At 44.1% G+C, this 119973-nt stretch overlaps 4 protein-coding genes and 1 long non-coding RNA gene across 15 annotated transcripts; 3 read left to right on the top strand and 2 right to left on the bottom strand.

The window, feature by feature from the left end:
* Positions 1 to 6617: 6617 nt before the first annotated feature.
* LOC128804402 (uncharacterized) lies at positions 6618 to 10236 on the bottom strand. Its single transcript, XM_053972148.1, has 3 exons — positions 10056 to 10236; positions 9250 to 9831; positions 6618 to 7874 (listed from the first exon to the last, which is right to left on the bottom strand). Exons 1-3 carry the CDS (start codon positions 10234 to 10236, stop codon positions 7369 to 7371), a joined length of 1269 nt encoding a protein of 422 aa, XP_053828123.1. The 3' UTR covers positions 6618 to 7368.
* Positions 10237 to 10509: 273 nt separating this feature from the next.
* Positions 10510 to 30544, top strand: ZBTB21 (zinc finger and BTB domain containing 21). Of its 6 annotated transcripts, none has more exons than XR_008435653.1 (3): positions 10657 to 10739; positions 21081 to 26416; positions 30353 to 30544. XR_008435653.1 is itself a non-coding variant. In XM_053969891.1 (2 exons), exon 2 carries the CDS (start codon positions 21094 to 21096, stop codon positions 24268 to 24270), a length of 3177 nt encoding a protein of 1058 aa, XP_053825866.1. In that variant the 5' UTR covers positions 10510 to 10743; positions 21081 to 21093; the 3' UTR covers positions 24271 to 29268. The 6 variants fall into 6 exon arrangements, 3 of the variants coding, with proteins under 3 accessions (XP_053825866.1, XP_053825864.1, XP_053825865.1); XR_008435655.1 differs by lacking the exon at positions 30353 to 30544 and having other exon boundaries at positions 21081 to 24432; positions 26146 to 29268; XR_008435654.1 differs by lacking the exon at positions 30353 to 30544 and having other exon boundaries at positions 21081 to 26236; positions 26336 to 29268.
* Positions 30545 to 30755: 211 nt separating this feature from the next.
* Positions 30756 to 38652, bottom strand: LOC128803119 (uncharacterized). Of its 2 annotated transcripts, none has more exons than XR_008435643.1 (3): positions 38568 to 38652; positions 32204 to 32360; positions 30756 to 31256 (listed from the first exon to the last, which is right to left on the bottom strand). It is a non-coding gene; the product is annotated as an uncharacterized LOC128803119 (long non-coding RNA). The 2 variants fall into 2 exon arrangements; XR_008435644.1 differs by lacking the exon at positions 38568 to 38652 and adding an exon at positions 38011 to 38098 and having other exon boundaries at positions 32204 to 32357.
* C2CD2 (C2 calcium dependent domain containing 2) lies at positions 38382 to 75775 on the top strand. Of its 2 annotated transcripts, none has more exons than XM_053969764.1 (14): positions 38382 to 38759; positions 40691 to 40789; positions 49260 to 49379; positions 49709 to 49810; positions 52858 to 52980; positions 53298 to 53388; positions 56625 to 56733; positions 58688 to 58749; positions 60331 to 60464; positions 61258 to 61429; positions 62172 to 62285; positions 64464 to 64591; positions 65359 to 65671; positions 70248 to 75775. In XM_053969764.1, exons 1-14 carry the CDS (start codon positions 38478 to 38480, stop codon positions 70472 to 70474), a joined length of 2076 nt encoding a protein of 691 aa, XP_053825739.1. In that variant the 5' UTR covers positions 38382 to 38477; the 3' UTR covers positions 70475 to 75775. The 2 variants fall into 2 exon arrangements, with proteins under 2 accessions (XP_053825739.1, XP_053825738.1); XM_053969763.1 differs by having other exon boundaries at positions 38383 to 38759; positions 53268 to 53388.
* Positions 75776 to 79398: 3623 nt separating this feature from the next.
* PRDM15 (PR/SET domain 15) lies at positions 79399 to 111570 on the top strand. Of its 4 annotated transcripts, none has more exons than XM_053971292.1 (25): positions 79399 to 79429; positions 83189 to 83235; positions 86415 to 86508; positions 88702 to 88855; positions 89566 to 89818; positions 90950 to 91075; positions 93409 to 93507; positions 94286 to 94513; positions 95151 to 95286; positions 96335 to 96516; positions 97139 to 97233; positions 98005 to 98092; positions 98798 to 98965; positions 100110 to 100204; positions 101330 to 101461; positions 101847 to 101981; positions 104330 to 104493; positions 105140 to 105219; positions 105800 to 105919; positions 106911 to 107042; positions 107522 to 107605; positions 107792 to 107967; positions 109079 to 109159; positions 109490 to 109702; positions 110152 to 111570. In XM_053971292.1, exons 2-25 carry the CDS (start codon positions 83199 to 83201, stop codon positions 110629 to 110631), a joined length of 3552 nt encoding a protein of 1183 aa, XP_053827267.1. In that variant the 5' UTR covers positions 79399 to 79429; positions 83189 to 83198; the 3' UTR covers positions 110632 to 111570. The 4 variants fall into 4 exon arrangements, with proteins under 4 accessions (XP_053827267.1, XP_053827269.1, XP_053827268.1 ...); XM_053971293.1 differs by lacking the exon at positions 79399 to 79429 and adding an exon at positions 80483 to 80496; XM_053971294.1 differs by lacking the exon at positions 93409 to 93507.
* The last annotated feature ends 8403 nt before the right edge of the window (positions 111571 to 119973 follow it).

The raw sequence follows: 119973 nt of genomic DNA, 5'->3' as shown, positions 1-119973 counted from the left end.
GGGGGAATCACAGTGGAAAACTGTAAACAAATTTTTCTGCACAGCATCATAAAATAAACTCCCAGCTCTGTATGCAGTGCCAAAGACATTGCCAGGCAACAGAAAATTATTGCTCTATCTTGAGAGAATGCCCTGAATTTATTATTTTTAGGTCATCCGTTAGTGACACAACTCAGTTTCAGGTTTTATTCCAGTGAGCCCAGTCTTGAAGCTAAACAGATGTCCAGAAATTTCAGCAGTTTAAGACACTCCAGTCCCTTTAGTTCACCAAACTCTGTAGCTACTGAGTGACAACAGTCAGTTGACAAGTCAGAGACAACAGGCAGCTTAGCAGGAATTAGGAGTTTGGCTCTGCCCACTCAATATTACCTGGAAATATTACCTGAAGGGCTGCCCCATTTGGAGCTCCAAGGGCATCTGTGGGGGAAAATTCCCTGCTGAGATTTTCCCACAGGCTCTGGACACACCACCACACCTGGGGAACACTCTGGGCACATGCAGCAGCTGTGGCACAACTCCCACAGGAACCCAGTCGTGGTGACAGGGAAGCTACCACATCCCTCAGCAGATTTTTCCAGTGCTTAATAATCCTTATGATTAAAATAACCCTCCTTTTCCTTCTTTCTTCAATTTATAGCTCCCAGTCCTGGAAACTTTAATATTAATTACCTTTCTTTTTTTCCTAAAAATATTTTGAGAGCAAATGCTCATTCTTTCCTAAGTTTTAATTGGAGAGGAGATGACTTTGGAAGGTTCAAGTCTTTCAAGCAAGCAGAGAAGGCACAACTCTACCAGAAGCTATAAATTTAGTGCAGGGTTAATGAGAATTATTTACATGCAAAGGTGTATTACATGATTGTAATTAATCATCCTCCTTAACTTCAGGATTTAAAAATCCCAAACAAAAAGTTTCTCTGTGAGTAACAATGACAAATATCTTCCTTTTCAAATGCTTTCTTTCAACTGTGAATGCACACAGCCCCTTTGAACACAAATCTAAGAACAATTAGGCCTCGTGGATGGCATTCTTAAATATTAAACTCTCTTCTTAGTATTTTATTTTGTTCACCACTGGCTAAAAGCATGCTTCCAGCCAGATTTTTCAGTTTAGGTGGCCAGTGATAATCTGATAAGCTGTGGTTAACTCCAGCACTTGCCGTGGTCTCTCCACCCAGCAGCTGCACCCTACTGACATATGGAGGTGCAATTAGGTTAAGCCCAGCTCTTAATCACTGTACACAGAAGCAAGTGCTGTCCTGTGCTGGGTGGGGGCTGTTCTTGGTGTCTGCAGGCACCTGGGTGGGAAAAGGTGAGAAGAAAAGCAACCATGACACCCCCCATGTGCTGGGACCTGCTGCTGAAAATGAGAATTACTGCTGCTGTAGTGTCTGAAATAATCAGTAAATGTGCTAGTCCAGGGCAACTCCTGACAGCCTTTGCCTGCAAGGATTTTTGTATGTACCTGGCTGTACCTTAGAACAGATGAAGAGTCACTTGTGGCTAAAGAAAAGGAGTCAGTTTTCAGCAGGAGAGTGAGTGAAACCCAGCTTGCTCACCAAAAAGCTGGGCTGCAGCAAAGACAGAAGGAAAAAAACCACCTGGACTGAGGAAGGTGAGGAGGGGGCACCAGGGAAAGCAGAGAAGAGAGAGGAGGGAGGAAGAGAAGAATCACAGAATGGTTTGGACGGGAAGGCAACTTAAAGGTCGTCTAATTCAAACATCCCCTGCCATGGAAGGGAGGAATGAAGGGAAGGAAGAAATCTGTGTGTTGTTAGAAATAGCATTGACAATTCTATACAGACTGCAATGACTCTGAAATCCCAATTAAGGCAATGGAAAGGCAGAACCAGTAATGCAGAGATGAATCATCTGACCTAAAATAGAGGGAATGATGAAACATAAGAGGGAACAAAGTGTGTCATTTTAGCTTTTACAGCAAAATAATTGCAGACATATTCTCTCAAAAATATTTGGCCAACAGAAACTATAAGACAGTGTTGGTTACTGCAGCTCTATGCAGGTGCAGTGGAGAATTTATCTCTTACAAGCTAACATGGACAGGTCTGCCCTTCTGCAGGTCTCAGACACAAAAGCCAGGCAACACCCAAAGTACCACACATGCCAGCCCATCTCCAAGACTGACACTGACAACTGAAGATATAAAATAAATCAAAAATCTGTTTATCATCTTTTTTAAAACAGGATGTCAAATACACCATGAATTACCAGGTCCCATTCTCACTTTCTCTCCTCCAGTGTAGTCCTAACAAATAAAATGAGACCAGAGCAGTTCTCAGGTCTGCAGTAGTTGGGAAGCAATGGGGGAAAAAGTTTCCAATGAAGAGACTTTCCATATTCACAGAACTTTTACAGTCCTAATTTGAATGAAAAAAACCCTCCTGCTTAAGGGAGGAAAACCCCACATCCAGGCAGCTGAGCAGGCTGTCAGAGGGCAGAGGAGAGAATTTCTGATGTACATCACAGATTTCTACAGATTCCTGGGAGAATACGTTCCTTCAGTAACTGTCCATTGACAGGACTGCAGGGGTCAGATTCCTCAGCTACTCTAGATTAGCCTGGAAAAAGCTAAACTCTCCTGTGGATGTGTCAGGTTCCAGCTGCAAGTCCCCTCTATGCCATCCTTGCAGCATGACACCCTCCCTCTGCCTTTTCCCACTTCCTCGTCCACATGCAACGGGAAATTTGCATTTTCACCAGGTCCTCTCCAACAGGGAACTTTGTATTTAAAGACAACTTTACTGATACTTTGTGCTGCTCTGGAAAGAGGAGGAGAGCTCAAGGAGAGCTTCTGTGCCACTTTGAGACTCTCAGTGTTTTCTGTGTTTTAATTAGGCATTAATTGGCCAGATAAGTGCCATAATCTTTTAGCCCAGCCCCAAAATATACCTGCATAACCCTGAAGGCAATTTCAACCCAAGGCCCAATGTCAACAAAAGTTTTTCCTAGTCCTGAGTCATCAGTACAGACAATAGTGCTTCAGACACACAAACATCACAAAGTGCAAAAATTAAAAAGCTTAAAGCCAGATTTGTCTGCATATCTTTATCCTTGTGCAATTACTTGATTAGCTCTTGGTAGATCTGGATAGTTCTGCCCACTAAAACCTTTTATTTTTCAAGTTTGTGGGTTTTTTCCCCCTCAAGAAGGTCCACAACAACAGCAAGGAAGATGTTGTAAGAAGTCACCAAGGGCCTGACAAACAAAACAGTGCAGCTCACGTGTGGGATTTTACCATCAGAGTTGTTTTCAGACAGAAACACTTGTGCTGTGGCTCTCCAGGACATATTCTTGTTGTAGTGGTCACATGTGACCCAGAGCTATGACCTCTGTGAACATAACTAAGAGAGAAAGACATTGGAGAGAAGTCATTTGTGTAACTGAGAGAGGGGAAGCCAACTGTGAAATGGCACGGACAAATTTTGTCTCTTCACATTCAGCGTTCAAAATTCGATGTACCACAGGGCTGTGTAAGCACACGTAGCTCCCAAATCCCTGGAATTTAACATGTTACAGCCAGTTTGGTCCCCAGCAGGATGCTGGTTCTGGAGAGGCAATCAGCTTCTCTCTTGCCCATGTATCACTGGTTCCTGTGTAATGAACTGCCACAGGGAACTGGGGGAAAGAGTTTTAAATTGACAGAAAAGCAGGTCAGGCGAAAAGGCCTCTTCCAGTGCACTGCTTCTGTCCTTCAGAACTGTAAAGCAACACCTAGTAAATAAATCCCCATTCTGTCTTGGGGGCTGAATTCATCATGCATAGAATGTAATTTTACAGTCCAGAATGGACAATAAATTCAGTCAGCGGCCTGAACATAACGACATCGATAATTCTGTATCTTGGCTATTTTTGCTCTGCCACTTGAGCCTTCCCCTCAGCAATGAACAAATCCATGTGGAGATGACATCAGTCAGAGTGCCCAGGCCATGGAAATGCAAAGCTGTCCCTCAGCTGTCACAGGGCAGAATTTCTGATCATGACCTGAAAGCAAGTGTGATTTCTTCATCTCACACCCTGGGCACGTCTTTATAGCGCACAGAAAGGTACAAGAATAAGTCTGAAGTTGTTATAAATTGCAAATTCTCCTTGAAATACACATTTTGTCATCTAAGAACCATCATGTTAACATCAGAAATTAAATTAAATTAGTGACACAGCAGCACCCTGGCACTATCTGATGAAACAAAGAAATGGAAACCTATTTTTCCAGCAAGCCAATACCTCTCCTTCCTAACTTTTGCACTTTTTACTTTATAAGAACTTACCACAAATCACCTCCAACACTTGGATACAACTGATGAAAAGAAAAATCATCTATTCAACATACATCACACTTTTCCAGCATCTCAGCAATGCACAAACACAAATGGGCTGGCTGAAATTCTGGAAATTGCTGTCCATCTCTGTGGAATCTCTGACCCCAGAAAATTGTCATTTGAGGCCAAACTGACTGATACTGAGGGGTGAAAGCATCAAGCTCACTTTTCCAGCGTACCACAGCCCTAATAGCTCTTTGGTGCTCTCTCTGATTCACTTATATGAACCTTCTCAAGAACTGAGGCTACAGCCACGCTGCTTTCTGCCAAGAAACTCGATCCCTAAAGCCACATTTACAGGAAAGCAGGACATTAACAGAATTACTGTACTAAAGCAAAATTTTGCACTATCATTCCGTTTGTTCTTCCTGGAAATTAACTTTGTTAAACATGAACCAGAACATAAGTCCTCCTATGTGTTGGGTTGTTTTCTTTTTCTTTTTTTTTAATAATAAGCACCAGAAAATTATTTTTTCTTGCTTTTCCTTGCTTGAACTTATTGTCTGGACAGAATTATAGAAAATGCTTGCCGTATCATCCATCTCTCCATTTGGTTTTTCCTGAATTTCTTTACATACACAATGAGCTGGGATGAACGCACTTGTAACTAGGAAACCAAAGCCACTTTTTAATATTCTTACACACTTCCACTGTAATCAGAATACTCAGGATTTTAATTTTAGAAGGCTCAGACACCAAACTCCAGCTGAAGTTATGCAGAGCTGGGAGAGCTGCTAACACAAAATTGCACCGTATCTGCTGTGCTGTGACAGATTTTCTATTTCAGTTGCTCCTGCAGCTTTTCATCAACGCATTTTTTAGAAATACCCACGAATTTGCAACCCCTTCCTAGCTGCAAATGAAGACTTCTTTATGCTTTAATCATAGTAACCCATGACTGTCTGCCCACTTAAGAAAAACATAAACCAGTACATGTGGCTTGTCTCTGAATCATTAGTCCAACCTGTGGAACAATCACCTTTTTAAATAGGAATGTGTTTCTTGCTGTTTAACAGCTTTCTAGGTTAATATTGCCACCCAGCTTGTCGCTGTCTGGCACCATTTATCTGAACCTGTCCGAGCTGCTGCATGTGGGCTCCAAGTGGAAAATATTAACTAGATTGTGCTATTTGCAGAAGAATGAAGCTGACAGCTAAAAAAGCTCAAGACTTGGCACTCAGAAGCAATATCAGGAATGAAGGCAGTTTTACATTATTCTGTATTATAGTTATTTTCCTGGTAAGAAATTTACATCTTCGGGAAGAGTCTTGTCTGTGTGCCTTGTATCACACCAGTAATGGAAATAGCAATTTTTTTTAATGTTCCCGTTGTGTATCTCACTGTCTGGTTTTCCCTCTGAATACTGGGAAGTGTCTCTACTTTCATGACAAGATAAGTGACAGGTTTTAACTAGAAAAAAGTAAGATTCCTTACTTTACCTGCTAGTATTTGTTATAGGAAGTGTCATCTGAACACATGAGAAGAAATCAATAAAAATCCAGGCACCCTTTACCGTGAACAGCTGTCAGCAATGAGAAACTGGTGGAAAATTCTGTGTTTGCATTTTGGCAAGTCATTAAGTTTTGGCAGAATATTTGAAATCAATAAAGCAGGACCTCTGATGTTCCCAGGAACATCTGCTGCATTCAAAGAAATGGGTTTATTCAAGTGTGTTCTGTGTGGATGTGCTCCACATCCCAGAAGTTCTGGGATAGGGGCTGCTGTCTGGAGGAATGGGGCAACAGCCACAGCATTTGCCCCACTGGTATTTTGCATTCCCACTTTTACAGTGGTTACAGAAGCTTGGAGCTGGAAAAGCCCCACTGCCAAGGGGGAAAGGCTGGTCCAGCAGGAAACACTCTCAAAGCCACCAAAGTACAGAACAGATCACTCTGCATGGACAGAAGACTCAAAGAAAATTTACCAAGATGAAAAATGTTAGCATCTCCATCTAGCGAAGGTTCGCCCACTGAAATGAAGCTGCTTCTTCTGCCCTTATCCTCTCTCCTCCCTCAAAACCAAACTCCTCTCTGCAAAACTCTTTCCCAGCTGCTAACAGAGGAGTGCCTCGGGGTATCTGAGCTACTTCTAGATCCTCTACAGGGAAAGAATCTGATGTCATTAGATTTAAATTAATCACACAAGGTCCAAATCTTCATTAAAGAAAATTGTAGGGTCTCTACATGTAAAAGAGCTGAAACTACAGATCTAAAAAAAAGACAATTAGATCCAGGATATGACTTTATTCCAACTATTTTTATATTGAAAATATTAGTGTCAAAACCACTGAACCATTCAAAGTACACAACTTGGCCCTTTAGTGCAATATTTACACTATGAAAACCAGCAATTCTCATACTTTCAACCAATGCAAGTGTTTTAGCTTTTACATGTTAATTTGCTCACAATGTCCATGTATAATCATCCTTTATTTCTTTATTTTCTTTAAAGTTTTCTTTAAAGTTTTTTCTTTAAAGTTTTTTTACATTCTACATTTTGCAGAGGTTCAGTCTTAAACAAAATTCCAGTGATAAAGCTTGTTGGCAAGTATGATCCAAAGTTAATCTGAGCAGTTATTGGATACTCCAAATGGAGAACAAACGTTATACTTAACAAACATGCACCTGGTAATAACAGCTGCAAGCACACATAAAGATGAAAAATATATCAAACTAAGCCCCCCATCAAAGCATCTAAAATTAGAAATGTTGGAAAATACATTCATAAACAAGCTAATCTTGAAGAACCAGAATACATTCAAATAATTGAGAATGGCACATTTGACACAATTAACCTACTTAGAGACAACTTAAAGCCCCAATAATTCTAGAGAATTCCTTTCCAAGATTTCATTAGGATCAAGAAAAATCTGATTTACAGGAATATAAGGCATCCATAAACTTTAACAACATCAGGTCAATCAGGCTCGATCATGAAATACAGCCAGATTGTCTTTTTGAATCACAGAATCTTGGAGGATTGCATTCAAAATTTTCTCAAATCATCTGTTTGTAAGAATGACAAAACTACAGAATCATAGAACAGTAAGGGTTGGAAGATCATCTCGTTCTACCCCTCCTTGCCATGGCAGGGACACCCTCCACTGTCCCAGGCTGCTCCAAGCCCCAGTGTCCAACCTGGCCTTGGGCACTGCCAGGGATCCAGGGGCAGCCCCAGCTGCTCTGGGCACCCCGTGCCAGGGCCTCACCACACTCAAAGTGAAAAATTTCTTCCTAATATCTAACCTAAATTTCCCCTTTTCCAGTTTGTACTGTCCCCCTTGTCCTGTCACTCCAGTCCCTGATGAAGAGTTTGTCTCCAGCTTCCTTGCAAGTCTCTTCAGGTTCTGAAAGGTGTTTTGAGGTCTCCACACATCCTTCTCTTCTCCAGGATAAACACCCCAGTTTTCCAGCCTGTCTCTGTAGGGGAGGTGCCCCAGTCCTCTTATCAATTTCGTGGCCTCTTCTGGACTCGCTCCAGCAGAATTGTACAAGCCTCTGCATGGGCTCTGTTCTACTGGCTGCACTTTCACTAGGGAACCTGACAAATCAAAAATACCGGTAATAAATACCTGCACAGCAAGACACACACACATGTGTAAGACCACCTTTCAGCAGGGTAATTCTGGGACAGAGATCCTCCATCTGTGCCACAGGCCCTTTTGGAGGAGCACAGATGAGAAATTATGCAAGACCACTTTCTGCTTGGCTGAGAAGTAACTGAGTACACATGAGGAGAAAAAAAAAAAAGAAGAAAGCTCAGGTTAGCTCCCCAATCCTCCCCTGGCAGCACAGGCAGCCTCGCTGTACAAACTGGTTTATGGGAACAGATGCAAGTGCTTTCCCAGTTGTTTGTTCCCATCACCACAGCAGCCCCCGTGCCAGAGCAGTTGTCTGCACAGCGAACCAGAGCAGGGAACTCTTCCAAAGAGCTTGCTGGGGTTTTGTGCTGGCTCACAAAGCCACACTCGCGTCAGGGCACCAGTCCCTGAGTGAAAAAAACCCACTCCTTTCACAAGCAGCTTCCAAAGTTTCCAAAGCTACCAAAAGAGCCAACAATGACAAAAAAAAACCCTCAAGATATGGAAAGAGGAAAAAGGAGCCAGACCCAGTAAGGTACATCTCCTTCCCTTACGTGGGTTTTAGCCCATTTGCAAAAAAACCTTGGCAAAAAAAGGCTCAAACACATCCCTAAAGAAATTCCAGGGATTCTACAGCTGCTTTGGAGTGTTTGTGACTTAGGTGGGATATCTGAAAGCACACTGAAAACATGTATGGGATTAGATGCTAATCTCTAGAGCTGTCCTTAATGAAAAGATAACACGCCAGATTAGCTTTCGACAAAAACAAGAGAAATCTTGTAATTCTTAATTTCTATTTTAATACTTGCATTTTGACACATAAAGCCCTATTCGGGTATTTAATTCAAAGCGGATAATCACAGTGAGAAGCCAGCCTAAAGCAATGATAATGGCCATTACAATTTTTTCAAATCAGCAGTTACAAAGGGCCTGAGCCAAAACCCCCCAGGATCTGGGCATGTGTGACCCTGATGGCAACAGAGGGTGGTGGGCTGGCTTGGGAGGGACAGTGGGTGGCTTGTGAGGGGAACGGGGGTGGCTTTTCAAGGTGGGTGTTTTTTGAGGGACACTGGGTGGCTTGGGAGGGGGTCAGTGGGTAGTGAATGGGACATTGGGTGGCTTGGGGGTGTCAGTGACTTTTGATGGGGACAGCGGTGGCTTTTGAGGGAGACAGAAACATGAGGGGTTGGGGGGTGGCTTGTGAGGGACACAGTGGGTGGCACTAGGCACGGTGCTTCTTCAGAGACCACACTGGGCCTTACCCCTACACTTTAAAAAAAAAAAACAAAAAAAACACAACATAAAAATAACAGTAATAATAATAATAATAATCACCACAATAAAAAGTCACGACGAAACAATTACAAATTTCGGTGAATCGCACACTAACGCCGCACGCGGGTTCCCCCTCACACCCGCAGCACACAGGTCCGGCGGGAGGGCGGGTGCGGGTTACCACAGCGGCACCTCCCAAACCCCGCTGTCCCCCGACACAGGGACCTGTCCCTCCGTGCGTGTCCCCCCCCGTGCCGGACCTGTCCCTCAGTGCGCGTCCCCACACGCGCGGCTGCTGCCTCAGTTTCCCTGCGGCGGGGCGGGCTGAGGGCGGCGGCCGGGGCGCTGCGGGCGGTGCTGCCCGCGCTGGAAGGCGGCCGGTCGGTGTGGCGGCCGCTCGGCCGGGGGATCCCCGCCGCCGTCCCCGCTCCGTTCCCCCGTTCCCCCCGCCGTCCCCGTCCCCCCCCCGTCCCCCCCCGCCGCGCCGCCCCCTCGCCCCCCGCTCCCCCCCGGCCCGGCCAATCGCGGCGCCGCGCACGTGACGAGCGCTCCCCGCGATGACCTCATCCCTCGGTTGTGGGATGACGTCAAATTCAAGATGGATGGAATCACGGCGGCGGCGGCGGCAGCGCGGGCTGAGCCCTGAGCGGAGGCGCCGAGGGGGGCGAGCAGGGGGGGGCGGCGGACAGGGTGAGTAGCGCCCGCGTGTCGCGCCCGTCCCGGGGGCTGCCCGCGCCGCGCGGGTCTCCCCGCGCACAAATCCGTCTTTTCCTGACGTAACTCTGAGGTGGTTTTTTTTTTTTTTTTTTCTCTCTTTTTTTTTTTTTTTCCCTCTTTCCTCCTTCCCCCCCCCACCCTTCCTCCACCGAGCGGGGATGCGGCTCCCGCGCGCATGCGCCGGTTACGAAACTCTTCCCCCCGTCCTTGGCGGGGCGCGGCGCAGGCGCCCGGAGCGGGCGGGAGGTGCCCGCGGCCGCCGCCACATCGCCCGCCCCGCCTGGGCCCGAGCCCCGAGGGGGCGGCGCGGGGGAAGCGCTCAGGGCGCATGAGCGCGGCCGGCAGCGATGGAAGGAAGGAAGGATGGATGGATAGACGGATGGACGGATGGATGGATGGATGGAAGGCGGGGGGAGGCGGGTCGGGTGCGGAGCGGGGGGAGCGAGAAGAGGCGCGCCGTCCTCCGGCTTCCCCGGGCTGCGGCGCCTCAGGAGCCCGTTACCCGCTGCTACGGGGCGTGAGGGCCGCGAGGGTCCGGCCGCCCCAGGGCGTGAGGGACCGGTAGTGTGAGGGACGCTGGGGACCGGTGGTGTGAGGGGTACCAGGCACCGGTGGTGAGAAGGACCGGCCGCCCGAGGGGTGTGAGGCACCGGCGGTCCGGCGCTTCACGCTCCGCCGGCGGCTCCAGGCTCTTGCCCCCGCTGCCATCCGAGCTCTAAAACAAGAGAGGCGCCGGGAGGGCCGTGAGTCGGTGACACGGCTCCTCCCTGGTGTGTCTGGACGGGAGAGCGCGCTTCATCTCCCCCCAGCGAGGTCCTCGCGTGTAAGTGCAGGCAGGTACCAAACCTCATCAATGTCTGTCAGTGTAGAAAGGGGAGGTGTCCGAGGATGGACCGGGCTCTGCTCGGTGGTGCCCGGCAATGGCCAGAACCTGATGCACAGACATTGCACCTGTCAACGTAAGAACTTTCCTGTGCGGTGACCGAGCACAGATTGTCCAGAGAGGCTGTGGAGTCTCCCTCACTGGAGATATTCCAGAACCATCTGGACGCAGTCCTGTGCCATGTGCTCTGGGATGACCCTGCTTGAGCAGGGAGATGGCAGCGGATCCCTTCCAACCTAACCCATTCTGTGGTTCTGTAAACAAAGTGTGGCTTTGCTGGTCCAAGCACTCTTGGGCTGGATTATTCATCAGAAGGATGAAGCACATTTCACAGCCAGGTGGGGAAATCCTCAGTGGTGGGCTGTGCCTGTGCAGAAAGTTGTGGAAGGTGTTTTACCTGGTCACAGGTAAAACAGAACTTTATAATCCTCTGTAAAGTCCAGGCTGCTGTTATGTTCAGATTGGGTGAGGCTCGTGTAAATAAACAGGAGAAAAACTTCAAGGAGTTACTATTAGACAGGAAATAATTGGGAATGTGTGTGAGCTGAGTAAGCTCATCCTAATTATTAAATAGCAATTGCTTTAGTAGCTCTTCCTACAAAAAAAAAAAGGGTAGTTGGACTCCCAGTGGAAGTAAGAGGTGGGTAGGCTGTACATACAAGAAGAGATTGTGATGAATTACACAATCACAGAGCTTTTTTTGAATACACTGAATATCTTGTAGTTAAATTAAAATTAATATTTTATCCTTAGATAAATTAATGTGAAACTAGATTTTTTTAAAGCATACTTTTGTACAGGAAGTCTTTTGATATTAAATCAGGAGTAGTAAATGCACACTACAGGTAAATCTAGTACTGTTTTATGTGTAGGTTTAGTGTTCTGTTGCTCAAACTGACAAAGTGCTCTGACTAAAATTTTCCACCAGCAGTATGCTGATCCTCTTGAGGGGAAGTTTGGAGCAAATTTAAGTAACTGTTTTTATAAACCTTGTTAGCAAAAAACCCCAAATTATGTAGCCATCTCTTGGGTGGAAAGGGATCCAACATCTCTTTCAGATGTGTGTTTCACCCGTATGCTGTAGAGTTGTAATTTCTTAAGAATATTTTGTTTACCTGTGGAAAATCCTCCCATGCTGACTGGATCGTGACCATTTCAAGAGCTGTCATTTACATGTTCTCAGCAGGAGCTTGCAGGGAGATGTCACAAATTAGAACCTCTGGAGTTTTCAGCTGCAGAGCCATACCAGGATTCCTTGGGGATTTCACCACGTGTGAGCTCCCCTGATTGTGCTTTAATGTTCAAGGTTACTTACCCTTTAGAACATCTTACCATTCTTACTGAATATAAAGCAGGCAGCAGCTTTTAAGAAGTTCCCAAAGTGCTTTTTGTGCTGTACATTCAGTGATAAATGTGAACTTTTGTGCCTCCTGTTTCCCCTGTGTAGGTTCCGAGTGCCAGGGTGATACTCTGCCACACGCATCTCACACTGAGAACCCTCTGCATCAGTAGAAGCTGGATATTACTGAAAAATTAGGTTTTCTGAGCTCATGGAGGTGTTTTTGTGTGTGATGCTAGAGAATACTTGCACACAGAAAATTTGAGTGCTCTGATCATCTTTGTAGTGATGGCTGATCACAAATCCCTCAAAATTAGGGGTAGATCAACCTTTGGATGTAAAAGGCCTTGAGCCTTGAGCTTTCTTACGGTATTTAAGTTGTTTTGTTTTGAACTTCAGGATCTGTGGAGCAGTTACTGTTAAAAACCAACCCTCTGTAGCTTTCAGGGTTTTGAAATTCACTTTATCTGCAAAATGGTGATAACTTCAGCGTGTGACCAAGTGTGGACTGGGAGGGGAGAGGAAGTTGCACTGTAATCAGCACAAGGTTTCTTCTGCACTGGGAGGGGCTGTGCTCTGAGTCACATGCTGCAGTTGCAACAATTTCAGCTCTCATTAAAATTTTGAGCAATTGAGCACCTTCATTTTGAAATCTGTCTCATGTAATGATCTGAGATCCTCAAAAAGCAGCAAAAGTTTTTAGAAGCAGCAAAGTCATGGAAAGACTGCAATATACTCTGCTTTAAAATAGATATTCTGTGCAGAGGTAGATTTCCTTCCCAAATATTTGTTGTAGTTTAATATTAGTCTTTGTACTGTAGTGTTTCCATTTTTTCCCCTACTGATAATATTAAAGACATCAGTTCTCTTATATTTTCTTTCAATCAGCAGTGAAATAAAAAGAAATTTCTTGTCTCTTCTTATTGACTACTTTACGTATTTTGCTGTTCTGGAACAGTTCCGGCATATTTTATGAACAAGGAAAGAAAGTGTTGGGTGAGTCTTCAATCTTCCTAAGCTCCTTCCATCTCCACCCCCATCAGTTCATCAGTCTTGCTGTCCATCACAAATACAAGTTTCAAAATCCCCTGGTCTTGATTGTTGAGGGGTTTTCCCTCTGAGACCTAGTGAAGCACCACATCCTTCTTGTGCAAATTCTCTCCATGCAGTCTGACGAAAAGACATGAAAAATCCTTTGTCCAAATATATATATATATATTTCTTAAATGCCACAAAACTTTTCCTTTGGTAGTAATTTTTATACAACTAAATTGCATTCTTTGGGAAAGGCAGAAATACTCTTCCCTTTTTTGTCTGGGAGCATTAATCTCCTTATCCAAGGTTTATCCTACCTCAGTACTGAACAGTGTGAGTAACATTTAGGTTGCAATTCATTCTTAACAACCTCTGACAAGTTGTGGTTACTGCAGGGACAGTTCTGACACAGGGCCCAGTGAGTGTCCCCTCCACCCCCTCACAGTCTGCTCTGCACACATTTGTGAGTATCTTCAGACACTTCCTAAAAACAGTGTACTTGGGATAGTAAATATGCCTGACAAAGCCCCTTTTAATGTAAATTAAGAGCCATGGAAGGAAAACCAGTGGAATTACAGTGATTTCTAATCACTGCCATGCTCAGTCTGTCATAACCAAAAGGAATTTGTTTATTCTGTACCAAGACATAACTCTGAGTACAGTCCTTCAGCTGTTGAGTTTAAGGGCCAAATTTCCTGGAATTCCAGTAAAAATATGACCATCTCAATTCTCATAAATACTTTTGAGGAGTAAAGAAAATACAGTGCTCTTGTTCATGGAGCTGGATTTTTTAATTAATTTTTTTTAACTATGTAAGACACAGTCTCCCTTCAGTTCCTTGTGGACTTAGAGTAAACTGAAAATCTTCCACATGCTATTCATGAGCTTGTAAATCTCTTAAGGTAAAATTCTGCTAAAATTGCTGTTGTCTTTCCTCTTTCCTGTGTCATCTTCTCAGTATCTTGGCCAGAATCAGTGATGGCTGAATGACATTTTCTTTGGATCCCTTCAGTGGGAGGAAGATACCTGCATTCCCTGAATCACAGCTTTCTCATTCGGAATTTTTTAGGCTCAGCTTTTATATTCTGCATTTTTCAGATTAAATGTATGATCTTTTCCCCCCCTCGTGTCTCATTTTTTAAAGAAACCTTAGTGTGAACACTATCCTGTTGATAAAATAGTACCTTACAGGGATGTGTGGCTTTTCTTCCCATCCAAAATACACTGTGCCTGTAAAAAGCACCATTATAGTATTAGAAATACAACCACAATTAGTGTTTGTCATTTTTGCTACACTAGCAAAATTAAGGGCTGTATGTAGACAACTTTTTAATGTGAATTAGGCCAGTTAATGTGTCTCATCTAGTAAAGCAGATGAGTGAGTATTACTCCATTTGATAAGTATATCTCAGCCTTGCCAATAAAACAATAAAATCAACGTGTAGAAGTAGTACAAGTGTACACATTTGGTCTACAATTCTTCAAATTTCATACATCTCTTACCAAAAAAATGACAAATATTTCTGGGAGTGAGATTTCTGTGGGTGTTTAAATTTGATGGCCATCAAGCCTTTCAGACTTGTCCCATCAGAGAGTGTGTACTGAGTAAGAGTACAAACATTACAAAGCAAACGTTGCCTTGTATTTTGCACTACAAAACAAATATTTCAAGGGAATGAAAGATTAAGAACTCCTATGGAAAGGTGTTTTTAAACTTTTCAATATTTTGATTTAGTTTACAGCAATTGGAGGCTGAGTTACACACCTTTTAGTCGAGTCATGGAGGCCAGGACAAATATCTTATCAAATTGTGTTTGATGTGATTTAATCTTCACTAAATGTTTCAGGAAGAACTTTGAGAGCTCCCAGCCAGCATTTCCCTGCTCTGTCCCTGTTCCATCCTGTGGCTGGATCCACTCCCTGCTCTGACACAAGGCAGCCCTTCCTCGGAGAGCGGGGAGGAGACACGGGCTGCTCCTTGCGGGAGCAACGCCTCGTTAGACTGCTCTGAGAGTAAGATGAAATTGCACCCTGAGCTGCTGCTGGGTTGTAAACAAGAATGGGAATGACAAGAGGAGCTTTGTGCTCTGACATTCTGTAGTTTGCTGCACGTCAGGGGGAGCTATTTTAAGTGTCAGAACGTGAAACTGAGGGTATGATCTGAATGTGAAAAGTAGCCTCTAATTTCTAAGTCAGTTTCATGTCTGTGTCAGGTTAACTGCTAATTATTTGTCTGGAGCGTAGGGCAAAATAGACTGCAGAATATTCAAACTGAAAGTAGGTTTAGATTAGATACTAGAAAAAAAAATCTTTACTGTGAGGGTGGTGAGGCACTGGCACAGATTGCCCCCATCCCTGGAAGCGTTCAAGGCCAGGTTGGATGGGGCTCTGAGCAACCTGGTCTAGTGAGAGGTGTCTCTGCCCATGGCAGGGGGGTTAGAACTGGATGATCCTTAGGGTCCCTTCCCAAACCATTCTGTAAATCTATGATGAAATATTTCTTCTTTTTCTCTCCCTAAATGTCTGCTTTTATATATGTGGAGGATAAATAGGTAGAAATTAGTCCATCAGTTTCACACACTAGCAAGCATGGTATTTATGTGATTTTATGCCTGTCTTCATACCAGTGAGTCTCTCTATGCTGCTGACTTATTGGAAATGAGAAACATTTGTCTTCATGGAGAAAGTTCACAGTGCTGTCTGCAGTGGGAAACAGCAACAGCAGTGAGATCTCATTTCATTAAATCCAGGAAGACAGAATCCCCAAACATGCAGCAAGAGATTATTTAAGTATTTAGGTAGAAAAAGATTATGGAAATGCAAACAATAATCCTATGTGGGTTTGCAGCTTTTACCTACAGGTTTTGGGGGTAAATAGGGAGATGTGTACATCTGTATGTACTGTGGGAGAGTATCTGTGTTGCAAAGGCTGTTAATGGGAGAAGAGATGTTTTATAAACTGTTGCCAAACTCAAATCATAAAAACCAGCAGAGGGTCCTTGAGTAGAAGCTTAAGCAGTCTAGGTTCCTTTTTCATCTGGATTTGTGACAGACAAGTAAGGGACATTTCTATTCTGGTGTCTGAAACAGCACCAGAATTGTCAGAGCCATCAGATCCTCAGGAAAGAACTCATATGAATGCAACATTCCTGCATTTTCCAGGGAATGCCCCAGGAAGTCACTTGTATTTTTTGGCTGAGTCTTATAATCCACATTTCTTTGCTGTCTTTAGTGGGTTTGTCCCTGCCATGCTTGTGTGCTTAAACCTGTTCAGTCTCTTTGTCTTTCCTCCTCCATCCTCGTATTCTCTGCTTCCACCTGCACTTTCTCACAGCCCTGGCACCTCCTTGCTGCAATATTGCATCTCATGGAGGGTTTCAGAACATCATCTTTCCCACTGCCCCCCCAGCACGCTGTTAATGGAGCTTCAGCTGACAGTGATTTCCTTACCATGGAAGTCAGAAAGCAACATCAACATCTCTTAGTTGCTCATGTATTTGAGGATGTAGCTTACACTGAAACCACACATAAGTATCTGTCCGATTCTGTCTGGAATGTTTCAGCTGTAAAGTCAGTGGCTCCGTTGTTTCTAAAGGTGAAATTTCAGATGGAGGAAGCTGATGGAACAACTTCCTGACAAAGAATGGGCAGGTGCCTGGCTTCTCCTGCTGGAATCCTGATGCTCATTTGACCTCTCAGTGAGCTCATTAAGCTCCCTATCCTAGAAAGTAGCAAACAGATCTAAAAATCTGGAATTATTTTATTTGTTCCCTGCTTAATTTTAAGGAGCTGAATCAACTCAGTGGGAGATCAAATGAGCAGCAGAGCTGGTGAAAGGAAGAGGAGAATAGCACACAGCTGGGAGGAGATGTGAGAGTAAGGAACAGCAAAGGAGGGGGAACTACCACTTCAAAGGGAAGTTGCTGTTGAAGATCAATAAACTGTTGTGCCTAAGATTAAGCTTTTTCACCCTTCCCTTGTAAAGAGTTTTCCTGAGATGTCTTTCATTTTGCAAAAGTTACTTTGAAATAGTAGAGGCATCTTTTTCTGTTCTTGTTCAAAATATAAAATAAAAACAATGTTATACCAAATATGGTACTTAGGCTTTTGAAATCTAGTTTTCTGAGATCAGTGGAGGGCTGTTGAAGGAGGGAATTAGAGGACTGGAACATCTCTCTTATGAGGAAAGGCTCAGGGAGCTGGGCCTGTTCAACCTGGAGAAGGATGACTGAGAGGGGACCTCATTAATGTGTATAAATATCTAAAGGGGGAGTGACAAGAGGGTGGACTTTGCTCTGCTCCATGGTGCCCAGAAACAGGACAGGAGGGAATGGGCAGAACTGATGCCCAGGAAGTTCCACCTGAACATGAGGAAGAACTTCCCTGTGCAGTGACAGAGAACTCTGGACAGATTGTCCAGAGAGGCTGTGGAGTCTCCCTCTCTAGTGATATTCCAGATTCATCTGGACACAATCCTGTGCCATGTGCTCTGGGGTGACCCTGCTGGAGCAGGGAGGTTGGACCAGCAGACCCACTGTGGTCCCTTCCAGCCTGACCCATCCTGTGATTCTGTGAAGGCTGACACAAAAATCTCTTCTTGGCCTCCTGAAGGTTCCTGCTGCACTGGCCCTTCCTGGGTCTGTTCCTCCTGAGGACCAGCAGCTGCTGTGGCATGAAGCACCTGCCACCAGACTGTGGGAGATTTTCTGATGTGCTCCTGCTGTTTCCATGATGCCACCTGAACATCATGGAAGAAAAGAAGAAAGCTTTATTTCCAGTCAGTAGTGAAGGTGGCTGGAAAAAAGGGTTAGAGAGAATAAAAGCAGATTATCTGGAGGAAAGATCTTAGGTAGCTAATCACAAAACAATCTACAGCTGAGAAGTAGGAGTACTCAAACACCTGGAACCAAATCTGGTGTTACAGGAGACTGCCAGAGTTGTGTATCTACACACGGTGCCAGGGAAGCTTTTGTGTGGGGCTAAGCACAGGCAGCCAAGCTCTGGCTTTGGGGAGCCAGTTCTTGTGTCCTGTGGCTGTTCCTATTGCTGCCTCTTCAGTTATGCCAATGCAATAGTTTATTGTCTGTTCTGCTACGTCATACAGGCCTGCAAATATTTGTACTGGCACAGCTGAAGGAGGAGTGACCTGCAGTGTGCAGGTAAGATGAACACAAGAGAGCAGGGATGACTTGGATCAACTTTGTTACGGAAAAGTATTCATGTAGTGAAATTTTAACACATCGTACTCTGACTTGGGTATTCTTTGGGTTATTTTTTTTTTTCTACTTCTAAATATTTCAGGCTTCCACATGATCTGGGTAAATGTCTTTAAATGGCTCTGCAAAACAGTTCTGATGTGTTTCTTGCTATTGTTTGTATAATTTCTGGCTGTTGTGTCTAAAGGCTATTAAGCTAAAAGTCAAGCCCTTGAATTAGGAAATACCAGGATTAAAGCTGCCTTTGCAGGATTGATTTGGTCCTTTGCCATTTGTGCACGTTGCAGCCTTGGTTACTGTTAAAGTGACAGAGTTGAATTGCACCGTGTGTGACTGGAGGGGTGTTTATGTCTGTGGTGTTTAATGTGATGAATTGAAGTTATAGGATGAAGAAGGAAACTGTGGCCTGTGAAGGGATGGGTGACTGTTGGATTCTGCTTTAGTCCTGCAGATTTTACACCACTCTCTACTGGTTACACTGCACTGCTGGGTTACGTGGGCAGAGGAACACAGTAATTACATGGTGTTTACTCTGTCAGTTTTAAAAACACAAGGCAAAGCAGATTAAAATGAAAGATCTTAAAATATTTCAAAACATTTGACTAATACACTCTATTTCCACCGTGTCCCTGAAGTGTGGGTTGTGCAGCAGCTTCTGTTGGGTGTCTCTACACCACAGTTAAAGTTTCCTAAGCTCTGTTGATCTGCTAGTTCCATTTACCTTCTACAACTTGTGTGTCCCAGAGGAATCACTTGAGTTTGCAAACTCACTTTATTCCAGGTGAAGGGAAAGATGCCCTCCTGGAGCACTTACAACTCTGTTAAGTGTTAATGGGTGCTCAGACCATGAAACTGGATTAAACTCTGCCACTTTAAATTGCAGTGGCATCCACAAAGGAGGAGGGTAATGAACCACCATCCTCACACCCCCACCTCCATCCTCCCAGTGTTCTTAAGTAAAATATAGAAAGCAAAACAAACCAGATTGCTTTCTCAAATTGAGATTGACTGCACTGCTTTTTATATATATATAGATGGAGGTGTGGGGGAATTATGCATTATATATAAGGTGAATTAAGGATAAATTAGTGTTTATGAAATGACACTGCAAGGCACTGAAATACACAGTAAAGAGTGATCTGGTGAGGAAACAGCATTCTGGTTTTGCTGTTGCCATGTCACTATGAACTCATTTGGTATTTTTAGGTGTAGGAGTGGTAGCTGAGTCCTTGCTATGATCAGTGCCCTGAGACACTGCACTGCATGCAGCATCCTTTAAGTCATTTCTCAGTAATATCAATTTAGACTTTGATCACTTATTTATACCCATTAGTTTTAAGATTTACCATCCTCATTTATTAACCATGGGGTTGTAGCTTCTCAGTACTGTTTTTTTATTTTGATACACTTTACAGTTTTGCTTGTAAGCTGATGAACAGTGAAACCTTTTGTTGTAGTTGCATATATCATGTACAAATGAAACTAAAAAGTAGTTTCTCAAATCAGCTGTAAAAGTCAGAGAATTGCTTTTAACAGACACATCATTGACTTGTTTTACAGCCACCATGGAGGTAGTGTAGACAGTGTCCATGAAAGAAATAAGATAATATTGTTGATTTCTCTGTGTGTGTTCTTGCGCACAGATATATAAATTGCAACTCCTGCCATTGAATTTCTTTGTTTAACTTAAAACCTGGTTATCTTCTTTTGTTAAGCTCTCATCAGGAGCAGTATATTGAGTTATCAAAACATATCAAGTATGGAATGGGCTGTGTTTTGAAGCACATGGATCATGGAGATTTCTGCACTGCAGCTTTATTTGTCCTTATTGTACTCTTGGATGCAGCCAAGGGTAACTGTTCCTCAGATAGATACATGGGTTGTGGGCATAAAGTGCTCTAATGCTAATGAATGAAATGGGGATTTCAGTTCTCTGATTGCTTTTCATCCTGACCAAAGCAATGCCAGGATACTTCAGTGAAAACTGACATTTCCCAGAAACCACATCCTGCCAGTGCAGTTTTAAGTGACACATACAGTTAGAAGTAGATATTAACAGCACTTATTAAGCATAAGTAAACATGATGAATTTCGATTCAGACAATAATGCTGTTTCCTTCTCCCTTCCCAATGTTAATGCCCTTTCCATCATCCTATTAAAAATGACAACAAAACCCCCTAATTTGTCTAGTCAGCAGGAGACTGTCAGGGTTGCTTAGCCTCAGAAAGGTGAGTTCCTATAACTAAACTTTATATACGTGATCCAAGAGTCCAGAGTTTATCAATCCAGTTGTCAAGACGGATCTTCATGAAGCTGAAGCAGAGAAAGAGATGATCAAAAGTGAAATCATTGACCTGTTCCTTCCTGTGGAGAGGTGTATTACAGGAAGAGAAAACAGCCCATCCATCCATCCATCCATCCATCCATCCATCCTCCAGTTTGTTAGGTGTAATATTCTTGGTGTAAGATTAGCAATTAAAAGGATATTTGAAAGTGGGCAGATAAGCTAGTCCTTCTCATGCCTGTGCTTTTTTGGAGCTACCAGTGGTGTTTCATTCCCAAACCTTTCCTCCACACAATCTGTTTCTTTAATTGCTGTTTGATGGTGGTTTAGCCAGTTTACAAAGTACAGGAGATGTGTTTGTCTCTAACAGTTCATATAAGATAATTTACAGCTTTGTTGTTGTTGTTCTTTTTCAGGGACATCAGAATCATGGAGGGGCTCTTGCATTACATAAATCCAGCACATGCCATTTCCCTCCTGAGCACCCTGAACGAGGAGCGTCTCAAGGGACAGCTGTGTGACGTTGTGCTGATCGTAGGAGACCAGAAATTCCGAGCTCATAAGAATGTTCTGGCTGCCAGCAGTGAATATTTCCAGACTCTGTTCACAAATAAGGAGAATGAATCTCAGTCAGTGTTTCAGCTCGACTTTTGTGAGCCAGATGCTTTTGATAATGTGTTGAACTACATTTATTCTTCATCCTTGTTCATTGAGAAAGGCAGCCTTGCAGCTGTGCAAGAGCTGGGCTACAGTCTTGGAATATCTTTTCTTACAAACATTGTTTCCAAGAGTCCTCAAGCTCCTTTTCCTTCTTGTCCTATGAAAAAAATACTCTACCAAGATGAAGATGAAAGTAGTTCTCAGAAAAGAAGTGTCATTGTCTGTCAGAACAGAATTGAAGCACAAGCAAAAAGCATAAATCAAACACAACACGACTTAAGCCATACTCCTAAACCTTCACCCTCTGTGGCTGTCAAAGCTAGCAGCAGACCACAGGTAACAAAACCAACTGAAACCCTTCACAACTTATCACTGACTGAAAGGAGGTGGCTGAAAGAAGGCCCTGTGAGCTATACAAAGGTTCATGAAACTTCTGGAACTGTGGAGGATCAGAGCAGAGGTGCTTTAGTGAAAAGGAACATGGTGCTGCCTCAGATGTCTTTAGCGGAGAAAGAAATGGCAGGTGGCGAGCCAGGAAGCAGTGCTCAGCTTCTGAGAGGAAAAGTTGCAGAGATGTCATTGAAAAGACCACGTCCGCCAGTCTTGTCTCTGCGTGGGGCAGCGGAATCAACATTTTCATTGCGAGAGGCAGGAAAAGGAAATGGTCAGGGGGAAGACAGGAATTTGCTCTATTACTCCAAGTTAGGGCTAGTAATCCCATCTAGTGGGTCTGGCCCAGAAAACCGAAGTATTGACAGAAGTGGGCCCCTTGTAAAAAGTATCCTTCGAAGGTCACTGTCCATGGACAGCCAGGTTCCTATTTACTCCCCTTCTGTTGACCTAAAACCTGCACAGGTATCCTCATGCTCCTCACCGGGAACTAAGGATTCCCAGAAGACATTTAATGTTGCATCCCAAAAGTCATCCTTGAAAGAGTCATCGGAGAAGTCGGCCTTGGATGAGAAGCCACAGGTAATACACCCACATCGCCTTAGGTCTTTCAGTGCCTCTCAGTCAACGGATCGGGAGGTCGCTTCCCCTCTCTCGGAGGTGCGGATCAAAACTGAGCCCAGCAGTCCCCTCTCAGATCCTGCTGAAATCATACGAGTCACAGTGGGTGATGCTTCAGCATCGGCAAACAAAGACTTTGCTTTTAAAACTGAGGATGACCGTAAGGAGCCAAGCAGACTTCCAGCCAAAAGGAGGTTCCAGGATGATAGGAGGCTACCATTCAAGAAGCTGAAGGCAGATGAGCAGGGTTCTCCTGAATCAGAAGAAAACTTTGAGGAAGGCTCAAGCCCCATGCACCTTGATGCTGATTTCCCTGACTCTGATGTCAGTAAAGATGAATACAGCGAGATGGAAGAAGCAAGACCAAATAAAAAATTTAAATGTAAACACTGCCTTAAAATTTTCAGATCTACAGCAGGTCTTCACCGCCATGTTAACATGTATCACAATCCAGAGAAGCCCTATGCTTGTGACATATGCCACAAGAGATTCCACACCAATTTCAAAGTGTGGACGCACTGCCAGACACAACATGGAATCGTGAAGAATCCCTCACCAGCTTCCAGTTCACACGCCCTTTTGGATGAAAAATTCCAAAGAAAACTGATCGATATAGTGAGGGAGAGAGAAATCAAAAAAGCTCTGATCGTGAAACTAAGACGTGGCAAGCAGAGCTTTCAGGGCCAGTCGGCTTCCCAAGCACAACAAGTCATTAAAAGGAATTTAAGGTCAAGAACCAAAGGAGCCTATATTTGTACCTACTGTGGGAAAGCTTATCGTTTCCTCTCCCAGTTCAAACAGCACATAAAAATGCACCCTGGGGAGAAACCCATTGGAGGGAATAAGGCTCCTAAGCAGAAAGATCACATTCATATTGAAAACCCAGTGGAAAACAAGGAGGTTTATCAGTGCCGTCTCTGCAATGCCAAGCTCTCCTCACTTATTGAACAGGGAAACCATGAGCGACTCTGTAGAAACGCCACTGTCTGTCCTTACTGCAGCCTTAGGTTTTCTTCCCCAGAGCTGAAGCACGAGCATGAAAGCAAGTGTGAGTACAAGAAGCTGACTTGCCTTGAGTGTATGCGCACCTTCAAATCATCCTTCAGTATCTGGCGTCATCAGGTTGAGGTTCACAATCAGAACACAATGGCTCCATCAGAGAACTTTTCTTTGCCTCTCATGGATCACAATGGAGAAGTCACCAGTTCGTCACGGCTGCCTCCGCAGTCGGAATCCAATAAAATGAACAATTTTCTTGCTGCAAAGGAGGACAGTGTGTTCAGTGATTCGTCAGAACAAATCAATTTTGATTCTGAAGACTCTTCATGCCTGCCTGAAGACTTAAGTGTTTCCAAGCAGTTTAAAATCCAGATCAAAGAGGAGCCTGCAGATGATATAGAGGACGACATCACCGAAATGAGCAGGGAACCTAAGGACGTAGTCTCCAAGAAAGATCCCAGTTTGTGGCCCTGTGAAAAGTGTGGGAAGATTTTCACCTTGCGCAAGCAGCTGGAGCGTCACCAGGAGCTCCTGTGCTCTGTGAAGCCCTTTATTTGCCACGTGTGCAACAAGGCCTTCCGAACGAATTTCCGGCTCTGGAGCCACTTCCAGTCTCACATGTCCCAGGCTGCAGAGGAATCCACAAATAAGGAGCCTGAGATATGTCCACCAGCTAATTCCCCATCACCCCCACCCTTACCCCCACCACCTCCACTCCCCAAAATCCAACCTTTGGAGCCCGACAGCCCCACGGGCTTGCCGGAAAGCTCCAGTACTACTGAGAAGCTGTTCGTGCCGCAGGAGTCGGACACGCTCTTCTACCACGCCCCGCCGCTCTCGGCAATCACCTTCAAGAGACAATACATGTGCAAACTCTGCCACAGGACTTTCAAGACGGCTTTCAGTCTCTGGAGCCACGAACAGACACACAATTAGCTTTAACAGAACCCTTGCAGAGCTGGTTTGGGGGGGCTGTGTTCAGGATCTCAGAGGCCTGCCACATAGACTACATTTTGAGGATCAAAACGATGATGATGATGGAAAACCTGGAATTTGTGATGCTGCTTGGATTTGAAGATTAGGGAAAACTATAACGTGGTTAGTAGGTAGAAAGCAGAGTAATTTAAAATAAATACTGTGGTCTGGGATCTAATAGTAACAGAATAAATTTTATTTCATTTGACACTGAAATACAATTGCATCTGGATTGTATGCATGGATCTTCATCCCGTGATGTTGGTGTGTGCGTGTGTATTATATATAAAGTTACATATTAAATGAAAGAGAAACAACAATTTGGATTCTAACTGTGAGCTTATAGTAGTGAAATACTGTAACCAATGTCATAATTTGTTTTTCAAAACGAAACCAACACACACAAGCTCCATGTAAGTGGTTGCCATGCACTGGCAGTTTGGGAGGAAGTGGATGGAGTGTCTTGCTGTATTGACTTAGGTCTTAGAAACCTTTAGCAATAACAAATAAACCTCAAGTTTGAGTAATCTTGATGTTATTGGATACGAATGTTTGCTATTTTAAGGGAACATAGAATTGTTTTGTTGTTGTATGGAACTTGTGCAAATTAAAATAGAATCTAAAGTCAGCAATATTATTACTAAGATTTTATATAAGAAGTAGCAGCAAGCCTGCTTTCAGCCATTAAATTATAACTTTGTAAGGAAAATTGAGAGAGGGGGTACTTTGCTTTATATAATGTCCCAAAGACTAATTTCCTATGGATACCTGGGTAGCTGAAGTCATTGTGTAACAGCCATCGTAATGCAAATGGTACTGTTTATAATATGAACTGAGGTTGAGTGGATGTCAGACAAGTTTCATAGTTTTGTTTCCACTATTTGTACAACTGTTTGTAATTTTAACTACAAAGGAATGTATAACTATTAAATCAACAAGAGAGAGCTCGTTAAGGGACAGAAGACGAGTTGTGTTTCTAAACACAAGTAATAAGCTCAGCCATGAAGTACAAAGATATGTTTTAACAAAACCTAAAAATGTAAATATTTATATAGACACCTGTATAAATGAAGAAATATGTATTTGAAATTTGTATTAAGCATACATATCCAGCTCAAAGCAGAGGAGAAAATCACACTACAATCACTGCATTTTATGGATACAATGCATATAGAGTAGTTCTTTCTGCTGCTTTAGTCATATGTGACTGTGTTGCAATTTTCCAATTTGTTGAAAATTGTGGTAATAATGGGCTGCAGATATTCTGTGTGCTTCCATTATTTTACCTCAAATGGCAACTGGAGCATTTAGTGTAAGTAGGATCACACATATTTACCAGGAGCTATAGTAAGGGTCCAATTTTTTCTGTAAGTCAAGGAAATATTTACCCAGAAGGAGGAGGTGAACCAGCAGTGAGAAATTATTTTGCTAGAATTTAAACTTAGTGGAGGGGTGGTGGGTTAGAGTGAATATAAATGATGCAAACTGTGTTTATGATCCTGACCAGCTTTCCCCCTGCAGGGCTGGGAGAAGGGGGATGTAATTCCACACTGCTGAGTCAGAGCCCAGTCTGTGTCCACTGAAACCAGCAGGACTTTGGTCACCAGTTTCAGGGGGAGCAGGAGTGAGGCTTGAATCCCCTGTGTAACCATGTGTGTAACTGGTTTTTCAGTATCCCAAGTTCAAAAGGTAGAATTGCAAGCTGATGCTGAGATTCAGCAAAATCAAGCACAAGTGTAACTCCTAAGAATCTGAGGATGGGCACCCTTAGGCACACACCAGATTTTTCTCAGTGAAAGCTAAGTGTGCCACCGTTTGTTTTTTTTTTCCCAACAGATATTTAACTATTTTTCCTGTAAATGAAGTTCGAAAGAATCAGCTCAGGATGGACCCCTGATTTTTTTCAGCTACCAAAAAAAATTGCAATGTTAGTTTCAAGCCTCTTCTGCTTCATTTTTCTTATGATCTAAAATTGCTACTAGACACCTCTGAAAGTAACATGTTGTTCTTTTTTGTCCTCTTTCAGGCAAACTGTGGCTGAGTATGATTAGGCTAATTTGCTTGAATATCAGTTAAACTCTTTCAGTGGCATTGCAGTTAAAACAAGGTACTTGCTTAATAGTGACATTTCCAGTTACTGACTTTTTTATTCCATCTAATAAAACTATAAATTTCTTTCTTACCAGTATAAAATGGTTATTGCACTTAAACCTGGTTTTAAAAATCAGAAAAACATAAAGCCTTGCTAAGTACCCTTTATATATGTTAAAAAGAATCTGTGTGTATAAAATATGAACGTGTTTTTGTAGAATGGTTCCTGAGTTTTCCTGGTGATTCCTCTGCACCACAGCCTGAAAGTTGAGTTATAGCCTTTTAAAATTCAGTGTGCTTTCTGAAGGAAGGTGGCAACCAGCTCAGCTGGGTCACAGCCATCTCACTTCCAGCTGGGATTCTGCTCTGTGCTATGATGATAAATTCTACACACTTTAAATCAAAACCTTGTGCAACATCTTTGAAGAAACCCTAACCTTTTTCCTAGTGTACTAGGTATTATAAAGAATCCATAAAATGTCTTTGGTCTAAGTAGCCTCCTAAGATTTTCTTCAGTTGCTTTGGTTTTGAGGGGGTATTTAAAGTTTTGTTTTCCACTTTGAGAGTGTTCTGTGTGATTTTTTTTTTTTTTTTTTTTTTTTTTACATTTGGTTCCTGTTGTTTAGTAAAGGAATTCAGGATCTCTAAAATTTAAATACGAGATGTTTATATAGCAGTTCTGGTTTTCTATTAGCTTTTATACAGTATCTTAAAAAGCCCTTGATAGAAGTGTTTATTTTGGAGGATACGGAATAAATATGCTTCCACTTATATAACTTTAATATATGTCTTAAAATTTAAATTATGGGAAAAAATGTTAGTTGCTTGTTTATAAATAAAGGTCTTTAGAAGAGTGTCTAGTTTGGCCACAGCCAAAATAAAAGGCAAATTTATTGATACAAAAGCCTGTTTTCATCATATTTTGTTTAATTTTATAGCTGTGTATTGAAGTGACAAAAAGTTTGAGGTCTTGTTAAATATAAAAAAGTGTTTTGCTTTTTTTTCTAAAATTTGTGACAGGAACGTGCAGATGTTTTAATATATAGATTAGAATCTATAATTCTGTCCTTTTTTGCTATTTTTATAACCTATCAGATAAATCTCAGAGAACTATCCTGCTTCAGTGGGAGTGGAAACTAGTGTTGCATTTCAGGGGAGCAGTGTTGAGCCATGAAATGTATTTTGGTTTGGGACTTTTGTTTCCTTTCAGGCACTGTGTTGGCAAAGCTTCTAAGCCTATCTTAAGTCCATTAAGATCGGTCTTTTTTTTTTTTTTTTTTTTTGTTAATTGTTCTGTGCAAGTTCTTTGCTAAATTGGGACCATGACCAACCTTGAAAGTGAGCAATGGCAGCAAAGCACATGAGCCAGTAACAGAACTGTCTCTAGTTGTGGGTTATTGGTGAGGCAGAGCGAAACACCCCGTGGCAGGTGATGGAGGAGATAACCTGGTGAAGAGGGTGAGCCCAGAGTTTCAAAAGTGAGATGCTGCATTATCTGTGACCCCAAACAGCTATAAGAGGCTTGGCCTGCATTTCCTGTTCAGACAGGGACATCCAGGAGGTTTTTTGCCTGATGTTGTTTGTTTTCCCCCAAGTGGGACACGTGGGTTTGCTCCAAAGCTCTGCATGGTTCTCTGTTGCTGTTCCAAGCTTCCAGTGTTAAAAAGAGTTCCTCCCATGGGATAAGGACAGACTATGCCTAATTTCTTGGCTCTAACAGTGAGGGTGCAAATATCTGGCATGAGCCTGTAATCTGGCATGTGCCTATACTGTTCTGTAAAATTGTTTACATTTTCCTACCAGAAGATTTAGATAAAAATCAAAACAAGCTTAGGGGGTTGTTTTTTGTTGGAGGTTTTTTTTTTTTGTCTGTTTGTTTTGGTTGGGAGGTTTTTTAGTGTTGCTGTTATTGAAACAGTGTTAAAATATTTTTTTCTGTTGTTGCTGAACACAGCCTGATAGTATTTTTAATGTTATTGATTCTTTTTTATTTAAAATGACTTGTGAAAAACTGTACTGTAACTGCTCTATGAAAAGGGACACTGTCAAGAGAAAGGCTGGATACAGAAAATGAACATACCTATATTAGAAATACTTTATATTAATAAATAATATTGAAGAATTTAAAAACAAGTTGAGTCATAACACTTGAGCTGCTTGGGCATGAAAATCCTATTATGGGCAGCCTCAGTTGTTGTGAGGATGTCTGAAAAATATAACTGAATTCTATGGGTTGAGCTGATTTTTCATGTTGCTTTTTCTCTCACTATTCCAGAATAAAGGACTCAACCTGTTTTTTTCCCCTTTTCCAGTCTCTCAGTGGTACACATTACCTTTTAAAGACACAAGCTTCCCACTATTGCAGCAGCTTTTAATTCAAAAATGTACAGAAAACCAGAACAAACCCTCTTCTGCAGCATTAAGTGCAAAATACACATAAAGTACATATTTTAAGGCTTATTCTTGACAGTGTCCCTTTTAAAAAAGCAGGAAAATGGGATCACTTTAAGTGCTTGGGTACAGGGGAATAGTTTCCTACTAAAAATTGGAATGATCCAATATATTTTCTAGAGAGTTTTCCAGTTAGTTACACAAAATCACTTGTCATTTTAAAGGATTATAGAAGTAAGACAAGCAACTCTGGGTTTATAATCCTGTATACCTTATACATTCTATATCTGTTCAATACACCAGGATGGGTTTTTACTTTTTTTAGGACTGAGACTTATAGCTTAAGGCAACTTTTTCTTTAATGTAATGTAAATCCATTGCTGCTTTGTACAACTTTTTCTACTGTGTGTTTTCTTTACTTAGATCTTGACTAAGAAATGTTGACGTCCAAATAAACTTACACTTTGTTTCTTTTGAGTCACTGTGTCTTCTGCTGGAATCTCTTGGCAGGGGGTGGTGTTATTGTACAAACCATTGTGTCTGCGGGGTAGGAAGTGAGTTTGTAAAAGAGCATCTTTTGTTCTGTTTGTTGGATGTAAGTGCTACTTGTACATTAAAATAATGGGGGGTTGTTTGTTTTAGTAAGTGTCTCACTGAACCTTTTACTGGAAAATACAGGAAAACCAACTGCTCCAGACAATCTCTTAAAATCTTGAGCACAGCCCAAATCCTGCTTCATGTGCAATCGGTGATTTGTGGGAGGAAGTGTCTCCATCTAAAACTGGACTGAGGCAGATGTTTGAGAAGACACAGAAATGTTTCTGGTGTTTTGCAGTGGTCTCATCCAAAGCAGTTTTGCTGCATGAATGTCCCTCCTCAAACCCCCCTGTGTGGGAATGTAGTGTGTGGATTCCCATAAAGCAGAGAATGAGCTTTTTATCTTTTGGGAATGGGGTTTACTCAGTTCCTCTCTTCACAGTAGGTGGGACCTGTCTTTGAGAACACTTAGGCCAGTTTTCTCAACTTCTTGGACTCCACATTTGCTGTCTTTTGCCATTTTTGCCTTGTGCAGTGTGGTTGCACTCACTGACCAGTTTCACCCACATTTAACAGAGGAGACAAGGGCTCAAGAATTAACGTCCCACAAGTTTCATGCAAATCCCTGCCTGGGTATTGAGGAATGGTGTCAGTGGGACACCACAAATCCAGTGGGAAGGGTAAGATTTGCACAGAGGATGTGCTGAGCACTCACCTGCACTTTTTACCCCGGCACTTGTCACTGTGTGTGTGCACTGACCTCTCAGAGGCTCAGGTGGAACACAGGGCAGAGCTGCAGGACCAGTTGGATCAAGGGTTAAAAGGGCACTCTGAGCTCAGGAGGATTTGGGCCTCTCCTTGAAAATGGGGACAAAGAGCTCGTGGTCTGTCCCTCTGTGGGGTATCCCTGCCCCTCACAGGTTAGGGGAGCTGTGGAAAAGACGAAGAGAGGGTGGAGGGCTCCTCTCTGACCCACTCACAGGCTTAAATCCCAGAAGATATGGTTTTCTCTTTCTCCTTTCAGATCAGAACAACTCCAGCTCTTCCTGCATCCAGTTAATATTGACAGACAGTCCTCTCTCCATCACTGTTTCAGCACAGATCGACCTCTGCTAGAATGGTTCACAGAAAATGCTCCAGAGAACAAAAAGCCTGTGTTTGACATAAAACTCAAGAAGCAGATTGAAATTATTAAAAGTTACTGATAATGCCATGAGCATTGCACCTGTTTTTGTGGTTATTTTTGTTCCAATTCCAGCTGTCCCCTTCTAAGACAGTTGGTGTGCAAACAAATCCAGTAATGTTTACTTATCCATATCCATTTTCCATAGGATATTTCCATCTATCATTCAATATACAAACACAGGAGCATCCTTACTATTAGACCAACAGGAATAATATTTCTGTTTCCAGTCCTGAAATACTCTGGCAATAAAAATTTTCAAGGTGTTGGCTGCAAAGGAGCAACATACACAACTTTCATTTCCCTTCCATTTTGCATGTGTTGAAAAAGTACCTTGAAAGTCAGTTTCTGCTGACAAAGAATTTGCTTTAAATTTCATCTGCAGTTTTGATATGCCCTTAAAAAATTATTAATGTCTTGTCAGTCCAGGATCTGGGATGGATTCAGCTCTTCAGTGTCATGGAGCCCTGGTTGTAGTCAGCAGCTTGAGCTGATAGTTGAGGGCTCAGGCTCTCACCCAGCCACGTGCATCTCTCCAGTGAAGTCCACTGGTATAAAAACCTGGGATTACTGACATCCATGTCAGGGATGCTTCTGCTGGAAGGAAGAGACCATGCTGGGGTTTGCAGGCTCTGCAGGCAGATGGCTGAAGGAACAAGGGGCAACGAGGCAGCAGAAGAGGTCAGAGAAAGTACGGTGACAACAGCAGGAGAGTGTAAGATAGAGAGGAGAGCACGCTGCAACCCTGCCAAAAGGAACAGCAAGAAAAAAAAAAAACAGCCTCTATTTTAAGGTGCCATTTGTGATTAATATGGCTCTTTTTGGTTCTCACTTATTCCTTTCTTCCCTAATGAATGAGGTGTTCTGGGGTGTGACACCTCTAACCCTTTTTGGCTGACAGAAACTGCATCTATTACTCTTGTCATCCATTAATTTATCCTATGAAGTCTATGAAAGAGTTTATGGGAAAAAACTTACCCAAAAGATATTTAATAATATTTTCTCTGCAGTCTTGCACCAGAGGAAGTTTTGGTGCTCTTGGAACAGTCTTTGAAGACTGCACATCCTGAGGGCTTCCCCAGGTGTGACAACTACAGCTGTGCAATATTTGCTGCTGCTGCTTCTTTACTCATCAATCATCTGAGCAGCCACATGCCACAGGAAGAAAACTTTGCCTTGTTAGCTCACATTCAGGTTATTTGTTTCAGGAGAAATTTGACAGAGGTCTGTAAAGGCATGTAAATGCATTTTTTAAAAGCATGAGGGAAAAAACCTGTAAAAATACCAAATTCTAAATCTGGAGGAGATTCACAGATACTAAAATGAGATTTGAAATTGGATATTTTTTTACCAAGTATTTACTACAAGGCTTAAGAGAGGGAGAATCACATAGAATCTTTGTTTAATGGCAATATATATATATAATCTATTCTGTGCCTCTAATGCTGTGTACAGGCATTGAGGAGGAGACAGAAACAAAAGACTGCACCATCACACTGAAGGTGAAGCCCTCTCTCCATATACGCACAGGTCCTTGGATTTTCTTATCTGTCCAGCTGAACTGGAGCATTTTCACTGTTCCTCTGGAGGAAGGCATTGTTAGGAATATAGGAAGCCCGTTGGTTTCCTACAAAATTCCTTTTTGTGCTGCTGTTCTCAGTTTAAAACGTGAAGATGTCTTTTGCTACTTACCAAGTCCTTTCTGATGTCCCACATTCCCAAAGCCAGCTGGTCTGAGTGTCCTCAAGCATTTGTCTGAGGGGCACACGGGTGTTTGTACTGCCCGGGAGAAGCGCGCACCCCTGGCGAGTCCCAGCATCAGCACCTCAGGGGATCCTGGCGCTCTCTGCTGGAGAGAAAAGAACCGCATCCAGCAGTGAAAATAAAGGAGGAGGGAAAAAAAAAAAAAAAAAAAAAAAAAAAAAAGGCAGCTTTGTATGTTTTAGTTTCTAAAAACTCAGGGTATTTCACTGAAGTTTTGGTCAATTTATTTTTGAAGAGTCATCATCATAGAAAAAATAATAGTCCCAAAAATTATTTTCCTTTTTTCCATTGTAGTGCCAGGTACATTCCAAGCAAAATGTCTGTTGCTAGCCTTTGTCCCTCTTGCAAAATTGTGACCACTCAGGAATAGATTAGTTACCAGATATGGAATCACAGAATGGTTTGGGTTGGAAGGGACCTTAAAGCCCATCCAGTGCCACCCCTGCCATGGGCAGGGACACCTTCCACTGTCCCAGGCTGCTCCAAGCCCCAGTGTCCAACCTGGCCTTGGACACTGCCAGGGATCCAGGGGCAGCCACAGCTACTCTGGGCCCCCTGTGCCAGGGCCCACCCATCCTGGGAAGAATTTATTCCTAAAATCTAATCTAAACCTGCTGTCTTTCTGTTTGAAGCTGGATTTCGAGAAAGGTAAAAGTGTGATCCTACAGGGAAAAGTAAAATTGTTATAATAATGACACGTATAAATTATGACACTTATAAAATTAGTGGGTGGTACACAGGTGGGCTATGGTTAATGCAAACATCATGGTGCCATTATTTGTTTTCACACGTTCTATTTCCTTGTTTTCTGGTTTTGAGTTAAACCATGACCCCATGAGATGCTGCATTATTGGGGCATGAAGGGCTTCAAAAGCAAGTACAAGTATCCAAGGTGAACTAACTTGGGTCAATTCAAGCAGAATTGAAACATGGCTCTGCAGCTTTACTTTATATCTTAATATATAATTCAAAATTGTGATTGGTCAAAATAAAACATTGTGACCCATCTGCTCTGAAATTTAGCCAATTCGTCAAAAATTTACATTCATAGTTGTAACATAAAGTTGTTCTTTCAAGACACTTTTAGGACCAGACCTGTATTTTAATAACAAAGCTAATTTCTGATCTGATAAAACACTCAGCTCCTGGCAGCGTGTCTCCTTAAGCAATTAAGAGATGTAGGCATTTGGGCAAAGAAGAATGAAATGACCATAAATGAATTGCAGTTTTCCAGCTATGAGGTCATGGTGGACACATTCCTTTTTCTTCTACAGAGACTGGTGTTTGGATAGATCAGATGTCTCCTGATTTTGCAAATGAAATGAAAATAAGAGCAGTTAGGTGGAGGTCTAATGATGTCATCACCTCTGAGCCTTTTTTATATGGAGCAAGACTGCTTCATTAAGAAGAGGATGTCCTCTGGAAGACACGAGTTTGGAGGGTTATTCCAGATCAAGAACCAGATGTGTCCCAGCCTCCTCGTCCCCACGCCAGCTCCAACTTAGGGAAGCCTTCCTGGTGGCACATCCCTGGTGCCAGGCTGCTGACCACCTTCCAAAGAGGTTTCTGGGCATCCCACCTGGCCCTTGCTCCACATCTTTGCACACCCATCACCCTCCTCCTCAGACAGCTGTCACAAAGACTCACAAGTGCTGACTCAGATGGGATGGGATGTGTCACATGTGCTGCACCTCACCTAGAAAGGGCCTACAGAAAACAGACTGGAGAGTCCACATGAGGGCAGGACAACACGGGGAACCAGTGTTCTGGCTTTGTGCCTCTCCTGGCCCCACAACTCCTGAGCAAACCTGCCACAGTCAGTAGGAAAGAAGGACAGGGCTGTTACTTGTCTCTGGGAGAAAGGCTGAAAAGCTGCATGTGAAAGGGGAAGTGGTCCCTTCTTCCATGAGGGGACATGCTGAGGGATCACATTCAGGAATGAAGATTTCCAGGTCTGCTTCTGCCAGCAGAGCTGTCAGTGAGGAGTATGCAGTGGTTCCACCACAGGCTGAGGCTATAAAATCTCAATAAAGACATGGTTACAGCCACCTCGCAGGTAAAGGTGGCATCACACAGAGTCCTGGAATGCTGCAAAAAGCTCTGCTGGCCAAAGTGCAGTTTTGACAAACCAAGCATATTTTACACTGTTACACTCTCCTGACAAAGCACGTTTCAAACCTCATGTTAGACTGCATGAATGGCCTCTTATGAACCTTCTCTTTCTTTCACATGTAGAAAACAGACTCTGGAGCACAGAGGCAGACAATCAGTGGGCAAATTTTGTATTGATTTTATCTCTTTGCAATGTATTTGGTTTTGTATTTATTTTAATTGCAGTGACTGAACATACTCCATTTTTTTTTTGCAAATTGTTGTGTTCACAGCTTTAAAAATGAAATGTATTAAATAACTATGATTAAATTAACTATGAATAAATATAAGCTATGATGCTTATTTCTGTAACATGGGACTTGGGGTAATCTCAGATCCAACACTTTCCAGTGATGGGAGTGGCCAGGGAGGCAGCGCTAATCTGAGGCATTTGAAGGTCTTGTCTGACCTTGATGAATCCGGGACTTGGGGATTGCCCCGGGGCCAGGTGCTGCACCTTGTTGGCTTTATTGAACCTTGTGAGGTTCTTGTGATCCCACTTGTCAAGCTTGTCCAAGTCCCTGTCCCCAAGTTTGTCCCTTGTCCCCTCCTTACGTGGTGCCCCTGCCCCTCTCAGCTTCCTGTCCCCTGCAAACGTGCTGAGGGTGAGCTGGATCCGCTCTCTGTGTCATGGGGGAAGCCATGCAAGAGCCCCGGGGCCAAGGCAGAGCCCTGAGGGACACCCCTCATCCCCAGCTCCTTGCCCAGCTGGTCAGAAGACCAGGCCCTCAGTGAGCACTTGGTGGGGGCAATGGGGGCTCAGTCAGAGACTGAGGAGGAAGAGCAGGAATCTGACGTGGATCATGAGCTTTCCCAACAGGGAGATGTTAGGAGCTACCAAGAGATCCCTGACTGGGAAGAATCTCTTGAGCGAAAGCTCTCCCAAGGAGATGTCAGTGGCTGTGGAGAACTCTCCAGCTGGGATGAAGAGAGCAGGAGCTGTCCCAGGGAGAAGCCCTTAGCTACCAAGAATTTTCCATGGGGAAGAATGCATGGAGCAAGGGCTGTCCCAAGGAGCAGTCAGAAGCTCCCCAGAACCGTCTGACTGGGAGGACTCTGCTGGCCAAGAGCTTTCCAAAGAGGAAGACTCCGCTGGCCAAGAGTTGTCCCAAGGCAATGGTAGCAGACCCTTTGTGCAGTCCAGTCGGGACAATGATGGTGACAAAGAGCTTGCTCAGGACAATTTGGAACACGTGAGCGTCCACAGCAATGGGGTCAAGCCCTTGCTGCGGGAGAAGGACACGGGACAAACTGAGCTTCTCTGAGCTGAGTGAAGAAGAAGACGGGGAGCAGAGACTGGGAGTTTTTGCAGAAGACGGGCTCCCAGTGCCTGTCCCTCGGGAGGCCTGGGTTGAGCGCGGGGCAGCTGAGCCGTGCCCCAAGTGCCGCTCTGGGCCTCGTCTCCCCACCTGGCAGCCCGGGGCCTCCTCAGAGGACCGTGGCTTCTCCCGCCTTCGAGGAGCAGGTGCCAGAGGCAGGGACAGAGAGCCCAGTGCCTGCCCAGCTCAGCTGCTTTTTGTGCTTTTCCCAGCCAGGAGCCCAGGCCCTCAGGGAGCAGCTGGCTCCCCCCAAGAGACGCCCGTCCCGCTTCAGGCGGGCGCTGCGGGCGCTGTTCTGCTGGCCCTGCCTGAGGCCACAGCCGGACAATCCGTGCCCGCTGCCAGCGCCAGGCCGGGCCCCGCAGGTGGCGGCTGGCCCGGAGCCTGCCCGGCGTCCTGAGGGAGCCACACGGGGCTGCCTCTGCCTGGGCGTGCCCCTCCAGGCTCAGCAATCCCCGGCTGCTTTGCTTCCTCCCGGGGGCATCTCCCCAAGGCCAAGTCACCCGTGTGGCCAGCCCCAGAGCAGCACCTGAGGGGGACTGGTGGTGCCGGGTGGCTCAGGCGAATCCCAGAGAATCATCAAGGTGGGAAGAGACCTCGACAGTCGTGCAGTCCCACCAGCACCCCAGCATCGCCATCATCACCCCGAAACCACGTCCCCAGGTGCCACGTCTGGACAACTCTTCAACGCTTCCAGAGACAGCGACTCCACCAGCTCCCTGGGCAACTTCTTCCAATACCCGACCACTGTGTCAGGGAAAACTTGTTCTAATATTTAATCTGAACCTCTCCTGGTGGAATGGAAGGCCATTTTCTCTCATCCTGAAAGGATTACATGCTGGTCCTTTGGGATTGTGCCCATGAGGAATGGGCACACACAGGAGGTGTTTCTCCAGGGATGTCACTGCAGGACTGCAACACAAATGATTCTTCCAAAACAGTGAAGGTTGAATTTAAGAAATAGTACAAATACAACAGTAGTAAGAAAAAAAGACCACAACCTCTCCACTCACATTAAAAAAAAAAACCAAACCAAACCAAAACAAAACAAATTAATAAGAATAACAGTAAGAAGATAATGCAGAACTAATAAGAGTAAAAAAGAACAAGAAAAGGAATAAGAATAGTAAGTTGAACAAGAATTATGAGAAGGAGAAACAGTAGTAGTAATATTAATAAGAAAAACAATAACAGTAAGAAAAAGAATAAAAAGAAAATTAAATAATAGTAGTAATAAATAAGAAGAAGACGATAAAGAAGAAGATGAAACAGTTGTAGAAGTAAATAATAGTATCAAATTAAAATAAACATCCACACAACCACAGAACGAAGGGACAGACCTTACAGTTCTCTAGTTCCAACCAGAGTTACCTTCTAAGAACTAGAGTTATCTATCCAACTAGTTATCTTCTGCTCTCTCTCTGAGACATCTTTCCTATTTTTTTCTACTGCTCTACCTCCCCTTTATTGGTAAATAAAATCCACATTAAATAAAATCCGTATGTTGTCCTCATGTGGTCTCCTTTGCACTGTCAATTGGGCAGAGGCCTCTCTCTCTCATGGGCTCTTAACGCCTGCTCAGGGTCCCTTCCAGCCACCAGCATTCCAGGATTCTGTCAGCTCCTTGCTTTCCTTTTCTTCTTGCCTCTGCTTTGAGCTGGGAATGTGCTTGAAAATGCCCAGCAAAGAAGCCTTTGCTGTCTGCTCCGGGAGCCCACCCAGCTTCGGGACCTTGTCACCTGCAGCTGCAGCTCCTCGAGAGGCAGGGCAGAACCAGCACCCCCGAGCCTTGGGAATTCCCCGCTGTGGTCCATGGCACACACTGCAATGGTCTGCAATTCCAGCTTCCAGCAAGGAAAAGATGTTCCTGCCCTTTCAGGCAAAGCTCTGAAGGGGCTGAAAGCCAAGTGGAGCAAGATCTTGCAATGACAGTGCATGACCAGCTTTCATAACTTCATCAAGGGTTGTTTTAGCACGTGGACTGGGAAAAAAAATCAGGCGAGGGTCTTTAGCTGGGAGGTGCCACAGGTAAAGACAGACAGTATGAAATAAACAGAGCAGGCACCTGCCTCATACCCACACCGAGCCCCTCTACCTCTGGGAAACTGGGTGCCCTCTGTGTTCCCCCTACCCTCCGAGGTACCGGACACCCACTCCAAGTCTTTCTACCCCCGGGCACCAGGCGCCCGTCCCAAGTCCTTTTACCCCGAGGGCACCGGGCGCCCACCCTGAACTCCTCTACCTTCGGGAACACAAGGAACTCACCCTGGGCCCCTTTACCCCAGGGTACCAGGAGCACATCGTGAGCTTGTATCCCCAAGGGCACCAGATGCTCATCCCAAGCCCCTCTTACCCCCGGGAGCACCAGGTGCCCACCCCAAGCCCGTCTACCCCCTTCTGCCCCTGGGCCACCCGCCGCCCATCACCGCCACGCCGCAGGACACGGCGGGCCCCGTTCGCCGCCTGGCAACCGCCCCCGCGCGGGCCGCGCTGGGCAGCAGCCAGAGCCGGCGCCGGGGCCCTGCCTGCGGCCGGGGCCGGGCCTCCTCTCCACCGCCCCGGGGCGGGGACTGCGCCGTGGGCGGGCGGGGCAGCGCGGCGCGTCCCAGGGCAGCGCCGGTCCCTGCGCCGGCGCCCGCGGGTCGAGCGAGCGCTGCGCGGGGCTGCGGCCGCCGCTCCCCGCCGGGCGCGCCTTGCACGGGTCCGGAGTCGCGGCCGCATTATGGTCAGCCATGGCGTGGCTGCCGGGCGGGCTGGCCGAGCTGCGCTGGGGCGCGCTGGTCGCCCTCTTCGTGGCGGCGCTGGCCACGCTGGCCGTGTACCTGGTGCAGTACGCGCTGCTGGCGCTGCGGAGGGGCCGCCCGCCGCCGGCCCCCGCCGCCCCGGTGCAGCGGGACGAGCTGCTGGAGGAGGGCGGCTCGGTGCTGGCCTGGGCGCTGTCGCGGGGCAGCTGGAGGCGGCAGTGGCGGCGGGCCTGGGTGGCGGCGCTCCGAGCCGAGGCGGTGGAGCGGGCGGTGAGTGCCGGGATGCAGGTGATGGATGGGCGGCGGGACGGACGGAGGGAAGGGACGGGGGATGGCCGGCGGCGGCTCCCCCGCGCCCGCCGGGATGGGGCCGGCGCCTCCCGGCCGTGGGGCATCGCGCCGGGACGCGGCTCCGGGCGCTCCCCGCTGCCAGGAGCGGCTGTAGGGATGCCGAGACTTGCTGCAGGGATGTGCTGGGTGTGTTCCTGACCCTCCGTGTGTGTGTTCGTATATTTACACGTGTGCGTTCGGTGGCTGCTTGGCAGGGATAGCAGGAGGGAGCCGGCCGGAGGCACGGAGTGGGCGCACGCGTGGGAGCAGGAAAGGATGGGGAGGAAGGAAAGCCGCGACCCCCGCAGCCCCTGGCAGGGGTTCGCTCCGCCGATAACATTGTTCGGGCGTGAGGAGGAGGAAACAATGGAAACTTCCTGGCCTGGGCCTGCGGCCCGTCCTTCGGCAAATAATTCCCAGAGCTGGGCTTCCCCCGGCGTGCCTCGGGCCCTGCTGTGTGTGGTGTAACTCCAAGGGCTGGTGGCCTCCGAGCCCGCTGGATGGTGGAGGGGATGCTCAGGGTTTGGTCAGTTTGCCTGTGACCCGGGTCAGGGAGGATGCACAAAACGTGGTGCTCCTTATCATCCCAACCTGCCCTTCCTGGAAAAGGCGAAGTGTGGCATCCTGCGCGTTGGTGTGTAATGGTATGCCCGCTGAGGTGACGAGGTTAGGTGAAGCCTGTGGCAAGCTGATTTCCTTGTCCTGAGGACTTAACCCTTGTCGTGTCAGTGCAAAATGCTGAGGATAAACTCTAGGAAGTGGCATGTCCCCAGGTCTCTGAATTTGTGTGTGTCTCAGACCTAAGAGGTTCCTTCTTACATGTCAGGGAGCAGGCTGGGGAAGAAGGAGGAGTGGGGCAACATGTGTTTGTGAAAGATAAGGAGTAAAAATTAACACTTCCCAAATGTCATTGTAAGTTGGGCAGTAGAAACAAAATATTTTGTGCACCCTTTCAAATTGTGCAGTGCAGTTAAGGATGGGTTGTGCTAAGAAATGAAGGTTGGTTTGCCCTGCTCTTGTGGAAGAGAAGGGTCCAGACAGCTTGAGCACAGGTGCTGGGAACTGAAAGTAACCAGACACAAGTGACAGCTTCCCTGAGCAGAGGGCAAAGCCCCTTGGACAGGGACACGCACACCCTCCCTGCCCAGGTGAGCAGCTGGAGCCGGGAGTTCAGCGCCTGGCACTGCAGCGTGGCGTTGCTCCCGCTGTCAGCCTCCCAAAACAATGTCAGCAGCACGAAGCTAATGAAATTCCTGCGTGCAAAACAACCTCGGGTGATGAGGGAAGCGGGGCTGAGTGCGCCGTGTGGGTAGCAGGTGAAGAATGCAGTGCTGATGCTTCTCAAAGTATGACCTCAGTGCCCAAAGGCTGCCCTGCCTTGCTGTCTGTGTGAAGACTGAATGGCTGTCATCGCTGTCTGCCTTCACTGATGAGGAGGGCTGGGCAGGGGAAGGCTTCTTTCCTCACCTCTGCAAGATGATATTTGGGGTTTCTTAGTTTTGGCATAGCCTACTGCAGCTGTATTAGTGGGCCAAACCAAACATGCCTTTTCAAACTGCAGCGCTGATAAATCTTTGCTGAAGAACAGCAGTTTTGCTGGACCCTGTTGTTCATGGACTTGGCTCTGCACTGTGTATACCTTGATATTCTACTACAGGGAGAGATGAGTTATGATTAGGCCCATAGCTATGTCCTAAGTATATGTTTTCAGGCTCTACCCTGTATTATGTAGTAAGGTGTCATGCAATTAATACATGGAAGTTTTTACATACATTTGCAATTCCAGGAACTTGACTGGCAGTGTATTTTTATCACTTGTTTTCAAGTGATGGGTTCATCACCTAACAGTGCTTCTTTTTTCTTCTTGTTAGGATTCTCAGTTGCTCACGTTTGAGGAAGATGACCCAGCAGAACCACTTGAGCTAGCAGTTAAAGAAGTTACCAGTGTTGTAAAGTCAGCTGGAGAGAAGGTAAACTTTGGATTTGTTGCCCTTCCGTGTACTTTGGGTCAGGAAATGTTTTATTAGTATTAGTGGAAGATTTATTTGTCAATAGATCTGTACCCTTGACCTGTGTTTGTTGAGGCAGGTAAGAGGCTGCCTCTCTAAAGAAGCTGTGCAAACTCTCTGCATTGATTCACTTCTTTTGCATGTTGTGAGCAGAGTGTGCTCCAGGGCTTCCACCAAATGCACAATAACCAGGGTTATGCCAAGTTCGTAGCTACGCCCTCAGTGAGCTCATGGAGCAGCCCTCTCCTCCACCTCCACAGTCCTGATGATGTTTCCCCATCCTATTGCTGAAGTGTGCAGTGGGAACTTCATTGAGAAGAAGGAAATTTTTCTCCTGGGACTGGCAAACATCTTTGTCTGCCTCTTGCTGTTTGTGTGGCTGATGACAGGTTTGCTTCCTAAGTGGGAGCTGAGTAAGGATCAGTGGAACAGGTGCAGAGTCCTGAGGGTGAAGTCTTGTATTCAGTGAGGAGCAAGTGATTTCTTTCCTCCTCTCCCATTGCAAATACTGGGAGGTGGTTCAGTGCCTGTGAAATTAAAATAAGGCAAAACGTGGCTTCTTGGAGCAGTAAAAATGCTTTAAAAAGGGAAAAAAAAATCTATATATGTTTATTAGCAATGATAGCTCCTGCATTTTTGTCCTAGTGACTGTAAGTACCGGTTACATTAGGCACCTGCATCAAATTAGCCTAATGCTTTTCTTTTAGTTTTGTTTTGTTATTTTGCTTTGCTCATCTGATTTAGATGCTAAGCAGCTCTACTATGATTCCTTTGAAAACTATGCATGCTTATCTGCCTGATACACAACTTACAGGCACACCCTGACTGGTGGCAGCTGGGGATTGTTAACATGTAAAGCTGTTTGTGTACTTATTTGCTCCCTTTTTAAAAAAAAATTGTTTCAATACCCGTAGTCCCTGCCCCAGCAGTGGGGCTGGAGGGACTGGACTTGGTAGGGCTGTAGGGTTGGCACAAGTGTTCCTCTGTGTCACTGGAAGATGCCACGATGGGAAATTGTAAGGAGAGGGCACTGCTAGGTCTGAAAGTGATGTGCTGTGTCATGTGTGAAGGCAGGACCCCGGGGAGAGCTGCTGCAAATAACAGCACAAAAAACTGGTGTCTTGCAGTGCAGTGTCTAAAATGTTGCTGGAAGGGACAGGCAGGACTGGGTTGAGCCATTCCAGCATCTTAATCGAGGTGTTACGCTGCAGACAGAAATCTAATGTGGTTTCAAAACAGCTTAGACCAATAGAAGCACATTTTAAAATTTATTGGGATAAAACAGGTTTGTTTTCATACACTGGGTTCTTCTGAACTGTGCAAAAACCCATTTCAATAGTCTTGTGCAAAGCTGCTGGAAAAAGTTCTCTGAATCATTCTTACTCCTTCACTTGAGCTATAACCTGAATATTTATTTGAATTACAGGGTATAATAACCTTAGGGTGGCAGTCTGGTAGCTACTTTTCCTTATTCTTTAAATGCATACCTTTCTCTAAATACCTCAAGAGTTCTCTTATATGATAATTGTGTCTTATATTTCCTGAGGTAATACCAAGGGTGTTTGGTTTTTTTTTGGTGTTATCTTTTTTTGCCCCATCCTCTTCAAACTCTCAATGTTTGCATGTGAAATCAAAATCTCTCCCTGCAGCTTGGCCAAACTCAAAGTTCTGACAGAAATTGGTGTGTGCTGCACAGTGCAGTGCTGCAGACATGGTTGGAATGCTGCTGCTTCTCAGCTTGGCCCAAGCTGTGGTGATGGAACAGAGCTGCTCTGTGGCTGGAGGTTACACCACACTGCCCCTTGATAAAGCCTCTATTTATGTGTTGCCTTCACTCCAATTTTGGGCCAAAGCCTAAATATATAGAATGAAGTGGCCTGTTTTCATTGTGTGGTATTGGTTGTTTTGTTTTAATAAAGTAAACATTAGAAATATTCTTAGTCTTAGCTTTTTCTGCCAGCCTTTCCATTAGTGCAGTCTATTTCCAGAGGGCTTGAACTTCACAACAGAAACAGCAACAAAAAAGGCAATGAAAAAGAGGATTCTCTTGCTGAGGACTTGGCACAGAGGATTTGGATGGAGCAGGCTGTGATAGAAGTCTCCCTTATTTTTCTGTTTCATGCTCAAATGGAAAGGGGTAAAATTCCTTCAGAGTGCCATTCCTTTAATGTCACTGCTGCACTCCTATCTGGGACCATTCCTGGTGTTTATTTCTGGTTATTTTTGGTGGAGTGAACTACCCTGACTGTGATGTACAGTTCCTGTTGTCTTTTAACTCCCCTTTTTGCTTCAAAAGCCACCCCAGATCTTTGCTGCTTTAATAACTAGGGTTTTTTTACAAGCCTAGGTGGAATTCTAGCCCATGGAGATTTTTTTCCTTGGCTTTTTTTTTTGTTTTGATTTGTTTTTTGCACTAATATAATCCTTTCTTCTTAATATGTTTACTCTTCTTTAAATGGTGCTTGCTGTCAGTAAATGTATTATGAAGGGATTATATTTCCTTCTAGCTTTTGTTTAGCTTGCCTGCATAAGTTGCTCCTTAAATCTCCTTTTACAATGCTGTCCTGGCTCCTGAGTCTCTCCTATGCCCCCATTCTCAGCAGCAGCTCCAATTAAATCCATGTTTTTGAACTTGATGGCTGAAGGGCCACACAGCCCTACAGGTAAGGTCTCACAGTGCAAGGAGGCAGCTTCTTTTTGGCTCTGGAAGTAGTTTCCTGAGGGATTTTGGGCTCCAGTGTGCCTCTCCTGTGGCTGCTTCATGCTGTGAGTGCCTTGTTGCATCAAGGTCTCTCTCCCTGTGGTGCTGTCCTGATAATAAACTGTCCTTTGTGTGAGCAGGAGTTGTTAATTCTTACACACACACAAACACACTCTACATATTTTGTATTGCTCTCCTATGTTTCAAGGTCTTTCAGCTTTCCTGTGTGATGACCTTCCTTTATGTTGCTGTTTCCCAGCTTGTTTTCCTGAGCATCAAGTTTTCTTTCAGGTTTCTCCTGAGGTATTTTGGACTTTAACTGTGCAATGGGTTTGGGGCTCAAAAGAATCTTTGGTAACCTGTTTCCAGCTTTCACCTCCCTGCTCATTGTACTGTCCTCTCCCTTTCAAACATCCCAGTCCACCATAATGGGGGAGTGATGGAGTAAAAGCTTAATTGTTAGTGGGGCGAGCCTAGAGAAGTAAACAAGACAACATTAACATCTAACCTTCTTCAGAACTGAGTGCCTGGTCAGGGGAGGACATCGGGGTGGGGTTTGTTTGCTTCACTGGAGGTGATCCTGGGTTTGGCTCTGCCTGTCTTCCAGCTGCTGCTGCAGATGTGTGTGGGCCACCTATAGGCTTGTGCCACATCTGCCAGCTTGGCACAGGGATCAGGGAAGCCTTAACACCCCGACACAGAGGAGCTGTGTCTGCAGGTGAATCACTGTCCAAGCTACCACAGCACAAACTGGCAAACCTCTCCTGGAGTTTTCTGTCTCCTCTTGGTCTCTGTGTCTTCAGCTGTGCTGTGTCACAGACTGTTTGGAAAGGCTTGCATGGTAGTGGGGCCAAACTAGCAGTTCTAGTTCAGGTATTGATTTATATTCCCCTTTCTGAAATATGAGTACTGCTTCCTGTCTTTGCACTGTTTGATGTTCATTTGAATTTACTAGGTGGATTGAAAATTCTTCCTGTCCTGTCTCCTTGTACTCCCTGCTTGTTTATTTCATTCCCTCACTCCCCATTTTTTCCACCTATTTGAATTTGAATGTGTTGGTCTCAAAGGAGTGGATAAATTCACATGTTCCATCAACTTCTGCTTTGTTTCTATTGCTGACATGGCAACTCTTTCTCCTGCACTGAGTCCATCCCTCACCCTGCCTTCACCGTGGTGTTTACCACCATTTGGAAAACTGGTCTGAGGTTTTCACTGTATTTACAGCAAATTCATTTTGATACTGTCTCCTAAAAATCCACACCTGCCTGTGCCTGGGTTAGATATTGCATTTTCTCATCATCTCCCCTTTATTTGCCCTGGTCACTTGATCAATTGTTTGGGTAAAGAAGGAGTGGAGGAGAAGTTGGAGAAACCCCAGAAGAAATGAAGGAATTGGCTCTGGTAACTATGAAAATCATGTAATTCTTCTGAACAGCTGAGTGCTAATGACAGTCAAAAGGCAGAAGTTTTTGACTTGAAAAATTTTCTTGTGGTGAGGTTTTCAGCCAAGCACACAAGCTGTCTGCGTGGCCATTGACAAGATAAGTTTTCCATGCCAAAAATAAGAGCCTGCTCATAGTAGAACCCTGTGAGACAGATGGGAAATTGTGAGGGTCCTAAATCTTACAGTGAGATCTCACAGTGAGATTTCACTGTGTGGCTGCCTCGTGGTTAATTCTGATTCTCTAGTGAAAATGTTAAATATTTGTATTAGTTACATACTACTGAGTAACCTCAAGTAACCTGCTCTTTCTGGAAGTAAATACTAAGTGCAGTAAAATGAATTTCCTTCTAGAATACAAACAAAAAAGACAATCAAGGCCCATACTGCTGGGGGTTTTACAAACACATGTGGTGTGGTCAGGGCCTGGGGAAGGTGAGGGAAATGTTACCCATCAGGGCTGTCAGAACTTCCCCCTGAAGCACAGCCAGGGAGGGAACCTGCTGCTGCACTTGGGGAGGGAAGAGTAAAGAAAAGGGAACAAATTAATTTGTAATGCACAAATTAATGGGGTGCCAGGGCCAAAACTGAAACCTCAAGGCAAGAAGGCACCATGTGTGAGGAGCAGGGGCACCATGGTGCTTCTTGAGATGAAGCAGCTTCTGCTGCTACTTCAGGAAGGAAAAAACAGATTTTGAAACCTGTCCAGAGGAACTGCAAAGGGAAAAAGTCTGGATATAGAGGGGGAGGGCAAAGTGGAGGAAGGGTTTTAATAGCTGTGGGTACACAAGTTTGGCCACTTGACTTTCTCAGGGAAAATAGTCTTGCTTAACCCACAGTGCTTTTTCAGTCTCCTTTGTTCCTGTGGTTGCTTATCTGGAAGAGAATTACTTTTAGGATAATTGTACTCAGATTTTTAGGTATGTGTGAGCAGGCTGTGTCACAGCATCTGCAGCTCAGTGGAGCTGAGTGCCAGCATCTCCCATATGGGGAACTGAGCCCAGCCAGGTCTGGGAGTTCTGGCCACTGCAGCTCATCCCATCATGAGGATGTCAGGTCAGGGATGAGGAGGAGAGGCTGGAAACAGCAGGAATAACCCTGGCAGTGAGTGATTAAGTGCCAGCTGTGCATGGGGAGTGATAGCAGAGGACTGAGGAGGAGCAGGGACACAAAGGTACCTGAGGAAGGGCTGGGAACTCCTTCCATGGGAGAACCCAAAGCAAATGGAGAGAAGGGTGTTTGTGTCAAGGGAGGTGCTGGAGGGAGAAAATACCTTGATATTGGTTTCTTTGTGCTGCTACTTCACCTCACCCTATTTCTGCTAATTTAGGAGCTGTGTCTTGCCCAGAGGTAGGATCACAAAGAGTGGGGGGTGACCCCTCTGGGAGCTCAGAATCAGCTGCTCCCAGCTGCTGTGCAGGGCTTGGTTTTTAAAGAACAGTTTGTTATAAAAGTGACAGGTTTTCTAGACTCTAAAACACAAAGGGTTGATAACTGGGGATGTCTCTGGTAAGGGGAATGGGAGAGAGAACAAGGAATATAAATTAAATTTAAGGAGAATTCTCATCCTATCAGTCCAGGTTCCTCTGGTTTCTTGTGGACACCTATCCTTCCTCTTTATCCCACTGCCAACCAGAAAGGGCTGCTTTGCCTGGCCCTCCCTTCTCCAGCTCTTCATCTGTGCAGAGAAAATGAATTTGAGGAAGCAGGTTGGAACAAGGCGGGGGAAAAGGAGCGGAGCATGGGAGGCTTCAGCGTTTTTCTTTGTGTGCCTGCCATGGGGGAAGTGGCCTACATATTTCTGCTTGGGTCTATCAAAATCACCTGCTACACTTCTAAAGGAATGTCACTCAGCAAGGCAAGCAGCAGCTGCAATCTCTTTAATCACCTTTTCACCACTTGTGGCAGCATCGGAGATGAAAACTAAGTCTCTTTCTCTTCAAATTCTAGCCCAGATTTCTGCTTCTCTCAGTATTCTGACTCCATCATCCATCCTGCTCCCAGAACAAAGGGATTCACCTGGCATAAATACATATCATTTTCTATTTACAAACATGGAACCAATCCTTTTGATGATTGGATTAAAAATTGACAGGTGGCTGTATGTGAGTACCACAATTTTTTTAGTTAAAGTGAGGGCAGAGGGGGAGTAGGGCTTAGTAGATGTCATTGGCAGAAAATAAATTAACCAAGGAGACTAAAAGTCCAAACTTCACTGGTCTGGGCTTTGAAATGAATGGTAAAAATACATATAAAAAACTGATTTAGCATCTCTTGACAAAACGCAGAAAGAAAAATGAAAGTTCTGCCACCTGCAGTGTCTGTTTCCATCCTTTACTTGGAATTAAACATGATTAAGAAATAAGTGGCACATGAACTCAGTTGTCAGCTCTCTGGCCACACTTTTATTTCTTTTAAAAACATTAATCAACCATATACTTGGCAACCTTGGCTCTTGGACATCCAGAAATTCCAGATGAATGGCTCTGCATTGCATGTACAGCAAGTCCAACTTGTTCTGAATGCACTGAACTTCCTGTGGATGTGTGGAAAAAACATGTATGGATGATAAGACACTGCATTTAGGATATGGAAGTGGCAGCAGTTTTTGCATCAGACCTGTCCTTTTTTCTCCTCTTTCCTCAATAAAGAGGGAAGAACCTTTTCCAAGACTTTAAAGAGTCACTGTGTCAATCCATTTCTTTGAATGAAAGGAGTGATTCTATGTTTCATCTCAGCTATAAGTAAAACAAGCAGCTGGAAGCAGCTGGGCTCTTTGTTCTTGTTAGCTATTAAAAATCCTTTCTATTTTACCATAATACTGGGTGTTGGTGTTGTTTGTGTAGGATTAAGGTCAGAAATCACTTCTGAAGGAGTGTGGACTTTGGGAAAGGGGAGAGGTGAGGTGGACTCATTTGTCCACTTCTAAACTATAATTTGCAAAGATATAACCTGAAAAGGCAAATCTTACTGCTTGTGGGTGTGGTTGTGATTTTTATTTGTCATATCCACCTCCCCACCCCCTACTCCTTTGTAATTAAGTCTCTACCTTAATGGATGTACTCAGGCCCTTGATAAAGCCCTGGCCATCCTTAAAATGTACCCCAGAGAGCCCAGGGAGATGAAATGTATTTAAGGAGAGACTGATAAGGATCTTCCAGGAGTTACGTGATTCCTCTCAAAGCTTTCAGCTTCAATTCCAGTGCCCATAAGTGGAGCAGTAAGTGCACAAACACAATTTAATAGCACCATGCAGAGTTTTTGTCAGACAAACCTTGCAGGGAGTTATTTGTCTGTGCATTGCATTGACCTGGTTCCCTCTGCCTGAGTCAGTGTGAGGAGGGCCCAGCTGTCCTTTCCCCAGTGGAGCTGTGGGGACAGTAACCACAGAGGGATGGGGACAAGCAGCTCTCCTCCACCAGCACATCTGTTTGCAAAACAAACATGCCTCTATGGTGTGATGAATAATTTCTGACTTCCACCCCATGGGCTTTCCTGTGCTGCCAGGAGCCCTCCAGGAATTTCTGCACACTCCAGGAATTCTGCATGGCAGCTCCAGCAGCTCAGTCAGTTTGCAGAGGGGAGGGAGCAAAAACTGTCCACTGTTTACAAGCTCAGTGTGACAACAAGTTAAATTACTGCTCCTAAAAGTGCAGTGCAGTCAAGTGGCACTCAGACTTTTCCCATTTAGCTTTGTCACCACATTTCAGGCTTTCTTGGTTTGGTCAAAGGTTTGAATAAATTCTTAAAGGCTCCTGCTCCTTTTTACCCACTGAGAGCTGGAATTACTCAGACAGAATCCTCTGCTGTAACAGCAGGTTTATACCAAAGTTTCACATTTGTAGGATACCACTGAATTGAAAATTGTGTGGTAAATCAGCTGTCCTGTTGTAGGCTACTTAGCTCAGAGCAGGAGTGGAAGAAGAACAAACATCTTTGCCCTCTTGGAACTTTAATACATAGATCTGTGAAATGGAAAGGAGTCCTTGTCAGGCAAGGAGTTACTTCTGAATTAGGTAATAATACAAAAGAAATTTTGGGAAATGCCATGATTTGCAGGTATTAGATTTCATGTACAGATTTGAACACTTGAACTATGTGCTTTTAGAAGAATGTGCAGAAGGAGGTGGGAACATTAATGAAATTGCTTAGAAATTACCCACCTGTGCAACTTAGCAGAATTCTGCTAGCTTAAATTCCTTTCTTATTTTCTTTCTTGCCTTCACCAGACCTTCTGAAGACTAATTTCTTTTCCCCTTCATTTCCTCTCGTCCTTTTCCTTTCTCCAGGTGGTTTCTTGCAATGTTGTGGGAGATTCTGTGAAATTCCTCGTTGCTGTCTCAGCCCCTCCACCCACAGCTGCTGAAGCTCAGTCGTATTTTGTGAAGCTGTCCCCAGTCCACCTGCAGGTAAAGTCTTAAGTGTTGTTCTCTCTTCCCTTCCTTTTGTTTCCCCTCTGGGGCAAATGGTAAATACAGAAATTAAGCTGCCTCTTCAGGAGACTGGGGATAAATAACATGTTGGGTAGACTACTTGGATATCTAGAACAATTCCCTTTTTTAAGTGGCATGAACTCTCAAAGCTTAAGCAACTTCTGCCTCCTTAGAGTGTCACTTTGGAGCTACCTACTCAGAAACTGGTGTCATTCTTCCTGTGACGAGCCTTAACGTGGAGATTGACCAACAATTTCCTTCCGGGACACCACAACACTCTACAATAACTCTTTTCCTGTCCACAGCTTCAGCTTTATGTGAAAGACAAAGGAGAAGATGTCAAAGTTGAGTGGTTCCTCATTAACACCGAAGAAATCAACTTTGAAATCCAGCCAGCAGTGCAGGAGGTCAGTCAGTAAGTTTTATTTGTTGTAATGGTAGAGCAGATGGGTCTCCATCCCCTTGGTCCAAAATGTGGTGCAAAGCATCTCCCATGGATCATCTATCAAACCCCTACACCTCTGAAATCCAGCAACACCTCTCAAGATCACTGAAACAAGTCTGTATTTGACAGACAAATGACTTTGCAAACATCTTTCATCCAAATTCAAGGTGTGGAAAATGTCTGTTCCTAATTATCTTCTCTCAGAACACTTCTAAAATAATTTTAAAACTCCCAGTTGTTGTGGTATTTCCATCAAAGCAATTAAAACATTGCTTCTTCCCTAAATTAAATAAGTTTTGAAATCTGGCAGCAATAGATCAGGAATGGCTGTGAAAAATACAGTTATTTAAGGAAATGATGGATGATCTAAAGATATTTTGATGCTGGAATTGCACCTGAGCTTTGTATATGAGCACTGATTCATTGGGCTATCCCCTGCAAGAGGTTCATCTTGACTGGGATTCTCTTCTGTGTTTGACCCTTCACAGTTTTTTATTTTTGGCACAAATGTGGTGATTTAACTGTTTCCTACAACTGGGCGGAAGACTTGTTTGTGTTTTGTGATGTTGTTTTCTTGACTGAAGGCCTTGTTAAAAAATAATTTTATTGTAGAGTTGCTTCTAAAGACCTGTATTGAGAGAGCTACAATCATCATAATTTATTACCACAGCTTTTGTCTGTAAAAATGTGAAACTCATAACTAAAGACAGACAAGCCTTTTGAAGTGTGTTTTAATGTAGGTTTTACCATGCACACGTAGCATGGAAATGACTTTCATATGCTGGGGTGGCATGTTGATTATCCACATTTGAGCAGTCATTAACTATTAAATCCTTCCTGACAAACACAGATGACTCTGGTGCAGTCACTGGACTTCACAATCAGCTTTTTGCTAGGTGCCCAAGTCCAGCTTTGCAGAGTTGCACCTGTTCTGCTTTGCCTGCATTTTTAGAATGAGCCTGTGAAGCTCTTTATTCGTTAGAGGGCTTTATTTTCACTTTGAAGTTTGTACTAGCCCTTATGGAAGAGGAGAGGCAATAAACAAAGGGCTACAACCTGTGAGCAAGCTACACCTGAGAAATTGCTTCAGCTCCTAAACTTCAATGTCAGCTTTTGTGTCTTGTTTTCTTCCTCTTTCAGAAGCAATACTGTGTGTACAAACAAATACCTCTAATTACTTGTGATTATCTGCACAGTGGTTTTGACATCACACAAGCTGGGTTTAATAACCCATTTTCTCTTGGTAATGGCTGGGTGAACCTGCGTTGTGTTGGGCAACCTGGCTGACTGGTAGGGTTTGGATTTACACAATTTACATCATGTGCTGGTGTGCCCCAGGCTGACTGTGGTGTACACCCCTAGCCCAAGTCAAACCCAAAGTGAAACCTGTTGTCTTTATCATTTGGAGGTGGCAGTTAAGCCATTATGGCTTGTCTTGTTGAGGGAGTTGTGCTGGAGAGTTACTTTGCAAAAAAAGGATGGCTAAAAATGAGGCAGAGCTGACAGGAGCCTCTTCAATCAAATCTCCTTTCCAAATGACTATGGAAACAACAGCAAATACCTATGAACAGAAGTCCAGTGACTGAGGTTGCTGTTGTTACTGTTAAATAACAGATGTCACATTAGGCTGATGGCAAAACACGTGAGGCAGCTGGGGTTTTACAATTTAGGTAAGAGCAGGGGAGGGAAATTACCTCCAAAACAATGAAGACTAACCATAATTTATCTGCTTATTTAAGTAACTTAAGTAATGAAATTGCTGTTACTGAGGTTTTAAAAAGCCTAATTTACTGTGATCTTTATTAAAGTGAATGAGTATTATCTGTTTCCTTGGTGACTGTTTGAGGCCACATGGTGTAAACGCAGCAGATTTTTGTGGGACTGGCCAATGCTATTGTATGTTTTGAACACGTCATCAAAGGCCAGTTAGGTAAGAAGCAGTACAACAGGACTTCTGTACACAGCATTCCTGGGATTTTTTGTGAAACACCCTAAATGTTTCTGTTACACCTGGGTAGCTGGGAAAGGGCTGTTACTCCCAATCTCTTTGACATGTCCTGCAAGGTGCACATCAGTGAAGTCTCTCAGTGTGGTATCAGATGAGAAAAGATGGATGGGTCCTCTGGTTTTAGGTCAGATCTTTGTCTCCTACTTCAGCCTTTCCTTTAGAAAAGAAACCTCACTGAGATTTCAGAGCTGTTGAGTTTCAGACTGTCCTTTCTGGGACAGCTTGATTTAAAAATCTGTGCCCTGTAGGTAATTGAGCAGACAAAAACTCCTGAGGAGTGTGCTGTGAAAAGCAGGCGTTCTCCAGGAGCACAGGGAGGCCAGGGGCAGTTCAGTCTCTTCATTCACCTTAGAATTTATCATGTGAAGCTACCTGTGTGTACACAAAATCTGTGCTGTGTTCTGACCCCTCAGAGGTTGTGGTGCTGAGCACAGGTGGCCATGAGATTTTTTTATGGGCAAACAACAACTCAGTGCCCCAGAGCAGCACAACTCTGTCCATACACTGCACTTTTCAGCAAGGTTGAAGACCTCCAGGAGATGCTATAATATTTTTTTTTCAGAGCAGCACAGGATTAGTTTCTTCTCAGCTGCTGCAAGCTGGCATAGCTCCCATTAAATCAGTGGAATGGTGCAGATCTGCTTATCTGATGACCTGATCTGCTCTCTCAGGAGAGTACAGAGCAGTGCAGAATCTTTAAAACACCATCATAAGATAAAAACTGTTAAAGAAACTTCTGTTTTTGTAGCTAACAGCTGTGCCTTCCTAACTCTCAGAACAGCATGACTTATTCAGTGTTTAATTCTAGTTTTCCTTTAATGCATAATGGAGAAATTTAAGTAATTCTTTGCATGATCTATTGTTAAATGCTGGCAACAGAAACCGTGCGTCTCTCTCTGACAAAGCTAATGTTTGATGGCTTTGGTGGTTTAGGTATATACCAAATTAATTTTTGCCTCAACTTCTTCTGAGTTTTGAGCAGCCTGATTGTTTCCTCATAGGGACAGACAGCAGGGACATGTGCAATATCTGAAACGCTCAGAGATGTCTTGAAGAACCTCTTCAGCTCAGCTTCTCCATCTGTAGAGTTGAGTGTGAGGCCTGCAGATACAAAGGAGGTTCAGGTAAGGCTCATTCCTTCCAAAACCTTTTGAGAAGTGTCTTTCTGCTTAGTGCTTTTATTACACATTCATGGCTCACAGCTGAGTAAGTTTAACAGTGACAAGAACCACCTGGGACACATGTTTAGAACAACACAGCCCTTGGCAGTGGAGGCTTTGTGGTCACACCTCCCCTGTGGCTCCGTGTTGGTGTTCCAGCCCAGCTCACCTCCGCTTCCCTGTGCCAGCGTGGCACAAGGGCTTGGTGCTGGCATGTGCACAGTGCCCCTTGTCGTGGTTGCCTTTTGCAGAATGTACAGAACACGAGCCTTCTCCCTCAGGGCACGAGTCCTCCCAAGCCTCCCAGGGCTCACGACCTCAAGCTGCTGGTGAGGAACATCGCGGCGGAGCCGAGCGATCTCCGTGCTGCAGGTACCGCAGCCCAGGGGCTGCTGCTCCACTCCAGGCTGGCCTGGGCTTGGGGTTTCTTACTTTCCTTTCAGGCGAGGTAATGGTGGAAGTTCTGGGTTACAGCCTGCTGTCAAAAGAAGGTTTAAGAAGTTGCTGTATTCTGAGAAAGAGAATTCATAGAATCACGAATGGTTTGGGTTGGAAGGGACCTTAAAGCTCATCTCATTCCACCCCCTGCCATGGGTAGGGACACCTTCCACTGTCCCAGGCTGCTCCAAAACCCATCCAGCCTGGTCTTGAGCATTCCCAGGGATGGAGCAGCCACAGCTTCTCTGGGCAACCCGTGCCAGTGGTGACTTAATGTATATTTTAGTTTATTTGAGTATTTAAACATCTTGTTCTTCTTGTACAGAAATCCATCATTGCTGAAAACAGATTGAAATGACCACGTGTATAAAGCTGGCTGATTATTTTCTGGCTTCTAGTTTTAATTTCTAAAAGTTCTCACTTTGGCTGTACCCAAGATGAGGGGCTCAAATCCAACTCTCCATTAGCTGCTGGCAATGACGTTGGTTTGATTCAACGTTACCTTATTTTTCTTTACATTAGAGTGATTTGCAGATGTATCTCAAACTCTCCTTCTGTATTAGAAACTCCTGAAAGATTTTTTTTGTTGTTGTCAGGGACATTTTCCCCCAATGAAGTGCCTTTGCAGATAAAGAAAGAAGGAAGGTGCCTCTTGCAAGTGGAGAATGAAGCCAAAAAAGAGGTTACTGCCTAGTGAAGTTAGTGTTGGGTTTGGAAAGCAGCACCAGGCCTGTCTTGCAAGTGCTCAGACTTCTCCAAGTGCAGATTGAGGCACAGCTCAGATTCTCTCAGCAGAAATACAGATTGGAGGATCTGTTGTTTATAGCCACTAAACAATTCTGTAACAGTATTTTTAATGGAAGCTTGTGGCTGCTAAATTGGTCAAGGCAGTAGTTTCAGATAAATATATCCTACTTGCTGTTCTCCTTTTTTTCAGTGAGAGGTAATAGGTTCTGCCCTAGAGTCTTACATAATGTTGCTTTGCTCATCCTGGTTGGAAGTGATCCTCCTAAAAATCTCTGCAGAGCTTTTTAAAAAAAAAAAAAAACAAAAAAAACCAAATTATTTTTAAAGCAATTCTGGATCTCTTGGCTGTGAAATGTCCTTCATCAATAAAATATGCTGGCAAGTGCAACCCAGTTGAGTAGAAAGTGTCCCAGCCCACAGCAGGGGGTTTGGAATGAAATGATCTTTAGAATCCCTTCCATCCCAAACCATTCTGTGATTTATTACTACTCTACAATTTTGCAGTGCAGACTAAACTTTCCAAAAGATTGGGTCATTTTGCCTTGCTTTAAAAGTCATGAGATGAGATGAGATATCTTTGTGTGCATACAGTGCATAGAACACTGCACCTTCCCACAAAACAAGAGGAAAAAGAGACAATTCATGTGCTCTGCTCTGGGAACACAGATGCTGGGAGGCAAAATCCCCGTTTGCCATTCTAACAGGAGATGGAGGGAATTTTGCAGCTCCTGGAGTGCAAATATTTGGAACTGAGGATGAGAAATAAAACTTCATGATGGGGTTTAACTGGTACACTTGAAATCCAGTGGTCATCCTGCACAGCTGGAAAGGTGCTGGCTTCTGGACATAACCTACTGACTTTTAATTAATATTCCCTTCCCTTTTCCTGGCCTTCCCTTGCAATAATGAATTATCCTGTTGGAGCTCAGGCTCCATGGGACTGTGCAGTATTTCAGGCACAGATACACAGGGGGCTGAGGAGGGGCAGCTTGTCCATGCTGATGAAACCATGGGTGATTGATGGATGCTGACAGGGTTTATAGGAGCTCTGGCTCTCCTGTAGGTATCTTAGTTCAGCTGGTGAATACCCAGTAGTAGAACTGGTCTCTGCTTATGGGCTGTTTTTATCTCCTTGGTTTGTGTATGTAAACAAAGGTCACCCGAGATTTTGTACTACATGCCCTACAGGGAATACCTTAGGGCAACAGAGATTTCTGCTGGTAAGGAAAAAGCAGTTAGTTGTTTACAGCAAGGTGTCCAGGGCAGAAAAGCTGCAATACCCTGTTGGATACAGTTGGTTTGTGGCTCAGGTGTAGTTCCAGGCAGGGCTGTGCAGGGTCCCTGCCCTGGGCTGGGGACGTGGCAGCAGCACCAGGCTCAGAGACACATGGCTGGGGGAGCAGAAGCCAGCCCAGGCCCATGAGCTCAGGCTCAGCCCCTGTGAAAGCAGCTCAGCTGCTTCCTCTGGGGTCAGCTTGGATCCCAAATAAGCTGTGTGTACCCAGGGCTTTTTCTCCTCTAATCACCTCGCCAGGCCCAGGCTGCCTCTGTGCCTGAGACAGGGCTGATCCAGAGCCCAGAGCATCCCCAGAGAGCAACTGAGAGCTGCTCACAGCAAATACAAACCCAGATTCTTCTGGAGAGCTGGGGGCAGCATCTTTTGTTTGCTTCGCACACAGTCAGTACTGAGCTTTTGTTGCTTTCCTTGATGTGTTGGAAGTCTGGGTTTAAATTATTTCTGATGCTGTGAAAGGCATATTAAAGAAACTCTTTTAAGAGGAGCACATCAGGCAAACTATTTCCTCTTGGAGCAGCAGTAGAGCTACTCTTAATACGCCAATTTGCAACAATATCAAATTCCAAGATCAACGCAGAGATAAGTCTGCAACAGTGCTTTAAAACTTGTTAAAAACCACAGTGCAGGAACCACTGTGAATTAGCACTGCTGTCATCAGCCACTTGCCAGCAGAAAAAACTTCTTTTCATGTCCAGATAAACCACTGTGACTGTGGCCAGGAGGAACGTAGAAAACTTCTAGTTTTGTTTAAAGCAGCTTGTAAACAACTTCACTCCCTCCCCGCCTCACACCCACAACATCACCTGCTCACTCTTTGTCTTCCCCATCTTTTTGGATCGTTTTATGCCTGCATTTTATTGCTTCATGACAGGATTTAAATTGGGCTGTCACGTTTCACAGTGTGTGGGGTAGTTCATAAGACAGCAGTGGTGCAATAGTGACCTTTGCCATGAATGTCCTCGGTGTACAAACCAAGGGATGGCATTTATTCTGTGGGAGGGTGAGAAAGTGTCTGCAAAAGTCAGTTCAGAAGTGCAGTGTGCAAGGAAAGGGGTTTCTTTGCACTAAGTGGCCTCGTGTTGACAGAGCATTAATAACTGGCTACTGATTTTTCTTGCCCTTACAGGCAGCACAGACCTTGTGTGTATAGCTCAGTTGAATGACCCTATGCAGAAGTTTTCCAGCTCTGTAGCCAAAAATGCTGCACATCCCTTTTGGAAGGAAGAGTTTATCTTGTAAGTAACTTACCTACTGAGAATACTTTGACACTAAAGCACCTTCTTTTTTTCTTTAACTGTGTGAGAGAAGAATGGCATTTTGAAATAGGTCCATTCCTGGCCTTTCTCTGTGTGGCCTCAGAGAAATCTGGAGCTGCTGAGGACTTCAGGATATCTGATTACCCTCTGCATGGATATGAGATACAGCTCTCTACGTGTTCCATGATACATGATTCTAGTAGATGGCAGCAGTCACAGGCATAATAAATCACCTCATGCTTTCCTACAGTGCCAGAAAAGAAGTGTTAACAAGGTTTTGAAGTCACTTTACTGTGAAAACTGCATTTGAGGAAATCTAATGTCTCTCCATTCCCTCCCCTGAGTGGAAAAACAAAGGTGCAAAAACAATTGAGCATCTAAAAGAATGGTGGCCATGACTAAAAAGGGAGTGTAAAACTTAACTAGATTTTCTTTCTCCTGTAGAACAAAAAAAGGGACTTTCAGGCAGCCTGCACAATATTATGTGATTTACACAACTGCTGTAAATAGGGTCAAAAGTGAGCCGTTCTAAAACTATTTTTATTTTCACTTTCTAACAGCAGAGCAAAAATGGCTTCTGAGGTGCATGAGTTTAGGAAAGGGGGGACTCACTGATGAACTTTGTTTTCTGAAATATCACAAAGTGCTTCAGCCAATGGCTCTGTGATTCACTTCAGCCATCTGTTGGTGGAACAGCACCAGGGCTGCAGAGCAGACAAGTTCCCAGCAGTTTGGGACAGGAAGTTTGTAAGAATAATACCCTTTTCCAACTGAAAGGGCTGAGAGAGGGCAGGCAGGATGTGATTAACTTGACTGGAATTTGGCCTTGACACGAGGAATAATGCTGGGGTTTCCACACTGCTTTTCAGAAGTGCATGAGGTAAGCCTGGGGGCTTTTACAGATAAATGATTAGGATTTTGGCAGGGGTTTTTGAACTTCTTTCAAGTTCCTCTGCCCTTTTCTTTCTTCAGAGCCAAAAATATCCTCCACTCTGAACACCACTGTACTGACCATGTCAGACTCTGCTTTAGCTTCATGACAAAGCAGCAGTAGTGCCATCAAGGTGCTCCTTTCCATGTTTTGGGGTGCAGGAAGGGTGGGAATGTCAGGGAGAAACTTAAAATCTGCTGCATGATGATGTATCACAGCATCTAATGGTGGTGGGGTGTCTGCAGCCAGGATCACACCATCCTGAAACAAGGACATGGCAAAATGAAATACATGTTTGCATGCCCTTAGGGTTTTTGGCAGAATACCTGCTGAGAGGGGTATAAAATAAAGTTTTGCTGGAGGGTTCTTCAGTAGGTACCCAGTTTGCTCCACTGTGTCAGTCAGAGGAAAGGTTTTGTATCTGTTGTCTGGTCCATCTTAGGAAGCACCACGTGTGTAATTCTGAGAGTAGCTCACCTGGGTTTTGTCACACAAAAACTCCTCTTGTTGGCTTACAGCGTCCTTGAGTCTTGTTTTGGAAAAGTGATACTGACTCTTCTCATGTAAAGCTGTAACTACTTTTGTTTTCTTGCATCTGTCCTGTTTTTGCAGGACACTTTTCCTGCTTTGACAGGGATGTTGATTGAGCCTGTTCCAGCATCTTGACTTACAAAGTTGATCCTGCCAGGAGAAACAAAGCTTTTTGGTGTTGTGGTGTAGCAGTCAGACTAGGAACCATCTTCAGCATGGAGGGCAGCGTTTGTCAGCTCCTGGGGAGAAGAAAAGCCTCTGAAATTCAACAAATTGAACCTGTGCAAAAGTGAGGGAGGGACCCAAGCCATGGCTTTTTACTGTGATCCCTTTAGTCACTCTTACCCACCTGCAAGGTGCAGTGCTTGGCTTGGAGAGGGCTGAGAACAGCTGGGGAAAGGGGAATACCTACACGGGAAGGAAAACCTGCTTGGGCTGCAAAGATCTAACGTGGTTTTGTTTCCTTCACAGTGAACTAAGTGCCAAATCAAAAGCATTGCAACTGCAAATAGTAGAAGACGGAAAGTTGGATAGTAAGTATTTTAAGACTGAGTTATTTTGCATGATCAGCATGTGAGCTTTGCTGAGTGTTGACAGAAGTCCCCTTTTATTTCTGGATGGCCACAGAAACTGTGAGATCATGGGTGGAAGGAGAATACCCTGACCAGGTGCCTGAGTTGAAGTTACAGAGAATCTTTGAGTTTCTTTCTAGATTGTCAGCACACTGAGTCTTGCAGGTGCTGATATCCTGTATTTTTCCATCTTCTAAACATCTAACAGATCCACTGTGAACTTTTTCTGTTTCAAGTTCAGCTTGTGAGTTCTTTCTGTGGCTGAAGGGGAATCATGGAGGTTAATTGTAAATCCTTCCTTTCAAGTCCCAGGGAGTGCGTAACAATTCACGTATGAAAATCACAATCGGGTGTAAAACACTCCAATTCTGATTATGTTGGATTAAATATAAAACATGGGGGCTCAAACATTTTTACAACTCGATTCTGTTGTTTCAGAATTATTTTTAATAATCTAGATATACAAAGTTGTGCAATATCTTGCTTATGATACGTGATTATTGGAGGGATTGTAAAGTCAAAAGCTTTAAAAAATTTCTGATGTGGATGCTATTTTTTATTTTTTAAAAAAATATGTATGTGGAGTCAGCAAACTTGTGTTTTTCTTGGACAAAATGTAGTCTTGACTGTACCTAAACATCTTTAGTCTTTCAAACAACACCAGGAATGTTCTACATCCCAACTTTCAGCCTGGTTTCCTGAAGAAAAAGTTCCCAGTGGATTGCACTGACAATTCTCTTCCTCCCCCTCTGCCCCTCCTTACCTACTGAGCTGTTTTTCTCCAAAAAACTTAAATAGAAGACTCAAAGTAGAATCATATTAATAAGCAGAGTGCTGAGTTATGTGAATATAATGTAGATTCTACTTGTATAATACAGGTATAGACAAGAGTTTATTACACCTGTTCAAATTGAAAGTATTTGAGAAAATCATTTAATACAAATTCTCAGCACATGTTCTGTGGTAACCTGACCTCAAAATGCCAGTGAAGTGTAGGAATTTATTGTTTTAAAACATTCTGCTTTGCATAGAAAACTAGGATTTCATCTCTGAAATCATGCTGTACCTTTGTTAATAATTTGTTGTGGTCTATTGGAGCTGATAAAGTCAGGGGAGGAGCAAGAGAATTGCTGAAGTTTTACTAAAGTTCAAATTAAGAAACACTGTTGTTGTGATGCACCAGTTAACCAGGACTCCAGATTGTCCTCTGAAATGAAGGATGCAGAAACTGGTTATGGAGATTGTCCAAGAACCTAATAGTTGTCTCCTTTTTTTCCCTAGACATTCTGCAGATACAGGGAAAAATAATAGCCAGAAACAGCAATAAATGAATAATACTTCATGGTTCCATTCTTTCCTGTTGCACAGTATTAGGCCAGGCTGAGGAACAGTCATAAAATGGAAAAAAAGCTGTAAAATGCCACTTCTCTGCCCCGTGGTGTAGAACCAGTTATTGCAATTTTTTTGCCTGAATTTTTCTCCTCACTTCCCATATCCTGGCAGCTTAGATCTGGGCTGACCTTGCTGATTTTATCCTTCCAGGTGCTTTATCCAGGCAGGTGACTGTACCTCTGGACCTGTTCAGGAAGCAGCCCTCTGGCCAGCACAGCTTTGCACTGAGCAGCGGGGCCGGGGAGAGCGGCTCGGAGCCAGGGCTGGGATCCATCAGTGCAGAGGTACTGCTGGCCTTGGCGTTTGGGCTGGGTCTTTTACTGCAGGAGCTGCTTGGGAGGGCTCATCTCATGTTGGGCTTGTGGCTGAGTCAGAACAGCCTGTTCTGATTGCAGGGTCTTTGTGTCTTATGGGGATTTTTGAAGGAATTTTAAATTATTTGGAGATGGGACCTCTGAGTTATTTCAGATTATGTGATTTATTTTTCTTCTACATAGGCAGGAAGGGTGAGTTTGGCTCACATCTTTACTACATGGTTCAGAAGGTCACAAGACCTCTAATTAGAAGACCTTTTAAGGATTTATTGACCGATAAAACACTGCCAACAAGGATATTCATGTTTTTGACCCAATCCTCAAATATTTCATCTTATGGACTCATGCTACAGTGTGGCTTTCTTAGCCAATGTCAGTGTTATGACACACAAACTTACAGTACTGCATTCTAAACTTGTTTACCTTTGTAACTGCTTTCATTTTTTCTATAGCTTAAACTCTAAATTTTCCTCTATTTAACTTAATGTGTCCCTCCTTTAAACTATAAATCCACATTCTCACTTCTAGCACCTAAGTTCGGAAGCCTTTTCCAAGGTCTCAGATCAAATCCTGGGTTTAATTCTAAGCTTTGGCTTACAGGCCCAAAGTTCTGAGAGTTCCCTGCATTTCAGATTCCAGCAGTGTCTTATTGAAAGAATTAACTCTTGAGTTTGGCTCAGCAAAAACCTAAAAGGAGTACCAGCTAGAAATAGAGTCCTTCTTGCCTGACTGCTTCTGAGGTGGTGTTTTCCTGTCTCCTTAGTTCTCTTTTATAGAACCCAGTGAACTGAAGGCAAGGCAGGTCTCCTCTCCAGTGCTGGCCACCAAGATCGAAAAGGACCGCACTGTGATGCCCTGTGGGACTGTGGTCACCACTGTCACTGCTGTGAGAACCAAACCTCGTCTGGAAGGGAGATCCTCCCCCCTGAGCACAGGTCAGCACGTCCAGATCTGCCTGTGTGCCTCCATGGGCACCAGGAGAAGCACCGGGGACTGGGGTGTCAGGGAAGATTCCAGAGTTCTCAGATGCGTTGGGGTTGTTGTTTGTATTCTCCAGAATCAGGATTTTAATTTTCACAAAAACTTGTTTCTTACAAGAGGAACAGTTAATGTTTCTTTTAATATGCACTGTAAATCTTCACCATGGTGTGATAATGTAGAAGGGCTGGATTTTGGTGGATGGTTTTTCACATGACAAATCTATCAGAGGTTTGCTGATAACAAACCATCCTGTGCCTTCTAATCCTGATCTGTATTATCATCTCTGACGAAGCTTGGTGTTACCTGGTGACAAAATACTTTTCAGCATGTCCTCCAGGAGCAGATTTTCCAATTTTTCTTGGAAAAATTATAAAAGTAAAACCTGTGAACAGTCTTGGTGTGGAGCATCACAAAGATCTGTGTTCTTTTTTTATTTAAGTGGGTGTTGTCTAATGTGTTACAGTAGAATGTTTAGAAACATTCTTTCATGTTTTAAACATTTCAAAATGTTTAAAAAAATTCTCACACTTCACTGGCCTTTTAGGGTCAGGTTTACCACAGAACATGTGTTGAGAATTTCTGTTAAACAATTTTCTCAACAACAATTTGAGCAGGCATAATTGGTATAATAAATTCTTAGTAACGCAATAAAAAATGTGTTGACCATTTCAAATAACCAAAAAACTTGGTCCTCAGATTCTCCTGTGAAAACTCCAGTTAAAGTAAAGGTGACTGAAAAGGATTTCATTGTTGAAGCCCTCCATTCTCATGGTGCTCCAGTCAGCAAAACTTTGTCCTCTTCAGATACAGGTAATAAAAATGTTTGGGGCAGCTAAGGAGAACATTTCTCTGTTCTGCACGTGGGATTAATGTGATCCTGCTAAAATGACAGCCACCCCCTGTGGCTGCTGCCTGTCAGCAGCACTGGGGTGTTCATGTTACAAAGCACTGTGGTTTGGGGTATGGCAGCCTTGCAGTAAAAGTCTGGTTTTAATTGGCAATTTAAATTACTGGTTTTGAATAAATAACAATGAGCTGTGGTTTGCAGAGGAGAGGAGGCTGCAGAAAAGCCAAAACTAAGTCTTTTCTCTTACTTTTGAATGAAAGATGCCTCCTTCTATAAAGGATTAGGGGATTCTGCACTAAATTAAACCCCTGTGATATGTACCTCTAAGTCCCCTGTGTCTGAAGAGAAGGCAGAGGCTGGACTGAAGACTCAGTTCTCTTCCTAGCCCTGCCACTGGGCTTTTTTGGGCTTGCTTTGCCCATTTGTCCACCTTCCTAAGTCACCTGGATACAGCTGAAGTTCCTTCAGAGTGTCAGGTGACATTGCCAATAATTACAAATTCACTTTGCATTGTATATAAACCTGATTTTGTCTCTGGAGAATTTACCTTTTCAAGTTGCACCTCTAAATCTTCAGCCCATTTTTCAGTCCTGTGTGTGGTCACCACTGTGGCCACTGAACGTGACAGATGTGACCCAGTGTGGCTGCCAGTGGCACCTGCTGTGGAGTTCAGTTGGCTTTGTACAGGTCTGGGTGGGGAATGGACAACCTGGAGATGATCTGAGCTGCTCCTGGCACAGTCAGGAGGTTTCTGAGAGACAGAAATGTATTGGCCAGCAAATGTGGGGAAGGGCAAGAAGCAGTAACCATGAATAGCTGTAACAGCACTTGGATCTTTTCCTATCTCTAGGGTGAGAAATACTCTGACACCATGAAGCACACACATCAATTTGGGAAATGTTAAGATAGTGCAAGACTTCTGAGTTGACTCTCTGAAGTGTTCATGATATTAAAGACACAAAACACTTACTGGAAAATTCACCTGGAGACACCATATTGTTATGGACAATGTTTTTATTGGGAGTGCAGGGGATTTCTGTGAAGTGTTTTCACAGTATTGCAGGAAGAATTACTCATTCAAACAAAAGCCAAATGAAAGAAATACAAAGGAGCTTTTGGTATAGCAGTAACTTAGGTAAAAGTTATTACAAACATTATGGCAAAATAGCAGCAAGCACTCTGGGAAAGATGCTGTGTCTGTGCCATAGTTCTGAGTGATGACAACAATAAGAATTAATGCAGGGGCTGGGGAGGTGGAAAAAGTCAAGGTTTGAGATGAGTGTGCAGACACGCACACATGTTCTTAATTCTAGGCTTCATATTTTCTTACATTACTGTCACAGTAACAAAAGGCACTGCCCAATTTAGTTAACACTGGTGCTATTCCTGCCTCTATTCTTTTTGTTGTTGTTAAAACTCTTGCCAGAAAAGTCCACCTCAGACAATTAAACATGGGGATTTTTGGCTTGTTGGTTTCCTTAGCCTTGTTTGTTCCTGAGCTTGATGAATTTGATTAATGTGTATTCGTGTCCTAGATGCCAGAAAGGGCCATGCTTAAAAATAAACTTGTGTTTGTCAGTAAAGAGCATTTTATAGAGAAGATTTTATATTCCTGTGCAGTGGTTGGAGGGGAAAAGGGGAAATCCTTTATAGGATTTGGAGGCAGCTATTTTGCCTTCCCCACCCTATCACAGTGCCATAGCAAAACTGGAAATGCTGATCAGGGAAATCTGGAAAAGGAGCAAAATAACAAAAAAGCTACCTGAGGAAGCAGCATCATGTGCCAGCCTTGTACCATGTTAGAACTATGGTCCTTCATGACTGTGATAATTTATGACGTCCCCACTGTCACCACAGGATAGCAGTGCATTGAAATAATGGGGTGCTTTGTCCAGGCTTCCAGAACCTCCTTTGTTCTCATGGAAAGGGTTTGTAAATGCCATTTTGGTACCTTTTCTCCAAAAATGGCTACCTTTTGTACCTTTTCTCCAAAGGAGGGAAAGACAGCTGGGTGGTGAATTGGCAAGTTTATGGTGTTTATGCCATTTCTGTGAATTTTAAGTCCAGGACAAACTCTGCCTGTCTCTGCTGTGTTTTTTCCTGTTTTTCTTCTCCCCTCTGAAATGCTCCTTTCTCTGCAGAGCTGCTGGTACTGAACGGCACCGACCCTGTGGCAGAAGCAGCCATTCGGCAGCTGAGCCAGTCTGCAAAGCAGAAGCTGAAGTCTCCTCGGAAGAAAAGCACCATTATCATATCAGGGGTGTCCAAGGTAGAGCAGACAACAGCACTTAGAGCTCATGCTTAATTCTGGAAAGCCTTTTCTGCACTGACTGCAGCGTTAACAGGGCTTCTGCTGTCCCTGCAGAATTCAGTTTTGTGTGCCAGGTTATTTCTGTGACTGTTTCAAGTTCAGCCAAATCGGGCTGTTGGGTTCTGATTGTTAGATTGGACAGCCTGACTGAAATGCAAGGTGTCCTTGGACAGGAGTGGTGTTAGGGATTTGGGAAAATCAGTTTAGGTGAGAAGAGAGGATAATCCTTCTCTGTGTTTCACCCACGTAGGGAAGACACACTGAAAAAGTATGAAAGATTTTTATACTTTTTGTCAAAGCTGTTAAAACCCTCTGAAAAAGTCTCTGGTTCTCTGGTCTCTGTTCCAGAGGGAGGGCAAACTGTGAGACAAGATGAAATGTTTTGGTGTTAATTTTCTCAGAAGGACCAAAAAATTCTCTGTGTATGCTGACACTTCATTACAGCAGCACATATGGGGGAGTCCTTTTATTTGTAGTGGGGCCAGGGATAGGTAGAAGGCATTTACTTAATTGATTTTTTCACTCATTTGGCCTTTGCAACATAATTAAAACTTTGCTGAGTGCTCCTCTCCTTCAGTAGAGTTAAGGAAGCTTCAGGTGGCTTGCTGATGGTCCTGAGCAATACAAGTACAAGTGTAAAGAGTTAAAATGACTCTTGCAGGGAGGTTTGTTTTTCTCCAGCAGGATGACTCGTGTCAGTGTTGTCTCTTATTTCCACTGGGCAGACCTCTTTATCTCAGGACAGTGAAGCTTCACTGATGATGGACTATGCTGCAGCCATGGACAGCTCCTGCAGGGAAGCAGATCCACCCACTGTGGAGGAAGCTGTTGCAAAAATCACCTCTGATAAAAAGCAGTCTTTGGATGCTTCAGAAAGAGTCCCTGGCACCGACCCACAGCAAAGCACCCACAAGGCCTGGGGTTTGGAGAATGGCAGCCAGCAGTGGGACACCAGCACACTCTTAGACCAGACCTCTGAAGAAATGTCTGGGAGTTCATTAAGTGTTTCAGAAACTGGGAGCATGAAAAAATCTAAAGGTACATGATCCTCACTTCCACTTCAGTGACTGCTTTCTCTATGTAGTTGTCTGCAGTAGTTCATCCTTTCTTACTGATTTTTTTGTCCTTTAAACTCTTTGTGATTGTGGTGTTGGTTGAAACTGTTTTACTTGCAGCTCCCTGAGCCAGCTCAGGCTTTCTTTCCCTCCCTTCATGAGGAAACAGCTCACCCTAGAAGCTGGCAGCTCATTGCACCCAACTCAGTTATTTGGGAGAGAAATCACTAGTCACATTATCAATTCCTCAAGGAAAACTGTGTCCTTGTAACCCAGGACTTGCCCTATATTGCCAGCCCCATTACCAGGGTGAATGGCAGGGATCCACAGTTGCTTTCCAATACATTCCTCGTCCTCCTTCACCTCTCTGAGCACAAGGCTGCCCTGCCCTCACTAAAGTGTGTGTTCAGGGAAGCACCACAGCTGAAGCAGAAACTGCCTGCTGAACAGATTCCCCCTTTTCACTCATTTCATTAATGCATAATTTGCTAAAGAAAATGGAAATGGAAAAGTTCATTTGATAAGTAAATAAGGCATAAGAAAATTTTGCTTAGGTAGTTACAAACCTGAATAGCTGCAGTTTGAAAATCTTTTAGGGTTCTTTGTGTTTCCTTGGTAAATCCAGCAACCTCCGAGCACTGGTTTGTGCTAAACACAGGGACTATTAGGAAGTCTTACAAAAGGGTCAGTGCAGTGGACTGTGCTCCAAACAGGCACACAGGTTGCACCTTAAAGTTGCAAAAAATACTGTGCTTTTCACTCATATCCATCCCTCTCTGCTTTATTATTTTCTATCCTTTCCTCGCCCAGAGATCCTGGGAAATGGCTCACGACAAAACCTCCCTATTTTTACTGGATTTTCACCCCCCTCAGCCACAGGACAGACACTGGAGCTCTTTGTCAGGACCCTCCCTTAGAGCACAGAGTTCTCTGGCCTTCCCACAGCTGGACTGCTCCACATGAGAGATCAGGAGGGAACAGCAACAATCCCTGTCACACACACGCTCAGGCACTGGAAAGCCTTGGGTGTGTTTGGGGTGAGGGGAGTGGGGTGGTTGTCAAGGGATTTGGCTCATTTTGGAACCTGGAAAAGTTTAGGAAGCTGTGTGAGAAACTGCAAAACTTCTGGACTCTTCTTCAACATGTTATGCTAAAGCAAGAAAGTGGAAGTTTATCTGTGAGTTGTTGTCTAGTTTTGGGTTTCCCTGTGCAAAGAGATGAGGCTTCTAGAGATCCTTTTCACACAATTCAGTATAGGACTGCTAAAAACTGCAAAATGTCTCTGAGAGAGTTCTATCATCTTGAAAAAAATACTTGAAAAAAACCTGGCTCAAATCCCTTCCATTATACACAGATGTCTTTGTGGAAGTCTTGAATCTCTGCTTTGTCACAGCTGAGTAGCTTTTATGGGGTAAGATGGGAAAACATTTCAACCCCCCTGCCTTCAATGAGCTGTGAATAGTTCAAGGCTTCTGTTTATCAAATGCTTTCCCTTAAAAAAAACAAACAACAAAAAAACCCACCACAAATAAAACCGCAAATGCAACAACAAAAAAACCTAAACATGGCAAAAACCCAAACAAAACCCCTTCTGCTTTGAAAAGCCTTTTGTGTGTGTGAATGTCTTAAAGCTAGCACTTTTTTTTACTCTTGCATATTTTTGTTTGTTTGTTTTTTTACCTTTCTGACTTCCTCTTTCTTACCCGTTCCCTTTTATAAACTTAAGATGACTGCTATGCCAGCCAGAATTAATTACCTACACAGTAAGTTATTTTTGTCTCTTTTTTTTATCCCTAAGAAAATGTAGCTTTACAATGAGACACTCATTGTAAAAACTGAAGCAAAAATTAGTTTGACACCCCTTTTCTTCTTCCTCTATCCATTCCTTTTCTCCTTCCAAAATTACCTTCCTGTGCTCAGGTGTCTCAGCAGACCAGTCTGCTGTGACAGATCATCCTTCTGGTGGTTGTGCTGTCCAGGAGGGTCACACAGAGAGGGCAGCAAGGAAGGCTTGGAGGGATGCTCTACATTCCTCATCTCCCTCCATCATGCCCATTGCTGTAGCATCTGGTAATCAGTCAAAATCTGCTCATGCAAACCATGTGTGACCCCATAACTGGTTATACACAAAACTTATTTCAAAACCTGCTGCTTATAGATTTTTAGATGAAGCTTTTCTGGCCTAACTCACAGAGCTACCACAATCTCAGCAGGTGTTTACAAAATCAGCAGCTTTTTACAAAACCACCTGTATGAAAACTGTTTTGGAAGTTGGGAAGGAATGGAAAGCAATCTCTGTTGGTATCCTTGTAGATAAGGAAGGAAATCTTCCTCCATTAGCACAAATGAGATTCAGAAGTGATCCCACCCCCCACCAGCATTTTCAGAACACCCTACATCAGTGCAGTGAATTCATACAGTGCTCTCTGCTCACCTCCTGATGCTGGGGGCAGGGCTGGTGCATGGATCCTGTTGAACTGGAGGAATAAGCATGCAAACAGCAAATGAGCCAGCACATGAACCAGCACTGCCCTGCCCTGCCCTGCCCTGCCTCCTCCCAGGGCTGCATGTCTGCGCAGCAGCCAGAGCCACTGCCAGGCAGCACGCTCCAAGCTGGCTGCACACTGCTGGGCATGTGGCAAGCTTCCAGGCAGCAGAGGCTGAACACCAGGGAGCTCTTGTGTCAGGGGCTGCTGCTCGTGCTGAGCCTGTGCTGCTCTCAGGGAAGCGCTGCCCACGGTTCTTCAGCTGCAGGGAGTTGTCCCAGGCCACTGGCACGATTTTTGGAGCGTTCTTAGTCGGGTGCTGTTTCCTGGTGTAGAAAATCAGTTTGAATGACAGAATGGATGGGCCTAAAAATCTGCTCAGGGATAAACTCTTGTGTCCTAGTGCTGCTGGCACGGGGTCTGGGCAGAGCAGCTGCCTGCTCAAACAGGAGCTGCACAGCAGAGAGGCCTCTGCGTCCCCCCAGCCTCTGCACATCAACAGCTGTCAGTGTCCTGGGGTGGAACACTGCTGCTTTTGTGCTGCTGATGACAGCTTGAAGTGGTGCTGCCTTGCCAGAAAGATCAATCAGAGGCTGATGGGAGAGCAGTCAAGATTCAAATCCATGAGTTCTGGTTGCTTTCAGCTGATTTCTGCTTCCCATCCCATTGTGCCCTGTGAGGAGAGTCTCAGCAGCTGCTGTAAAAAAACATGCTTGAATATCCTCCCAGGTGCTGAGTGCTTAGCCCTTAAAGTACACAGTAATAAACCAAATTACACGTTTGTGACTGCTTTGGTGTGCACAAAGCAGCATCTGGCTGCCATGAAATACCTGTTCTGCAGCTGTCACTGTGTGCAAAGTGACACACAGGCCTTGGCAGGTCCTCGGGGGACAAACATTTAATTCTAGCTGTGGCAATGTCCTGTGAAAGAACTGCACTGTGTGTTGCTTTTTGTGTCCATTTGCAGCGGGAGGAAAAGCAGAATCAAGATCATGCCATGACAGGAATTAATAGCTGAACTTGGAAAGGATCAGGAAACGTGATAGTGGTGCAGGGAGGAGGTGTGGCAGCTTTGCCAGGGAAGTGACTGTCTGACTGCCAGAAGCTCCTGTGCTGGCTTGTCACTTGGGTCCTCCTCTGTTCAAATGGGCTCTTGCCACCTGGGACAACAGCCCTACCAATTCCATACAAAACTGATGCTATTTTAACACAGAGCTGATGTCCCAGCTAGGCTGAGTGTTGCTGGTGCCTGGAGCAGTGTCCCTGCCAGCTGCACACCAGGCACACATGGAGAGGGAGGGTGGAATTTGGCAGAATGGCTGCAAAAACAGCCCAAGCTTGCAAAGAGAGGAGTAGTAATAGCTGCTGTTGGCAGCATGAGTCCCTGGTGAGATGACAGCTGCAATTACCTTGGCTGCATGCTGGGTTTGACAGGGGGTCAAGGGAAGGAACATGGCAAAATAAAGCAACTTAATTTACCTCAGGAGGGATTTGGGCAGACTTCTGAACCTGTTGGAAGCAGTTGTAATACTATTTTTAATCTGCTTGAAGTGCATTGCTATTCCTAACAGGGTTTTAGAATGGCAAATGCTTTGTGAGTGTTACTCTGGGTGGTGCTGCTGAATTTGTATAGAACACCTGCTGCCTGGCTTGTACAGAGCCACTGCACACACATTTACTGCCAGGTACTGTTGTCCTGTACTTCAAATTAAAATCTGCTTCACATGGTGCCTCACAGGCTGATCTTCACCTCCTTTGATCTCTGAAACAACAAAGAGTAACATTATTTCCTCTCTTTCATTCTTTTTATAAAATAATTTCTACTTCACTGGTTGGAAAGATTGGATGTGCCTCTGTGACCCGTGAGAGCCCAGGGTACAACCCACACCAGTCGCTGTGCATGTGTGTATGACCACTAGCATGGCCTCCAGAGGAGCATTTGGAGCTAAGTGTAAGGAGGAAGACTTAAATCAGAGCGTCAGCTTTTCTCGCTTGTGCTGCAGTTAAAGTTGAGTTTCAAGAGGACAGCAGACTGTTCTGTCTAAACTGTCCTGCACCCTTTTCCCCCCACAGGTGGGATTTTGAAGAAAAGCGCGAAGCTGTTTTTCCGCCGGCAGCACCACCAGAAGGACCCGGGAATGAGCCAGTCCCACAACGACCTGGTGTTCCTGCAGCAGCCTCTGTCAGAGGAGAGCCGCAAGAAGGGGGGGACACTCTCACGAATTCTGAGCAAGAAGCTCCTTTCCAGGAACAAGAGCAAGAACAAACTGAACGGGGCTTCGGGAGAGCCGTACCTATGAACCCAAACCCTCTCCGATGGGATTCCTGCTCACCAGTTGAGCACTTGTTTACAGAGCAGTACTAGAGAATACAAATATGGCTGATGACTTGCATAAAAGGTTGTTCACTATTAACAGTGGTCTTTTTGGTTTATTTTTCCAAAATGTTTTTTCTCTCTGATGACGGAAGTCGCTCCTCTAAAGACGAGCAGTGCTGAATGCGTCCAGCTTTTGGAGGAGTGTGTGGTTTCTTCTGGAAGAGGAGGGAGGATGAGGAATGGTGCAGGTGGGGACCAAGAAGGCACCTGATGTCCTGGGGTGCACTGGGAAGAGCCTTTCCAGCAGGTAATGCCCCTGTGCCCAGCCCTGGAGGCACCTCTGGGTGCTGTGTCCAGCTCTGGCTCCTCAGCACAGCAGGGACAGGAGCTCCTGGAGCTGAGCAAGGGCCTGGAGCATCTCCGTGCCCAGGAAAGGCTGAGGGAGCTGGGGCTGCTCAGCCTGGAGAGGAGCCCCAGTGAGAGGGGCCTCAGCCCTGGCTGTTCCTGGCTGTCCCTGGCTGTCCATGGCTATCCCTGGCTGTCCCTGTCTGTCTGTCCCAGTCTGTCCCTGTGTGCAGGAGGGCAGAGCAGGCCCAGGCTCTGCTCCAGGCCCAGCAATGGCCCCAGAGCCACGGGCAGGGGCTGAGCCCAGCAATTCCCTGCACAGGAGGCACAACTTCCGCCCTGGGCAGTGCCCAGCCCTGAGCAGAGCCCAGAGAGGCTCTGGGCTCTCCTCCCTGGGATATTCCAGAGCCATCTGGACACAGCCCCGTGCCCTGGGCTCTGGGATGGCCCTGCTGGAGTAGGGAGGTGGCACCAGTGACCCTCTGTGACTTCCAGCCTGACTGATCCTGTAGGGGGGACCCAAATGTGATCAGCTCATTTACATCAACCGAGAGCTCCGAACTGAAACCTCACACCCAGCTTATGTGACTGAACCTCCACAGAGAGAGAAGACACCGCTGTGCTCCCTCTCTACAGCCTGCAACAGTAGCAACTGATTTTTCTAGTCTGACTGAAAGGGGGGAAAAAAGAGGCCCAGATCCAGTTTGTGCTGTAATTTGGAAGCGGGTGAGTGTTCAGAAGCAGAAGGAAAACGCTGACTCAGACACCCTACTGTAATAACTGTAGCCTGCTATAATCACTGTTCAGCCCATGGAGGTGGAGAGATGCCTTTGACATTAGCCATAAATCAATAAATTATGCAAATACCAATACTAGCATATTGTTTAATGTTCTGCTTTAAAAAAGTTACGCTTTAAAACACAGAACTTGAGTGGGTTTTTTTAAATTTACTTGAAGCTACACGCAAACAAAGTATTTGTAAAATCTTACATGTTGCTTTTCTTCCCTGTGTGAGAAGCTGTATTGCTGATGCAAAAACTCATCCAAGGGGCTCTAATTCCTTCTCCCAAATGCTTGTTAGACCAGTATATAAACCATCATATCAAATGCAAAGCTAGGAGCAGTAAATGGTGAGTAGAGCATAGTTAACACTACAGCGCTTTTCATTGGAAAGCTTGTCTTGCCAAACACTGAGATCTTAAAATACACAGTTGTGAAGAAAGCTTTGAAAAAATATTAGTTCCCTTAGTTCAGTTTGTAGATCTACCAGTGTTGTCATGTGCTGAGTAGTTGGTCAGATGAGTTTTTTAAACCTTTTTTCCTTGCTAAATTTTGCAGCTGGCTCCTTTAGTCTAAAATGAAAAACTGATGGGAGTGAAGGCATAGTTCTCATTTTGGTTATGAAGAAGAGTAAAATGTCAGTATTTCACAGGTACCATTTTTCATGCTTTACCTGTATTTTTCCATCATCTGCATTCCTGCTGAGGACAAAGGACCAAGCCTGTTCTCTTCAGCCAAGAAAAACATCCAATCATTCCATCTAAATTACTGACCTGAATGGATGATAGACCTTGTGCCTACTTTGCCAACAGTGATTTTTCCCCTGGCCCCCTTCCTTCCTTTAAGCTGTCCAACACTTTGGCAGATATTTGGGCTTTCAATTTAAAGCATTTGTCAAAAACAGAAAGTTACTGAAGAATAGAAACACATTTCAAATTTCTGACTGACTCAAGGTTCCCTGGTAAATTTATATCAAAGTGTAGAAGGGGTTTGGTTTCTTTTTACCAAGAAAATATTAGAACTGAACGGTCAAAATCTTTAAACTGTTTAAGAATACTGTTTATGTGTAACCTAAGATCACTGTGGTAGTTCAGTAGACCAGGCTGTCAAATAGTTGTACATTTAAGCATGCTGCTTGTTATGAAAACACTTGAAGGCTTTTTAATGTTCTGTACTTTGAAAATTGGGTGCAAATGAATCTTCTGGAGCTGTATTGTGCTTGGAAATCCCAGTTCAGTAATACAGGTTTGTCCAGCCTGAATGTGCCTGAACACTTTGGTTTATTTCTAATTTAAACAAAGTAGAAATTTAGTTTCTTCATTTGTTCTACCGTGGTTCAAGATGTGAGCATTGAAACCCCTGATGTCATGTTCCCTCAACAGACACTTTTTCTCTTGATTTTACCAGGAACTCTCTGTGTTAGGGGACAGGGTGGGCGTCAAGTCCCTGCCATTTTTAAATGCTGAAGGATAAAACCACAACTGTTCCCTAAATTCAAGAAACCCAAATGAAACTGAGCTCCATGGGTAGCACATCCATACCCTAAAAACAAAGAGCTGTGGAATTGGGACTGTAGAGGCAGCACATAACATTACTTGAAGTCTTCTTAAATTACTGAGCTGGGATTTTAATTTACAGCAGCTTGAGCACGTACTGTAGAACAGAGTGAAATAACACTGAGTAACTTGCAGGATACAGCACTGGGATTTGCTTGTAATTTACCCCAGAGAATGGATACACATGAAAAAAGTGCTTGTTCTTAAGGTTTTGATGATCACTTGAATGCTTGTCTGAATGGTGGGAATGAAGGACATTCTTTACTCCAAACTGTGTGAAGGTTTGGGCTCACATGTGTTAAGAGAGAATGAATTCTTCAGATTAGGAGAGCAAGGCACTGGGTGTAAAAAGGGAATTTGGTTTTTTATTTGCCTTCACTCCTCAGGAAAATAAACATTGTTTGGTTTGATGTTGGATCTCTGTATCTGGCGGGTGTGTTCCTCACCTCTTCTTACTCCTCTGCAAATAATTTATGTCCTGCTGTAAAAACAAGCTAAGGCACTAAACACAAGGGGACAGTTGAGTTGTGACAACCCCAAAGACCCACAATAACGAATCCCATTCCCTCCTTAGGTTGTCACTTAAGACCAGGAGATCTGAGGATGTACATTTCTTGTGTATATGGGTCAGTGTGAGCTGGATCCTCACAACCTGCAGGATCCACACTGCAGTTTTGGGTCAAAAAGATTGGATTTGTCAACTGGCACAAATAACACTGTGATGTGTCCTGTGCAGTTTTTGTGAAGGAATCACCTTGTTTATTTTGTAATTTGATCCATTGCTCAAATGTCTAGTTATTAAAATTACAGAGAATTTTAATAACTACCCATTTGGTAAAATCTTTACATTATATTATTACATTGAACACTTGTTGTTTACTGCCTTGCAATTTAATGTTGTCAGAACAGTAGATTGGAAACAACCTGTGAAATATTCATTCCTTTTGTCCCTTTTTCTCACACTTTTGTGTTTCTGGATGTTCTGTACAGCAAAGAAAGCATGATATTTCTTTCATGAGGACTAAGAGATGAAGGCTTGCATTTCCTTTCTTAAGAATTTTTCTGTCCATACCTGCAACTTCTTAATTTGTGTCTGTAGTTTGTTTTGCTTTATGGTGTTTAAATTTGCCTCAATGGAGACAAGCCCTATCCTCACCAAGATTTGTCATAGCTTTAGTGTGAATTTTGACTGAGCAAATAGTACAAGAATTAAATTACTCTTTGTAGATGAAAGCAATAAAACTACCTAATATCTCCAGTGGGAATACAAGCTAAGTAACTTTCTTAAAGTGATTGAGAAAGAGGAGGAGTCACTTTAAAGAGGAGGGGAAGGCTTTATCCCTAGGTCATTGGTATTTTATATCCCACTTGACCCAGGAAGAATTTAGAGTCATTTCACTCCTAACAACATATGAAACTTGGGAATCTGAGGCAGAAGGAATGCCAGGGTAGAAAAAAGTTCATTTTGAAAACAAAATACCTTTGCCAAACTTCTTCAGCTTAATGGACAAGTCATACACTGTGCAGTCATAAATAATGGGTTTTATTCTTACCATTTCTGACAGTTTTTCTTTTTCCCTGCTCTTTCTTTGGGAGACAGGTTGGGGTTCCAGGCCATACGGACCTTGTACTGTCTTGCTCTTGAGAGGACTGCATTTATAGTGCTGCTTTTTTGATGAAACTGGCTGGCAATTACACCAGTTTTGGGGATTGGTGGAATTTTACAGCATTTTCTGGTACTGCATCTCCTTGCTGGTTCTAGGTGTTTTGCAAGTGAAAACTTTCTGCTGTGTATTTCTTGCAGAGTTCTGCTGTTCTTGATGTGCAAAACTTCATAGGAAAAGAAAAGTTGAAAGCATAAAATGCTATCAAATGTGGATGGGGAAGCACACTAAGAATCTTGTTCTTGTTTTAACACCTGTTTTAGGTCTGGGAGCTCTGGGTGTTACACGGAGCAAGGTGAGAGCTGCCTGGATTTTTCAGCTGAGTTTATTGCAGGCTTTGATTTTGAGAGCTGAGGTTTGAGAGAAGTGCTTCTAGAATTAACTGTGCCATAGCTCCAGGCTAAGACATTCCTGTTGTGAGTGGGAACAGCTGACCTCATGCTCTGACCTCAGCAGGACCTAAGTGGATTTATTCATGTGTTTAAAGTCAGCATATGCTTCTGCACATTGCTAAGCCTCAGCCTTGGTGACAAACAACTGCAGATTAATTATATAACAAGGGTGATTACTTTAAGTTAAGGGTGAATAATACCACTTCACTCAGGATATCCAAACTGCTACTATGCAAGGTGCTGGCATGGTGTGAAAATAGCTGGGAAGGATAATCTGAGGTCTTTCCAGTACTATAACTCTGTATTTCCCAATGATGTATTATGCTCTGTATTATTCCAGGTGGAGTAAAACATTTTTTTTTTCTAGCATCAACTGTCATAGTCACTTCTTCTGTGCTGTGTTTTTCTTCCTGTGCATACATAAACTCAAGTTGGTGCAATTATGAAATCTATGATGTACAGATTTATTATATCACTACAAAAACCTAAGAGGATTTTTTAAAGAAGTAACTCCTGCTGTACGTACAATAAAAGCCAATTGTCTCTGTGTGGTGTGCTGTCCTACATACCCAGGTGGAACAGATGGTTTTCTACCCTCCTTCACTAGTTTGACCTGTTGCTTAACACAGACCATTTACCTGTTTGTTCAGGAGCAGAGTTCTTTCCTGATAACCCAGGCCTATCAGGCAGCCCCTTGTTGCTTGAGAAATCACCTGAAACACGGATTGGCTACAGAATCTAATGGCAGAAAGAATTTTGGAGCTCATTGTGGTTACTCAGTATTTTTTTCTCTCAGTTTTGTTGTAATATCCTGAATTAGGGGGCAAAGTGGGAGTGTTTTAGGGCCTGGATCTTATGGGGAAGACACCAGTCCTAGAATGAGCACAGCCTGGGAATTAGGTTCCCTTGTGATGGTTTTATTGGAAAGGTTATGTTATAAATCAGTGCTGCCACAAAGCCCTACCAGACTGAGAGGAAAAAAACCCAACCCCAACATTAAAACTACCACAAAAAAAAAAACAAAACAAAACAAAAAAACAAACAAACAAACAAACAAAAAAACCAAAAAAACAAAAAAAAAAACCAAAAAAACAAAAAAAAACACAAAAAAAACCAAAACAAAACAAATAAAAGGCATTAGTGTGAAAATAGCCACAACAATGTTTCTATTTCCCTTCCAAAGCTGAGGGCTGTACTCTCTTTTACAAGGAAATGTTACATTCCCTTACTGGGAGTTACTGCCCACGTGTTTATTTCATATTATTGAAGTGCTTAGCTCAAATTTCCTGATAGTCTCCTATTAACAAACCTTCATCCTTATCCTCCCTGCTCTAATCTGTGGTGAGTTTTTTTACCTTGTGTGATGCCATTCCTGTACATTAGCAAAAGTGCCAAGACCTGTCAGAGGGACTGCAGGAATGGATGTAGCTCCAAGTGTGGCACAAACTCTTCCCTCCAGTTCATCGTTCTTAAACAATAAATATAAACATCTTCAATTTTTCACCTCTCTCCTCAGGTGAGCCTGGCATAAGATGTAATTTCACAGTCTGAGGCTAATGCTGAACAAAATAATTTTGGAGCAGCAGGATCCAGATTCACATGATTTGTAAATGTTCAGATAACTATACTGAATTAATTTATACTTATTTTGACAAAGTGGGTGCACTGCAAGTAGGATAAACCACTCTGGTGTGCTGGATGTTGGAGAAAACCAGGCAGAAGTCCATGTGAGTATTCACTGAGATATACAGGGAAAATAAGTAAAAGCAGACTATACATAAACTACCAGTGAGCTTCAGTCTTTGAAAAAGCAAATTATTTGTACATGGAGTTAGATCCTTAAAAAAAACTCCCCTTACTACTCCTGTAGTCATTTAAAACTGCTGGTGAGTCATTTTGAAAGAATAAATTGTTTCCGATCCTGAAATGAACACTGTTTTGCCAAGTACAATCTTTTGAAAATTCAAATGCTGCATTGTTTCGGTTTTCCCAAGCACGTGACAAGACAGGCAGTATGGCCATGGCACCCAGGGTACATCAGGAAGAGCATTGCCAGCAGGTCAGGGGTGATCCTGTCCCCCTGCCCAGCCCTGGAGGCACCTCGGGGTGCTTTGTCCAGCTCTGGCTCCCCAGCACAGCAGGGACAGGAGCTCCTGGAGAGCTGCCACAGCAGAAGGTGACAAAATAAGGGTGTGGAGCATCTCTGCTATGAGGAAAGGCTGAGGGAGCTGGGGCTGTTCTCTAAAGAATAGACACCTGAGAGGGGACCTCTTTAAGGTGTATAAATAGCTAAAGGGGGGATAGCCAGGGCATGGATCCAGGCTCTGCCACAGGATGAGAGGAATGAGCAGAAACTGATGCACAGACGTCCCACCTGAACATGAGACAGAACTTCCCTGTGCAGTGACAAAGCCCTGAACAGATTGTCCAGAGAGCATGTGGAGTTTCCCTTGCTGGAGTTACTCCAGAACCATCTGGACACAACCCTGTGCTGTGTGCTCTGGACTGGCCCTGCTGGAGCAGGGAGATGTGACCTGGTGACCCACTGTGGTCCCTTCCAGCCTGACCCATTCTCAGAATACTCTCTACATGTCTCTTTTGAAACTTGGATTTGTGGGATGGGTAACAATTGAGAAAGGCTCTGGCAGTTTCCAGCTGTTAAAGATGTATCCAGATGTGAGAAGAGCACATTCCCTGGAGAAAACAGAGCTGGTGCCAGTTTCCCACCACTTTTACATCTCCAGTGGTGTTGTGACAGAGAAGGCTGAGCAGTGACACCATGGTGGCAGGGAGCAGTGCATAAGGCTTTGGGGGAACTCCACTGCAGGCAACACTTCTCAGCAAAGCAAAACATTGGGGCATCTTGCTTGAATACAAAAACCTTGTGTGCTTCTTGCCCTGGCCACTGCCAGGAGGAGTTGAATAACCTGAAGGTTTAAAGCCCCCTAAATGATTTGTGCTGGCAGGCATGGCAGGGCTGGGTGCTGATAGATCCTGGTAATGCCAGAATGTGAGATTTAGGAATCACAGAACCATTTAGGGAAAGACCTCCAAGGTGATCAAGTTCAACCCTTGACTGACCCCCACCTTGTCCCCAGCCCAGAGCACTGAGTGCCACATCCAGGCCTTCCTTGGACACTTCCCGGGATGGGGACTCCAAACCTCCCTGGGGAGCCCCTGCCAACGTCTAATTATGCCTTATGTGAAGAAATTCCTCCCAATGTCCAACCTGAACCTCCCCTGGTGCAACTTGACACTATGTCCTCTCATCCTGGAGTGCTGAACCTCAGTGAGCTTGGATAAGGAGGCACAGGTGCTCATGTACATGGCCAGGGCTTGGGCCCACTGGGAGCCTGATGTGGCTTTTGTCCAGAGAAAGGCAGCGAAGCTGGGGAAGGCTCTGGAGCAGAAGCCCTCTGAGGAGTGGCTGAGGGCGTTTAGCTCTGAGGGAGCTGGGGGTGTTCAGCCTGCAGAAAAAAAGCTCAGGGGTGATGTTACTGCTCCCTACAGCTCCCTGACAGGAGGGAGCAGCCAGCTGGGAACTGGGCTCTCTTCCCAGGGAACAAGGGACAGGGCGAGGGGAAACGGCCTAAGCTGCGCCAGGGGAGGGTCAGGTCGGACATCAGAAGAATTCCTTCACTGATGTGATAAAACATTGGAGCGGGCAGCTCAGGGGCGCGGTGCGGTCCCCACGCCTGGACGTGTTTAAGGGAACACTGGACGTGGCACTCAGTGCCGTGGTCCGATGGACAGGGTGGTGTTGGCTCATAGCTTGGACTGGATGGTCCCACAGGTCTTTTCCAACCCATCCGATCCTGCGATTCTGCTTCTGCCAACCCTTCCGCCAGCCCGCTCCCCGGCACTGCCCGTGAGGAGCCGGGAAACCCGGCGAGAGCCACCCGGGTGCTCCGCCACCTTCAGCGCGGCCACCGCCCGCCTGCAGCCCGGCCCGGGGAGCCGCCGCCAAGGGCTCCGGCGTGGGACCCGCCCGGGAGGGGACCCGGGTGGCGGCACCCCGGGCGGTGAGGCAGGGCCGTGGCCGGGGACGCGGCCGGGGTCAGGGCCGGGGCCGGCCCCTCCGCACTACACTTCCCGCCCTGCTCCGCGCCCGCCCGCGCCGGCTTCCGCTGGCGCGTGGTTTCCGGAGCGGATCGGAACCCGGAGCGCGGATCCGATCCGGGTCTGGCCATTCCCGGGGCAGGTAACGCCGGCTCCCCGCGCTCCTCCCGCCGCACCCCGCGCCCTCCCCGCCACCCCCGCCCGGGACCCCCCGCGCCCGCCCCGCCGCGGCTCCTCCGGCCGCTCCCCGGGACGCGCGGCGGGGCCGGGGCGGGCGCGGCGGCCGCTCCGAGCGCTCCCGGGGCGGCGGCGGTGGCTGCGGCCCCGCTGCTGCCGCCTCCTCCTCCTCCGCCGCCGCCGCCTCCTCCAGGCCGCCTGTTCTTTGTTACAGCGGCCGGGAGGGCGGTAGCGAAGGGGGCGAGGCGGGTCCGAGGCAAAACCCGGCGGAGCCGCTCCCGGATCCCGGGCCCCGACGGGCTCCGGGCGGCGGCGGCAGCGCGGTCCCTGAGGGGCGGGCGCGGGGCGATCCCCGCGGGCTCGGCCGGGCAGGGCACGGAGCCGTGGCGGCCGCGGGGATGCGGGGCCGGGAGCGGGGAGCACCTCGGCTTGGCCGCAGGGGGTTGGGGATGGAGGGGGGCTGGGAGCTCCCAGGTGCGAGGGCGTGAGCCAGAGGGAAGAGGCTGGGAGGAGGAGGAGGAGGAGGGAGGTGCGGGGATGCTGCCCTGCCCCGGCGTGTGCCCTGGGAGAGGGTGCGGTGGGAGCCCGAGGAGACAAAAGGAGCAGAGCCGCGATCTGCGGGGCTTCGCACACGTGAAATTTTCTGCAGTACGCTCGTTTTCTGCTCAGGGCCATTAAACTTTGCGTGTAGTTCATTCGCAGCATCGCGGGAAGTGCTGGGAAGGGCAGGTGGCGCAGACCCCGCCAGCTGCTGCGTTACTCCGTGCCCCCCCTGACTGGCCTAGAAATCGTCTCCCTCCTCAACAATAATTGATAGAATGGCCCTGATTTTTTGAAGAAATACAAGACCTCACTGTAGTTTACCAGATGTTCTTCAATTCCTTTGAGTGGTAGCATGAACAAGTTCTACTACATCACGAGGAAAACTGCGTTTTTAAGCGCTTCCTTCCACATATATATGTGCAGCACCCATCTGCTTGTGCTCTCAAGTTATTCACACTCATAGAAGCCCATTCTCAGACTGAAGAAAGGGTAATTTTAATTCTACCTTGTTGATCATTAAGTTCAAACACAGATTTTTAGGCATTCCGTTAATTTTTTTGACCTACTTTTTATTAAAAAAAATCCATTCGCAAGTTAAAAATGGCTCAACTTAGCACTTGCGCCTGATTTCTTTCTTCAGCAGTTTATAAGGAGAAAGTGTGATTTTACATCCATTCTTAAATTTTTACAGCTCAAGTGGTTCCCTGACAGTATCTTTGCACATCATGGGCTCCTCAGTGTCTTCATTTGGGTTCCCTCAAGTTCCAGATATGCTCCAAGGCTTGTGTCACAGCTGGAATTTTTTTGCATAGCTGTGTGGCTCTACTCTCAGGCATAAAATCACTCATCAAATTATAAAAGCCAAAAAAATGTGGTTTTCTGCTCTTTTACTGCCATCAGAATTAGGCTTTGTACTGGGTCTAATTTTGTCTGTGTGGCTTTTCTCCTGATTCTTGACTGCTAATGATTACTCTCTGTTTTATGTAAAAAATACTTGGAACTCCCAGAAGCTTTGATTATCCCTGGAAGACAAGGACAGGATTAGGAGCAGTGGGATGAGTGACTTCATGGAGTATTTTTCTGTTACAAATGTTTGAAAAGAGAAAAAAAAAAAAATCAGACGTGGCCCATAGCAACAGCAGATGAGGGCAAAAACAGTCCTGCAGCCTGTCTTCAGTGCCATCATGTGAGTGGCACATCGTGACTCTGTTTACCCGCTGTTATTTCAAAGCCCCTGGGGAATACAGCTGAGATCAGGGAGGAGGAGTTGTAAAGCATGGGTGAGGAGGGTGTAAATCAGAATTGTAAAGCGGGCAGCAGTGTTTGTTTGGGAGCGAGGGGTGAGGACGGATCAGGGTTGTGAGTGCAGAGCACCAGAAGCCCTTGCTGCAGAGAGGGAGCTGCGCTAATGCAGATCGCTGAGGCTGCGTGAGGCACCTGTGAGGGCCCTTCACGCTTCCTCCCCATCACCTTGAACAACGCTGATGATTCCTCCCTCCCTTTGTTGCTATTCTCATCTGAGGGCTCCTGTAATGTCACTTGTCCCCAGTCTGCTGTTTGCCAAGGATGTGACGCAGCGACGTCCTGGAGGGTGAATGCCTTTGGTGGTGTGGCTGCACTGAACCATTGACAAAGGCCATTATTTGTTAATTCAGCCCTATTAAGGATTAAAGTCTTGTCAGGACACAAACTGTAAAAACAGCTGGGCATACCCCTCTTGAAATAGCGCAAAGCATCAAAAAAAAAAGTGTTGGTTAAAAAGCAAAGCAAACCATTTTTGACATCAGCTTATACCACTTGTTTTTGCAGTGCTGTGCTTGGACTCCCCTAAATACCTGTTGAATTGTTCATCTTGCTTTCAGGATAAGAGCTTTTGGGGGAAATTTCCTGAGTTGCTGTTCGTGCTCAGCATTGGGCTTTTGTATAAATGTTTGTTCTGTTATTTGAGCTTAGTCCCCAAAAACTGCAGCCCAGAAAGGGCCAGCTTGTGGCACGGATGGGGGAGTGTTTGCCCCTTACAGCAGTGAGTGTTAGGGAGGGATCCTGCTGCTGACAGACAAGTGGAGTTGGGGAGGGCAGTGCTTGAAGAGTCCTGATCCTGAGTACTGCCTGTGCTCCAACATTTCTGGCTTGGCTTTTGTTGCTGTAGTAGCAAATGCTTTATCTGTTTTCAAACAGGGCTCTGTGAGTTTGGTTTGTCATGTTTCCTCTCCCTCTCACAGATTCAGGCTCTTACTCCTTCCTGTCCTCCTCTTGGCTAATACACTTGCTGTTTTGCAGCCTCACCTCTCTCAGACTTGGGTCATGATCTTCGTGTTGCTTTGCCTCTCTTCTGAGGCATTGGCAAAATTGCTGATTTGAGGAGGAGACCAGTTTTTTGGGTAGAAAAGGGAAAAACTCTCTCCTAGGTCCTGCTTGTATTGTGGTCTTAGCCATACATAATCAGACTTTGTGCCAAGCATAGTTTAATTGTTATGGGGCAATAGTGTTCATGCAAGTTTTTAATACAGACTGACACTAATGAAGTGAATATAAATTAACCTTATTTAACTGTGAAATCAAATTGGTTGGTTACCATTGCATAGAAGGCCAGTGACAGAGGCAGGATTTAATTTCCTCAGGTTTTCTGGTGCTCAGTATCACAATATCCCTTTGCCTCTGGAAGAGATCTGTGACTGTACCTGCAGTTTTTAAGATTACTGTGTTTATTAAATAAGTAATCTGCCTTTCAGCGATAATTTTTTTAAACTACAGTCCAATAAAATGTTGCACTGGGCCTTGTTCCTGCAGTGGTTGCTGCTGACCTGGATTATCCTCTGGCCCTGTGTGTTCTGAGGCTCCACCGGAGCTTTTTAGCCGGGGATGCAGGAGTGGCTGGAAGTTTGTCAGAGATGGGGAGCAGTAGGAGACAGCATTTCCTCACAGAGAAATGCCTGAGAACCAAGAGACACTGAGGCTTCCTTGGTAGTGATGTCTGCAACACATGTAATGATACAGCAGTCTCTGGGGGCTTTTTAAAAACTTTAATTTCTTTAATTTTCCATTGATACTCCTGCAGGGACATTAATGTGTTTGGGTGGGCTCTGGGTCAGTCAGCATCATTACTTCACAAAGGGATGTTTATATAATACAGAAAGTAAAAGTAAATTCAGAACTAACTTTGTCTTTTGTATTTTGGCAGGTTTAAAATAATGGCTGAAGATGGCAGTGAGGAGATTATGTTTATTTGTAAGTATTAGGAAAAGGATCTAATTTTCACTGTGTGTGACTTCTCTACTCAGAATGCTTGAAATTAAAGACTAAACCAGACTTAAGATTTTATTTAGAAGAAAATTGCTTTTTGTAAAGGAGGCTCAGACAGCTACTGGGTGAATAGAGAGGAGGTTGTGTAATTTAAGCATACACATGCTGATGCTGTTGGCAAACACACAATGAAATCTCTGAATGTGAGTTAGCAGCACAGCTTTTTCATGGCTGAAGTGAGTGAGATTGAAGGTCTAACACTCATGTAAGCCTTTTGTTTATACAACCAGCTCTAGCAGCCAGGGGTGTCTGGGGATAACTCTGACCTCTGGCCTGACTTGGGGATCTGCACCTCCACAACAGGGGCAGGCAGACTCATAATTCTTTCAGAACAAGCCCAGTTTGAGATGCACCAGCTGCCCTGGCAGGTATCACTCGTGGCATTCTCTGCCTGTGCTTCTTGCTGTGCCCTCTGTGTAACCCTGAGTGCCAGGCTGGGCTCTGTGACTGGGTTCTGGGCTCCTGAGGTGCTGGTGGGTGAGGAAAGGCTGCAGCACTGCTGTGCCCAGGCTGGGCAGTGTCCCACGCTTGCTGCAGCTGGGCTGGCAGGCTTGGGTCCCACATTAATCCTCTCCTTTGTCAGCAGCCTGGACATGCAGGACCTGGTGTCACAGTGGAAAAGAGTTAAGGGATGTGGAGTCCTTGTGTGAGCAGAGAGGGCCCAGATGCTGTGGATCCAGTCAGGCAGAGCAGAATGGAGCACGTCCTGGGTTTTTTGATCCACAGTCTTTTACCTCTGATGGTTCCACAGCTGCATTTATGGCAACTATCAGAAAGTTGAATTTTCTCCCTCCACCAGCTTCCTTCAAAAATACTGTTGACTGCATTTTTACTGAGATGCAGATACCAATGGTGGTTACCTTATCTTCCCCTTCATAAAAAGATTCTGGTGGACAGCAAAAAGAATGGGGATTTGATACTCCTAATTAGGTAGAAGGTGTCACACAACATGATTTTCTTCCTTCCAGTGGGGACTGTGGTCACTGGGCTTTTTCTTGTGCTCTCTGCAATTAGTTTTTCCCACGGGATATGGGGACTGCTTATGTTCTGAAAAAGTGAGTTGCTATAAGTGACACTGTGCACTCCCAATAATAAACATCCTTGAATATGTATTTCATAGACAAGAGAATTTTGGATTTTTTCTTTTTATTAAGTGTGTGAATACAGTCTCCCTGGGGTATTTTATGATTATTCCCATGCTTGTTTTTGTGTTTCTCCTGTGGCTGCAATCTCTTGAAAGTGTCACATATGGTGGGTGTAACAGCTCTGGGGAATGGCTGCTGTAGGGGATCCCTTGGATATTGAGCTGTGCCACACAATGTCATTGTCATATTCCCCTGGCTTTGGTCATTCCTCTGCAGAGGAGTGAGAGGAATGTGTGGGTTATTCCTGCCTGTAGCTATGGGCAGTGCTGTCTGCATCTTCCAGAGGCTTATCTTTGCAGAAGTGAGGAATGCCCTGATGCAGTCAGGAGATGAGGAAAATGACAAGGTGCTTTTTTCTTCGGACAGCAAAGCCTGTTGGAGAAGCTGTTACTCAGGCTATTCCTTCCTGTTCCCTTGGTTATGACAACCCTTTATGGATGACAGTCCATTTCTTTCAGCAGTCAGATTTACACATTCCTCTGTCATTCCTCTGCCCTCTCTGGTTTGGGAAATCTGCTTTTAGCCCAGATTATTTCAGTAATATTAAGGGCACACCTGGAGCAGGGGAATGGTGGAACAGTGAACAGCTGTAGGCTGAGCTGTGGTGCTGGTGCTCTGTGAGTAGTACTTGCCCATGGATCCTTTCCTCTGGTACAATAACTCTGTGGTGCTGTACAGCAAGCCAGGCTGGGAAATCTCTTGTGCTGAAAAAGAATGTGAAGAGCTGGTTGCTTCATTCCTTGGCTCACCAGAAGGCAGCACAAACAGCTCGACAGGAGGCAGTGACCAGGCTTGGGGGTTGCACCAGCCAGAAATGCTGTTTGTCAAATATATGTATTTTTTCACTACTAAGCTGGTTTTGTTGCCAGAAGAAATGTGAAGCAGTTTGGAATCCCTTGTTTTAGAAGTATTTTTGTTCATTGGGATGAATACCTGGTGGGGGGAGAAGCTTCCAGTTTGGAGCACAAAGTAGCTTTGCCAGGGGAAATATACCTTGGAATGCCTTGGCTTTTATCATGTCTTCCCAAAAAAAGGTGTAATGACCCTTACATTACTCCTTTTCTGGGGTTTCCTGACTTGCTCATGTAGGCTTGGAGCTCAGATGCAAAAGGCACCACAGCAATATAAGCCCTGAGTGATGATCTCTCCTGAAGCTGTGTCAGCAGCTGACCAGGCAGGGCAGTTTGACAGCTATTTTTTTCACAGTGAAGCAGTGTATAAGCATTTGGAATCCTGTTAAGTTAGCTTATTTTAGAAAGCCTCAAATTATCCTCGTCTGAAAATTGTTTCTTAGGAACCACTCAGTTCTGGGTAATTTACAGCCACTTAAACTAAAAGTTAATTTAGCTGAGCTGACAGTGAATTAGATGGCCAGAGTGTGTTGTGCAGCCAGCTGACTTGTCTGGAAAGGCACCAGGAGGTACCTTGGAGGTCTCTGTCCTGCCCTGTGGGTGAGAAGTGCGTGTGGCCAGGCAGAGCTGTGCTCCCAGGACATGCTGGTGCCCTGCTGAGCCCTGTGCCAGTTCTGCTGCTGGTTCTGGGTTTGTGCCTTCTGTCACTGGAAGCACCACACTACCCAATCTGTTCATAACAGCCCAGCTCCTGGGGAAGGCAGTGATGTGGTTTTCTTTACCTGCTACGTGTTGCAGCACTTTATCTGAAGAATAATGCCATCTTTAAGCAGAATATTTACTGTGGGTGTAAGGCATTTATTTTCCTTTGTGGGAGAATTTAAACAATTGTCTTCTAATGGTGCTGATCACAGTTTGTGTTATCTCACCTACAGAGCTGCCAGGTATCCACTCATTGCTCAATTATTTATGTTCTTTTAAACAATATAAATAAATATCTGCCTCTCTATGTATGTATTTTACCTGGTGCTAGGTTTCTCTTGAAAGAGGGAGGGAAATGTCTTACAAAAGTGTTTTCCACCAACTTTTTCTGTCTGGTTCCTTGCAGGGTGCGAGGACTGTGGGCAGTACCACGATTCAGAGTGTCCTGAGCTGGGCCCAGTGGTGACAGTCAAAGACTCCTTTGTATTGAGCAGGGCAAGGTAAGAAATGTTTGTGTTAATCCTCACTAACCCAATGCCCATGTTAGTCCTTTAAAGCATATTTGCTGTTCCATGGATATCACGCTGACAGCTGGAAACTGAAGTCCCAGAGGATGACAGAAATCTATGGAAAGCACATGGCCTTGATTAAATAGAAAAATTGATGCACACACTTAAGTGCTGCACTGAATAGAAGCCAAAAAAATAACTTGCTGCTCATCAGGACTCGGTTTCTTTGCTGAGGTTTCTGGCAAGAAGTCAGGTGGTGCCAGATGGGGTGATGACTTCTGTCGTGGTTGAGTACCTGCCAGTTTCATCCCCCTTACATACACCAGATTCATTTCAGAGTAGTGAGTGAGCATTTCTCATTCATGTGCATGAACTCTCTCATTCCTCCACTTAGAAGCAAAACAAGTTGTTCTCATTATTGTGGGTCTTTGCAAATGATTAGGGGTAATAGTTCTGTCAGCAAATCTGTGACAGCACAGCAGAAACACTCCTGTTTGCCAAAAGAAACAAATAGACTCAATCTAGTGGGGAGAAAACAACACTGAGTAGTGATTTTTACAGGGAAAGACAATCAGGCACTGTCAGCAAAATTCATATTAAGGTGTAGAATGTAAGGCTAAGGAAAAGAGCCAACCATTGTGAAGGTGTAATACAGATCCAAAAAGGGAAGTGTTCAGATGGCTTCATGTGTTATATAATGTGTGCAGGGCTTCCATATTTCTTCTTGGGAAGTCACAGGCAGAAAAGAGGCATGTGGGCAGCAAGTCTGGCACATCCTGGCTGTGTAGGCCATGCTGTGTATTCCCAGCATCATTTTGTAACAAATACTGATGTGCTGGATCTGCCACCTGGATGCCACAAGCCCTTGGCCAGGGCAGGATGCTCTTGGTGTCCCACCAAGTACAGTGGCTGCACTGTGCAGGAGCTGCCCCTGCTTTTCTTGGCCTTTGCAGAAGAGGAATTTCCCTGCAGTTCCTGCCAGGCACTGCCTTCCTGTGCCTGGAAACCTGCCCTGGATGATCCCCTCCAGCAGCTGTTAATGGTTAACAGCCCTGACACTACAGGTGCTTGTTAAAAATACCCATTGGAATAATAGAAGCTGGTGAGGGAGGTGCTTTTACTATATACAAAAAATGGGCAGTGCAGTAAGTGTCTAGCCTGTACTACACACATTCTGTGACAAACTACTATTTCCTACCGTTTTCTGTTTTTTAACTTGCACTTTAATGTCGAGATGTTCCAACTGGAAACGTTTGCAAATATGGTGCATGCACTGGTTTTCAATCTCCTTTTGACACGCAAATGGAAAGTTTTCCCTAGGGGAAGTGTGGGCTGCTGGACCATAGACTTGAAAGCAGAATTTAAAACTGACTTTTTTGTAGATAAATGTATTTATTTTCCTGAAGAGTTTTCAGCTGAAATCAGGTAAGATAAGAACAGGAAAGAAGAAATTTAATTGCAGCCTTTACATGTGGGGAACAGTAACTGAAAATGAGTTATCTGAGGTCAAGGGCAAGTTTAACCACAAACTGGATATGAATCTTTTAAAAACAGTCTGCTTGCTCAACCATGTCTGTTGTTCCCTCTGTCTTACTGAAAAGATAAAATGGATGCTTTATGGTTAGAAAAGAAGTGTTGAGAAACATCTGCTGAACTTCTCTGTCTCTAACACTGCTTATTGTATGTTTCAAACTAAAAGTATTGTTTTCAATTCATTTGCTTATCACTATGATTGCAGTCTTTTTGTATTTCTCTTTATCTAGGCAGTAAAGCAGTTCTGCCAGTGTCAACCTCTACAGGGTGGTCAGTAGGCTGTCTGATTATTTTTAGCTTTTCATCTGTTAGCACAGACATGAAAAAACAGAATTGCTTTTGGTCTGTAAAACCAATACTGTAGGGCCAGTCATGTGAATTTTTGGGAAGATGTTCTCTGTGTATTATGTGTGGTAACAGTATTTGCTACGTATAGTTCTTCTCAGAAGCAAGTTTGGGAAAAGAGAGAGGCTGGGAGCACAGAAACACTTGTGTTTAATGCTGATTTCTTTCTTCCACGGGTTCCTGCAGTGAATAACTCTTACTGGACGAGGTGGTGTTCAGCCAAAGGTTGAACTTCCTGATCTTGGAAGTCTTTTCCAACCTAATCAGTTCTGTGATTTTTTTTTTCCCTCTCTCTTAAATTTTTAGGTCATCTCTGCCTCCTAATTTAGAGATAAGACAGCTGGAGGATGGGACTGAGGGAGTGTTTGCTCTGACTCAGCTGGTGAAACGTACCCAGTTTGGCCCCTTTGAATGCAAGAGAGTTCTCAAGCTGGAGAAAGAATCAGTTTTTCCCCTGAAGGTAAGACACAGAATTTGTAAAGCAATAATTAGCAAGGAGTCAGTTTTACCTGTGATGAATTAATGCTAACACCATGAAAACAGAGATATGAAGGGGGATTATTTGGAACATCTTTTAGGTGTGCCCTGTAAGAGATGAGCTAAACAAACATTCTCTGGGCAAGGAACAGAAGTACCAAACTAGAAGCTCAGTTCTTTTAATGAGTCTCTTCAATTTGATTGAATTTGCCTAATGATCCACATATGCATTAGGTTTATGGAACATACAGAAGAAGTGGGGCTTTTTTTCTGTCCTGTATTGTTTTATTCCTCTCTTGACAAGTTTTGGTAGGAAACATGTTACATTAAGAATGGAATTCAGTCTTAGTTTCCACTAATACCTAATGCCCTCAGAAATAAAGATTTAGAAATATGCCTTGGACTGATGGCTATTTGGATACCTTTCCACTCATGTATGCAGTAATTTTTTGGGAAACTGGTGGCTATAGCAAGAATTCTTGGGATGATTTTGTTCAGTTTGTTCCCATCTTGCACCTGATTGTCTGTCTCATCTGAAGGTGTGACTAAAGATGCCTGATGCAGGACTTGAAGCTTGCTTTGTCCCTGATGTCCTCTGAAAAGAAACCACTGCAAAAGCAGAAAATAACTTATTTTCCCTTAACTTTGTATCACTTCTCGGGGTTTTTATTCCATGCACATTTTGCTTGGCAGGTGTTCCAGAAGGAAGGGCCCCTGGTGTATTTTGACACCACAAACGAAGATGATTGCAACTGGATGATGATGGTGCGCCCCGCCACCGAGTATGAGCATCAAAACTTAACAGCCTTCCAGCATGACAATGACATTTACTTCACCACCTGCCAGGACATCCCCCCGGGAACTGAGCTGCGAGTGTGGTATGCAGCTTTTTACGCCAAAAAAATGGAAAAGCCAGTGCTGAAGCAGGTCACTAGTGTTGCCAATGGTATGTGTGGGGGCCTTTCTTCCTTCCTAAGGGCCCAGTGCTGGCAGGGACTGATAGTCCCTGGCTGTTGGAGTTGACAGTGCTGTTTATCCAGTAGGTTCTTATCCTGCAGAGTCAGGCCAGCCTGCACGTGTGGGTGCCCTGCAAGAGGAAAGTGTAGATTCTTCACCATGATACAGCCAGGTTTTTTTAAAACAGGTGGCCTAGTTAATGGTTCAGCCTCTTCAGAGTGGACAGACTGGATAAATAGTCCTTAACTAAAGATTTGGTGGTTGTATCAAATAATTTCTGGGTAGGACAGCAAATGAGCTCAATTATTAGAGAAATCTGTGTGCAGATTTGCTAAAGAAACCATTCTTCAGTTGCAGTGAAAATGGTTTGGTTTTGCACAGAACTGTTACACAGTTCTAAAAAATAGATTTCTCTTAAGCAGCCTCACATGGGACCCACTAGAGTAAGATCCATGTGGCTGTGCATTGGAAAGAAAGGCAGGGGGTATTTTAGAATCTGAATTGGAATTGCCACAAGTTCCAGTGTTTTCCCCTTTGTTTTCTCCTACTTTTCCATTTCTTCAGCTGAAAGGCAAGATCCTTTAGCATTGCAAGGGCGTTTTCTTCCTGCTCTTGAGCTGGGAGTACTCCCTGGATGTTATTACTGCTCTGCTGGGTATAATTTGGGGTGACAAATTTGGGAAGCGGCCATTGCCACCAGTGTCAGCTTTATGGCTGCCCTTGATCCCAAGCAGAGTCTCAAGTGCTACAGCTGAATCAATGCAGTTGACATGTTTCTGAACTCTGAGATGTTTCCAGTTGGTATTAACTGAGAGGTTTCATCTTTTCCCTCTAATTTAACCTGTTCATGCATTTTTTGGGGATCATGGGTATTTTTAAATACTGTTGAAGTATGCCCTGCAGTCTCTCGTTCAGCACTTCATGGTACACTCCAGAATATTTAAGGCACAGTGGGTGAGATTCAGCTATAAGAATGCCCTGGTTAAAATTTTCCATGAGAATGTTATTTGCAAGCATGTTACAGAATAAAACTTTCTGACTGTGGCTACTGCCCTCAGCACAGAGCAAGAGTCAAAGGGTGTGGGCAGTAAAGAAGATTAACTCTTTTTCCTCTTCACAGATACATCCTTGGTAGCAATGGAATCTGATAAAGAGGGGAATAATAAGGTCTCTTCAAAATCTTCATCTGCTGTCTTACCCCATAAAAAAAACAAGAAATCCAGCATACTAGCAGCTGATCCAGAAGGTATGCAAAATTACAGCGCTCTTAAAGAAGATAGAGGACAGATACAGGTCTGCAGAGCTGTTAGGTGCAATACTCCTACACGTATATTATGGATATATAACTTGTGGCAAATACTAATTTAGAGAGGATTTGAAAGCCTGATTTTTTTCTTTTCATTTTCATGGGCACAGTGCTTAAAGTACATACACAGGTTAAAAAAGTGATAGAGGGGCCAATAAACTTTTAAGCAGATTATTTCATGAAAACCACAAGTGCTCCTGACTTTGGAGGTGGTTAGTGTTGGGATGGGGGTAATCCTCAAGAACATCTTCATTCTGCCTGTGCAAAGTGTAGTAATTCAAACAATCAGGCCAAGTTCTAGAAGAAAACATTTCAAATATTTGGAAATGACAAGAACACTGGCCACCCCCAAATTACAATAATACCACAGTATATGCCACTGTTAGAGGTCAGACTGTTCTAAATTACAGAAACTCGAATTTCAATAATCTTACAAGCAATACAAATCCTCTTGGCAAAGAGCACATGGCTTAGGAAATATCTGGTAGTGTCTTAGGAACTCTGACCCAAGGATTTATTACAAAGCAGTGCTCCCCCCACCCAGTCTCTGCAAAGTGGAACAGTGAAATTAAGAACCCACTTAACACAAATGTCAAAAATTACACTCAGAGTACACAAGATCAAAAGAAAACCATTCTAGGTCTGCTCTTTGAGAGGTTATTTTCCTAAACTTTACTTATTAAAAGTAGCTGGGAGGAAAGGAGGGGAGTTGTTGCAGACGTGTACAGAGCAGTTGATCAGAGGATCCATTTGTCAGCTTGGGTTCTGTCACAGCTAAACTGTGAAGTTGACTGGGGAATTGTTGTTCAGTTTGGCATTATCGATTTTTCCAGAGGTAAAATGAAGGATTGGAACAGCCCCTCCTACATCCTTCACCCTGCTGCCTGAAAGTTCAGTAGAAACAAAATGCTGCCTATTATATTTTGGGAACCCTGAGGTGTTCCCACTGATTTGGTGATTCCAAAACAAAATTTTCTTCTTTTGATTCTGTTTGCCTCAAGTCATACCAAGTAGTTGCCAGCTGTCAGATCTGTGGTTCCAAGTGAGCCAGGTTACCCTGCAGCTGCCCTGGAAGCCTGAGGAAGTGGAAAATTAAGAAGGACCTGACTCTTCCTGACAAACCAGTACAAGGAGCAACTAAGGAGCAAGGGAAGTGCAGAGTCAGGCACAATGAACTTAAACAGAATCTTGGTTTGCTGCTTTTGTCTTCCTGGACAGAGCCCTCAAGAAGTTCTTTATGTAGCCTGTGAAGAGGGAATTTTTGTTGCTGTATTGCCAAGTGATTTTTTATTAATTTATTTATTGCAGCATGGATGAGATCACACCTCTGTAGTGCAGAATGCTGAATGTATCTTGTAGCAGGGAACAGCCTCTGCCTCAGAGAATCCTTTATTTTGGTTTAAGAGCCAACACTGAAAAGAAGGCAAGGACTTTACTGTCCCTTTACAGATGGGATCCTCAGGCAGAGAGAGATGAGCTGGCATGTAATGACCATCTAGGAAATCTGTGGCAGAAACTGAGGCACAATTTGAACTCCCTGTGCTGCCATTCACTTACCCTGACTTCAGTGTCATCCTCTGCAGGAGGAGTCTTATTCAGCTTTTTGTGTGCCAAAAAAATCTCTGAATCAGTCCAGATTTATCAGATCCTCTTGACAAATTCAAATATATCATCTAAGGACTGAAATACAAAGGACTGTGAGCAGAGTTGCTCTTCCTATTTTATTTTTTTATTCCAGTTTCATTTTTGCCCTAATTTCTTCACCTTTCTTGAGCTGATGTGTTAATTAAAGTATTAGTATGGTGATTTCATAGCACATGTAATTAATGAAACTGCTGAAACCTGGGTTTTCATTGTTCTCACCCTTACTTCCATTAATCCAAATGTTCTTATTCTGCAATGCCCTTCACAGAGATTTCTCCTGCTTCTGTCCTCAGCTAACCCATAAGAAGACTGGTAGCTCGGTTTTTAAAGGTGCTAAAAATTGCTTTATGTCATGCCTTTTATGAACATGGTTCTTTAGAAAGTGATAAAGGAGCCTTCAGGATTTTACAAGGGCACTGATACCCTCTCCTGGCATCATTTATATCTTCTCATAGTTCAACTCTCCATGTTGGGAGACTCCTGAAATGGTCCCAGCTGCCCCCAGGGGCCTCTTGCTGCTTAAATTGTAGCTTGTGATACTCAGGGAGTTACTGCAAGATAAACAAAGCTACAGGGGTTTACCACCTCCCCATTTTCAGAGTATTTCAGTATTTCTTGTTGTGATTTAGTGAACACTCCAGAAGGCAGTGGAACAGGAGAAGCAAAGCCCAACCTGTGGACGTGTAAAGTGTGTTCATCTGCTTTCCAAGAGCCCCAGCTGCTGACAGGTAGGAAGTGCTAGAAACTCATGGGAGAGCACTGAGAATCATCAGCAGAATTCTGCTCTCCCATGGCTGTGAAGCCCATGCACAATCCATGGTGCAGTAAGACAAAAAATTTAAATTTTGTGCTCCTTTAAGGAAAGCAGTAGTAAGGAAGGTAGAACAAGGATATTTTGGATGTTTTGACCATGGCAGTGTTCAGTCTCTGGACAAACAGCTGTAATGTTGAATCTAGAAGAAATAAAACTGTGATCTAGAAGATGATGTGACTGGCAGGAAGATCAAGGATAGGAAGCTGCATGAGCAGATTAAAGGTCAATGATGCCAGGTTCTACTTTTTGATGTTGTCCATCTGGTATTTATTGCACAGATTTAGTAAGGGTAATGAAGTACGTATTTTTTTCTGCATTTCATTTGCAGCTATTTTATGCAGTTTTTTCAGAAGAGCTTAAAATTATTTAGAAGCTTTGGCCATTTGGTGAATCTTTTTTGAAAAGGGGACTTAGGTCAGTAAATAATTTGGGCATTTGGAAAAACATGCCCATTATTAGAAACACAAACTTTTTACTGTGATATCAACAAATCTCCTTAAAAATCCAGTTCTTGTGACAGTTGAATAAATTGTAGGCTTTGATTTGTGAAGGTACTGTGACTGCTTTTGAAATAATTTGAAGTAAGTCTCTGCAAAGTGAAATGGACCTGATGGATGGGCTTCAGCTAGTTCCATTTGAGTATTTTAAGGAAAATTTCTTCCTTACTCTCCTGTTCTTCCCTATCCACCTAGAGCACTTGTTGAGTCACCTGGAACAAGCCAAAGGTGCCTCCCCAAGCAGCCAAAATGATGCTGAGAAAGCAGAGAAAGCAGCAGAGGCTGTGCCAGCAGATCAAACAGTGGCAAGTGATGCAGCCAGTGCCAGCACAGACTCAAGGAGAAAGGCCAGGAGGGGAAGAAAAGCCAAAACAGCAAAAGTAGAAACACCTCTTGTCATTGATGAAGAGAAAGATTCTACAGGTAAAAAAGAAATATAGAAAATGCTAAGCAATAGATCTGCTTATACATCTGTGATGACACCTTTGCAGAAAGGCCTAAAAAGCAGCAGAGACAAGATGGAGGTTGTTAGTTAGATCACTAAAACTGCCAATTTACAAGTTTTGTTAGTTATTTCTGAGGGCCTTGAAGGCAGCACCTACAGCCAGTCACCTGCCTTCTTCTGTGATGGTTTGTAGAGAGCCCCAGAGAAACGCAGGGTAGTGGTTTTGAGAACTGCAAGAAGGAACAGCAGAGGAAGCATCCTTCCTCTCAAGAGGACAAATCTTTCTCTACCTCAAGTTTAGTTTAGAAAGGGCTTTACCTTCCTTGAAGGGATGTTCTAATGGGAATTTTCATGATCCTTGTTTAACTGACCCTTGAGTAATAGCTTGGAATGGTAAGAAGTTAGAAAAAGGTGAGATGTCCCTGCCCGTGGCAGGGGGTTGGATTAGATTTTTAAGAGTCCTTTCCAACCCACACTGTTCTATGATTCTCTGAATTCTTTCCTTGTGGACAATTCATTTGTCCAGTGCCACATCTAATTACAAATCCTGCATTTGAGGTTTTACTTCCAGCTGTCCACATTACTCCTGTATGTATTTCTTTGGTGTGTGTGCAGTGGAACGTGTGGCTGACGCTGTCACTGAGGTCCCTCCAGACGAGGTGGCCCTGCCTCCAGCTCCAGAAGAGAGGATTATGGACTTGGTTTTAGGAAAGATGCCCAGCACCACAAACAGCATCAGCTCAGTGACAAAGTAAGTGTTCTGGGATGCAGAATTTCCTCTTATTTGTATCTAAGATGATGTAGCATGCAACAGTTCTGCTCAACTTCTGGGCCCACAGATGCTCTTTTTTATCAGCATAAAATTGTGTGATGCTGCTGCTCCTTCAAGAGGTGATTTTGAGTGCCACTTGTACACTGGTAGGATTTTGGAACATAATACAAATGAAAATGTCTTTTTTTTCATCGTGTTACTGCTTTTATTCTGTGTTTCCAAAAGCCTCCTGCAGCTGCAAGGTGAAATTTACTCCCATTGAATGTTAGTGATAAGACAGGCAAAGAGATTTTTTCTTTCAGAATATGTTAATCATTATTATTATTACTATTCAGTCTTGCTTGTCATCTTAGCTCATGAATGACTTCATGTTGATTTTGCATGTAATACTCCAGATTTGGAGCAGTAGGAGGGGAAAACTTCAGTATAACAGAACCTCAGGGAGACTCTTCGGTATCACGTGATTAATTCAGATTCTTATATGTCTTTTTGTCTTGGTAAAATTAGCCTTTAGAATTTTCTTTTCTTTTGTATAATAGAGCACTCAATTTTTATGAATGAGCTAGTAATGGTATATATTGAAGTCTTTAGCAGACACAGAGCCATCAAAAAGGCATTTCAGCAGGTAGTGGTTGTGCTGGGAAATGGCACAGTGCTGCTTGGCACCCTGCTGCTCTCTGCCCAAATACAGCTTTTATGTGGGGGCTGCCAAGCTTCCCTAGCTGAGGCAGTGCTGATGTTTTCAGAGCAGAACAGATCCTTTCTGTTCCTCTGAGGGGCCTGCAAAGAGAATCTCTGCTGCTGCTTTTTGCCTCGTGGGTTCTGGGTGAAGAGAATTTGGAATGAGTGACATCTGCAGCTTCCAGGGGGTGGCCAGGGGAGCACCTTGGAGCTGGAGAAGCTCCATCCAGGCCCCCTCCCTCCTGCCAGGAGCTGAGTTTAACACTCCTCTAGTTTTTGCTAGCTGGTGGAACTCTGTTGCAACCTGTGGGATAGCTTTCAGTCCCTTCCTTTCTCTCTAATCCAGTAGGTTTGCTCATCACCAAAACACCATGTCCCTCAAAAGAAGTTTAATTCTCTCCAGTAGACACGGGATTCGGCGGAAGCTGATAAAGCAGCTGGGGGAGCACAAGAGGGTCTATCAGTGCAGCATCTGCAGTAAGATCTTCCAGAACAGCAGCAACCTCAGCAGGCACATCCGTTCTCATGGTGGGTTGGCTTTTCCCTTGCCTGGGCATTGATTTTGTGTCTTGGTTCCACCTTTGAGTTAAACAGCATGGCTCGCTTTAGGTATTGGGATATGTATTTATAAGAGCTGGTTTTGCTTTTTTCTTTCTTTTAACTCTCTCTAGGAAACTATTTTAATTTTTCAGACCAAAGCATGAGAAGATAATAGTGCAAAATTGAAGTTGAAAGTATTTAAAATTTGAATTAGGTACATCTTTTAAATGAGGGCAAGGATGTGATGCTTTTTCCAAAGGTTTTATTGCCTTTAAATTGATACATAAATATCACCCCCACCTTCACAGGCACATGGGTAACATAGCTGTGTAAATGACAGGTGTTTTTCCACCTGTGATTTGCAGTTCCAGGGGTCTGTGTTCTATTCTAAGGGTTCCATGAAAAATCATCACTGAAAAACGGTGGAGGAACGAAACCAGAATTGTTGGAAATGGTTAAAATCCACTGGTTAGATCTCCTGAATTATTAAATTTTTCATCACTAGCCTGTTTGTGTGCAGTTGCTTGTGCTTTAGTTTCCCCTGCCTTGCCTGGAGTTGGTTATTATCAATCACTGACTACTTCCCTTTCATCTTGATTGATCCCCTCAGGTGACAAACTGTTTAAATGTGAGGAATGTGCAAAGCTGTTCAGCAGGAAGGAGAGCTTGAAGCAGCACGTTTCATACAAGCACAGCAGGAATGAAGTGAGTGGAAGGGGCTCTTGCAGGGTTTATGTGGAAAGGCACAGTGAGATTCCAGGTGTGAGCATGCCTTGCTCATGTGAGCAGGTATCCCATGTGAGTGAGAAAGGACAGAGAGGGGATGCTAACATCTTATCTTAGAATAATTGATGGATTTGAAAAGTGCCTTTGAGCATGTGCAAGCCCTTTTCCTATAGAAAATTGCTTTCAGGCATCACTTCCAGCAAGACAAGCTGGAGTTAGCTGGACCTGCATGATACAGAGGTGAGATCTGACTTGACTTATGCTGCTAAATAGGGTTGTTCCATTCTTGTTTGCTTGTCCTGTTTGATCTCTCCCCACTTATCATTCCTTTAATGTGTGAACTCTGCCTTTTGATGCTGCTGCCATAGATATATTAAAGACACGTGTAGCGGCACCTTATTAGTAAAAATTTCCATTGTTGCTTGGCACCAGGGTCCTTAACTCTGAGATTGCTGCCACCTCTTCTGGAAGATGAGTCAGATCACATCTTGCTTCTCTATGTCTGTGTTGGACCAGGGGGATATCAGGAAGATATTCCACATCCACACAGGAGCATAGTCTTTGGGTTTTTTTATGGCTCGGATGCAGGAACATGGCACAATAATACAGCATCAGAATTTTGCAACACTGTGTAGATAAATGCCCTCTTGAAGGATTAAAAATTGGAAAGGACAGAAAACCGAAGAGGTATTTGAGGTTTAGAATTTCTCTGTCAGTTGTGACTTGGCTTTTCCTGTTTGTGATCCTCAGGTGGACAGTGAGTACAGATACAAGTGCACCACATGTGAAAAGGCCTTTCGGATAGAGAGTGCATTGGAATTCCACAACTGCAGGACAGGTGAGAGTGGATAACTGTTCCTCTGGCATCTCTGCTCCATTCTGGGAAGATGTCCCCAAATCCATCTCAGCATAGAAACTACAGAAGGGGAGTAGGGATTTAGGTTTTTGTCATCATCACAACAAGCAACCTGTTTTTTTGATAAGAAAAGTGTAACCAATGCTCTGTAGAGCAACACATCCACTTAGGAATTGGGTTTTTTTAATATCTCCTGCTCAGCTGTGTAATATCCTCACTTTGTTCACAGATAATCTGTCATCATCTCTGTTTAACCTTTTTCTGTGAAACTAAGTTCCACCTCACTCCTCTGAAACAGAGGTACTTGTTACAGGAGCAATATTAGTGGTAATTTGCAGTTTTCTGGGATTACAGTTTTCCTCAGCTTTCTCCAGCTATATACTTGCAGTAGTCTCTAATTTTTTTTTTTTCCTTAGTATCACTCCAACCTGTCCTTTTCTCCCATAGCCATCCCTTGTGGTTACTCATATTATTTCTGCTGTGATCTTATGCTCAGAAAATGACATCCTGGTTACTTTTATGTCCCCACAATAATGTTCAGTCCAGAATCACACAGGTAATTGCCCTTACAGCATAGTGATGGATTGCATGTTTAAAACCCAGATCCAACAGAGGAACCACCTGTCTCACAAACATACAAAACCTGTTTTCAGCTGTAAAGAGCTGCATGGTTTCTCTTGCTTACAGATGACAAGACATTCCAGTGTGAGATGTGTTTCAGATTCTTCTCTACAAACAGCAACCTTTCAAAACACAAGAAAAAGCACGGGGATAAGAAGTTTGCATGTGAGATTTGCAATAAGATGTTCTACAGGAAGGATGTCATGCTGGACCATCAGAGGCGGCACTTGGAAGGTAAATTTACTGCAGATCAACCTAATTATTTCTCCTGAAACAGCAGTGGAGGTGGGCAGGTTAAGGAAATGATAGTGTGCATTAGATCTTCTAGAATAGTGGCTGTCTTTTTTTTAATCAGTTACCTGAACAGGAGTTTAAAGTTTCAGCAAAATGTTAACATTTATGAAAAATGACAGTAGTGGGTCCAGAGCTATTAACAGTCATGTGGAAGCTGCATGGCAGCAGTTTAGACTGGCTGAATTTAATTATATATTTTTCTTTCTTTGCATCCCATTCTTCCTTTTTTAAAATTTGTGTGGTAACTTGAAAGTCTGAAGGCAGACAGTTAACTTGCCATGTACAGCTGAGAGTGTCTACTACATAAATACAATGTCAGTGGCACGTTAGCTTTGAAACACTTTAGAATATATGAAAATGAGATTATGAGAGTTTGCTGTTCAAAATTTCAAGCATCTAAGGATATTACAGGTACTCAAAGACTGGGGAAAAGTTGGTACATTGCTCAACATGTATTAGGATGTGGTTAGTGACTTAGATGATAAAACCAAAAGTGATTAACAAAAAAGAAAAAAAAAAAAAAAACAGCCAGATTGTTTATTCTGTGTCAGGAACCAGAGGAAAAGGGGCTGTATGGCACTGGCAGTGTCTCATTTTCAGCTGTCACAGAAGAGCAGGGGCCCTCTGCCCTCCAGAAAGTAGCAGAGAAAGAGGTCTGAAATCATGTCTGAGCAATACAGCTGATGCTGGATGATTGCATCTCTCCTTAGAGACTTCCTCTCCTCTTTTGTAATGAGGGTGAATTTCTGGACCAGATACCAGTTTTAAGTGCCAAGGCCTACTAGATCTGCCTGTTTCCTGGTGTTGACAAAAATGTTTTTGACAAAAGTGTTTTCAGTCACTTTACAGTTGTTTTAACAACCAGTAAGCTGTAACACATCACTTTGGCAGACTGCTTCTATATTCTTAAAACACGTTTTAATTTAGAAATCACCCTTTTATTAGCAATTAAACCCTGCATTGAGGCCCTTCCCAGTCTTTCACTCTTCTTTCCAGTCTCCTCCTGAGCAGGCCTGCAGGCTGGAGTGGAAAGCCATGGTTTATTTCTTGCTTTGTTTTTTTTGATGGGGACTGCTGTGTTAAGGGGTGAGGCGTGTGAAGAGAGAAGACTTTGAGCACAGCACGGAGAACATGGTTCGCTACAAGAAGGAGCCCTCGGGGTGCCCCGTGTGTGGGAAGGTAGGAGCTTGTGCCAGTGTGCCATGAGAAACTTTTGGCTCCAGAGGTGCTGCAGTTCAGTCCAGGGAGGAGAAAACTGAGGGGATCCATCCATACATTTAAATATCTCCAAGGGGTGTCACAGGATGGTGCCAGACTCTTTGTTGGTGGTGCTCAGCAACAGCATGAGGAGTAGTGGCCATAAAATAAAACACAAGAAGTTCCACCTCAACGTGGGGAAGAAATTCCTCACACTGAGGGTGGCAGAACTCTGGAACAGCTGCCCAGGGAGGGCGTGGAGTCCAGTCAGGAAATTCCTCTTCAAACACCTGTAGCTCCATTATTTATCCAAGCCTACTGTGGCCATGGATGGTGGGAGCTGTTAGCACAAAGATGAGAGCAAAAGTGCATTTCAGGCCTGAACTTTCCTCAGGACATGCAGCACAATGTAGAGTGTCACATGGCCACTGTGTGTGTCAGTGGAGTCTCATGGCTTATGTTATTTAAAATGAAGTTTTTCTGACTGGTTGTAAACAGCTGGAGTTGACTGTGTGCATTGGGAATCCTTTTCCTTAGGGAATAAAAGTGAATTCATGGTGTAGTCATGGCATGGTTGCATTAGAATGTTCAACACTCATGATCTTAAGTCACTGTTGTCACAAGGAGTGTGGGTTTAACTTGTGATTTTATAAATGTTTAATGATTTATGGCACAAAAGGTACTCAAGAACTCTTTAAGCTGCTGTGTAGACTCTGATTTTGATGCTTTAGATATGTTTCATATCAGTCAAGGTAGATTTTGTGGCTATATCTTTTTAGAGATAGATGGAACATTTGTGATTCAAAAGACACTGTCAAAATATTTCAAATTCTACTCTGTGTAATTCTACTGCAGCTTTTTTTTTTGGAAGTCCACCCCTGACAAATGGCTAGTTTCAGTCAGTTCCTTGGAACTGTGCCCCTGGATTTTGCCATGCCAGCAGTTCTGAGGCACACTGCTAACAGGAGCCTCCTGCATGTTTCTGGCCAGAAGGAATAAAAAAAGACAGTAAAAGTTTTCTGTGTTCTCCACTGGATAGGTTGCAAAGAACTGTAGCCCTGCTGGACATGATCCAAAAATCCTTCCTTCCTTTTCTTTTCCTTTTAGGTATTTTCATGTAGGAGCAATATGAACAAACACCTTCTAACACATGGAGACAAGAAATACACCTGTGAGATCTGTGGACGTAAATTCTTCAGGGTGGATGTCTTGAGAGATCATATTCATGTCCATTTTAAGGTATTGTGTTAATAATCAATTAGAGAAGGCAGATTGTTTTGTCAACACTGAATTGTAAGGAATTAAATGAAATTAAAAGGGAATTGTATCACTCAGTGGTGCTCATAAAGATGCTTTTATTGATGTAATATTCTACCAGCTGAGTCTCTTTATATTAAAATTCCTTTTATATGCAGAAAAATTAATATTAGGTGTTTGAATAACTTATTCATTATGTGGTCCTGGGCAGAGAAGCTCTGGATTGAATGAAGCAGAAGGCTATTTTAAATAAATAATATTACAGCAGTTAATGCAAAGCAGTCTGCATGGCAGAAAAAGGTGACCAGGCCTTACTTTTTGAAGAAGTTTAATCTATTAAAATATTCTTTCCCTTTACTCTACACAGGACATAGCCCTAATGGATGATCACCAGAGGGAAGAGTTCATTGGTAAAATTGGAATCTCATCAGAGGAAAATGATGACAACTCTGATGAAAGTGCAGATTCAGAGCCTCACAAGTATAGCTGCAAAAGGTGCCAGGTAGCTTTAAATACTTTCAAATTGTTTTGGGATGGGGGAGGGAGTGGATGGATTTATAAATCATTCAGAATTCTAAATAACATTAAGGGCTCTCAAAGAGAAGACCAGTTCTCAGGTCTGCTGTTTTCTGCAGTGCTGTTACCTCTAGTCTGTGAACTGAGGTTATTCCATAAGAATTGAGGTGGTGTCCAGTAAGGGGGATGATAAACACTAAAAAAAGGAAAGACACATACATTCACTTTTTCCTGTGAGGAAGAAAACAAATAAAACTGGAGGAAGGATCAATAAAGGAACATTCACATCTCGAACTGCCTTTCAATTATGTGCAGCTTTAAATAGTTACAGCATTTCTGATTGATAGAGTCCACAAATTGATTAATTTTTATGAGGTCAGAAGGTTCTTTAATAGACATCCACTTTGGAGGAGTAAGACTGCTGCTTATGCTCAATGTGACTGTTTATTCTTGCCCTGCTCCATTACTAACAGGATGGTGTTGGAAGTGCTGCTGGAATGTAGTTAATTCAGTTGTCAGCTGAGAGGGGAAGACTTTTTAAACCTCTCACTGTGTGGCTTTTGCCATTTTCTAAAGAAATAATGGGTCCTTAAGGACTCTGTGCCCTCCCTGGGTGAGCACACTGTGCTGGAGCAGGTGGGGTGGAAAACAACTCAGTGAGAACAGCAAAACTGACACAGGGACAGGGGATTTTTGGTTGTTCAGCCACTGAATTGACCCCTGGAAATCAGAGCTTATTTCACAGCCTACACTTAATGTGGTGAAATTTCTTAATTTGTCTTCATTTTAAGACCTGGAGATAATAATATTTCAGTTTTCTTATCTGGGAGCTGGTTTTCAGTGCACACTGATTTTAAGTTTGTGTCAGTACACATGTGAAGGTGTGGTGTCACAGCTGTTCATCATGTTCTTGCTTTCACTGTGCTGATTTTCCTGCCTGACACTTCATGAGTACATAAACTATATAAAATTGTGTGCTTCCAAGTGAGGGCAGTTGGGCCATTCAAATCAGAAAGATCTTTTTGGAAGTTGGGGTTTTTTTAGTGCTTTCATAGGTGTTTGTGAAGTAAACAGTTGTGTAAGGGCACAGCTGTGGGAAATGGGATTTGATGTGAGGAAATGGGGACAATGAACAGCCAAAGGGAGAACAAATACAGGTAACTCCTGGAGAAATCTCTCTTCTGAGCTCTTAAAAAATCTGGTTTTCCTGATCTTAGAGTACATCTTCACCAAGCTGTGCAGTGCTGTTAGAGATGCCCTGACTAGTTCCAGAATTGGAGCAAAAGACCATGTCATTATGGAACTTCACCCTGGCATGCTGCAGCACACATGGATATGCTGGAGCACATCTGGATATGCACATCTGGAGCTCAGTAGTGCAGCACCTGTCTGTCGTAGCTGCAGCACCTCCAGGAGCTGAGCCAGAGTCACTGCCCTGCAGTGCCTGGAAATTCCAGCCCTTCAGGAGCTGCTGCCAAAGCAGGAGCTCATCATGCCCCTAGAGCCTAGCAGGCATTTTCTCCATCTGTGATGTCTTCACTCCTACAGAATCACAGAATAAGCTGAGCTGGAAGGGACCCCTGGGGCTCACTGAGTCCAGCTCCTGGCTCTCTGCAGGCCTTGGAATCCCACCATGTACCAAGAGCATTGTCCAAACACTCCTTGAGCTCTGTCTTGCTGCAGTGACCAGAACCTGGGAGCCTGTTCAGTGCCCAACCACCCTCTGGGGGAAGAACCTTTTCCTAATACCCAACCTAAACCTGCCCTGACACAACTTCAGGCCATTTCCCCAAGTCCTGTCAGTGTCACCACAGAGCAGAGATCAGTGCCTGCCCCTACGAGGAAGTTGTAACTGCAGTGAGGTCTCCTCTTAGTCTCCTCCAGGCTGAACAGACCAAGTGCCCTCAGTGGCTCTCACAAGGCTTCCCCTCCAGACCCTTCACCATCTTTGTAGCCCTCCTTTGGACACTGTCCAGTAGTTTAATATTGTCCCTACACTGTGGTGAACAAAACTGCTCACAGTACTCGAGGTGAGCTGGTGGAGGTTAAACATGACTGTTCCTCAGTGCACGAACAACTCGAGGTCCTCTTCTTGTGCAGAAGTGGAGACACCATCTCCATCTAGAGAAATTGAGTGAATTGATGTCCTGTAGCAGCGTGCTTGTAATGTCCAGAGAGTTTGAGGGCTAAACCCAGCTGTCACAGCTTTTTCATCCAGTGGCACACAGGATTGTAGTGCTACATGGGATGGTTATGTCTGCTCGATGTTACCCGCTCATTGCCGTGCCCGAGGACTTTTTCCCCCATTCCATTCACTGTTGGTTCATTCCCCAGCTGACCTTTGGCAGAGGGAAGGAGTACCTGAAGCACATCATGGACGTGCACAAGGAGAAGGGTTACGGCTGCAGCATCTGCAACCGGCGCTTCGCCTTGAAGGCCACGTACCACGCACACATGGTCATCCACAGGGAGAACCTGCCCGACCCCAACGTGCAGAAGTAAGGCTTGTTCCACCGAGAAGAGCTGTCTGCTTGGAGTCCTAATGGTTCTGCCACCTGGGGTGCTCTTAGAGAATTTGGCTGTGCTAAAATAACTGTGAAATGGGGGGTTAAAATGTTTATTACGAGCTTGAAATGTGTGTTGCTAGTGATTGGCTTCACACGGATTCATGAGTCAGCAGCCCCTCAGTTTGGGCTTTGCAAAGTGCAAATCTATGATTTTAATAAATTTTTTTGAAAAAAAAATGAGTGTATAGCAATGCCAGACTGCTCCAAGCTTGCTACCCCAGTCTGGGCTTTGCAAAGTATAAATCAATGATTTTAATAAATGTTTTTTAAAAAAATTGAGTGTATAGCAATGCCAGATTGCTCGAAGCTTGCTCCCTCAGTTTGGGCTTTGCAAAGTATAAATCAATGATTGTAATGAATGTTTTTGAAAAAAAAATTGAGTGTATAGCAATGCCAGATTGCTCCAAGCTTGCAGTCAAACTGGGGGTTTCTTAAGGCTCATTTAGAAAGACTTGTGCTTCAAGGAACTTTTGGAGTAATTAGTATTAGCAAATGAAATATACTTAGTGACAGAGATGCCTGAGAATCACCTCTGCCTCAAGAGAAGAATCACAGGTTTTGATCTCTTTGGTTTCAGATACATCCATCCATGTGAAATCTGTGGCAGGATTTTTAACAGTATAGGAAATCTGGAAAGACATAAGCTTATACATACAGGTAAAAATGTGTTTATTTATAATTATCAATACTAAAGAGAAATTTCTGTTGCCAGTGCCTGCCTTTTTTTTTTTTTTTTTCCCACTGGAGGATTTTCACTCTATGTTACAATAAGACAAATATAATATTTATTCTTTTAGAGTAAACCAGTTTTCTAAAGCAGGGAATATTAATGAAGAGATTTGATCTGGACACACAATCCAAATTCCTAGTTAATATGTTTGCAGGATTCACCTAATTCTGTATTCTGTTCTTCCCCAAATTCTTATCCATGCCACCTTCTTGCCATTACACAGGCTGAAACCTGCTATTGCAAAATCATTTTTAACAGCTCATTACTATTTCATGCTATTCAGTCTTCTCCTACCTCAGAGTTAATCTTTTTTTTTCTCACACAAAAAGCCAGCTTTTCTCTCTTCAAAGTCTTCTAACTTAATTTGGGCTACAATATCCATGAAGCTTGTCAGTATATAGATGGGCTGTTGCCCTCTAATTCACCCCTTTAATCAATTTTTAGGAGATGCACATTACTCATTAACATTTTTTTTTGTTTACGTTGTCTTTTAAATTTATTTTCAAGGTGTAAAAAGTCATGCTTGTGAGCAATGTGGCAAATCATTTGCTAGAAAAGACATGTTAAAAGAACATATGCGAGTCCATGATAATATCCGAGAATACTTGTGTGCAGAGTGTGGCAAAGGTATGTCTGATGCCTTGTTTTCCATTCATTGTGATACTGAGTAGCAGGTGAATATCTGAATTAAAACAGCTTCCATGCTGAGAATAGTGGCAGTGCTGTAAATCCTGCATTTTTGAGAGGTAGAAAATGTATTAATCAGGAGTATTGTTGTTACATGAGCTGCCCTAATTTTGTACAGTTTGGTTTCATGGCCTGTAAGACAACACTGGTTTTAGTAGCATTTGTTTTTGTCAGGTTGAGGAATGCCTGATTTACAGCACAAAAGTGAATGCAAGTTTATTTTTTCATTCTGAGCTGAAAAAATAGAGTAATTTCTCTCTGTAAGAGCATTAGGAGTCAAAGTTCACTTTGACTTTTTTAATTTCTCGTGTTATAACTTGAACAAGTCTGAGCTGGTATTTTAGTGAAAGGCAGTAGTAAGTCTGACACCTCTAAGGATGTTTTATATTTGCTTGTCCCTGCTGTTTTGTGATTACTCAGATGTTTTCCAGCACTTTTTTCCTGGAATTAGAATAATAATCATGAAGTGCATTGCTACATAAACAATTAAAAATATGCAACTGTGGACTTGCAGCAAATATAAAATAGAGCTGTTGGTTAACAACATGAGCCTGAGTGTCGCTGTCGAGCAGGACGGGAACAGAGAACTCCAGATCAGAAGGCAAAGAAAATGAGCTCTGATTTATTTCAAATGTACCGCTCTATATATAGAGAACATCGTGCAGACTAATTTCATTGGTCTTAGAGTAAAAACATGTCACACCATTGGTGTGCAGTGAATGACACACAATGGCAGAGCATATCTATAAACAATGTGAATAACAAGATAGATTAGAGAATTATTTACATTCTTTCCCAACTGTTTCCCAGGCTCTTGCCTGGTTAGAAAACCTTTCTCTTTCTCTCTGACTGAGCTGAGAATATCCACACCTGAGTTCTCCCCTGAAGGTGGGAGTGATGGACTAAGTGTCCTGTGCCTTCTGTCTCACAGGAATGAAGACAAAACATGCCCTTCGTCACCACATGAAGCTTCACAAGGGGATTAAGGAATATGAGTGCAAGGAATGTCACCGAAAATTTGCACAGAAAGTCAACATGCTGAAACATTACAAGAGACACACAGGTGAGGACCCCAAAGATGGACAAAAGTTGCACTGAATCACTTAAATCTTTCCCAAGAGAACTCTTGCCTAGAACAGTCAGACAGTATGACAAAAACTAATAAAATATGCATATTCTGCTCTTTGAAAAGTGAGATTGTGTCCTGTACTCAACCAGGAGCGTGTGCTGTACAAATAAATGCAGTTTAGTTGGCTTCAAGTTTTGCTTTTTTTTTTTTAGGTTCTTGGTCTAGAGTAGCTCTACAGTGTTGAGTTTGTTTTAAGTTAATTTTAGGTTGTGATTTCCCAAAACAAAATTCTACTTCCCACATTAGTTTCTCTGGGATTTTTTTTCTGCTGGATATAGTGGAATGGTTTAACTAAAAATAGCTTGTTTCTTGTCTGTGATTTTTATTTTTTTAATGCTACTAATACAAAACTCAGAATTGTCCCAGATGCCTTTAGGCTGCTTTCACAGGTGCCAAATGTGCTTTTCATGCAGGAATCAAAGATTTCATGTGTGAGCTCTGTGGCAAGACGTTCAGCGAGAGAAACACAATGGAGACTCACAAGTTGATTCATACAGGTAAACCCTCTAAAAAGCAGTATCCAGCAAAAATACCTTAATTTAGCTCCTTAATTTTGATTTAGACTGGCCAGTCTTGGAACTAATGTCGCACATCCTGTTGCCAAACATAAATCGTTGCTCTCGTTGAGGCGTTGGCAATCTGATGCTCATCCATTGGGTTTCCTTCCTTCCCTCTGCCACCAGTAGGAAAACAGTGGACGTGTTCAGTGTGTGATAAGAAGTATGTCACTGATTACATGCTGCAGAAGCACATCCAGCTCACCCATGACAAGGTGGAAGCCCAGAGCTGTCAGCTGTGTGGGACAAAGGTTTCTACCAGGGCGTCCATGAGTCGACACATGAGGCGTAAACACCCAGAGGTGAGTGAGTTTGAGTGGTGGATTGTGGAATTTAAAAAAAAAAAAAATTTGAAGAATGTTTATGGCCTTTGGTGACTTGAAAGGAAATTCTGTCTTTCCCTCTCTTTTTTTTTTCCTGATCTTTTGGGCCCAATTTTAAGTAGTATCTGTGAAACATGGACTTAACTGAATCAGCTATTTCACTGTCTGGTTCTCAGTCCCTAAAAATGAAGTTCTTCTGCTTATTTAAATCTCTTTTCTTTTTCTACCCCGGCTTAAATATATGTTTTTTCATGTTTTGTCTCCATCCATTAGTGAGTATAATGGATTCTTTTTTCTCCATTGTGTTCTCTGTATTCAGAAGTGATCTGAAAGTTGTGAGTAGAGAGGTGGTGGCAGCATCTGCTGATGATGCAAAATTATTCTCAGTATTAAAGATGAATGCTGACTGAAGAGAATCTGGATTAGAGGGATGTTTTGTCTGCCCCCCAGCAGGGTTTTTTCTGTGTTCTAAATATTGTGTTTCTCCTCAGCATTTCTTGTTTAGGTTTGACTAAGGCTTGTATGTTCCCTTTGAGGCTTTTAAAAAAATTTTTAACTACCAATTTTTCATTAGCATTGCTTTGCTGTTTTATTATGATGACTGTAAAGGAAGCCAACAAAATGCTTTGTTTATTGATTTAGGGATTTAAAATGCAGGTACATATCTGAAATCCAGAGGGCAATTTGTCTCTATTCTTTGATGAGCTGAGATGTGTAGATTCATCTGAAAATAATGAAGTAGGACACAGTTGATAGGTTTATATATTGCAATGCTAACATAATACTTCTTTTTTTCCAAACACATTGTTTTCTGTAGAATTCATCACTTCCCAGAGGGTTATGTTCTGTCTAGAATATGAAAATAGACGTGTTCTTTTACTGTGTTTAAATTTCACTGGATTTCAACAAGAGGGAAAAGATGATATGCCAAAAGGTTATTTTAAAAAGCCACAGTTAACTCCCTGTAGTAAACACTATGTGTAAAGTGTTAGATTACATCATTTTGCCTTGGCAATGGGGTTTGTTAGGGAAATGCTGTGCTGTTTGACCGTGGTTTGCAGTTCTGCAGCTGACACCTCTTTGTCTTCAGATTCTTTCAGTGAGGATTGATGATTTAGAGCCGCTACCTGAGACAACCACCATTGATGCCTCTTCAATTGGGATTGTTCAGGTGAGTTCCAGGCCTGCAGCAGGGTGAGGTGGGACAGCACTTTTTGGGTACATAACACAGCTGGGTGTGAGCTGATGGGTAAGGTGCTTTTTTAGAGAGTCAGCCCCAGTGGAACATGTCCAAGCAGCCACAAGCAGCTGATCTGCTTGGTTGTATAACAGGCGGAATGTAATTACAGGGCGAGGTCTCAATCCCTGGAGTCAGGATTTTGCTAAAGTTTGTTTCTCTGCTTGAGAACTGACAGTAAACCAGCTTCAGGTGATTGTGTCTTACTTGGAACCTCACTAAGCAAAAGGACTTGTTGTTTTGTTTGGAAATGTGTTGCTCCAGCCGGAATTAGCCTTGGAACAGGGTGAACTACCAGAAGGGAAGCAGCACATAAAAGCTCCTAAACGTGGCCAGAAACGAAAACAAAAGTCAGGTGAGGAGGAGGAAGCTCAAGTGCCTGAGGACCCTGCCTTCAGTGAATACACAGAGAAGGAAGGTGAATTCACAGGGAATGTTGGAGATGAGACTAACTCAGCTGTACAGAGCATCCAACAGGTGAGCTGCAGGAGGAGGGTGATGGGTGACATTGCTTAGAGGGGTGACCCTTCTTTTGGTTAAAAAAAATCACAAAAGACTGGTTGGAACATTTGGAGCTGATGGGATAAATTGTGGTAATACAAAGCTGGGTTTAAAAACCCAAGAAGTTGGACCAATAAGCTCCTCATGTTTGCTTTCATATCTTCTGGTGTTAGCATCAATTGTTTGCTAGATATCACTGTCTGAAGCTGGGATTAAAAGAATGAAAGTTAATTTGTCTGCTTGTTCTGAACGTCCCATATCTCTCTGTCCCATCACCATCTTACTTCTACACTTGGAAGTTGGTACATCCCAAGTTTCCTACGTTCCCATCTGTGTGTGACTTCTCTTGCTGGCTCCATGTGAGCCCACCAACACTTCCCGGTCAGAATCTACAAGGCTGAGGTCACCTTTGTGTTTCTCCTCAGGTGGTGGTGACCCTCAGTGACCCCAACGTCACAGCCCCCTCCAGCTCCGTGGGACTCACCAACATCACCGTCACGCCCATCACCACAGCAGCTGGCACCCAGTTCACCAACCTGCAGCCCGTGGCCGTGGGCCACCTGGGCGCCCCGGAGCGCCAGCTGCAGCTGGACAACTCCATCCTGACGGTCACCTTCGACACGGTCAGCGGCTCGGCCGTGCTGCACAACCGCCAGAGCGACATCCAGCTCCCGCCGCAGCCCGAGGCGCCCAACCCCCAGTCCGTGGCCCATTTCATAAACCTGACCACCCTGGTGAACTCCATTGCTCCCCTGGGGAACCAGATGACAGAACAGCACCCCCTGAGCTGGAGGTCAGTGCCTCAGACTGATGTCCTGCAGCCCCCGGCGCCGGCCACGCCGCAGCAGCCGGGCCAGCAGCCCGTTCAGACAGAGCAGCAGCAGCAGCAGATGTACAGCTACTAATTTATACTTGGGGAAGTGCTGGCATGGACAGTGCTCAGAGACACAAAAAACCACAGAGACCTTTGGAAAATTTCTACTAGGATTGTTTGCTGGATACCAAACAGAGATGGGAAAATGTTTATCTGATGAAATTTAAGCTGAAGTTGGCAGATCGCCCTGCAACACCCCGGTCTGAGATTCTCACGCTGTGTCTAGACCTTGCACTGTCTTAAAAAATAACAGAAAGGAGAAAAAAAAAAAAGAAATCTTACCACAAATTTAGCAGCCCCTTCCAGTTGTGCACTAAGATTGAGATTTGACAGGTGCATCATCACACACCTTAACCAAAGCAGGGAAATCCTAAATTTTGCGGCACTTGTGATGTACAAAAACCCTTTCAGCCATACCATGTCACTTCTTTCCAAGTCTGGAAATGACATCTGAAGACCTTGTTCACAGTGGGTGGAATGTCCTTGTGGTCAGCTGGTAGAGACTGAAACGTGAAGACACAAAGGGGCAAAACAGGAATTGTCTCTGTTTCTTATCTTCTTTAGGTCTTGTATCTAACAACATCAGTGAAGTAGGTGGAATTTGGGGTTTTGGGGTGGGCATGAGTGTGGTGTGGAAGAAAATATTACCAATTATTTCCATTTTAGTTATTGGAAAAACCCTGTACCCATCAGACAGTGTTAGTGCTGCTTGAGCCAGAGAGCTGGTCTAATGCTGAAGCAAACTTTTATGGTCTTCTAGTCAAGTTTTAATCAAACCAATTACAAACTGAAAGAAGAATGTGATACGGTTTTATGTAATTTTTCAAACCTGCTCTTTCAATCTTGCTTTTAGCTAATAGGCCTGAAGAGCAATCAGTCCCCTTTGATGAAGTTGAGGATGTGAATTTTTTTCAATTAGACTTATTTCATCCTGTAATAAACATTTGAGAAAGCATTCTTTTTATATATATATACATACATATATATATATATATATAGCCTTTGTATTTTACTGTGTGTTCCTGGTGAGTATTTGTGTGAAAAACACTGTTACCAACATGATTCATTAATTCTTTGATCCCCATGTCACCACTTCTCACGGGAAAAAGTTATGGATTCTGTTCCTTCTGTTCCCAAAATTTATTTCCAAAGTTCACAGCCACACACAAGGCTGTGTGAAGTGCAAGAAAAAGGAAAAGGAATGTCTGAAGCATATTCTGTGTCCTGCCACATGGAGTCAGTGTGCCCCAGTGTGTGATGGGCAAGGTTTGCATGACTGCGTGGGTTGGGTCAAACACGTCTGTGCTGACAGAACCCCTTCATTTCATTCTCCATCCATGGATGTGCAGTCTGGACTTGTGCATGTCAAGAATATAGTGTTATTCCCACAGGGAAAATGAGCTGGTAGCAAAAAGGAATAAACTAAATATATATATATATAATATGCATATATATATATATATATATATATATATATATATATATATATATATATGTATATATATATATATATATATATATATATATATATATATGTATATATATATAATGTTGTTGCTTGAAATCCTGAAGGGCAAACCCTGCTGTGGCTGAAGAACAGGGTCCTTTGGGGCAGCAGACTGAGCCACAGAACTGTGCTGAAGGGTTTTTTTTCCCCCTGAGGATAAGCAGCTGCTGTGTCTGACAGTGAGGATGGATTGGTGGTTGTAAAAATCCTGTCTGTGCTTATTGTATTTATGAAGAAGTTCTATGTTTTAGCAGAAATATGAGTAGGAATGACTTCAGTTTTGAAAGTCTCTATTAACATGAACTACTTGATCCCTAAAGGTTGCCTTACAGTCTCTACAACAAATTCTCCCAAAGTATAAATGCCTGGATATTAAAATTAACCTCCACTGGTTTTCTTGGTGCCATGGCTGTTTCCAGGGGCTTGGTATACCAGGCTTTGCGTAAAGCTGCAGGACAGGGATAGGAAAGGGATTTCTGGTGACAGATTTTGGGTGTCAGAGGAGCAGAACTACTTTTAATTAAATGTCAGCAGGTCTATAAAATACCTGCATGGGAGGGACCAGTATTTGGTGGGACAAGGATGCATATCAGAAAGAAAGGTACCTTTTAGCAGTGTGGGAAAGAGAATTTTTCATTCCCTGCTCACTTCTGTCTTCCTTAGGTACTTTTCACACAAATACTGTGAGATCCTGTAATTTTTTAGGCTCCCAATATCCTGAGTACAGTTCCTGGATTATTTCACCACTGGCTTGAGCTAGTTCAGTTTCTCCTCAGCTGTCCTGTCCACAAATGCTTCTGGCTTCACACCAAACCAATGGGCAAGAGGAAGCCAGGTTTTATTTATTAAATATATTGTTTATGTACTTGAAACTTTTTTTTCCCCTGTGTTTGGTGCCTAATTGGTAAAGGCACATTATTTTTTGTCAGAGTGGAAGAAGGGGGAAAAAAAGGGAAGGAAAGCAAATTCTGTGATTCTGTGAAATTGAGAGCTCCTAAGCCAAGTTGTTGTGGTAAATACAGAATTTTTACACAATCAAAGTTTTGTTGAGACACATGTAAATGGTGATTAGGCTTTTAATTGGGGAGGAAGAGGTTTTTTACCTTAGCAGAGCCCTTCTTCTCCGTGTTGATACTACTGACAGTGGCATTTGTGCTGCATTTAACCAATCTGTATCATTTTAACACATGATTTCCTGCTTGATAAGAGCTACACTCAGAGGAAATCAACCTCTAGAGACCTCTCTGGCTTCACAAAATCTCTATCCTAATATAATCCCCTGGTTTTCTGTACTCTTATGGGGTTTGGCATTCCTCCCGTGCTACCTGTCCTCAGTAACCTCATCCAGGCAATAGGATCTTGCCTTTCTGGCAGTAGTTGATTCCAGGTGATTTTAGAAGGAATAATCCCACAATAAGTGCTTGCATGCTGGTTTTCACATAGAAATGTCCCTCTTCAGTCTCTCAGCATCCCCCAAATCATAGAACAGCCCAGGCTGGAAGGCACCTCAAAAGATGATTGATCTGGTCCAGCCTTTTTCTGGGGAGAGGGAGATAGGTGAGGTGACAGAATCATAAAATCATCATTAACCAGCATTCTGTCTAATTGCATCTTTTAAACCTCCAGTGACACAACTCTGGGAAGGTTGTTTCAGTGGCTGATTGTTCTTACTGTAAAAACTACCTTAAATAATATTCAGGAGAGGAAAATATAACCACTGGAAAGGCTTTGGTTAGGCAGGGCAGTAGAAAACTCTCTAAATATGATCTTCCCAGAGCACTCCTTTGAGACAGGATTGTGAGTTTCTCCACAGCCCTTGCTGTGGTGCCTCATCATCTCCCAGCATGATTTTATTATTATTATTCCTGTTATTAACATCTCTGTGAGAAAACAACTGTATCTTGGGTGTGCTGCACCATGGAAAAAAAAATTCCAGAACAAATTATTCTGTTTGCCTTTTGTTTCAAATGGTTTTGTTGGAAATTGCTGCCTTTTCAGACAGAGCTTCCCTTGGACAAGCAGTGACTGCTCTCCCAACTAAGCCTTTTCCAGGTGAATACCAAAGTTGTACTGGTGCTGTTTTCAAACTGCACAAGAAATAAAACCACTCCATAAGGGATGTGCAATCTAAATTTCCTCTGCCAATTTGTTCCCTGCCTTTTCAGCTGTAGGATGTGAAGGCTTCATTGTTTTGCATAACAGCTGTTCAGTCACAAACTGGAATTACTTTGAGCCAAAGGAGTGATGTTGTGTGGTGTTCTGTGTATTGTCGTTGTTTATTGCTAAGACTATTATTTAATTGAATGCTGTCTGTGGCACACTGGGCTCTGAAGTAAAGGAGCATCGAGGTACAGAACCCTTTCTCTGCCAGTGTTATTCTTTACTGTTCCTTAATTAAGATATCAAACATTTTTTTCCTTCTGCTCTCTTAGATTTGTCCCAAAAGCAATAAGATTAACCCTCATCCCGTGGAACTTTGTGCATCCCCAATTAGAGAAACACGGGGGTAGCATTCTAAAATATTTATTCTGTAGCTTGTTATTGGTAATAAGAGAAAGCAAAAGAGATTGAATCTTTCATGGTTTCTGTGCTGAGTTCTCTCAGGAGAATTGACTGTATCAAGTGTAACTACACTTTCTAAAATGATTTTTTTTTTTAGCTGTGGCACTATGAAAAGTATTTTTGCAGAAACCCACCAGCCAGTCTCCTGCCAGTCTAACCAGCCACATTTCTGTACACTTTCGTTGTTCCAGAGATTGCCTGAAGTTAACATCCAGGTAACAGTTGGATTTATTTCAAGAACTGAATTCCCTGCCAGGTTGTCAGTGATTTGTTCTGCATACACAAAGATGTCTCAATTTCTCATCTGGAAAACCAGGAATGGAATAAATACCACACATCCAAGTGTCAGCATATCCAAACTCTAGGTACCCCATGCAAATGCATGGGGTGAATACCTTTGTGATGAGATTTCCTTGGTGCTGTTTACAGTAATAATAATGTAACTTCTGATTTCTTTTGGCATTTATTATTGATTTGGGTGTACCTGTTGGAAACTCTTTAATCTTTGTATTCTTGGCCCTCTCATGGTTGGCCTTGTCTGTAAAAGGAGATGAACATGGGAGGAGGATCTGCTCATCCACACCATAATGCACAGCAAAGCTCTGCTTGAAAAGCTCTCTTTGGAGACAAACATGCAGCCAAGTGACTTGGATCTCTGGAATTACCAAGGTTTGTTTCCACATAGGGGCTTTGCCCTACAGCAAAACCAAAGTCTCATGGTGGCAGCAGGATAAAGGGAAAAAAATATTTCTATCACGTTTCTCATGAACTTGACTTGATTGTCTTGAGTGTTGATTTTGCACTGTTCATGGCAGGAAGCTGTTAAAAAATCAGTGCAGCCACGGTTGGAAAGGATGTTTCTTGCTCAGGTGCTTTGAGAAAGCTCTTCTGGATTTATTTTCCCTCCTGGGTGCTGCAGGGCTGTTCTGCATCTGTACTTCTGCCGTCTCAGTTCAGACAGGATTCTGCAGTAGAATTTTAAATATCAGAATGGCTCTGTTTGGAAAAGACCTTAAAAATCATCCAGGCCCCACCGCCTGCCATGGGCAGGGACACCTCCCACTGTCCCAGGTTTCTCCAAGCCCCAGTGTTCAACCTGGCCTTGGGCACTGCCAGGGATCCAGGGGCAGCCCCAGCTGCTCTGGGCACCCTGTGTCAGGGCCTGCCCACCCTCACAAAGAATTTCTTAATACCAAATCTAGCCCTGTTTTCTTTCAGTTTAGAGCCACTCCCTCTTGTCCCGTTACCACAGACCCTTATTTTAAGTCCCTTTCCAGCTGTCCTGCACAGCTGAGGATGGCTGAAACATTGGATCACTCATCCAAAGAGTACAAGCTCATTGTTGCTAAATTCCCAATATCTGAGCAGAAAGTGTCCTGGAGATTTCAGTGGCACCCCCAGAATAAGAATTCCATCAACATTTTGGGATGTAATGCTCTTGTATTCCTGCTTTATCCAGGAGCTGTGTTGGCCAGTTACAGTGCCTGGTTAGCTGCTGACACTTTTGAAAAGCTGATTATTGGGTGCAATGTCCATAGAGCAGCTGACATGAAAAACAAGAAAAACTACTGGGTTTGGAGGTTTACTTCATTTAAAGCCAAGTTTTTCAGTCCTAATATCTTTGTTGTCACTTGATTGCTTTCCTGTGTTTTTCTGTTTACTTGCAGGTCTTGATTCTAAGAGGTTTTTAAGATAACCCAGGAAAAAAAAAAAAAGAAAAAAAAGAGTAGTAATGGTAGAATGAGGAGTTAAATTTAGGATAAACAAGTGATGCTCATTTTCTACAGATTCCCACCCTTCTGCTGCCCACATGAACCTTAGGTGTGCCGTGATGGGTGATGGGGGCTCGAGGAAGGAGGCAGCACAAGCTCTTGATGTGCAGGGTGTTGTTAATGAGAGCAGCCAGCTCTGCCAGCCTTCCCCTCAAGCCACGTGCTCCTTTCAGTGCCTCTCCCAGCACAGCCTTGCACAGAGCCCAGGGGAACCTCAGAGTCTCCAGGACTCGTGTTTTTCGTGTTCAGTGAATGTAAAATCAGAGAATCCTTTTAGGCGGGGAAAGACCTCCCAGCCCATTGAGTCCAAGCTGTGACCAATGCCCACCTTGTCACCTGCCCAGAGCTCTGAGTGCCACCTCCAGGCCTTCCTTGGACACCTCCAGGGATGGGCACTCCAAACCTCCCTGGGCAGCTCTTCCAATTCCTGACCACCTTTCTGTGAAGGAATTCTTCCTCATGTCCAACCTGAGTCTCTCCTGGCACAGCCTGAGGCCTCTTGTCCTGTTCAAGGAATGGTTTGGGCTGAAAGGGACCTTAAAAATCATCCAGTCCCACCCCCTGCTATGGGTAGGGACACCTTCCACTATCCCAGGTTGCTGAAAGCTTCATCCAACCTGACCTTGGGCACTGCCAGGGATCCAGGGGCAGCCACAGCTTCTCTGTGCCAGGGCCTCCCCACCCTCACAGGGAAGAATTCCTTCCTAATATCAAAACTAAACCTACTCTCTTTCAGTTTGTACCCATTCCCCCTTCTGTCACTCCAGTTCCTCATGAACTGTCCCTCTCCAGCTTCCCTGTAGCCCCTTCAGGCACTGGAAGCTGCTCTGAGGTCTCCACACCACCTTCTCCTCCCCAGGCTGAACAGCCCCAACATTCTCAGCATCAAGAAAGGGATTCAAAACTGGGGGGAAAGAGGGGCCTGAGGGGCAACGAGGCACATTGAAAGTACAGCTAAAAAATAGGTGAGAGAAGACAAGCTGAGCCTGCTGTGCTCAGCTGATGGCAGGCTGTGCTGAACTGGCTGCAGGGCTGCTCACTAATTAGTGATTATTGCACAGGACCTGTGTTCTGTCACCCGCACAGGGAAAAGCGTTGATGTGTGCTCAGCGTGCGAATTCGGCATAAATGAAACCCAAAGGTTTGGACTCACACACTCTGTGTGTTGTTATGTGCAGCAACATGCAGAAAGCAAGCAGGGAGATGCCCAGTGATAAGAGAATGAGGAAGGCCCACGTTTCATGGCTTTTGGGAATTGTGGAAGTGAGGCTGTGAGCAGGGTTTTCTCACTGCCCTTTCTCATGAATAAACCTCTGTGATGGCTGCATGCAAGTCAGGCACAGGAGAGTTCTCAAGGGGGTGGCACTGGAGGAAAGGTGGGATTTACAATCAAAAACAAACCTTCTAAAAAATCCAAGCAGCTCATTATAGGAAAGGGTGGGGAAGTACTAACCCCAGATCCTTGCTCTGCCAAGGGACATACAAAAGAATGGCTCTCAGTCTGTTATACTGGCTGGTAGATTAAAAGTAACAAATAAACTGCTTGTTCATGCTCCTTTTCCCTTCTTTCCACACCAATGCCCTGACCCTCACCAGAGCTTTAAAAGGAATAAATACCTTTGTCTGACCAACATAGAGATGGCACTTGTGCCCTCGTTAGGGAGCAAAATTCAGGATTGCTGAACTGCAAATGGGTGCATATGTTGGGGGTGTTTGGGCAGGAGTGGGTTCTTTTTGGGGCTGTGTGTGTCTTTAAAAGTGAAGAATAGCTGCTTTACTGCCATCCTGTGAAGTCCATGCTGATGCAAACAGATTTTTGCTGAAGAGACTGGAATCAGTGACAAAGCACCATTTTTAAAGACACAGGAAAAAAAAAAAAAAAAAAAAAGAGAAGACCTCATATTGCATAACCAAAGAGAAAAATTGGAAACTCTGTCCTGAAGGCAAATACACCTATTCCTTATTCACTCTCCTCCCTTTTTCACTACTTTTTTTCCCATGAAATAAATGCAAATCCCAACATGCACTAAGTTTTCCTCCAGGCATGATATACTTGTGTGGTTATTTAAGTAAGAAGTGGGTTGAATAGAGATATGAGGTGTTCCCAGCAGAAAGAGCCTGGAAAAGAGTGCTCTGGTTACTGCTGTTGTTCTAAAGTCATGCATTCACCCCTGAGAGCATTTGTAGGTAGTAAAGGGGATAGCTGTCATTCTAATTACACAAAACACACATTTCCTTCTTAATTTACTTTGTCTTCTCACAGTACAGCCACTGCCTACTTGGAAAGGTGTCTAGAAATTAAGTTGTAAGCATTTTATCAAAATGAAGAGTGGTTTAAGGAGTAATTCAAGTAGAGCAAGAACTTGTTGTTATCAATTAATGCTTGAAAGAAATCACAAATTCTGGTTGCACAGGACACTTATCAGTCTGGAAGCAGCAAATCAATGTGTGTGGTCTGTGCTTGGCTGCAAATCCTTCCAGGATCCTTCCAGCTCTCCATTGCCTTTAAACGTGCCTGTGTTTGGGTGAAGGATATTGAAAATAGTGGGGGTGAGCCTAAACTAACAGAAGGACAAACAGAAGGATTAGAGGGTGGGTGGGGTGCAGAGGGAAGGGGGGGAGAGTTGTGGGTGTTCAGGTGGGAGATGGAGACAAGGAAAGGGCGATGTGGGAGGTTCAAATAAAATATAAAAACCAGGAAGGGGATGTGAGAGGTTCAGGTGGGGTGCAGAGACCAGGAAAGGGGATGTGGATGTTCAGGTGGGATGTGGAGACGAGGAAAGGGCAATGTGGGAGGTGCAGGTGGGATGCAGAGACCAGGAAAGGGCAATGTGGGAGGTTCAAATAAAATATAAAAACCAGGAAGGGGATGTGAAAGGTTCAGGAGAAGGAAGTAGGGTGTGGATGTTCAGGTGGGATGTACAGACAAGGGGAGGCTGTGCCATTATGGACAGGAGGATTTCAGTCTCTCCCACAGTTTTCCCTGTGGTGGTTTTTGCCTCTGGTCCTTGGGATATTGTGGATACTGGCGTTGGTCAATTAGAATAATTATAACTTGAGATATTTTGTTTCGGTGGTATTAATACCATGGCTGGAATAACTTTAATAAAGTTCCCTGACCACAGATTATTTAATGTCCAGTATAAACACTCCTCTTCCTGCCTTTCCCTCTGTCTTTAGGGATGCCAGGAGTTCCTGTTTGAGGAAAAAGTCTGGTTGTAGAAGTTTGGATTGAACTGTTACAACGTGAGGAGACTTCCACTTGGAACACCAGACCATCATTTCTCTGGGATGCTTTCCAGTGTTTCCCCTTCTGGTAGGGGAACACTTCCAGAGGGGTATTTTTAGTAGCTGGAAGAACAAAGAGTACAAAGCCAGTCGTGTGGATGGTGCCTGTCTGACACCATGGAGCTGGCACAGCGATTCCTGCACGTTTTCCCACTTTCCCACTCCCTTTTTTCAGCCTGGAATTATGTCAGCACCCACGTTTTTCAATCAGTGGGATCAGCACGAGCATCAGGGAAGACACAGT

Source organism: Vidua macroura, chromosome 2 (genome assembly GCF_024509145.1).
Source record: "Vidua macroura isolate BioBank_ID:100142 chromosome 2, ASM2450914v1, whole genome shotgun sequence".
Taxonomy (NCBI): domain Eukaryota; kingdom Metazoa; phylum Chordata; class Aves; order Passeriformes; family Viduidae; genus Vidua; species Vidua macroura.
Note: the sequence above shows the minus strand (reverse complement) of the source record. Positions and strands in the feature narration are given on the sequence as shown.

What these genes read in the sequence shown, in the direction of transcription:
- PRDM15 (XM_053971292.1), top strand. Translation starts at nt 83,199, where the DNA reads ATGGCTGAAGATGGCAGTGAGGAGATTATGTTTATTT. An exon ending in ACTAGCAGCTGATCCAGAAG is followed by an intron (nt 91,076 to 93,408) that starts GTATGCAAAATT and finishes GTTGTGATTTAG; the next exon opens with TGAACACTCCAGAAGGCAGT. An exon ending in ATTCCACAACTGCAGGACAG is followed by an intron (nt 98,093 to 98,797) that starts GTGAGAGTGGAT and finishes TCTTGCTTACAG; the next exon opens with ATGACAAGACATTCCAGTGT.
- ZBTB21 (XM_053969891.1), top strand. Translation starts at nt 21,094, where the DNA reads ATGGAGGGGCTCTTGCATTACATAAATCCAGCACATGCCATTTCCCTC.
- C2CD2 (XM_053969763.1), top strand. Translation starts at nt 38,478, where the DNA reads ATGGCGTGGCTGCCGGGCGGGCTGGCCGAGCTGCGCTGGGGCGCGCTG. An exon ending in TGGGATCCATCAGTGCAGAG is followed by an intron (nt 60,465 to 61,257) that starts GTACTGCTGGCC and finishes CTGTCTCCTTAG; the next exon opens with TTCTCTTTTATAGAACCCAG. An exon ending in GAGCATGAAAAAATCTAAAG is followed by an intron (nt 65,672 to 70,247) that starts GTACATGATCCT and finishes TTCCCCCCACAG; the next exon opens with GTGGGATTTTGAAGAAAAGC.
- LOC128804402 (XM_053972148.1), bottom strand. Translation starts at nt 10,236, where the DNA reads ATGCGCCCTGAGCGCTTCCCCCGCGCCGCCCCCTCGGGGCTCGGGCCC. An exon ending in GGGAGCCGCATCCCCGCTCG is followed by an intron (nt 9,832 to 10,055) that starts GTGGAGGAAGGG and finishes GCCTCCGCTCAG; the next exon opens with GGCTCAGCCCGCGCTGCCGC. An exon ending in CGTCGTGACTTTTTATTGTG is followed by an intron (nt 7,875 to 9,249) that starts GTGATTATTATT and finishes TTGATTTGTCAG; the next exon opens with GTTCCCTAGTGAAAGTGCAG.